At 44.2% G+C, this 143,888-nt stretch overlaps 2 protein-coding genes and 1 long non-coding RNA gene across 4 annotated transcripts; 2 read left to right on the plus strand and 1 right to left on the minus strand.

Moving 5' to 3' along the window:
• Positions 1-19,272: 19,272 nt before the first annotated feature.
• On the minus strand, positions 19,273-34,148 carry PTPDC1 (protein tyrosine phosphatase domain containing 1). Of its 2 annotated transcripts, XM_075159442.1 has the most exons (10): positions 33,916-34,148; positions 31,839-31,931; positions 28,924-29,095; positions 28,077-28,157; positions 27,747-27,865; positions 26,837-26,974; positions 24,952-26,159; positions 24,030-24,215; positions 20,654-20,764; positions 19,273-19,835 (listed from the first exon to the last, which is right to left on the minus strand). In XM_075159442.1, the coding sequence occupies exons 2-10, from the start codon at positions 31,921-31,923 to the stop codon at positions 19,719-19,721; spliced, it is 2,217 nt and encodes a 738-aa protein (XP_075015543.1). In that variant the 5' UTR covers positions 31,924-31,931; positions 33,916-34,148; the 3' UTR covers positions 19,273-19,718. The 2 variants fall into 2 exon arrangements, with proteins under 2 accessions (XP_075015543.1, XP_075015544.1); XM_075159443.1 differs by lacking the exons at positions 31,839-31,931; positions 33,916-34,148 and adding an exon at positions 29,640-30,087.
• Positions 34,149-65,237: 31,089 nt separating this feature from the next.
• BARX1 (BARX homeobox 1) lies at positions 65,238-68,332 on the plus strand. Its single transcript, XM_075158471.1, has 4 exons — positions 65,238-65,442; positions 67,263-67,551; positions 67,685-67,769; positions 68,168-68,332. Exons 1-4 carry the CDS (start codon positions 65,238-65,240, stop codon positions 68,330-68,332), a joined length of 744 nt encoding a protein of 247 aa, XP_075014572.1.
• A 36,574-nt stretch (positions 68,333-104,906) lies between these two features.
• On the plus strand, positions 104,907-123,187 carry LOC142086006 (uncharacterized). The gene is made up of 3 exons (XR_012674940.1): positions 104,907-105,121; positions 119,662-119,764; positions 122,441-123,187. It is a non-coding gene; the product is annotated as an uncharacterized LOC142086006 (long non-coding RNA).
• Positions 123,188-143,888: the final 20,701 nt, after the last annotated feature.

A 143,888-nucleotide genomic window follows, 5' to 3' on the forward strand; every position in this document is an offset into this window, starting at 1 on the left:
GGGATGCGCCTGAGTGGAAACAGGAGTATCACCAGGAGTGCGTGGAAACCCTGCGTGGGAAGTACGGTCTTGTGTTCAACACGTATTGCAGTCAGCCGGTGTCACTGCCAACACTGAATGCTTTTTTGGTTTCATGTTACTGTGTAGACATTCCCTTAAATCTTTTGCACTCTAAATCAGTTTGTTGATACAGAGTAAGTTTGTTTACTCTCAGTAGAGCCCTTTTCTTGGTGATCAGCGGGGCTGCCATGCAGCCAGGGTTGAAGGAGGATCGCTGGCTGCTTAGGCCGCGGGCACAGGACACCTCGGCTCCATCCTCATTTTGGTTGTGATTTGCTATGGGCATTGTGCAGGCATTTTACATGAACTGGCCTCAATTTATTCATCTTGAGTGTAAATGCGATAATGTACCGAAAAGTGGTTTTCTTATTACTTTAACTGCATAATAATCCAAGTTATAATCCAAGTACTTTGATCAAAAGATGTCTGAAGTCAGCAAAAAGATCGATAATTCTGCAAAATCGATTAGCTTCAGCTATGTTATTGTTAAAAGAGCAGGGGGTATGTAGAATGTTAAATCTCACCAATGGAGAATGCTGCCTCACATACATACTCAACGCAACCAGCACCACAGTAGAAGCACAAAAGAACATGAAAGAGGTCTCGGAACAGACCGGAGACCTTTTCCAGGTGATGCAGCCGAAGGACGGCTTTAACGGCTGGAGCCCTGGATCTTGGTTCACCTCTCTCCTGAATCCAGCCAATTCCTCACCCAACGGACAGTCCATCCATCAGATCCGTAACTCTCCAATTTAGAGAGAAGGAGGTTGTGGGGGACCGCGTCTAAGGCCTTGCAGAAGTCCAGATAGATGACACCCATAGCTCTTCCCTTGTCCACTGATGTAGTCACTCCATCACAGAAGGCCACTACGTTGGTCAGGCAGCGTATACCCACCGTGTGCCTTCTCGAGGTTTCCTTTTGAACGTCAAATAATTTAAGACAATATTTTTTCTGCTTTATTGATTGACTTTGCTCTTTGAGGTCCCTGACGCAAAGTATTCCCTTAAATTTCACGTGAAGAAGAAACAGAAAAGTAAAGGCTTCATCTTTCCCATAAAACAAAAGAGACTCGTTAGCCCTGGGGTTCATCAAGGCGCCAAACTGGGCTCCAGCCTGGAAGCTGCCTACAGGAGGGCGTCTTACACTTGTCTCGAGACTGAAATCACTCTTCAGCCTCACGAGTTGTTGCTAACAGACCCGAGGATCTCAGAAATCCCTTGGCTGTGGTCTCCTGTTGGTCTGGGGCACTGTGAGCCCCTCGCTGCCCTGTGACAGTGCCCAGAAAACAGGGCAGAGCTGTGGGCTCAGCCCCGTGTGGGACTGTGTCCCAGCCCTTGGACGGAGCTGCCCGACGGGACGTGCTCCCCTCCCCGGGAGGGCAGCCCTCCGGCTGTGCTCCAGCGGCTCTCCACGAGCGCCCCGAGAGCCGTCCCCAAGCAGCCGTGGCCCGGCTGTGAGGTCACAAGTGGGGCTGTGAGGTCACAGAGCCCCGTGATGCCGCGCCTGCCATAAGCACCGACTGCTCAGCCCCCGGCCCCGACTGCAGCAGCAGCAGCAGCAGCAGCAGCAGCGGCGGCGGCGGCAGCAGCAGCAGCAGCAGCAGCAGCAGCAGCAGTGTGGTGCGAGCACAGGGGGCCATGGCCCCTGTCCGCCGCCTTCTCCTCGTCCTCCTCCTCCTGGTGGCCCTGCATGCCAGGGCTGCCGGGGCCGCTCCGTGGCGAGCACGTGGTGCAGGTAAGCAGGCGGCGCTGGTGCAGCCTGTCATGGGCCAGCAGGCTCTTCTCCCCGAGAAGCGTGGATGGTGGGTTTTCCCTCCAGCGCTTTAGCGAGGGCTTCCTCTGTGTGCGACAGCTCTCCCGGTAAGAAAGCCCCGAGGGACCCTATGTTGGTCCATCCGCTCCTCGAGGGCTGTTGCACATGGCCTGGAAGGAGTTTGGAGAGCTGCAAGGAGCCAGCCAAGGGGTCACCGGGCCCCTCTGCAGCTTTGGCAATCTCCACCTACCTCTGGCTCCCACGTTGTTACCTGACCCATTCCAGTGCCTGCAGGTCACTAAGGCAGAAGTGGGTCCCAACACACAATGGAAACGTTTCTCATCTGTGCTTGCTTCTAGATGAGGGTGGTGGAGATGGTTTTCCAGCTTCTCGGCTGGATGCTGGTTTGGAGCCCTTGGGGCATCCTGGATGTAAGTTCTCAATGTCCCTTTCCTTGAAAGAAAAAACATTGACAATGTGGGAAGAGCTTATTCACGTGCAATTTTCCTTAAGATCCTCTCAGGACTTCTTGGCCTGTTACTGTCCTCGAGCCCGAGAGCAATCCCACAAGTGGGAGGAAGGAGCATTTACCTTTTAACCTTCTTTACGTGTGAAATTCAAGTTGCTCTTTCCATGGCTGATGCACAGATATGGAGAAGAGCAGAGAGGGAACGGATCGGGCTCACTGACATGTCTCGGGGACGCTTTGCCTTGCGAAGCTGTCTTTCCTGGCCCCTCGGAGCCTGAGCTGCTCCCGGTGCTGGCTGCCAAGCCAGCGGGCTCGTTGGGGTTGAGTTTAGAGCTGGTGTGAGCTCCGGGGAGTCCTTTCTCCCGGCAGCTCCGCGCGTGCTTCGTTTCGTCCCAGCATGGTGCCACTGCAGGCAGGCGGTAACTCTTTGCACCATGCTCCTGGGCGGAAGGGAGAGACGAGTGCCGTGGCGTAATCCCGTCTTTGGATTGCACTCACTGCCACTCCGAGCTGAAGAAGTATCTTGAGCCGTGTCACGGAAGCTGTTCTGTCCTGCGCTTCTTTGCAGACGTGCCTGCAGGCGAAGGTGGTCCAGCTTCCCGCCTGGGTTCCAGGGCCGAGCCTCCGGGAGATGGCGTGGGTACGTCCTGGCTTTTTCCTCCCTTCGAGAGCTGCCAGCCGGGCGCCTCTGCGTGTGTGCCCGCTCCTTGCGTGATGCCCTTACCGCTTCTGCGATTCAGTTCTGCCGATGTGCATCACAATAGGTGACAGAAGCTTCTCTGGTGTTTAGTTACAGATGGGCCCGTCGGGAGGACTCCTCCGGCTCCTCAGCCGGATGCTGCGTTACAGCCCGGCTTGCGTCGCAGGGGTGAGTAGTCTGTCTTTACTGACCTCACAGGCTGTGCACTGGTTTTCCGTATTTTATTCATGTGAAATTGAGCCAAACACTTTCTGTTAAGGTCCTTCAATAGCACAGTACCACGCTGAAGGAGGAAAAAAGTTCCCGGAGCCATCTGAAGTCCTAAGCAATATTCTGGCGGAACTGGAGAGAGCACACGGTGGGTATATTTCACTCTGCCTTAGCCGTGAGACTCGGCAACCGCAGGTTTTAGATCCACGTCTGGACACGCTGTAGCCTGCGCAGCAGGAAGGGATCGATCAGAGCCTCGCAGCAGCGACGCTGGGGTTCGTGCCTTGCAGGCACTGGCGAGCCACAGAGACGGTGCAGGGCCTCTGCTGCCAGTTGTGGTTCACGCCGAGTGCCAGGGGCAGCTGCTGCCCAGTTTCACCAGTACGGCTCAGAGCTGGTTTGTGCAGACGTCGGTAGGCAGATTTGAGGGCCTGGCGTGTGCTGAACTTGTGTTCACCTCACGCGCAGCACTGCTTGCCCACTGGGCCAGTTCCAGGCGGCAGCGAGGTCCCAGGCAGCGCTGGCTGCCCTCTCCTAGTGCTGGCAGGCGGGCGGAGATGCTGATTCGGCAGGCTTTTTGGCTTGTGCTCGATTTCCCGTCTGCAGACCGAGAGCTGGGATGGGACGAATGTGACTGTTGCTGGTGCTTACAGGGAAGGGCACGAGGGCCTTGCGGAGGAGCCCTTCTCAGCAGGGCTGTTTCCCCGGCTGGCCTGGCTGCAGCTTCTTCCCCTCCTCTTTGAGGGGAGGCATTTAGCATCACCTTGCAGTTGGCCAAAAATGCACTGCGTGCATTGCAAACCAGAAGGTCGCGTGCAGTTTCCTGGTCTCCCAGCAGGTCAGGCGAGGCTGTTGTTTGGAGTGGTGACCAGGCGCAGCCCCAAAAGCCCAGGCGTTTTTTCTAAACCTTACCAAGTCTTTGGGAAGTATTGCCTCCTGAAGATGCCGTCTCCCTGATGGGGAACGGTTCGATCTGATCCAACTGTCCCGCTTGCTTTCTCAAGAGATGGACCGAGAGGCTGTGCAGGCAGAGGCGTTTCCGGAAGGAAGCAGTGGCTCACTGCCAGTCTCTGCCGAAGAAACGGAGGCGATGCAAGCCACCGGCACGGCAGGTAAGTGCTGTCCCGTGGTCAGGCGGTGTCACCCAGCAGGATCAGTGTGTGTCAGCAGGCTCTTCCCCCAGTGCCCGCTCTTGCATGTCATGTCAGCAGCCAAAGCTGAAAGTGTTTTGGGTTCGAGGCATCTGGACCACGTTCCGCAGATGAGGGGAAATGTGACTCTGGCACGAATGCACCTCCCGCTGTAGCTGCATCCCAGAGCTCGCCCTGAGTCCCTCGAGGCCCAAGGCACAAGAGCAGCACAGAGCGGGATCCCTCCCGTCAGCTGAGGTCCAGAGCCATGCCCTGACTCCCCGATCGGGCAGGGGCTTAGAGGGAACCTCCCCGTCCTCCTGCATCCTCTGTGCCTGAGCCGTGCTGAGGCTTCTCCTGTCCTCTCTCCTTTTGGCAGTGCTCTCAAAGTCCGGAGAAGACCACCACAGCCACATACACAAATTTTTTCGAGCGGATTCAGGTACTGAGCAGTCTTGCTGGGGTCCCTAAGTGGGAGACACGTCCCGAAGCCTGGGAGCACCTGCAAGCGGTGCCCGTGCTGCAGAAAAGGCAGAAGGGGAGAGCAAGGCTCAGGTGTCTCCTGAGAGGGCCCCACTCCGTCCCCTCGGGGTGTGGGAGCTGGCCGGGGGGGAGGAAGAGTTGGGGGTGGCACTCCCTGCCACTGGGGTGGTTTTTGTCCGTGTCCCTCGAGGGAGCGACGGGTCCAGCAGCTGCGCTCCCCGCCGTGCTCCCCTTCTGGCTGCCTGACCTTTGTTCGGTGGGACAAGCTGTCCCAAAGGGTGGGAGCGTGCCTGCAGGCACCAGCGCTGGGGGGAAACAGAGAACTTCCTGGCCATGTCAGACGTGCTGCAAGCTTACCAGAGGTGCACAGGACGGACTAACGTCCCGAATTGCTCCTCCAGATGCAACTGCTCCTCCGGTCGGCGAGACAACCACAAGGGACTACCATCCCCAGAGGCCCGCAAGTTGTTTCTGTCCCCAAGATGTGCGAAGGCGCTGTATGATAGGCACAGCAGCAACTGTGATTTCCCTGCCACTTATGATACTGTTGTGCTGTGTCGTCATCCAACGGCGGAGGAAGAGAAAACAGTGAGTCTTTGATTTCTCCCCACTGCTTCCTTCGATGGCTGCTCGTAGCCACGAAGCATTTCTAGTCAGGCTGCCATGGAGTGGCGAGTTAGTGGCTGGCCAGAAAACTCTGCTGTCAGATGCTTTGATTGGCCTCTTAATTCCTGGGCCTGCTTCTCGGGAGCCCGCTCTGACTGGAGCCAGCGTTAGCTCAAACTGGCCCTGCCTGGACAAGTGACGGGCACAGGCAAAGCCAGGTCAGGACGAGGAAGAGCAGGGAATGAGGTTGCCCGGAAAGCCAGACGCGCACTAGCGCCCGCTCCTGAGCAGTGAGCCTGCCCGCAGGAGTCCCCCTGCTCGGCGCTGCCAGGGGGTGCAGGGTGCCCCTGGCCACGGTGTGCCAGCAGCTCAGCCCGTGGTGGTGAGCCTTGCCAGCTCCGGGCCGTGCTGGGAGGAGAGTCCCTGTCCCCCACCTGCAGCCGAGGGCCTCAGCAGCCTCCTCTCTCCACAGGCGTCGCTCTGCAGCCGAGGGAGCCCGGCGGGAAACCGGCGGCTACCCCTCGCGCCCGGACAGCCGGACCAGCCGCCCCGGCACCCCTGAGAGCGGGACCCAACACCAGGAGCTGCCGTTCCCGTCTGGAAAACCGCCGCGCCCGCCCTCCCCACGGCCTCCGCGCCCCCCGAGCCCGTCCCCGGCCGCTCTGAAACGCTGGAACCAGTCCAGTCGCCCCCAGACACAGCCAAATCAGCCGCCGCCACCCCCCAGCCTGCCCCCACCTGCCCTGCAGCGCTGGCACCAGCCCAGTCCCCTCCAGGTGCAGCCCCAACCAAAACGGCCCCCGCCCCCCCCCAGCCTGCCCCCACCTGCCCTGCAGCGCTGGCACCAGCCCAGTCCCCCCCAGGCGCGGCCCCAACCGAAACGGCCCCCGCGCCCCCCGAGCCCCCTGGCCAGGCCCTCCGGCAAGGGCTGATAGGCGGCCCCGCCGGGGCAGGGGTTGGGGGTGCGCCAACAGAACCCCCACCGGGGGGTCAGCCGTTTCTCCAAATAAAGAGGGACAGAGCTGCGGCACAAGCGTCCGGGTGGTACCTACAGCACACCCCGAGGGGCACCAGCCCTGGCTGAGCTCTGCGCCCGGGCGCAGCCGGGGGTGCCCACGGTGTCGGCCCGCAGGAGCCGGGCACGGGGCTCCTCCGACCGCGGCGGGGCCCCGCGGGGCTGGGGGCGCCCACGGCCATGGCCAGCAACAGGCAGCGACACCATCCTGACGGACACACGGTGCGGGCGGCAGTGACAGGAGCCCGACCCGGCCCCGGCTCCTCCGAGAAGGCTGCCCGAGATGATTTTTCTCTCTTGGAGGAAGCTGTCTCCTCCGGGACCCACTCGAGACTCCTCCCGGCACCTCCCGGAGCCTTTTGACCTTCTCTTATAGGGACCAGAGATCCCGGGTAGGAGCCTGCCCGGCCCGCAGCGTAGAGCGCGGCTGGTCCCGGCGCAGGGCGGGGTCTCCTGAGGCGGGAAACGCCGGGGCAGCGGAGGGACCGGCTGGGCGCCGACAGCTCTCGCGAGAGACGCCGGGGAGGCCTGGGCGTTGCCAGGGCAACGGCGCGAGGTTTAACCGCGGTGTAACGGGACCGAGAGGCCGGTCGCTGAGAGGGAGCCGCTCCGGGGCCGGCCCGGCCCGCGGCCTGAGCGGCGGGTCTCGGCGGGCCACCCCCGCACCGATAAAAAGCCTGGGCAGCGCTACCGGCCAGAGCGGGCAACCGGCGTGGCGCGGCGGTTCTGTGGAAGGGACTGCAGCGGGATCCTCTGGCCGTGGACCTCCTCACATGGGATACCCAGGAAAAGAGGGAAGCCACCAGGAGCATCTCCAGGGACACAAGCCTGACAAGCAAATGTACTGGAGGCCAAACAAAGGTCCTCGCTAATTAATGGGCCCTTGATGGGCCCTAACTGATGGGCCATCACCAACTGAGGTGCTGCAAAGTATCTCCCCATCTGGGTGCTGAGCCTCCTCTCAAGAGGCTCCCTGAGCGAGGCTTTTCCTGCCTTGGGAGTAGCAAAGTGGTGGCCACCCCACTGCTTGAACAGCCTGTTGAAAGGCTGCCTGAAGCACTCCTAAGAGTCCAGCTGTGTTCCGTTCACTACAAATACGACGTGGCGTGTTACTCCTTGTGAGAGCTGTTGTCCTCCAGTGAAGAGACGGGGCATACCTGCCCCTTCAAATTAAAACAAAAGCCTCCTAACTACGAGATGTGGCATCTGCCCAGCTTCCACAGGGAACGTAGGATCACTCCTCCTTACCCTCCTGCACAGGGGGCAGTGGAAAAACCCGTTGATGTGGTGACAGTTTTGCTGTAGCAGGATCTCCTCCAGGCACTGCTTACAGAAGTTGTGTGCGCCGGACAGGACCAGGACGGGGGGCGTGAACAGCTCCAGACACACGGGGCATGAGAGTGTCTGTCTCAAGGTTTCCATGGTGGTGGTTCACCACATGAGGAAGACCCTTTCTTGACAGCTGCCAGAGCAGCCCCTCTCCGCTGCCACCGGACTTCTAGAACAGGCCCCAGAATCTGTCATAACCTCTCCGTGGCAGCGGCAGTTCCCTTCTCCGAGATGCTGACAGATCTCCTGCATCTCTGATCCCACCCACCAGGACGTTCTCCTTTCTGCTGGAACACCTCGGTTCAATTGGTCTCGATGGACGTACGCTCTTGGGAGATTAACGCTCAGAGATGTTGAAACAATCCAGCATCTGCTACTCTAATTAGAAGAGTTTTGCATCTCAACACAAGGGAAGTTCCTTGTGGTGGTAAATTGTTTTATTAGAATTGTGTCTTTTGTTTTTGTTCACTCATTTCAATTCACATTTTCATTACCTTGTGCTGAAAGCTTCTTCAAAAAGTCAGCCTACGCCTTGTTAGCGATATTCCTTTTGTTATCATTATCATCTTTAAAATGCACTTTTTGGAGAAGGGAATAACTCAACGATGTCGAAAGCTAACATGGCGTCTGTTCGAGGAACATTCAAGTAACTGCTTTCTGCCGGGTACTGAAATATATTCAAGGCTTCCGTGTCCGGTGTTGGAAGCCTCTGACAGGCATAACCCCTTGCTGTCAGTAAGGCTTGTGTATTTATCAGGACAGTAGCATTTGGCTCGCTGCTTTTAGACAGGCATATAGAAACCACAGAAGACATTTCTCATCCACCGTTAACTATGTCGTGTATATATTATATATGAGAGTTAATAGACTGATGACTGAAAGAAATCAAGGTAACTGGACAAGCATAATCATCAACAGGTGGATAAGGGCGCATGTGCACACACACACGCTGATCAGACGTTGCCCTTTTGGGGTGTTAATACCTGGTTGTCATAGCAATTATGTTCCATCTTTTGTTATCTCCAGCCCAGCCATAGCGATCTGTGGACATGACTGCAACTTTGGTTGGGGCACAGCTGGTCGGTACTGTGCTCTGCTTCCTTGGGATATTCCTACTCCATGGGAATGAAGATTTGGCATTCAGGTCTCAGATGTACAAACATTTTCTTATGTTTAGCAAACCTCTCTCAACTAGCTAGGAACTAGGAGCGCAGCCAGCAGGCTTCAGTCCAGTAGCTAGGAGAGTTACTTTCCCCCCATCTTTCTGATTCAAGACTTTCCCAGAGAAAGCACGAGGAATAATGGGGGGTACTACGCTAGGAATTGAAGACAAAATGTCTGCTTGAATGTTCAGTCCGATTGTAGCGCAGTGAGAGTTTTCTAGTCACCGGTACATTTAGAAAATAATTTGTAATCCCTGTTGTTTCACCAGCAGCCTGTCGCTGTTCTTATCTCTAGTCCTTCTCCTTTTCCCGTAACCTTTGTGTCCTGCGAGTTGTGTTGCGTGGAAGGTGCTGGAAGGAGGTGAAGAAGGCTCTGTAACCGAGATGGGATGCGCCCGAGTGGAAACAGGAGTATCACCAGGAGTGCGTGGAAACCCTGCGTGGGAAGTACGGTCTTGTGTTCAACACGTATTGCAGTCAGCCGGTGTCACTGCCAACACTGAATGCTTTTTTGGTTTCATGTTACTGTGTAGACATTCCCTTAAATCTTTTGCACTCTAAATCAGTTTGTTGATACAGAGTAAGTTTGTTTACTCTCAGTAGAGCCCTTTTCTTGGTGATCAGCGGGGCTGCCATGCAGCCAGGGTTGAAGGAGGATCGCTGGCTGTTTAGGCCACGGGCACAGGACACCTCGGCTCCATCCTCATTTTGGTTGTGATTTGCTATGGGCATTGTGCAGGCATTTTACATGAACTGGCCTCAATTTATTCATCTTGAGTGTAAATGCGATAATGTACCGAAAAGTGGTTTTCTTATTACTTTAGCTGTTGTAGTATTTAAGCTATTGGATACCCATTATAATCCAAGCACTTTGATCAAAAGATGTCTGAAGTCAGCAAAAAAGATGTATTGATAGTGGATGTTCAGCTGATCAGCGTGTGTGTGTGCACAGATAGTATAGAAATAGAAAGTGCTCTCAGAAATAAAAAGTGATATATTCACTGTTTGGGATTTCATACATTATCTTTCCTGAAATAGAGCTATTTATCTGTTCCAGAGTATGGTAGTTCCTCATTCATTGTCTTTACCATTTCAGTCATTGGAAGCCAGTTACTACCTGCGTGCAAATGCTATTACAATTATCAATGAAACTGGTAGCATAAATTGCAATAGAAGGACACCCACCATTTTTTCTTTAATCTTATGGGAAGAAATCCTAAATATCACTAAACAGAAGTCTTTTTGAGTAGGGTGGGTCGCTGCACATCAGGCAGGAGATCGTGCAGTTCACCTTTGGAACAATCAGGTAGACTCACTGGCCCGCTTGGCAAGGGTGGCCATAGAAGGGTGAAGAAGAAAAATGGGAACATCTGTTAGAATGGTTACATGTTAAACGAGGCCACTCTGGAAGTAAAGATCTGTTTAAGGAAGCAATCAGTAGGGGGTGGTCCGTAACAAGGGAATAATGCAACACCATCATCTCAGCATGCGGCTTATGCCGTACTCGACTGGAGCACAACCCTCTCAAGGACCAATCCTTCCACTTAAGGGACAATAAAGGGCTGTGGGACACCTAGCAAGTAGACTACATCGGTCCCTTCCGACTCTCAGAGGGAAAGCCATATGTGTTGGTAGGGGTCGAGGTGATTTCGGGACTGACCCAAGCAGAGGCAGTCTGGTGAGCAACAGGGGATAATACAGTAAAAGGCCTAAAATTGTGGTTTAGTTGCCTGCCTAAACCCAAATCAATTCAATCAGACAATGGGAACCACTTTACTGCCAGGGTGGTCCAAGAGTGGGCACGGGATGAAGGAATACAGCGGGGTTTTCATACTCCCTCAGGCAAATGGTATCGTGGAACGCACTAAGGGGCTCCTAAAAAGAGCCTTGAGGCCTCACGACCCCAGATAGGCGCAACGGATATCCGATGCAGTAACTAAGGTTAACAGCCGCTGGGGAATTAACGGTTGTCCCTGACTCACAACATTTTGTCCCAAATCCCGTCTATTCTACCTGGGAAGAGAGACGACAAAGATCCAACAAACCCACTCCATTATCCCAGACAGCCCGTTTTGGTGGATTTACCCACTGTGGGACAGGTACCTCTGACCCTGGAGACTCCTGTCAATACCTATGCATGGGTAACTACAGATGCCCACAGAAAGGACCATCGAATCCATACTCGATGGATTATTCCGTCCTTTTAATCATTCCCGGTTTTGTGTATATGTATATTGCAGGTTGTGGACAAATGGTCGTGGGACTCGTGTTCACAGTCGCAGTATGGATTGTTATTTGTATTGTTTGGTTGATTTCGTTAGGATTTTGTATTGTACTAAGGAAGGATGGATTGGAAAACCTATTTTTTTTCTCCATCACTATTGGAGTAATGGGATCATGGGGTGAATCCTCCAATTTGGCTTGGGAGTTGATACAAGGATTTATGCATATTTGGAACCAGACGGACAAGGGGATATGTGTTGCACTCCCCGGTTCGGCAGCAGCCGGATTCAGGTTTACAATGATTAGTTTAAATTTTACAAAAATATTGGAAAACAAGTTAAAAGGTCTTAACTGAACAGGGAAAAACATCACATGGGGAATAATGGAATCCCCTTTTCTTGAACAAAAAGAGGGACAACCATGGAGAAATAACGGGACATGGATTCAATACTCAAGGGCTTTGTATCAACTCCCAAACAATTCTACTTGCGAAAATTTATGGAATCAAATTTGTTATCGATCTCTAAACAAAAATTCTGGTACGGAAACAAATAACGTCACGTCTGTTTCTGTTCCTTGTACCACAGTACCGTGGTGGGATTCCCCCTCTGAAAGGTTATTTTGAACATGAATATAACGTGCATTGGGACACAGATTGGTGTATACAAACCTCTGATAAACCAGGGAAAATTCAGCCCCACGAGGAATGGTATGGGCATGCTCCAATGGAAAGTTGTATTCACAGTTAAACATGTTAAACAGTGGCCGGATTGCACTGATCTATTGGCTTCCCCTCCATGTGTCCCTCCAGAGTATTTAATTTTACATCTCGCTGAAGTAGGGCACGTAGAGATCTCGGTAGCCCGGCATATGCAAGGCAGGTAATGACGGGAATACAAATACCCAATTATTATTATACCTTTGGACAAGCATTTGCCTTAAAAATGGAGGCAATCTTTGTGCCAAGTATGTTTATTACAAAACAACAATATGTTTTAGAGAATTTAACTTGACAGGTACATGTTTTGAGTAATTGGACACAACATGCTTTTGGGGACATAAATGTACAAGTTCAACAAGTGTCACAGATAAGTCTGCAAAATCGAATAGCTTTAGCTATGTTATTGTTAAAAGAGCAGGGGGTATGTAGAATGTTAAATCTCACCAATGGAGAATGCTGCCTCACCATACACAACGCAACCAGCACCACAGAAGAAGCACGAAAGAACATGAAAGAGGTCTCGGAACAGACTGGAGACCTTTTCCAGGCAATGCAGCCAAAGGACTGCTTTAATGGCTGGAGCCCTGGATCTTGGTTCACCTCTCTCCTGAATCCAGCCAATTCCTCACCCAACGGACAGTCCATCCATCAGATCCGTAACTCTCCAATTTAGAGAGAAGGAGGTTGTGGGGGACCGCGTCTAAGGCCCTGCAGAAGTCCAGATAGATGACACCCATAGCTCTTCCCTTGTCCACTGATGTAGTCACTCCATCACAGAAGGCCACTACGTTGGTCAGGCAGCGTATACCCACCGTGTGCCTTCTCGAGGTTTCCTTTTGAACGTCAAATAATTTAAGACAATATTTTTTCTGCTCTATTGATTGACTTTGCTCTTTGAGGTCCCTGACGCAAAGTATTCCCTTAAATTTCACATGAAGAAGAAACGGAAAAGTAAAGGCTTCATCTTTCCCGTAAAACAAAAGAGACTCGTTAGCCCTGGGGTTCCTCAAGGCACCAAACTGGGCTCCAGCCTGGAAGCTGCCTACAGGAGGGCGTCTTACACTTGTCTCGAGACTGAAATCACTCTTCAGCCTCACGAGTTGTTGCTAACAGACCCGAGGATCTCAGAAATCCCTTGGCTGTGGTTTCCTGTTGGTCTGGGGCACTGTGAGCCCCTTGCTGCCCTGTGACAGTGCCCAGAAAACAGGGCAGAGCTGTGGGCTCAGCCCCGTGTGGGACTGTGTCCCAGCCCTTGGACGGAGCTGCCCGATGGGACGTGCTCCCCTCCCCGGGAGGGCAGCCCCCCAGCTGTGCTCCAGCGGCTCTCCACGAGCACCCCGAGAGCCGTCCCCAAGCAGCCGCGGCCCGGCCGTGAGGTCACAGCGGGGCTGTGAGGTCACAGAGCCCTGTGGTGCCACACTGGCCATAAGCACCGACTGCTCAGCTCCCAGCCCCGACTGCAGCAGCAGCAGCAGCGACAGCGGCAGCAGCAGCAGCAGCAGCAGCAGCAGCAGCAGCAGCAGCAGCAGCAGCAGCAGCAGCGTGGTGTGAACGCAGGGGACCATGGCCCCCATCGACCGCCTTCTCCTCATCCTCCTCCTCCTGGTGGCCCTGCATGCCAGGGCTGCCGGGGCCGCTCCGTGGCGAGCACGTGGTGCAGGTAAGCAGGTGGCGATGGTGCAGCCTTTCACGGGCCAGCGGGCTCTTCTCCCCAAGAAGCGTGGATGGTGGGTTTTCCCTCCAGCGCTTTAGCGAGGGCTTCCTCTTGTGCGACAGCTCTCCCGGTAAGAAAGCCCCGAGGGGCCGTATGTTGGTCCATCCGCTCCTCGAGGGCTGTTGCACATGGTCTGGAAGGAGTTTGGAGAGCTGCCAGGTGCCACCCAAGGGGTCACCGGGCCCCTCTGCAGCTTTGGCAATCTCCACCTCCACGGGCTCCCACGTTGTTACCTGACCCATTCCAGTGCCTGCAGGTCACTAAGGCAGAAGTGGGTCCCAACACGCAATGGAAGAGTTTCCCATCTGTGCTTGCTTCTAGATGAGGGTGGTGGCAATGGTTATCCAGCTTCTTGGCTGGATGCTGGTTTGGAGCCCTTGGGTCATCCTGGAGGTAAGTTCTCAATGTCCTTTTTCTTGAAAGAAAAACATTGACAATGTGGGAAGAGCTTATTCACGTGCAATTTTCCTTAAGATCCTCTCACGGTTGACGGCTTCCCAACTTCTTGGCCTGTTCCTGTCCTCGAGCCTGAGAGCAATCCCACAAGTGGGAGGAAGGAGCATTTACCTTTTAACCTTCTTTCCGTGTGAAATTCAAGTTGCTCTTTCCATGGCCAATGTGCAGAAACAGAGAAGAGCAGAGAGGGAACGGGTCGGGCTCAATGATGTGCCTCGGTGTGCTTTGCCTTGCGAAGCTCTCTTTGCCTCCCCATCCTCCTGCAACATCTGTGCCTGAGCCATGCTTTTGGCAGCGCTGTCAAAGTCCAGAGAAGACCACCATGGCCACATATACAAATTTTTTCGAGTGGGCGCAGGTACTGAGCAGTCTTGCTGGGGTCCCTAAGTGGGAGACACGTCCCGAAGCCTGGGAGCACCTGCAAGCGGTGCCCGTGCTGCAGAAAAGGCAGAAGGGGAGAGCAAGGCTCAGGTGTCTCCTGAGAGGGCCCCACTCCGTCCCCTCGGGGTGTGGGAGCTGGCCGGGGGGGAGGGAGAGTTGGGGGTGGCACTCCCTGCCGCAGGGGTGGTTTTTGTCCGTGTCCCTCGAGGGAGCGACAGGTCCAGCAGCTGCGCTCCCCGCCGTGCTCCCCTTCTGGCTGCCTGACCTTTGTTCGGTGGGACAAGCTGTCCCAAAGGGTGGGAGCGTGCCTGCAGGCACCAGCGCTGGGGGGAAACAGAGAACTTCCTGGCCATGTCAGACGTGCTGCAAGCTTACCAGAGGTGCACAGGACGGACTAACGTCCCGAATTGCTCCTCCAGATGCAACTGCTCCTCCGGTCGGCGAGACAACCACAAGGGACTACCATCCCCAGAGGCCCGCAAGTGGTTTCGGTCTCCAATATGTGCGAAAGAGCTGTGTGATAGGCATAGCAGCAGCCGTGATCTCCATGGCACTTACGATACTGTTGTGCCATGTCATCATCCATTGGTGGAGGAAGAGAAAACAGTGAGTCTTTGATTTCCCCCCCACTGCTTCCTTCGATGGCTGCTCGTAGCCACGAAGCATTTCTAGTCAGGCTGCTGTGGAGTGGCGAGTTAGTGGCTGGCCAGAAAACTCTGCTGAGGTTTCTGCTGCTGTCAGATGCTTTGATTGGCCTCTTAATTCCTGGGCCTGCTTCTCGGGAGCCCGCTCTGACTGGAGCCAGCGTTAGCTCAAACTGGCCCTGCCTGGACAAGTGACGGGCACAGGCAAAGCCAGGTCAGGACGAGGAAGAGCGGGGAATGAGGTTGCCCGGAAAGCCAGACGCGCACTAGCGCCCGCTCCTGAGCAGTGAGCCTGCCCGCAGGAGTCCCCCTGCTCGGCGCTGCCAGGGGGTGCAGGGTGCCCCTGGCCACGGTGTGCCAGCAGCTCAGCCCGTGGTGGTGAGCCTTGCCAGCGCCGGGCCGTGCTGGGAGGAGAGTCCCTGTCCCCCACCTGCAGCCGAGGGCCTCAGCAGCCTCCTCTCTCCACAGGCGCCTCTCTGCAGCCGAGGGAGCCCAGCGGGAAACCGGCGGCTACCCCTCGCGCCCGGACAGCCGGACCAGCCGCCCCCGCACCCCTGAGAGCGGCACCCAACGCCAGGAGCTGCCGTTCCCGTCTGGAAAACCGGCGCGCACACCCTCCCCACGGCCCCCACGCCCCGCGAGCCCGTCCCCGGCCGCCCTGCAGCACTGGAACCAGTCCAGTCGCCCCCAGGCCCAGCCAAATCAGCCGCCGCCACCCCCCAGCCTGCCCCCACCTGCCCTGCAGCGCTGGCACCAGCCCAGTCCCCTCCAGGCGCGGCCCCAACCGAAACGGCCCCTGCGCCCCCACACCCTGCCCCCACCTGCCCTGCAGTGCTGGCACCAGCCCAGTCCCCTCCAGGCGCGGCCCCAACCGAAACGGCCCCCGCGCCCCCCGAGCCGGCTGGCCAGGCCCTCCGGCAAAGGCTGAAGGTGGCCCCGCTGGGGTAGGTGTTGGGGGTGCGCCGACAGAACCCCCACCGAGAGCTTCGGGGTCAGCCATTTCTCCAAATAAAGAGGGACAGAGCTGTGGCACAAGCGTCCGGGTGGTACCTACAGCACACCCTGAGGGGCACCAGCGCTGGCTGAGCTCTGCGCCCGGGCGCAGCCGGGGGTGCCCACGGTGTCGGCCCGCAGGAGCCGGGCACGGGGCTCCTCCGACCAGCGGCGGGGCCCCGCGGGGTTGGGGGCGCCCACGGCCATGGCCAGCAACAGGCAGCGACACCAACCTGACGGACACACGGTGCGGGCGGCAGTGACGGGAGCCCGACCTGGCCTGTTGGGTGAGGGAATGTTTACTGCAGCGGGATCGTCTGGCCCTGGACCTCCTGAAATAGGATACCCCAATTCTCTCAGCCTTCCGTCACAGGAGAGGCGTTCAATCCCTATGATCATTTTTGTGGCCTCCTCTGGACCTGGTCCAACAGGTCCACTCAAGTCCCCTTTGTGCACCTCAATGCTTAGTATTATCTGCTCCAGTTATGCACATTTCTTCTCCTGTACTTGACAGGTCCATACACCAATTCAGTTGGCCTTCGTGTATCTGACACTAACACCTTGCCACGATCACGTTAGAAAGCCAGCATTTTCAAGGCCCTCCTCTTCATTTTGTCCACTGGTGTGTGGAGACAGGAGAGTGTGTTCGTACTGACAGTCACAGCCCAGCCGGGAAAGGCTGTTGCCATGGGAGCTTATCCAGGTTCTTTCAGCCTCCTCTTCCAGGCTTCAAATTCCTACATCTCTTACCTCTCCTCCTTCAGTCCCAAGGCTACTGCGAGACTCCAATCTGTGCAGGACCTGTGCAGCATCGCTTTTCAGCTGTGCCTCACAAGGCATTCTTGGCATTTGGAGAGCCAAAATCCCAGAGAAGGGGAAGAGAAGGTACCTGTTTCCTTGCAGAGAGCCCTGGGGTGAAAGCTGGAACAACAAAGGGCTGAGGAAACCCACACGAAGCTGCCCTTCCTTGGCCACTCTTAAGGAGATTGTCCTGTAGTCACTGACTGCATCTAAAAAGCTCCTTCCCCCATCCCTGCTCACTCAATGAAAATTCTCAGCAACTTTGAATTATGTGGAAATCCACCTTAGAACTCATCTAGGCCTGGTTTGTGGGCAAAATCCAGCTTTTCTAACCCAAGCTGCTGAGGGTAAGTTTGCTCTTTGGGCAGATGCTGCAGTATATGAATCCCTTGTAGCACCAGTCAAATACCACACAGCAGATATAGGTGCCTAGCAGCCCTCCCGCAGTGTGCCAGTATATGAAGTGGCAGAGCACGAGAGCAGGCATTGCAGTAGGAGGCATCTGGCCACGAAGGGCGTAACTTGCGTGTTTTTCTACTCATATCTTATACTACAAGTTAGGAGTGAGCTGGCTGGTGGACTTGAGGCAAGAGAGGACCAAGAAGAGTCCTAATGTTATGGAGATGGACAGCACTGCAGCAGCAGAGGTGTTTCTCCTGTATGACACGGTTGGGGGTTCGAGGATTCTGCACTTCTGACATGACTTTGTGGTCAGGTTCAATAGAGATTATGTGTTTTCTGTGGTTTACTGCAGTAGCTGTTGCAGGGGGAGCTTCATAGCTGCTGCTGATACTGAGGTGACCTTCTAATGGGAGAGGGATTAGCTGGAAGAACAGAGAAGGCAGTAGATGCTAGCTGGAGTCCTCCTGTCCCATCCTGCCACCAGCTCAGGGCCATTTTGCTGCAGCAGGACTAGGTGATGGAGTGTCAGCATGACAAGGCAGCGCTCCTGATGAGCACGAAGAGAAATCTGCCCACACATAACCCACAGCTGCAAGGCTGTCACACAAAGCTGTGCGTCAGGTTTAGTGCATGAGGAAGTGATAAGGAAAAGGAGTATTTGCTATTGAAGTATTTACATCACCCAGGTCACAAAATAATTAATAGGCTGCTGCTAAAGTTTGTAGGTTTGATTATTCATTTAGATGGGCTGTTTTTGGTTTTTCCCATGATGGGTTCAATCAGATGTGGTGGCCAGTTTGGCCATAATTGCAACCACATTCGTCAGTGAATCAAAAAACGTACTAAATAAAAAAGCACCCAGTTCTACAATATCCATTTACATGGACTGCATGTAGGTAACTTTTGAAATGCCAACACCTGACATTAATTTCAGAAAGATTATTCTAGCTGCATCTAATGATATGTGAAAGTCCTTGTTAATTACACCGATTTAAACAATACTGAGCTGGTTTCTACACCCCAAGTGTATAATACCAGGAATTGGTGCTAGCTATTGGGAGCTGTTCACTGTAGTAAACTGAAATAATTTCTTGGGAAACTAAGACACCTGCAAATGCATCTTAGTATTCCCAAGTCTGACTGCTAAGGCATGCTGGCTAACATTAAACTGCTTGTTATGTTGCCCTGCCTCTTTACAAAGCTGCTTTCACGTATGTGATTCATAAGCAATATTTTACTTTCAAGTGTGCTTACTTTAGGATGATTCTGCCAAAGTACTTGTTTGGATCTGAATTTGATATATAATCATTTAACAGTTGAAGCATGTATAATTTATATATATTTTAAACTGGTCTATTTTTATCTCTAAATATTAGTCATTTACAGTACTGAATAAAAATATTTTGGAAAAGGACAGATTCTTGTTTAACTACTTAAATATATCAAACTGGATAAACTGTTAACCCTGCAAACTGGCATTCCAGTCCGAATCCTAATCAAAATCTGCAGTTATGATGATGTCCCAGTTGTTTCTGTCTTATTAGATAAAAATACCTCTACAAAGTGTATTGCAGATGGTAAGATTTTCACTGATTATTTTTTAGTATTATTATGTTACACTTATTTATGCAAGTCTTTGCTGAACATAATTACGGACAGAATTATATCCTTATTAAGGTTTGATAATTAAGTGTTTTCTAACTTAAAATAGGATCTACGAAAGTTTAGCTAATAAGGTAAAATTTTACTCTTATTCAAAGCACTTAAAATGCCACAATCAATTTTCTGTTAAAAACACTTTAAAGCTTTCTTAGCCAAAAAAGTCTAAATTAAGGCCTTGATAACTTAATACTCAATACACTTAATGTATTTCTTTACTGCAACACCTTTTACAAACACATTGGTGACAATTATTTAAGAGATCTAAAGGAAAAAATTACGTGCTGTCAACAGTAGACCTCAAGATCTGTTCATTATTACTCTTGGTCTTACTTTAAAATTTCTAAAAGGAAAAGTTCAGTAAGTTCAGTCAATATTTATTTTCTTCAAAGTAAAATCAAATAACGTTAATGTAAACATAACTAGTACATAAATATTAACTCAATCCATTAAACCTTTGTGCACTGAATTTATGGCAATCGTGTAATCTGAAAATAATGTTGCTTGCCAATGACAGAGGTTTCTAAATCAATAAATATATTTGAAAACAAGAGAACAGTTCACAATATAAAAGCATAGTACCTGAAACCAAATGCTACAGTACTGTCACACAGGAGCTGTTCTTTAGAACTGTGTAGATAGAACAATTGTCACTAAAACTCCCTCTAAAAAAATAAAATGCTTTGTTAATAACTACTATTACCTAAAGTTAGGTAAATCATGCCAGATAGCACAAAATACAGTAGCTGGAAAATGCAAAATAATTTGGTAGGCCCATCTAATTCTTCGGCATAGCTGTGCAGAAATCAAGAGGAATTCTCTGTTCCTTCCTTAAGCCTTTTTCTTTTTTCTTCCAGTGTTTGTTTAAATACTTTTTTCAAGGTATTGTAAATGTACGGTCCATTTTCAGAATCGAAGCTTGCCTAATAGAAGGGAGAAATGTAAGTTCAGTTGTTAAATAGATGTCATACAGCAAAATGCAAAGTAGATGACCAACATTTTTTAAAAAATTAGTTTTAAGATTTATCAAAGAAAGTACGTGTTTCATGATGGGGTACTTAATGCTAAGTATTTCAATTTTATGCTGACTAGACATTAAAACAAACTAGTAGAAGGAGAAATGTCATGATTGTTTTAACAGGTGACATATCTGCAGATTTACAAGAGATTAGGAAGCAGTATGATGAACGTTCTGCTCGAATAATTTCACCTGCTGAACCTGAGAAAGCAGCTCTGAGCCGAGCAATAGCAAGCTTACCCTGTCACTGTCATTAAATGATTCCAAAAGCAGAAATTTTTTATACACATCCTATATTAAGTGCCCGAAACATAACTGAATTGCAATGTAATTTCAGAAAATTATTTAATCTGATGGAAAGACTCCGAGTAGCACAGAATCTACGAAAGCCCTTGGTAAGCTACTCCCAGTGAGCTAATTATTCTTACCACTTAAAAATTATCTTTTCCCTAATTTGAAGTCCATGAATTGGCAGTGATCCAGAAATAGAAAAATGAGACTAAAGGATTAAGGCTGTAGTGACAGAATTTAATTTTGTTGAGAATATTTCCTACCCTTTATGTAGGCTGATTATTATAAAATGTAAACTCTGAAATAGATAAGCATGAGCACACTAAGTGTGAAGGAATTACTGTAACTTTTCCCACAGAGGCCTCTTCTGTTGATTCACCCTTCATGATTTAAAACAAATGAATATGATGTCATGGACAAAGGGTTACTTGCCTTAGTGAAAGCTTTAATAGCACGAGCAAGTAAGGCCTCCTCCACATCAGCTGGTAGCATTTGCAAGTTCACCACACAGTGTAAAATACAAAGGATAGTCTGACACTGTTCCTGGTGGGTAAAAGGAACAGCAGCTCATTAGAAGAAATATTTTCATGAAAAACATTTAACTTTCAGTTTTTGTTAACTCTGTTTAAATATCAGACTGTGCCTTACTGTATTGAAACCTTCAGGTGTAGGAGTTGAGGAGGGAATTTTCACAAGCCTAAAGAGCCTCTACATAATTATTTCAGTCATGATGAGAGAAACTCTTCTCTTGCAGTGTACCACAAACTGTTCTGGAAATTTCTAGGAAGTCAGGCATGCATCTGGAGACTTATTTTTCAAGGTCCCCTACACGAACAGTAGCATTCATGTGAATAGGCATATAAAACGTGAGATTTGATCTTTTCAGTCCAAAACGCATGTTTAGGGCTCTTTCCCCAACTAACACAGGATGATCTGCATCTCTCTCTGTCCTACTAAGACTCCTTCACCGTTAAAGGAAGCTTGCAGAAAGACACCTGGGCAGTGCTAGCAAGGATGCATAAAGGGAGCAACATTATCTTTGTGGCTGCTAGAATCATAGAATCATAGAATCATACAGGTTGGAAAAGACCTCTACGATCATCGTGTCCAACCGTCAACCCAACACACCATGTCCACTAAACCATGTCCCTAAGGGCCTCATCTACACGTCTTTTAAATACTTCCAGGGATGGTGACTCCACCACTTCCCTGGGCAGCCTGTTCCAAGGCCTGACCACTCTTTCAGTAAAGAAATTTCTCCTAATGTCCAATCTAAACCTCCCTTGGCGCAACTTGAGGCCATTTCCTCTCATCCTATCGCTTGTTACTTGGGAGAAGAGACCGACCCCCACCTCGCTACAACCTCCTTTCAGGTAGTTGTAGAGCGCAATGAGGTCTCCCCTCAGCCTCCTCTTCTCCAGGCTGAACACCCCCAGTTCCCTCAGCCGCTCCCCATCAGACTTGTTCTCCAGGCCCTTCAACAGCTTCGTTGCCCTCCTCTGGACACGCTCCAGCACCTCCATGTCCTTCTTGTAGTGAGGGGCCCAGAACTGAACACAGTATTTGCGGTGCGGCCTCACCAGTGCCGAGTACAGGGGCACGATCACCTCTCTGCTCCTGCTGGCCACACTAGTTCTGATACAGGCCAGGATGCCGTTGGCCTTCTTGGCCACCTGGGCACACTGCCGGCTCATGTTCAGCCGGCTGTCAACCAGCACCCCCAGGTCCTTTTCCTCCGGGCACTTTCCAGCCACTCTTCCCCAAGCCTGTAGCGTTGCCTGGGGTTGTTGTGGCCGAAGTGCAGGACCCGGCACTTGGCCTTGTTGAACCTCATACAGTTGGCCTGGGCCCATCGATCCAGCCTGTCCAGGTCCCTCTGCAGAGCCTTCCTACCCTCCAGCAGATCAACACTCCCGCCCAACTTGGTGTCCTCTGCAAACTGACTGAGGGAGCACTCGATCCCCTTGTCCAGATCGTTGATAAAGATATTGAACAGGACCGGCCCCAGCACTGAGCCCTGGGGAACACCGCTCGTGACCGGCCGCCAACTGGATTTAACTCCGTTCACCACAACTCCCTGGGCCCGGCCGTCCAGCCAGTTTTTTACCCAGCGAAGAGTGGACCTGTCTAGGCCGTGAGCCGCCAGCTTCTCTAGGAGAATGCTGTGGGAGACAGTGTCAAAGGCTTTACTGAAGTCCAGGCAGACCACATCCACTGCCTTTCCCTCATCCACTAGCAGGTCACCTGGTCATAGAAGGAGATCAGGTTGATCAAGCAGGACCTGCCTTCCATGAACCCGTGCTGGCTGGGCCTGATCCCCTGGTTGTCCCGGACATGGCTAGTTCCCATCCCTTTTCCAAGGGAGACACATCTCCACACTGGCAGGTCACTTAACAGTGAAAATCAAATTAAAACTTGAGGGATTTCCTGCAAGAGCAGCTAAATATGCACCAGTACATATAGGGGGCTAACTGGCTGGAGAGCAGATTAGCAGGAAAGAACCTGGGTGTCCCAGTGCATACAAAGTTGAACATGAGCCACTAACAGGCCCTTGCAGTAAAGGCAGCTTAAGAGCATCCTGGGCTGCATTAGACAGAGAGTTGCCAGCCGGTCAACGGATGTGACGCATCTGGAGTGCTGGGTCCAGCTCTGGGCTCCTTGGTAAAAGAATCATAGAATCATTAAGGTTGGAAAAGACCTCTAAGATCATCGAGTCCAACCAAGGACATCGACATACTAGAACTACTCCAGCGAGGGGCCACAAAGATGATTAAGGGACTGGAGCATCTGTCATACAAGCAACCTGCTCTAGTTGACTCTGTTTTGAGCAGGGCGGTTGGACTAGAACTCAACTATTCTGTGATTCTGAAATGATATAGGATAAGTTAAGGTAAGATAAAATTAATATTTTTAAATTAAAAACCCCATAATTATTATTTCTGTCCCATTCATTTATAACAGGTGTCAAGCAGTTATTTTTTATTTAATACAAATAGGAAGTTAAAACTCTGATAGAGTGGAAGAATGCATCAGGAAGAAACATGATGTTTTTAGATGAACTCCAGAATTCTGAATGTCATGGCATGAAGATGCTGACTGCACATAAAGTTCTGTCCTATTTTCTTTGTTTCCGAAGTATTTATGAAGAATGCCCAAAGAATTAGGAAATGAATTTGTGTAATTAAGAGATCAAGAATAGAGATTTTTTTTTTTAAATTTACCTTACATCTAGCCCTTTGGGGAAAGCACAATTAAACAGTTTGGATCAGAAGTATCTGTTTTTCATAGGGATTTCAGAATACAGATGGCCACAGTTCTGACTTATGTAGAAGAATTTGGCCTGGCTTCTGATCCCTTGAATTGGCAAATTCTTCCTATTCCTTGCCCCAGCTCTTCCAAAGCTGATGGATTACGATGTTTGCACAGCAAATATGACAACCATTAAGCACAGCTGCCAGATGTGACATTAACGAAAGCCGTATATCAAGTCACAGAGGAAAGGTTTCTCATCTTTGCCTCTGGATCTCAAACTGCAGAATTTGCAGGGAAATATGCTGAAGTTGAGCTTCTACTGAATGGTGTTCAAAGATAGTATCTGGTATTTTTCTTATAATATTCATCATCATAGCATTGATTACAACTCATACTGTTCAATACCAAAATAATCCCCATTCTGATTTTTAGAGACATTGAAGTTGACGTTTAAAAGTGCAATTCCCTTGCCTAAAGGCCATAAATGAATAGTTTAACACACATTAACAAAATGTACTTGGTAGTTAAAGAATGAATTGACATATATAATATCTACCTTTCTCAGTAAGTAAAGTGCATCCTGTGATTCTGTGCAATTTTTTGCCAGCATGTCGATATCGTCTTTGGATATAATAGGTTCTTTCAGCTGCTCTATCCAGGACCACATCAAGCTACAGAGGATAAAAGGATCTCTCTCGGTACAGATTTTATCCCAAGCTCCATCTCGAGAATTCAGTTCTTTCTTAAAAAAACCAAACCAAAACAAAACAAAACTGAAAATGCATCATCTATTTACTTTTGCCAACATTCTCCTTGATTGTAGCAGTACTTGGCTGCTTACGTTCCAAAAAAAAAAAAGACTTAAGAGTTACCAAAAAAAAAAATTTCTATTTTTTTCCAAAGCATCAACATTAATCAGCAGCAACACAAGTGATTCTTTAAAACAGAAGGATGACACAAACAGCGCAGCTCAGAACCTCCCAATTATCTACTAGAATACAGAAAACAGCTTTGGATTCCAACTTCAAAGCAAATGTTGCTAGGAGGATTTGGTTTTGAGAATAAGCAGTTAAGTTTCTACTAAATTCTTTTACACACAGAATCCTCTGATTAGTTCTGAGCAAGTACTGATTGAAAACAACACAGCTCTACCTTAAAATCTGTAGTACTTTTATGCCATCAGCAGCCAAGTTACAACCACAGATAATTGCATCAATTCTCATTAGTTAGTAAAATGAATGAACACAACCAGAAACAATGTTCTAATCTCCTGCCAGAGACCAAAATTTACAGGTGCATTTTACTTGCTTTTGAAAGAACTGGCCCATAACTGACAAATACAATCATTTACTGAACCACAGGATAAACTGCTGCCCCAGTGTGCCACTTCAAAGCACATGGTGGCATTTTTGCCATTCTAGGAATTAACCTAGGTGAAATATGCAGAGCCCATAACATTGAATCAAGTTAAAAATTACCTGCCACATTTCTACCTTCTGCTTCACTTCATCCTCTCCCAGAAATTCATTTATATCTGCAAGTGCTTTTGCTGCCAAAACTCTTCGGGCTTCCAAACTTAATTCTGACTGCAGAACAATGTGTGGAATAGCCTCTGACACATCTTTGCTACCTTGGCTTTCATATCCAATGGAAAAGTTCACTTTAGAAGAAGAAGAAGAATCAGAGTCCTCGGAGACATAGACTCTTCGGCTATACATATTAGCCTTGCGGTCTTTTCTATGACCAATCTCATTGGTAAAATTATGTGTTGGCGTTCCAGGTTCCCTGCTATTGTGGATAGATGCTAGACCTGAAGAAAAGGTTCTGCTGCGTTGTACTTCTTTAATAGAGTTCCTTCTGTGATAAAGTGAGGATCCATCTCTTTGTCCATCCAAATTAAATTTACCTTGACTCCAGAACATACATGTATTACGCACTAACGTTTCTTTGTTTAAATCCAACTGTGGCTTTTGTTCGCCTGTGGCAGAACATTCCTCACCACTGTTCTGCTTAAGTTTGTTGCACAGTAATATCTGAGCAGGTACTGTCCATGCAGTTTCTCCTTGTTCTAAAAGAAACTCAGTTTTCCTTAAATCTGACTCACTATAGCTTAGACGCCTTCTCAGATGAGTAAGAGGCTGAAGGCATTCGACATTCCTTCTTTTCCAAAGAGCATCACATTCATGTCCCAGGGAGAAAAGAGAATGCTGGGTCGCGAAAGTGGACGAGTGGGTATGGGAGGAGTCCGACGTATCACTGTCCTGCCTTGCGAGTTCTCTATCTAGCTGTGTGGACACCAACTGAGAAACAGTCTTTTCAATTTCAGCTGAGAGATCTGGTATATCTAACAATTCTGCCTCTATCACTTGTCTGTTTTCAGCCAAGTCTAGCAACAATTTGCAAACTAGATGAATAAGTTTTGGCACGTGTTTGAGATGCCTACTCTCATAACCATGGAGCAGATGTCTCTGACGGGTCAGGTACTGGGACAGTGTCACTGTGTGTGCCTTGGGCTCACAGCATGCAAATACATTTCTCAGAGGAACCAAAAACTGAGTGAATTCTCTGATGCATAATAACTGCCCTCTAGTCTGAATAGAATTAGGCCTTTTTGCTCTGACAAAAAGAATTGCTTGATCAGCACTCATTCTTGTTGCAAAAACTAAGTAGCAAGCTATTAGAACACCTGGAAAATATAAAGACAAGCATTAGCTGAAGAACTATCAGACTAAAACAAATACTCAATGGAACTATAGGATAAAAATTAATATAGGTAGAGATACAGACTTTATGCCCTCTATTACGTGATGCTGTTACCTAGGTGTAGTTGCATTTGTTGGACCACAAGATAGTAAATCCATTCTCACTGCACTTTCAGTGAGAGCTAGTTTCTCACCACAGCACCTCTAGGAGTTCCATCACTTCTGAACACAGGAGCAATGATGGCTTCCACAGAAAGGACATGGGCAAAAAGGTCTTGAAACAAGTAAATGAAATTTTAGCTGCTCTACCAAATCTACCTGATCTAAGAATAAGTGGCAGGTTTGTAAACATGTAATAAATACTGGACAATGAAAGTGTACCAGGTGAATTTTTGCCATCAAAAAGAAGCTGTCCCGTTTGAATTTAACAGGGAATTATTATACCGATTCAAAAATTTTCTAACCTTACAGGTTTCCGTTTTTAAAACTGATCTCCTGTAGCCATTCAGATAATTTTCACAAATTTGTTTAGCATTTTTAACCATTTCATAGATGTACATCTTGCAATGATAGAATCTAACAAATTATTAATAATTTATAACCAGAGACTCTTTTGCAATTTTAGAAAAACAATTCTGTTGATCTTGCATAGACCACATACCTGTCCGACCAAGTCCTGCGTGACAATGAACAGCTACCCTCCCTTCCTGCAAGGCGAAAGCCATGACTTTTACCATATCAAGTATAGTAGTGAGAGATGCCACTCCATAATCCTTCCATCCAAAATTATAAAAGTAAACTAAAATAAAAAGAGAGAGGGTTATTTTCTGCCATACCAAATGTGAAATTTTCAGTACTATATGCAGAAGAGAGATGACTAATAGTAAATGATAGTACTAAAATTGCATAATGGATCTTAGAATCTGACTACATATTGTTTGCAAGAGATTAATTTCCCATTTCAGTGTATGCTTGCTATTAAAATTTGATAAATACATGAAGCTAGCAAAGATTTGTCAAACTAAATTTCAGCTAGAAGGTAAAAGGTGTAACAAAACTGACTGATTCATACAAAAATTACTGAGCTTTATATAGGTAGAGGGTAATTTTTTCTTTTTAGAAATAAAAGCACTTCTTCAGTCAAAAGCTGTTTCTTACAGAGAGGCACTTTTTCTCATCTCACCATAATATGAAAATACAAAAATACTGTTAATACAAATGTCCTCAAATGAAATCTCTTATAGTCTAGATAAGAAAACATGAATTGCACCAGAATTTGAAACATCATTAATGTTTTATATATTTGTGAACTCAGAAGAAAAAACTAACTAGCTGTTATCCTTTCTTTATTCTAAACACCTGAACACAAACCCTCCATCTCACTTTACATACATACAATCTTCAATAATGTCTTATTCACTCTTGATTATATTTGCCAAGTTTCATGTTTACATCCCATTTTGTGCAACGTTTCTTACATAGCTGCTTTTAACACACAAGAATTCAAGTAAAAATATCTTGAAGTGCCAAAATCAATAATTAATGAGGAACAGCAGCAGGAGTGAACTTACTTCCAGCCTCCATAAAAGCTTCAGGAAGGTAGGTGAAGCCGCTTTCTTGTTCCAGTGGATTCCCACAGCTCGCATGCTCCCCAGGACGCTGAAGGTTAATTATGGTTTTTATGCCACATCTTAAGGAATGAATAGATGAGTCAAAGTATTATATGCAGCCAAAATCTCATTATCCCTTATTTTCTGAAACACACATTTGTTCTTAATGCAGAATAAATCTTTACCTGTATATCGTTAAAATGAAAGGATCTTTATCAACAATCCAAATCTATGTTGAAAGAGAAAATGGATCAGGAATTACGCTAGTAATACCTACAATAAATTTGTTACCTTTCAAACTGTTCAATAATGTTGTACTTTTCAATTAATTCTGTTGAGGGTCGAGCCATAGCCAGTATGTTATCTGTTATCCTGAGAAATTAGAAAAGTAGATAATAATGTTGTTATTAATAATTTCCTGGGTATGAATCTACCAAAATAAGAATACTATGTTATAGTCAAGAAAGACAGAAATACCTTGCTGATTAACTAGAAATTATTTTTAAAAAAATTCTACTATCATATAGTGTTAGTGATAAATCTTGTTAACCTGATACAGATATGACATATCAAAAGACCATTACTGGAACTGTTTAAATGCCAGGCCAATGAACATATTAAAAAATTCCTCTGAATAGAAATCTGTACTCACATCTCTGTTTGGCCCTTTAAGGTTTGTATGCTTCTGAACAGCATTTGCTGTTACAAAAGGATCAGTAAGAATGTAAAGATACATTTCATGTGAATATTACTGCATATGAATAAGCTTTTGAACACGTACCATACATTATTTCATCTTCAGTAAATGTTTTTACTTTTAAACTCTATTATGAAAACATTTTCATTAATTTGCATTTTAAACCTTAGCAAGAATGTCTGTAACCCAGAATAGTTTTTTTATAATTCATGACAGATAGGTATTATTTATTCTTTTGGATCTGAACCAAACTTACTGTAAGTCAACCGAAATCTTTCATCATCTTTACTGGGCTATGTACAATGGCCATTATGGTTTACTGTTATGTTGTAATTCTGAATCAAGCTATCATTATGTTTTATACTTAACTTAGCAGTAGCTGATTTAAAGAAAATACAATCGATGCAGTTACATTTAGTGAGAGTAAACACTGCTTATTACCAAGAAGAGTAGAGCCCTTTAATGGCTTGCTCCTGGTCACTCCATCGAGCTGGGTTTTCATACTTGCAAGCACGCCCACCACATGCCATTGAGCACTGCATGTGACCAGGAATGACATGGCGAAGATGCTCCCCTACTTTAGTGTATTTTGCTGTTGGACGCCTCGAACTTCCTAGAACACAGGCAAAAATAGATTTAGTAAGGAAGCTTAGAATTCATCTCCACCTCAGAAGTATCAGTTTAACCTCAAATTGCATAAATATATGGAATATATATTTAAGGCTCTTTTTTCAACACAGACTTGAAGTAAGGATTCTGAGGGGAAAAAATCGCTTGCATTACTGCAGAAGCTGTTTTTTCTCATAGTAACTTTGTTTTTTCTGATGAAGTTAGAGGTGTGTGATATCCTTCGCAACAGAAAAAAATGTCACGGTTCTCTTCCACCTGAAATTGAAAATACTTAGCCATATACTTGGTGTATGTGTGAACGTGTGCTTCAATTTTATCTGTTCTTTATAACTGAGCTGTTAGAGGGAAAAGCGTATATTAATTCTTGAATAAGGAATCAGTGAACAAAATATAAAATACAGGAAAAAAATTTAAAACCCAGTATTTTATGCATATATAAAAAATATAGTTAACAGAACAAAAGCATATTAATTTAATACCAAGAAAATACCCAGAACTGCCAACAGTCTTAATGAAAAGTACTTTACTTTTTTTTTCAGGAAAACTTGCATCCAGCTCCTCAGGGCTCAGAGACGATACCGCCACCATAACCCGGTGAGTCGATGATGAGAGTACCTCTACAACTGAGCTCCGGCGCCTCTGGATTATGCGAAGAAGGGGATCGGAGGAAGAATGCCTCCGACCCTGGAAAAAGTTGCTAAAAATACTCACTGCCGAACGCCTTCGGGGTGAACCCTGCATGACTGACCAGCCCCAGCTACTGTCTAGGAAGGCTGCTGAGGACGCACTGATGGGAAATCCGAGTTGCTCCGCGCTGAAGTTGCGGAGAGCTGTGCATCCCTCTGTATGCTCCAGCAGCTAGTCAGCACGGGCTGAGCTGTCTCCATAGTAACTAACAATGAAGGCGCTGCTGCCAGCTATCCTTGGGGCTGCTCCCTTCTATAGGAATCGAGTCTGTTTGGGACAAATTGTTCCGCTGCTTGATGAAAACAGTTGCATTTCAAGTAGACAATTTTGAAAACGGACTGGGAACAACCAAAACATTTTCCATAAACAATGTGAGTATTTAGTTAGTTGTAAATAACATGCATTCAGAACTCGCTAAGACACAAAATATTAGATTCAAAAGAACAATCAAAATGTAGCTGGAGGCTCTGCTTCCTAAGAAATCTGTAAGTAAGTACATTATACTCCCCCACCTCTTGGTATAACATTCCATAACCACCTCTCCTCCTCCACTTAGTTGCTCCAAAATGCATCATTAGCTCTGTAATGATTGGCATTAGTGTGCTCCTACTGAAATGGTTCAGTACATGATGAATTGTAGACTGTTCTCTCTGGACCATTCATATCTTCTAACAAAACACAAGTTGTTATTCAAAACAAAAGGCTTATTTTTTTTCAGGGCACAGCTTTTTTATTAAGCAAAGCTGTTAGCCCCACAGACTGAGATAAAGCAGGTTATGGGGAGGAGAAGATGTATCAGTTGAGTTCTTCAAGGTTTTGAAGGTAGATATTAGGTGGCAAATTGCCTCCCACTTTGCCTCCAGTGTGCTAAGAAGGAGAATGAGCCGGCCAGGAAGATCGCAACACTCTCAAAAGCACAAAATTCTCATGCAACTATGCGGAGAACAGACTATAGCGATGCTAGAAAAACTTCTGTCATCCCATTGTCTGTACATTAGACTGCATGTTAAAGAGAAAGATTGGGAAATCAGTAAAACCCACCATAACTTTGTTCAATAAGCAAATTAATCCCATTGCATTTTCCTAAAGATATATACTATCTTCAGTCTGCGTTTCTTTTTGTATTACAAAAACAGTAACTCTTACAGAGGAATTTGCATAAGAGAAAGCTCTCTTCTGATAAAAATTCAGGCAAAAATCTACTGTTTCTTCTAAGTTGAAGAGGAATTGAGTGACTGAATTTTGAACACTGCACCCCAGCTCTTAAGGAGACGTGGTAAGGTTTGCTGTAGATACTAGGCCTGGAACATCAGTAGTGATGTCGTATGAGAAAAGGAGAATGTTAAAGCTGACTCTGTTAGCTGTTGTCTCAAAACTCTCACTATTCTAATTCAACAATAAAGCTGATATCAAGAGGTGAGGAAATATTTAAATATGCTTTTATTTGGGAGCTGAGTGGAAGAGAAAGGAGATGAAAAAGGCTATTTCAAGTGCTTCCTATATCCAAGAAACAGGAAAAATGTTTTCTAATTAATTATATTGCTGTCTTATATTTAATTCTTTTTCTCTTTCTCTTCCCAGAAACTTTTCTTCAGTATATATCAAATGATAGTGGAGCCAGAAATGAGCCAAATAAAATACTGCACAGCATTATTTTCCTACTGAATTTAGTAGGATTTGCAAGTACTCACCCAAAGTAGTAAGAAAGAATTACAACCTATGAGAGTTTAAATACTTTATTAGACAGGGGAGTTTTGTTGAAGACATGTTTGTGTTTTCAGAGAGCTAGGCAGTTTCTGAACACAAAAATCACACAGTTTCTTCAATTAAGAGATCTGACAATATGAAAGTTACAGAAAAGCTCAACATATTAACACATCATGGTGATGATAAAGTAATGGTTTGGTTTTGTTATAGACATTTTATGTTTATAATTGGGGATAATATTTCTGGGTTTTTTAATTTCCTATGGAAAATATTTTTTTTCAGAATTTCTCTAAGCACTTTTTATGAATGGCATATCAGAGAAAAATTATTACCTGAACTCATATTTGCAAGATATAGACTGCTCTCTAGCAACGAAGAATACGGTAGTTCATTTTGCAGCAAAACTCCTGCAGCCATTGCAGTACCTGTTGAAACAGTAATATGTTCACTGAAAATCTATAACAGAAGCTCAAAAATGCAAAATAAAGCTGAGTACCTGGCACCTGGTCATAGAGTTGTCTAAGGCTTAAGATTTGGGCAGTCAGACATGGACTGTACTTTCTTTTTGATGTGCAGCAAATATAATTTCTAATACAAGGTAAGTCCTGCTCTGAAGACCTTCTATCTGACAGAAAGCTAAAGGAAAGCTGTAAATATGAACATATTAATCAGTCACTGTGATGTTTAAATAAACCACTTCCATCTCGAGTGGAAATTCTTACCCAGTATAAGATTACCATTCTCTTTCTCTTATTTCTACAGGAAAATAGTTGCAAGTTTATACCAAACTAAGTACGCCTCTGCTGTATGTGTAACTACAGAAACTTTACTAAATAGACAAATAGGTCCCAAATTCTGCAAAACCAGTATTAGGATACAGCAGCATAAATACTGTTTTAAAGCAGAGATTTGCTAAAAAAACCAGATAGCATTGTGGGATTAGGTGGTATAACAGTCCTGTGCTGTGTTGAAGTGTGGTGTTAACTGTTTGCTGTTCATTGTCCACCTTTTATCTATAATTCTGCATTATTATTTTTAAAGTAAATCTTTAAATAGATTCAAATAGAATTTCATTCATTCAGATATTACATTATGTACCACATACTTGAATAAATTATTCTTCCAACGATGCTAGTGGACTTTATTCCACAAAGCCACCTAGTGCAACTCTGTCCTTTTCAAGATGCTTAAAGGTGGGAACAGAATACACATACACATTAATAACCCTTTAATACTGCTGCATCAGTCACCTCAAAAAGATGAGAACTACATTTGTTTGTGAAAGCCAAAAGGCCTTTTGAAACTTCAGTGATGCTCAGAAATGCATTTCTAATATAAATATATTAATAAGAATATGAATTAAGATGAATCTTAATAAAGATTAAAGAGTATCTGGAGCATTTTCTACTCAGCTACTTGACCATCTGACTCTGCACTTTTAAAAGTAAATCCTTTAATAAATAGGCAGGAATACTTGCATATAATTGCATTCTATTTGGAGAAGCTCCAAAACCTCTTCTTTTTTTCCAGTGGACTTTGAAATCAGTAAGGGATAGCTTTCATGATCAGAGGAAACTTTGTAGCTAAAGCAATAACTTGATTTTATCCCCAGAAATTCTTTTTAGAGTTAATAGAGTTGAATTAACAAAAATTGTTGGTTTCTATTTCTCAGAAAGTTCTCTTAAAAAATCTTAATAGCTTGTCCAGATAACATACAAGCATTTGAAAAAGACATGTCTCATCACATGGGCAGCAGAATCACCACCATTATGACTATTTAGTTTTCCCATTTCCTTGTACTCAAGTGTTAGAAAAAATGAGATGAAATATCAGAGACATTTCTATCATCTAAAACTATTTTTCTTTTTTTTTTTAAAACCAGAATTCAGGCTGACAAGGACTTTTAACTGAAAAGGGAAGGGATGGAGATTATTGCAGAAGATAATATACCTACAGTATTACAAAATACTAGCAAGATTGTTCTAAATGGGAGAGGCAAACAATGTGTTTATTTGCTGTGCAACAAATTAGACCTCCCTCAAAGCCGTATTTCCTATTATGTATAACCAGGCAGTTCCAACTGACTTAAATATTTTGTCTGCATGCCTTTCAGTTTGCTAAACTGACTTCCTGATAGGTGTTTTAAATGGCACTGTGTGATCAATGTGAGCAATTCCCTTATATTTATTTCTGAAAAAAAGTCAAGTAAGATTGTGACAAATCACTTTACAGGTTATATTGCACTCCCTTGAACAGATGTAAGATGTTGCAATTTGGGACAGGAAGTACTATTTCAGTGTTGATGTTGCTAGAGAGGGGTATTACATTCCTGCACAGATAAAAAGAGTGTTAAAAGTAAAAATAGTACTTGGGTAAAAGAAACAACTCTCTCCTGATTCTTCTATGTACCAGGTATTCTTAGTTTTTAAAAGGTCATCTTCTGCATTTTGTTCATCACAGGAACACTTGATAGGTGCTGGAGGAAAAAACAAGCCTGGAGCGTTATTCCAGGTCATGGTCCTCATTAGCTGTCTGAGGGAACTGAGTCACGTGCCTTGTGGCAATCATGATACCACCTTAATCAGATCCGCTCCGTTATCTCTGACATGCATTTCTGTTGCCATGACAGCAAAGAAGCTGGTCTTTTAATCCCTGTTTCCCAATTCAAGAAATGGAACGGTGTCTCAGGTGGTGTTCCATCTCCTTATGTTTTATCACAGGAAGCAATGTCATTAAGCGTGCATAAACAACATAGCTAATGAAACCAAAACATAGTAGAAATAATGTCTGTGTGGTTGGTTTGACTGAAGTAAATAGCAGTACGACATTGCCCAAGGAAACAAGGGTCTCTTGAAATCACGATACACCATCAGATGTCAAGCACTAAGGGGGATAGTTCAGGAGGTCCCCTCCAGGTGTGGACTTTATACTTGTTTTGATGTCTGTATGTATTTTTGAGGTGAGGGGGGGGTGTTCCACTTTTGAGCAGACCAATTCCTAACAGAAAGGATATAACATTTTTTGTTTCCTGTTGATTGCACCGTTGATTCACTTGTTGCATTTGTTAACGTGACAGCTGTCAAGCCCTACTCGCTGCTTCATACATGCAGAGAGGTGACTTTCTTGCAGAGGAAATAGTTTAGGCACACTGCACTGTCACAGGTGAGATCACTCTGTGCTTCCACTTTTCTTTTAAGGAGTGATGCAGCCTCTTGTCCACTTCCTCTGGGATAAAAGCAGTTCTCTTTGTAGTATTACAGGTTGAGTAGTAAAGTGCCATGCAGCAAGTAGGACAACTGGGAGACCAGGGATCCACAACGAAGCAGGTTCTGCAACTAACTGGCGGGCAGACTTACAAAGGAAGAGCATTAAGGAGGCATGCTTTACAGGTTCACACGAGCAGGCTGCAGGATAGACTCAGCAAACTAGCAATGGGGTTAGCAAGTTAGCAACTGGCTGAGGTGTCACTCTGCGTTGTAACAAGGAAGATTCCCTTTTAGTATTTCAGGATCTGGAAATCGGTGGCTTCCAGTCACTGGGCTGAATTTTTGCTCCAGAATGAAATGAGAGAAAGGAGCAATGTCTAATGTTTTAGCAGCCAGAAAACAATTATGTAGCCAAAAAATGATGAGACAAGAAGATGCTGGTCTCACTCTACCTTAGCAATTAGGATGGTTATTTAATAGATGCAATTATTATCTTTTACTTCAGAACACGTTTTCAAAACAGAGAGAAGAGCTTGGATTCCAGACTGGAACGATTCCAGTTGGGGCAGTTCAGCTGTCAGCACAAACAGTAATCCCATTGTAAAGCTCCCCACTGCATGTCTGTGAACTATCTACTAATAGCGAGGTCCCATCTCTCCAGATTCGTGTGGATTTGGTAAACAAGAATAGGACAGCAGACCACGCATTTCAAAAGACTACTTTTATGTATTAACATGAAAAAATCTTGGATAAGCTTTCAATTTTAAAATATCAGTGTATAAGAAAAGCTATTTTAAACCTCAAATATATTCATACAATATAGGCAAATGCTTACACTTATGCCTGTCACATAAAATTTTGAGGTTATTTTTACTATTTTCTCGTCTTCTAAAGTGAATTTGTTCTCTCCTTCTTGCAGTCACATGTAAGTAAGTACCCGGTAGCCAAATTTTTAAAGGACCATAGTCAACTACAGATGCAGGTAGGGGCACTCAGGTTAACACCTCTAAAATTTACTCCGTGGCTTGATTCTACAGTACTTATCTTTCTGAAAAGCTTTGCTTTTGTGAGCAGTCCCACAGAAGTCAACAGGGTATTTGTCTAAATATAAGATCATATGGCATAAAGTTTCATTGCCAAAATGCAAAGTTCTGTAAACCGCACTAATTAAGATGTTTTAGATAGATAACGAAGACTAAGCAAAAATATGACAGTGTAAGGGGGACTGTTTATATTTAATGAAGTGGTTAAGAGCTACTAAATTATAACTTGGTCTCTAAATTCAGGCTTTAAATCTGATGTTTTAAGATTGGCAGATCATGAGAGTTTTTAACAGAAAAATCTTCTAGATTTGCTGAGACATAGTTAGTCACTTCTACAGGAAGCACTGCTAAATGAAATCGTGTTTTAAATTGCAACAGACTATCTAATTTTAACATTGACAGGAATAACAGAGCATGCATTTCTAAAGTTTTGTAAAAATTGTAGATAACTGTTTTTTGTTAAACTTGATTATTATGAATAATGAAACAAAAGGCAAAGGTTGTTCTAATGTATGTATCAGTAAAAAAGCCCGCTGATAGTAGGTATTTCACAAATACTTAAGCTACAATTAACAAAAGTCTTGAAGGCAGTTTTAGCATTGAGCATATTTCAGTAGGCACACACCTCAATTCCCTAGGCTTATTTGAAATTTGAAATGTTTACTACCTATAAGCAAACACCAAAAAAACTGGAAAAAGAAAATAAATACATAGATATAGGACAGAGAGGTAATAATTTAAATAAATTTTGGTACAGTTTAGTTATATGTAATTTACACAGCAGAAAAATACTACAGCTGTTGTAAAACTCCAGTGATTTCACTGGGACCACAACCAGAACTGATATGTTATTTCTGCATGTGTTTTTCCCCCTTTGGGAAAAAAATATTCTCCATCTGTTTTAGTAAAAGGTGAATGTCATTTAATCATTAAGTTTGATATTTACGAAGGACAGTAACTGCTTTCACGTACAAAAGAGACAAAAGAATATAATTCATTAGAAGATTATGTAGGTGTTGGTCTGGTGATTCAGTATTTGCTATTCATAGATTTTTTTACATAAATAGCAAGAAACTGCAAGCTAAACTGATGGACAGGTCTATCAATTGACTTGATTCATTTTATTTAAGTCACGTCAGCTTTCTGTGGTAGTGTGAACCCAAAAGTTAACAGAAGTTATTTTAAACTACCTTGAACAGGCTGGCAGCCAGTAATTACTATTGAGAATTATAAAGGAGATGGTGTAAAATGAATATATTAACTGTTCTACAAACAAAACTGGTGACTCAGATACTCTTGATCATGAATATCATGTTTACTAAGAGACTATCAGACTTGTAAGACTGACTACATACAGAAGAATGAAATATTGTCAGTAATGCATTTTAACAGCATTCAGAAGTGGAAAAGTTTAAAAATGAACTCTGCAAGTTAGAGGAATTATTTTTAAATCTCATATAGTCAAAACCCATAGTAAATTTACATGAGTTTTAATAGAGTTTCAGTAATTTCAATTTAACACCTTACCTGTTACCCTGCAAAAAGAATGAGTGATTGTTGATCCCTTCATTGTTGCATATCGACCACAAGAAATATGTTGTAGGGAATTCACATTTTACAGAAGAGAAGTTGAATGATGTTGCCACGGTATTTCCTGTAGTTAATTGGATTCATGACGGTAATCTGGGAGGAGCCATTAACTATCTTTCTTAACTTAAGACGGTATGAGGAGTGCCTTACGGACTATGCAGATAATCATCCCATAAACTGCTTTTTGCATCTGCCTAGATTTTAAAGGGATTGAGGCAAATAGGCCACACCAGCCTGATGTTTTAATAAGTGAATCTTCCATCTCTTTTTTTCTGTTCACCTCATTTTTTCTATTATCAACCATAAATAAATATATATACGTCTGTGTCTACATGCATCAGACAACTAAGCACATAGCTACAGAGATAATTTTGTGAAGTTACATTAATCATACATTAATTTTGAAACGCCATGAAAAGAAAATCAGAGATAAACATTTCATTGTTATCTGTGGTTACACCCTGAACATAACATTTTTTTTCTCACCCAATAAAGCAGAAAATATCATTGGAGCATTTACATTGAGTATAAATTAACTGCACTAAAAGTAGTATCTCAAAACCATAACAAAAATAAGTTCATCTGAATGTAAAGGATGTAATCTACTAAAAATCAAAGCAAAGACTTTGTGGATTTAACTAAATACTAGATAAAGTAATAAAACAAGCTAAATAAAACAGGCTACAATATCTTATTCTATCTTCCTAAATCAATTTCAACCACTATATATTAACTGACAAAAAAAAAAGCTTTCATTATTTCCATCACTTCCTTGCACGTCTTATTAAAAAATCCCTAGCATTAATTAAGCGTTACTGACTGCTCATCATTAAAAATGCCTCCCAATTATTTAGAAACAAAATATTTGTGCAAGTTTCTGTGGATAGGATATTTGTGTTATTTAAACAAGCAAGGAGAGCAAGCTACAGGAGACAACTCAAGGCTGATGCCACCAACCTTATTAATTCCAAAAACATCGTCTCAGCTAAACACCTGCCTTAATTTGGCAAATAGAGAGATGGAGCATATAGCAGGACTAAATTGTTTCGTTCATTTTCAGAAATAATTTTGCAGTCAGACTTCACTGTTTTTTTTGCTGTATACTGCTAAGAAAAACCAGAATGAAGAAGAATCCAATTACTTTTCTATAGAAAAATTCATTTACTGAGAACAGGGACAAATTAGCGAAGTAGTCCTTAAAATTACACATCTAGTTTCTTACTAATCTTGCAGGGACAAAAAAAATTCACATGCATGAACTAAACTGCATCCAGTCATTTTAGTAAACAGCAGACATCGTTTATATATACATGTATGGACGTGCAAAAAAAAATCCTTAAATAAAAATGGGGCTTCAAAAGATTTGTGCACAATTTTGGAAACCACACTAAGGTACCCTAGGTACTTAAAAACCTGAACAGATTGTGGAGCCCAAAATCCTACATTGCACATCTTTCTTGAATACGTTGGTAGAAGTTTCAGTTCCAAAGGTGCGGAGCGCCCACAGCTTCCCCAAGCCTGCAGGTGGAACCGGAGGGCCCAAAACCCCTTAAACACTGGTCCTTGCGCGTCCCTGCGTGACAAGAACTGGTGAACAGCCCCCCTGCTCAAGGCCAGGCTGTGAGCGCACAGAATGATGCATTCGCTTAGGTATTTGTGAGAGTGGCCCCCAAGCAGTAACCAAAGCACGTCACTGCTTCAGAGGCCCAGCAGAACGCGGTGCTGAGGTCCTGGGAATTAAAGACCTTTGGTAGGAACCTGTATTTAGCATCATGGAAAATTTAAGGCAGAAAGAATTGGAGGTCAGCTAGTCCGACATCCTGCTCAAGGTAGGGCTGACTCCCAAGTTAGATCAAGCACTGACAGATTCCCTGTCTGAAGACCCCTGCAAAAGTAACGCTCCCCAATAGCAGCATCGCTTCTTGGTTTCATCACGCACTGTCCGTAGTCATTATAGAAGTAGCTCTAGAAATTAGTCTCTGAATTAGAGTAAAGGAACACATATATTTTTCAAGTGTCAGCACACAAAAAAAAAGTGTTAAACAAATGGAGCACCTGGTAAAACGTTTTGTAGGAGGCAACAGAGGAAGTTAGCATTTTTTTTAGTTGACTAAAGAACAAAGAGCAGCTTCGGATAATTAAGAAATATTAATTAAATTAAATTCTTAATATAAGCATAGTCTTTTGGGGAAAGTTCTAAATGCTTACATTTGAGAAGCTGTCACTGACATACTTAGTGATTATTTTCATATGGATAATATAATAATATTATCTACCTATTTGATTCCGGCGGGGGGGATGGATGGTTTGGATTCTCGGTGCAACAGCCCGCTGCTTTGCTGTATTAATTTGTAGGTGTTAGAGGTTTGCTGGGTTGCCCCTCATATCTGTTCCTATATTTGTACTCTTAGGTATTAATACCACTTTATTCAGCTGAAGAACTAATTTTTTGTAGTGGTCTGCAAAGTTTAGCTAGTTCCAGGAATCGGTGCCAAACATGTTTGTTCAAACAGGCTATGTCACCCTGTTTTTGTCAATACAAGGCTTTGTGCTAACTGAGGATGATTTTTTGGAGGAGTTAACCATTAAGTTGAAATAATTTGCCATTTCCAAGGAAAGAATACACAGAGTAGGTGGGATGCTAGTGACTAAACTAATAATCTTTATCTCTCTAGGCTCAGCATGTTCCTATTTAAACAAAATGAAGAATCCCAAATCCTCTGGAAAATTCTATTGAACTATGACTGCCATTTAAAGATACTAACAAGCTTTTTAGGCAAGTAGAACAGGATCACTAGGCTTCTGGCAACTTATTTCTCTTGCATTGCATGAGCTGCCTCATGGCTACTTTACAGCGGACTTTGCAAATTCACCTGTCCCGTGACCTTAGGTACTAATTTTATCAGATTAGGCAGGCAGAAAACCGTCTAAATTGTCTCATAAGGAGCTGGATGCAATTAAAATGTTTGACCATTGCTTAGACCGCACTGTTTTCATTGGTACATAGACAGAATCAAAACATCGAATTATCCTAAAACTTAAAATTTACTAAAATTTACTTAACCTTACTTTGAGGTTAATTTTAACTTAGTACAAACTATGTATTTAGATTCCTAGCTGGCTTTGGACATTTCCAGCTTCACCTTTTGCTTTTTGCTCTTCTCATAGTTTGGATAATAAAAATCAATTAATGTTGCTTTATTTTCAGCTTGTATTGCAACACTCCACTGAATGCTTTAGTTTTGTGTAATTTTAAAACTGTATGAAATTTTCTTAAAGACTTTTTATAACTTTTGCTTTCAGATTTCTTTTTTTATATATTCCTGTCCCTTAAGAATAATGCAGTACCACACAGCAAATCAGTCACAAAAGCAGGGTCAAAGACCATCTTTGGTAGATCTCGACTACACCAGCAGCGTTACAGTTGTGAGATAAATATACATGTTTAGATGCTTAATGATCCCAGAGCAGCAGCCCACCTGAGATCCCTGTTCTCTTTCATCATCTGTACTTCCAACAGTCCCTCTTTTCTTGTTTGTTCCACTGTTAGTTAAAGCTGCCAATAAAGGATAAAATGGAAATGTAGTGAAATGTTAGGTAAAGACAGCATAGTAATATGAAGATTTCAATTCAAAAGACAGTTCTAAAACTGAAGAATTGTATCAAGTATTACTGACAGATCATTCAATGCACTTGCAATGCAATAGGTGACTACAAGCCTAGGAATATAGTCTAGAACCTCTTTTTAGCCACAGGCTTTAAAATGAAAGAAAAATGGCAACTTAAACTAGATATAGATATAAAAAGGAAAGGAGAGGTGTCATAGAGCTACAGCAACCCCATCTAGCTCTGCTTTGTGAGATAGCTCAGTTTCTAAATATATGACACAGCAGTATCCATGAGGCTGCAAAGCTCTCATCCAGTAACGGTCTACTTTGGGTTGGTAGCTCCATCTTTGAAATAGCTGGCAAATATCAGGTTGTGGAAAACAGAGAAATTAGGAAGAAATCCTTCTTTCATAAATTTTTGAAATTCTGAAAAGCTACCATATATTAAGCCAATTTGTGACAACCTTTGCAAAAGCACTGTTTAATGTATGCATAATTTCTAAGAAACGTTGGACCTGCTGTGGGTATGCAGAACAGTTGCCGAGTTTATGCACAATAAAACTTAACTGTTCAAAAATGGCAGGCTAGATAAAGGAAAAGAGGAAATGTTAAGAAAACTCAGTAGCTCTAAGGTAGCCAGTCCTTTTAGGCATTTTATCCTGTGCTTTTTGCTAAGGAACAAAATGGTCAAGCTCTGTAACACAGGGAACTGTTTGAGTGAAGAACTAAAGAGGTCAAAGGAATTTAATGTAAGTGGCCAGAGATCAAGAGTTGCAGGTGGCTGTTATCTCCCTCGTGTTCCTGTGATAGGATTAAGTCCAGGAAATACTCCAGAGTGGAAAGAAAACTGAGGAAATAGATGTATTTTTACATATTTTCCTAATTTACAACATTTACAAGCTACCCAAAATCAGGAGTAAAAATATTTACACATTTCTGTGGGGTTTTTTTAAATAACCACAGAATATAAGGTAGGAAGTAATTTGTTTGTTGTTGAGTATTTGCTTAAGCAGTTCTGGAGTCTGAACCTTGTTTCACAAAGAAACAGAAAATCTATGCTTAGGAAATGTGTCTGAAAAAGAGGGGGTAATCACTGTGTCACTGTAGACTGCGGAGGATCACAGGCCCGCAGGCACTGTGCCTCATGCGGCCGGCTGCAGCTCGGAGGTGCGTGGGGGTTCCCACAGAGCTGCAGCACCCCACCTCAGATGGACAGAAATTCCATGAACCGCTTCAAACCAGGCAGGCAGCCTTTAACTGTACATGGCGGTAACAGGAAAGGACTGATTTTGTTTTGAAATGTACTTGTTTTAAGGAGTTACAGGTATTAATTACCCTGTACAAGTGAACTGGCTGAGCGCTTTGAGGCCGGCGGTCAGCAACAGCCATCCAGCTCTGGGTAGCTGTCAGCTGAGCAGCTTCTGCAGCATGGCAGAAAAAGACCCAACTGGGGACTCTTCTGAGTCGCCTGGTGAGAAACTTGCCTAGCTGAACTAAGCCTCCTTAAACAAGTATGTCTGTAATTCTGAATTACATACTAGCAGGAAGAAAAATTAAAGTCAGCAAACTATCCTCTCCATTCAGAAAAGTGGGAATATACCGCCAGAAACTGGGAATATATTTGCCAGCTAGTCGTAAAAGATACAAGCAATCTTGTACCTTACCTGAGCACTTGCAATCCATTTTTTAAAGTACTTGTAGCACATTCCTTCCCAGCAACTAGTTTCATCCATGTCAAATTTCACAATTTCTACTCATGACTCCTCTCATTTGTAATTTTACTACTATTACAAAAAAATACTCATACTGGTATCATTGGATTTCCGATGAAGTAAAATATTTACTCAAAGATGTGGAAGAAACACTATTCAGATCGGTTTAGGCTGCCACCCAAGCGATCACATAGTGAGAGAGGATTACATGGCTAATTATATCTCTGAGGTGCTATTCTTACAGTATCTAGCCCTGAAGGCTGTCTCCCTAACTTATTTCGTTTTTATGGTCTTACACACGTGGCTCCATGTATGTTTTACATAAACTACTGATGAAAACAGGAGATGGAAAAATGCTTTCAAGCAATACATAATTGAAAATACTTACTTTGTACATATTCTTTTGGGATTAATTACTCCACAGATGTGATGCTCAGTTTTACTAATTGAGGTGCAGGTCTCCTGAAAACATGGCTCTTTCTAAGAAAAACCAAGCAAGGGAGCTGTGCAAAGGGAAAACATTTAAGTCTAGATTACTAATGTATCAGGTAACCTTTTCTCTTTTTATTATCTACTGAAGAGTATAGCTACACTCTGTTGGCAAAAGCAGTAACATCTACATTTAAAAATTACTATCCTGACAAAGGTAAAATGCGTTTGGACTGAAGAATGTGCCATATGCACGTCTGCCTTTTCAACTCCAACGGGGACTAACTGAGCTGCGTTTTTCAAGCGTGATGGAGTTAGTGATGATTAGAGGCAGGGCATTACGGCTACAAAACATGGAAACACTGCTGCCAAGGGGGAAGTCTCGTTCCACCGCCGCCATCACCTACGGAAGCCGCGCTCCCCTGCTCTCATGCTCGGTCCTCATCCCCTGACTGACACAGGCCTTGGCGAAGGTTAAATCCCACAGTATTGTTTAGCAAACGCTGGCAGGAAGGGCTGGATTACCTTACAGTCCTACCTCCGGGAGTTACAGGTCGCTGCCCTGAAAGACGTTGGTGCTGGGCAAGTCACCCCGGAGGGGGTCTCTGTGGGTCTTAATTTCCTAATGGAGGGCCTCGACTCTGGATGTCACCGAGGCAGAGAGGGTGGAACTGCCGGAGAACTTAAAGTCCCTCCTAAGGAAGTGTGTTTTGAGTGGGTTTTGTCCGTGCTGAGCACACCGTAGTCGCTTACCTCAGCCGGAGGGCGGGAAGAGGCAGCCCCCCGCGGCCGGCGCCGCCGCACGCCCCCCTCCGCGCGAGCGAGGCCTGTGGCCGAGGCAGCGCCCGAGCAGCCGCGTCTCCCCCGGGCACCGAGACAGGAGCTCTCGGGGCGCCGGGGGAGGGAAATGGCCGCTGCCCCGCGGAACGGCCGCCGCAGGGCGTGCCGCGCTGCCATGGCGACGGGGGCGGGCCCCGGGGGACGGCGGGAGCGGGGCGACCGCGACGGTTCGGTGGGGAAGGGAGTAAGCGGGGCGGTGCTCCCCGCGGGCGGGGCCGCCGCTGCGAGCTGGGGCGCGGGGAGGGCGCCGACCCACCTGGCTCCCGCCGCGTCCGGCCGCCGCTCCACCGCCCGGCATGGGGGAAGGCGGTGCCGGGGGCGTGCGCATGCGCCGCTGTGAGGGAGCTGGCCGAGGGGAGGGCGGTGGCGGGCCGAGGGGAGGGCGGTGGCTCGGCTGGGGCTTCCCCCGCCGGCCCGGGCCCCGCCCGCCCGGCTCCCCTTTGCGCTTCCGCGAGCAGCTGCGTCCTCAGCGCGGCTTCAGAGGCGCTGCCGGGGAAGGCGGCGAGACACAAAGGCGGGCGGGGCGAGCACAGGCCTCCTCTCGCTGAGGAGAAATGGCTGAGGGAGAACTTGTCCCCTGCTGAAAGCTGCAGCGTGACGCCCGCGTGGTCAGCGATGACTCGTTTTCTTCCACATCGGAGATGCGTGAGGGGTCGGTGTCCCCCTCAGCCACCGCCACCCGGCCCCGGTCCCACCCGGCCCCGGTCCCCCTGGCGGGAGCCAGGCCTTGGGCCCCGAGAAATACACAAAACAATAATGAATAAATTTACTGACGCAGTTTGATGTTTTTAGCATCATCGTCAGTCTTTGAGTCTTCTTAGCGGTTCGAGTTCGGGGACTTGATTGAAAATTTTCAAAAGATCGGGTCTTTCAGGTAAATTGTGCCTGCAGCTCATGGGGGGTTGTCACATTGGCACCCCGAAAGGCCTCTGCTCCAGCTAACTGCTCTGTTGGGTGTGTGACATCTTACTCATTCAGGGGTTTAGCGGCGGCGGTGAAGAGATGCCAAACAGACATCAGATGGGGTTTTGAGAGGCTTAGTTAAAGGGGTTTTTTAGCATTTTTAACAGGCATAAAAGGTACTTGGGTCTTGGACACAGAGTGGAATAGAATTGTAATGGTTTATTTTAATACTTAAGTTGAATACACAGTTCCTGATTAAAGGAGTAGTAAGAGCTGTAAACCTTTGTGGCGCATTAGTGTGCTAGGCTGAAACATCTGTCTGCCGGGTAATAAGGATATTTTTGCAGTGAGTGTCCTTGTAACACACTTGTGAAGTTAAGTTGTGGTGTTCAAGATACTTGCAGATTTTTGACAGTATTATGCGCCTGTCTCATTAGCCACGTTAGTACCTTAGCTCGTACAATCGGTGTCTCTAGTATATCATATAAATTACACAAACACTAGCTGTGTTTATGTATTTTTAACTTAAGTTTTTTAAAGGTAAAAACAGATTTGGGAACTTAGTGGAAATGCTGAAATTTCTGTTGCTCCTCTTCTTTCTACTAAGCTAAAGGAGCTGTCAGCGTAGGAGACGCAGGGCTTGCTTCTTAAAACGTGTCAGTCCTGTTAGTACTGAAGAGTCTTAAACATGTCTTGGTTTTTGACAGCATTAGCATACCGCATTTCCTGCAATAACTGATTTCTAAACAAGCAAAAAAAAGGCTGTGTGACTCTTACTTCTGTCTCCCGCTAAAAGCCTCGAATGCGGTTTCCCTTCCCGTGTCTACCTGTCAGAAACTGTTGCTAAAGTTTACAAGTTTCATTTTTTAAATTAACTACAGGACACACATTTAGTGTTCAGTCCTGCTGAGTGTGATTTGTGCCTTTGCCATCAATTATAATTCTCATGTGTTTAGGGTTTTGCTGGCTCAGGGCTGGAATGCCAAGCACGGCTGTGAGCGCGCCATGTGGTATCTGTTCCCAAAATTTGTGTTTATCATTACATAATTACATGAATAAAAAAACTTCCTGCATGCTTCAGAAAGAATTTATGACGTTGATCAAATTCATAAAAGGAAGCATAAAGTTTTCTTTGTTGTAGAGATACAACCAGAGAGGCGTACTGCGCTTTTTGAAAATAAACGCTGGCTTTGCTCCTTTCTGTCTGAAATGAGGGAAAAGATTAGGTTTTCACCACACCGTGTCCTTGATCTGGCTCATGGTACGGCTGCACAAACACTTGTGCCCATACAGTGGTGCGGAGGGGAATGCCGAGCAGAGGGGGGCAAGTCTGCCTCCGTCACCGCTCCTCTCGGCAGGCTGAACCGTGAAGGGCCCCCTCGGGACTGTGGCACAGAGAAACCCATGTTGCAGGAATGCTCAGAAATGTCGTATGTTGAAAGATACAATTTTTGGTTCAGAGGATGAACCAGAACCAGCAGAAAACTCACTGAGATTGAGCATAAGATACGGGGTCCCAGGTACAGCCAGGAAAAGGGATTTTTTGGTTAGTCAGAGAAACTCAATGGAATATAAGGGGTGACATGGGGAAAAGGAAACTTTTTTCTTTTCCAGGAAAAAGTGTGAATTCAAGTTCGGTGATAATCCTAGGAACGTAGAGAGATTCTGTAATGCTGTAAGGCCGAGTTCAAACCTGACGCCAATGGAGTAAATCCGCTGAAGTTGAGTCTGCGTGCCCCAGATTTGAGTTTTGCTGTTTAAGTCTTACAAATCTTACCTGCCTGGAACTCATTTTAGATCAGCACATGCCACCTTGTGGCAAATTAACATGCTGCATCTGTTCTTTTTCCAACTCTGTAAAACACTTTTGTCTTTATTAAGATTCTGCCCTCTCTTTATATTCCTTGGATTGCCGTGGGGGCAATGGGCTTCATCCCTAAAGTTCCTGCGCTTCACCTCAGTAGTTCCTGCGTAGCTTGGAAATCCCACCTCTTCAACGTGGTGGTATTTTGCACCGTGATGTTAGGCCAACCTTTTCAGCAAGGTGTTCTGAGCACTTTCCGATTCAAAGCCAGCAGCTAGCTGAAGAATAACTGTACGGGGATAATCCGTAATGTAAGGTATTGTAAAGAATATGGAACGTTTACCTTTAACCTTTTACCTTCATTTCTGCATCCAAATTGTTCCTGGTCCTTACCTTTCTTGCACTAGCACTGGATTTAAACGCTTTATTCCTCTTTTTGTTTCCTGACATCCCGCATGCTCAAGGGGGATAACAGTGTTCTTTTCCAGCATAAACACAGCCTTTACAAAGATGATTTAGGTTTTCACTACGAGCCTTTCATTTGCAGTGTTTATGCAGGCACATCATGCACTGTACATCTGTCTTGTTTGCGATGAACATCAGCATGATGGGAAGGGAACAAAAGACTACGAGGGATAATCAGCAGATGTAATGAAACAATGCCAATAGCAAGAGAAAATAGCTGGAGAGGCTGCTTCTGGGGTTAGAGAAGTCCTCAGTGGAACGTGGTAATGCCATTGTTGTGCGTTTGGAGAGCACGAGCAAGTTTGCATGCAGATTCACTGGAGCCAGTGGATCTGCTAGATACTGAGTATTTTGCTGGAACTCATTCACCTTTTTAACTTTCCACCTTTTCCTGGAAAAGAGGAATGATGCCTACTGCCACAGGTTTTCTAAGACGGTTTGCCTGGGCGGTGTGTTGGTGACACCTCCCACTCATCCCTCCTGTCCTCTGGCATACAACCGTGTGAGGGTGGAAACCCCTCATTGCGGACTGGGTTTCGTTTCAGAGCAGGACAAGTGCAGCAGAAACAATTCTGCTTCCTGTCGTGACCATTTCATGTCCTTGCATTTGGTTTCGTGTGGATTTGGTTCCCATTTCTTCTAAAAAGATGCGAGTGTTTCTCTGCCGTGTTACCAGTCTTCCCCCAATTCTGTAGAAGTTTCTTATTCTCACTGCTTTTTTTTTTTAATTGGCTTTTTTTGTGGGACTTTGTATTGAATTTCCTTCTACTCATCTTTTCAGTTTTTGTGTGCTTCACATTTGTAAGCTTCAAGACCTTAAAACTGTGCTTTGGCCTTTATAGTTCTGACAGCCTGATAAGTCAAGTGAGAAGTTGTCCAAAGTAAGTTTGTTGTCACAAAAGGGTAGATGTTTCTGTAGTTTACCTTACCTGCACTTTTCATTAAAGGATTTTTTAAAATAATAACTATACCTCAGCAGAGAGATAATAAACACCCCCCATTTTACAACAGCACAGGTAAACTAACAGGGAAAGGTCTGAGTGTCTTGGGCTTTGAGTGGCTATACTTTAAAATAACGATTAAGAAATTTGGTAGCCAAAGTCTACAGCTTTGACCATGGTGAATTCTTTCCCAGATCGGGGAATACAATACGGGAACTTTGAGACCCTCCTCTCCCCTCTGCGTGTGGTGTGTGTTCTCCTTCCAGAAAGATGTTAGAGAAATAACGTTGCAGCAGGTGAAGGTGTAACCTACTGCATCTATTTCAGTAATCTGCTTTCATCATTCATCTGTGTGTAACCATTTTACTTTCTAAAACAAATGCTTACATATTTTTCATTTTATAAAGCCTGTAATGGTTGAAGTTACATGCAGCTCTATAGCTGCAAATTAATATGAGCCACAATGGAGGAAAATAAATTTTAATAGGATAACATAGCAGCTGTAAGTTTGCAGGGAGCTAATTTAAACCATATACTCTTACCAGTCTGCCTTGAGCATTAGTAAGAAATATTTTAAGTGAGATGTAGTTCATTGTGTTTGTAATTCTAGTGGTAATTTTTTTAATGGTTAAAGCTTATCAGTCTACAGCTTTTTTCTTTTTTTTTTTTTTCACATCGTAAGTTGTGGAAAAGGGGATTGAAGGGGATTTTCAGTGACTGCTGCATTAGGTTGGACTGGTGTTTCTGACCTAGAGGTAAGAAATGCCAGATCCCCTGTGATGCTCAGTGAAAATTCAGAATCATATCTGTACAAAATGTGATCAGTTTCTTAAACTCAACGGCTGCTAAGGCCCGCTGTGTGCATTAAGGCGACTAATTTGCTGCCAGAATGGGTATTATCTGTATCTCAGATTAGAAACAATTATTAACTAAATAATAGTTCTCTCTCCATCAAATGAGAACATGTTGGCAGAATGGAACGGCTGCTTCATGAGGGAGATGTTGAAAGAGGAGGGATTGAAGCGGTGAGTTTGATTTTGGGTTTTTTTTTTTGTTGTTGGGAAAGAAAGAACAAGGATGAAGAAGTATGAATTACTTTTTAACAAAATATCTGGAATGGCCAAGGAGCAGAGTCAGGCAGTGTGAATCTTTTGGTTGCCAAAACAGAACAACATGCCACAAGGTTGATGTAGGAAGAAGGCAAAAAATGTAAATCAGGAAGACTGAGCTGCAGAAGTGAAGTCTTCTGACCATTAAGGCACTGAACAAAACCCAAAGAGACCTCAGGATGAGTTAGACTTTGACAAAGAGAATTGCAGGGATTCACAAGAATTTATTGGTACGCCTGCAGCTGGGTGTCCAGAGGGAAGGGGGCAGCTCTCGGTAGGTATGGAAATACTGCTGGAGAGCTGTATCGCAAATTGTCTAAGAAGCAGGGTTGTTCCAGCTACAGCTGCCTGGTAATTTGCATGATACGTTTAGTTAGGATTTTCATTAAGTCCCATCCAAGTCCCTGAATAAACCCATCCCTAGAAGAGGAAATGGAACATTTGTGGAGAGGGTAGTGAGCCAGAGTCTTCATCCCTCTTACATTATTCACTGTGCAGGAACAGGACTAAAACATGACATGGTCTAGCTCAGTGCCATCGGTACTGTCATCAGATCTTAAAGCTTGTCTTTGTTCAGCTACACTGATTTCCAGAAGGCCGTTCTACAAATAACAGTCAAATGTACGTACCATAATTCTGCCTTTCTTGACATAATAGTGGGACAACATGGAGAGATTTTATGAGCTCTGTGCCACTTAAAAAAGACCCAAAAACCTTTAGGTAAGTAGTCAGTTTGCTTCAAGCTCATAGCATCTGCAGGGTGCTGCAAGAGTTTTTATGGACCATCAGAGAACAAAGACTTGGAGCATACATTGTATGATAACCTCATTAATAGAGCATCAGATCATGCATGAATGCAGGACGTTCAGAAAGGTATATTTGAAATACATCTTCACTATTTGAAGGGAAAATAAATTACTTCAGTGCATTTATCAGAAATCAGTATATATTGCAAAAATGGAGTATTCAGATTTTAAAATGAATTTGTTTTGGCTGTGGTCTTGTCTACCATCTGCGAACATTTTGTGCCAGTAAAAACAGATTTGGAAGCTGTGTGTCCAGAGTTTAAATTGACAAGCATGTGCATTCATGCTGGAATAACACGGACACTTGTTTCTTTGGGGACGTAAGGAACACAATGTGATGGACCTGCTTTGCCACAACCAACCATTTTGCAAGTGGTTTTCTGATTCCATGGAGTTAAGTTATTTTGCTTTTAATAAAAAATAGGATGCTTTAAAATTGTAATTGAACTCAAGAAAGCTGCATTTGATTCAGAGATATTATGGAAGCAATAAAAAGAGGTTTAAAAAATCAGCAGTTTTCTGGAGATTATTTGCTCAGCTCTACTATTAATATTGTTTTGTTTGCCAGACTATGATCAAAAACATTTGGCAGGCAAGGCTTAGTCAGGAAAGTGAGCCGGTAAAGTTGAGCTGTCATCTAAGTACATACAGAAAAACCGTTCTCTTGGCATGGAAAACAGACTGTTTACAGAAATAATAAACATGCCCTCTAAAATTATGTTCTCTCTCTCTAAAATCATGGAAGGTCACAAGACTTTGACCCTACAGAAGGAGCATAACACTTTATGAGACTTCTGTCAAAGCACATGATAAAAAATAAATACACTGTAATAAAGAAGTGTCAGTCTGATGGCTCAAATGTGCCTTCTTAACGTATTCTGTCTCCTTTCTTTAAGATGTGGTATGCATACTGCCACGCAAAGGAAGCCCATCTGGAGGGGATATCAAATCAATCCATTTTCTTGACGCATCAGTTGATGTAATTAACTTTTGTTTCATCTCCCAAGTAAACCTTGTAAACAAAAAACGTGTCAAAGTAAAATAGAATTTATTGAAAAGTGTAATTTGCAAAAGCCCTTATGGTGATTCAGCTGCTGGATAGAGCCCCAGATGCTGAGTATCCGTGAGGAATCAGAGACTCATCTGGCCCAGGCTTGTTGTTTTTTCTGAGCCCTGACGATAGATGAGTGAGCTATAAGCAAGGGAGAAGGTAGTGGCTGGCTACCTCAGCAGCTGCCTGCAGCTGGAGGAGGAGTGTGTTCTCCACCATTGCCAACATACCCGGAGGGCGTAGTCTCACCTTCTGTTCGCTCTTCAGGATTTCCAGGTTCACTCTATTTGGGTTCCTCCTTCCTCCCCCATAAAGCTGTTTCTTTAAATTCTGCTGTGTAAACTCCAGGCATGGGAGTGAGAGATATCACTCGTTCTTGAGAGCCGAAGTAAAACAACGCAGCTTTCCAGTATCATCTGAACATCTTCAGTGGGGACCCTCAGCTAGCTGTTCCTCGCACTTCTTGTTCCAAAGCGGTGACTGACAGAAATGTTCTCGTTATGCTGGCCATAAACTAAAATGGTTGCAGGTGTTTTCCTGTGAAAGTTTGTCTGGGGCAGTCTAGCATCAGGTAGTAGTTACATATGAGAACTGAGATGAGGGAACCACAAGGCTTTTTCACTTGATAAATACTACTCTTCAGCTAAGCACTGCCTGCAAGAAGTCTGTTTCTAAGCCTGATTGTACCGTAGCATCTCTGACTGGGACCTGCTTATCCAAAAGGCTGTCGCCACTGCGGGAGAGAGATAGCACAGGGTTCACAAAAGACAATATTTGAGTTGTAGGACAGTTTATTTGAGTTACAGGTTGTACATAAGAATCTCCATTGACTACATAGGGAACCAAGGAAAATCATCTTTAGTAGGTTAATCTTTTAATAGATCCCTTCTTCCCTCCCCTAATTACTTCCACAGCTATTTCCCGACATTCTTCCCAGCTGCCTCTGCTAGTGTTCACTCACACGCCGCCCGCTACTTACAGAGACACAGCAAAGGGCCTTTGAACTCGCAGCTCAGGTAGAGTAGCAGTAGCTGTACCTGCCTGCGGCAGCGTGGAGTTCAGCGTGGACTGCAAATCCGGGAGAGGAGCAGGGTAAGCATTAAGCCTAGGCCTGCCCTGAGCTCCACGCTGTCACAAGTATATTGGTGTCTAATTGAGCTAGGTAATAAAAAAAAACAGTCAAGAAGTTGCAACTCCATTTTTGAGGGCAGTGCAGACTTGTAGTCAACGCTGCTGGGCTACCTGCTCAGTGTCATACAAGCATTAGCCTTTCCTCTGGCATCCCTCTAGTTCAGAGGAATCAGAAGTGTTTCCCCACTGCTTTCCTCAGTTGCCAAGATCTTCCTCTCATGTACAGCACAAAACCAGCCAGATGATCCCTGTTTTGGAACTCCACCAGTATAGCTTATACATGTGCAGAACATAAAAGATATTTAAATTTATAAAGCTTGAGCTCTCAGCTTGCTGAGGGTGGGTGTGCAAGTATTTGGCTCTGGGTCTGTCTCCCCTCCACCCCATAAAATAGTTTAATCCAGAAAAAAAATCTTCATTTGCTGGTAGTTTAGATTCTGTTCAGTTATAACTCACAACCCCAAAACATAAGAATTAAGTTTAATAGTTCATAAATTATACAACACACAGCACATACTGTTGTAATCTGTACTGCACATAATCTATATGAAGTATTAACACCAATGTCTAAACAAAATACAAAGTCACTATAGGCAATCTTAAACCTCAGCTGTACAGTTTTTCAGAACTATTTTGGCTATAGACATGATTTTTCACCCCTCTACCCTCATATGGTATTAATTCAATTGTTTTATATGTTATACATGCGTAAGAACTGGAAGGGATTTCCTTAAACAACAAACATTGAGGATAAAAAGGTTGATGTTTATGAAAATGTCAAACTCAAAGGCTCTTCCATAACTTGTTAGAGGATTGCTATCATTTAAGACTCAAAAGCCAGTCATTCAAGAGGTCCTCCAGAGAGAAGAGCTAATCCTGAGTTTCCACTCGTGAGTTACTACTCTGATCCCTCAGCAGCGCATCAGCAGCAAGCTGCTGAAAGAAGACCAGAGAAATTTGGACGTAGCTAAAAAGATCTGAAAAGGGCTGTAGGGTGATTCAGTCCTACAGCATGTAGCTCTTGATGACTCTCGTGTTTGGCTTCTGCGTAGAAGCTCAGTATGAAGCAGCTCCAAGTACAGTGCAGTTGACTCATGCAGTGGTCTGTTGCTGCAAGGTGTTGAAAAGTGAACTTCTCTGTTGCTCTTCCGTAGACGGGCTGGCGGGGTGGCAAATGCGTGATCGTTCAAAGACACAGGGTTGTCGTACATCTCTGCCATTTATCTGCAGGTCTGAGACTGTGCTGGAAGGCAATGCTCAATCACAAGATGAGGTGGGAGAGCTTTCAAAGTCGTCGAGTACAATCCCAGTGGTGACTGACCAGCTTCCTCCCTTGTCGTCAAATAAAACAGCAGCAGCCGGCATAGCTGCAGTGCATGGCGGAGGTTTATGCAGGAGCTTCAGAACAACGTAAGACTTGGGAAACTGCTGTTTCAGTTAAAAATGTGATCTCTGGGAATGCCTGTTGTATAGAGATCTCAAAGAGACTTCCGAGGCAGAGGATTTCGGTAGAAGTTAGGAGGACCAAAATTACTTGTCACGTTTGATGGGGGGGATTGGAAAGGGAGTGCTGTGGCAATATGATCTGGAGCTTCACAGAGGTGATGTGCGGTTCTTCTGTGAGAAAGAGGGAGCAGAAGCGGGGTCTGGCATGGGGTTGAGGAGACGCTCCCGTGTACTTCTCCTGTTTTCTGCCCGGCTGAAGCATCAGCGCTCAGCCCCAGAGTACACCGAGGTCTGTGGAGCCCAGCAGGAGCTTCGCTGCTGAGAGGGGATGTGCAGGTAACATACACACTATTTTGCAATGGCTGTCGATGATCTGCACGAGCCGATGTCTGAACTGCTGGATGTGCAGATGTATTGGTATTGCCAGTTACATACAAGAACTTCTCGGAAACAATGATTCTTATTATTTACTGTCATTGCTAAAATCGCAGCTTTTGTGTGCTCATGTTGCCATTCATTGAAATATGTTGAGTAGAACTTTCCCTTTTTGAACCAAAATCTTGTAATATAAATGACCTAATAAAAAAAAAAAAAGAGCCTTTTGCTGGAACTTTATTTGGGATGTGAAAGGAATAAGCATGATTTGGAGCTGATTTTTCTGAGTTAGCTAGGGGCCTAATTCCCGTATTAAAACCAGTGGAAAAATTTGCGTTAATAGCGTTGTACTGCTGAATCTGTCTTTAGCGTTTGCACTTTTTTCCTGTTTACTTTGGTGTTCAGCAGTATTGTACAAGTACAAGCACCAGGCAGTTGGGAGGCTTTAGGCTGATCTGGCTCTCAATGAGAAGTGTACCAAAGCTGTAAAAACAGCTGTAGAAAGGGAGACAAAAAGGTCAGTCCCCACCTACCACTGCCCTGCTGTGTGACTTTGGGGCCCGACCATCGCCTGCTGGCATTTCTGTGCTTCCCTTACTGGCAAGGTTGCTCTTCCGTGAATCTCCCCCTGCTACACAGGGTAATATTTAGTAATTAAAGGCTCAGCTATTCCCTCTTTCTCTTTTCCTCTGCACTAATATTCTTTCTATTCTACAGTTTCCTTTTTTGGACGTCTTAATTGCAATTATCCCCGTGGATAGCGAGGAGGGGCCCGCAGCGGGGGAGCCGGGGGTGCCGCTGGTCCCCGGGCGCGGCCGGCAGAGGGCGCTCACGCCCCGGCTGAGGGGGCGTCCCGGCCCGGGCTGCGGCGGAGGGTCCCGGCCCGGCCCGGGCTGCAGCGGCGGGTCCCGACCCTGGCTGGAGCGGAGGATCCCGGCCCGGGCTGAGCGGAGGGTCCCGACCCGGGCTGGAGCGGAGGGTCCCGGCCCGGGCTGAGGGGGGGTCCCAGCCCGGGCTGCAGCGGGGGGTCCCGGCCCGGCCCGGGCTGCAGCGAAGGGTCCCGGCCCGGCACGGGCTGGAGCGGAGGATCCCGGCCCGGTCTGCAGCGGCGGGTCCCGGCCCGGGCTGAGGAGGGTCCCGGCCCGGGCTGAGGGGGGGTCCCGGCCCGGGCTGAGGGGGGGTCCCAGCCCGGGCTGCAGCGGGGGGTCCCGGCCCGGCCCGGGCTGGAACGGAGGATCCCGGCCCGGTCTGCAGCGGCGGGTCCCGGCCCGGGCTGAGGAGGGGTCCCGGCCCGGGCTGCAGCGGAGGGTCCCGGCCCGGTCTGCAGCGGGGGGTCCCGGCCCGGGCTGAGCGGGGGGTCCCGGCCCGGGCTGAGGGGGGGGTCCCGGCCCGACCCGGGCTGCAGTGGAGGGTCCCGGCCCGGGCTGGAGCGGGGGGTCCCGGCCCGGGCTGAGGGGGGGGTCCCGGCCCGACCCGGGCTGCAGCGGGGGGTCCCGGCCCGGGCTGAGGGGGGGGTCCCGGCCCGACCCGGGCTGCAGCGGAGGGTCCCGACCCGGGCTGCAGCGGGGGGTCCCGGCCCGGGCTGAGGGGGGGGGTCCCGGCCCGACCCGGGCTGCAGCGGGGTGGCCCGGCCCGGGCTGGAGCGGAGGATCCCGGCCTGGGCTGCAGCGGGGGGTCCCGGCCCGGACCGGGCTGCAGCGGAGGATCCCGGCCCGGGCTGAGGGGGGTCCCGGCCCGGGCTGCAGCGGCCGGTCCCGCCCGGTCTTCCCCTCCCTCGGTGCTGGGCAGCCTCTCGCAGGTTTACATTCGCCGCCGGCCGCCCTGCGTGGGTTTCGGAGAAAGGCGGGGGGGCCCGGCCGTGCGGGGGTGTGCGGTGCTTGCTGCAAGGCGGGAGGGAGGCGGAAGGGAAAGAGCGGGGAAGAGCTGTGTAGTAAGGCAGGAAGGGTGCGGAGCCGCATTAAATCAATCCATCTGCAGTTCAGATAGCGAACCATCGGTGGGTTCTTGAAATTAAGTATTAAAGTCCAAAAATTTGCAAGTGTCATAATATATGTATGGAAAGCAAAATTGTTTAAACTTCTTAAGCAGTCATGGCCATATATGGGTTTGAAATTCTGTTCTGGACAAAATAGAAATTTGCCATATCAGATGTAAGAATTGCAGTGTAGGCAATGTAAAAATCGGTTCTCGTTTCGCCCGAAGTCGATAGCACATCTCCTTCCGGTGACTTCAGTGTGAGCAAGGTTTTCCCCAATAGACAGAATTCAAATTTTCTGCTGCAGCATCAAGGGCCTTAAGTCCTTCTGAGAATCCCAGTCCACTTGTGCAAAGAGAATAAAAGACCTAAAGCACGGTCCAGGTTTTGCCTGAGGAAGGCCTGTAGGGTCAGACTGGAAATCAGAAACCATCGCACTTTAACTTCGTAAGAACATTGGTCTTTCGTATGGCTAGTTATAGAAAGCCCTATAGCTCTCGTTAATCATCTCTTAGAAAGGAGAGGAAATCTGTTCCTGCAATGCTGTAGGTTCATTATAACTTTCAGGTTAGTAGTAAAGCCTATATATGGGCCCAGAGTAATTAATTTCTTCATACAGCTAGTTCCCTTTGTATGAATGATGAAGGAATTAATCTCTCAAAATCTCACACCTTCAAGGGGAATTTTCTGTGTACAGATTGACCTCTATTAACATTGCTTCTTTTAAAGTATTTCATTAAAATATGACCTTCCTAATTCCCTATTTCATTCTCAGACTGGTCCGTGAATGATAGTAAGAAAAAACATGCTTATTCCAACTGAGGTGGGATACCGGAGGAAGAAGTTGACAACTGTAGAAAAATTCACCCTTTCCCTCTTCCGTCCCAACCTAAGTGCATCTATGGGATGGATTTTCCGTAGAAGTAGGTATCGCAATGTAGCGGGTTTATTACGGTCTGAAGACAGCCGGCAATGTGAGCCGGGGAGGGTCGCTGCAGGGTGCAGGTCAGAACGTAACCCGCACCTGCCTGAGTCCCCCTCTGAGGTTAACAGAGAGAAAATTAAGCTTGATTTTTCTTGCAATCCTCTGTGTCGTGGGTTGGATTCAGAGCAGGGTGCACTAAGCAAAGCCCTGGCGTGAGGAGCACAGGCGTGAGGAGTCATCGGGAGGGTGCGCAGGATCTTCACGCAGGTTGGCTTGCAGCTTCAGGGGGTGATTTTGGCCGGGACCCTTGTACTGTGGGAAGTTAGGGAGCTCCCTGCGATAGGAAACGGCATGAAAAATACCCCATACCTGCGAACCGGTGCGGCCGGCTTCCTGCCGTCTCTGGTGAAAACCGGGTTCCCTTAAACCCAGCACCCGCTCCCGGGGACACAACTGCCACCAGCGTCAGCTGGTTCAGAGCCAAACCTTGTTGTCAGTTGGTTAAATTTAGCACATCGGCGTGAGGCACCCGGGTTTCGTCATGGGCCGGGGCTCCCCGCCCAGATGAAGACGAGAGCGAGCCCCTGCCCGGTCGCCCGCCTCCGTCCCGCCTGTGGCCCGACCACGGGTACCTCTTAAATATTTTAGCCTTGCCTCCTGATTTATGAGCAAGACTCCTACAACAAGTTACTTTTTTAAGGATCCATTGAATCTCAGCCAGGCTATGGAGATTAAACCAGATAAAGGCTCTTAGGAACGTAAACAGCATACAGAAATCCTAATCCACATGGCACAATTTTATTGAAAAAAAAAAAAATCTAGCCTGCGGCGGTAAATCATACTCAGTTTCCGAGCGTCTGATGTCTGGGAAGCCATGTATCTTTAATTGCCTTCTGTTATTAACGCTCCTCGCAGCAGGTAACGCCTGCCTGATTCGCCTCAGTCCATAGGAGTTGATGTTTCCATGATGGCAGGTTTCAGCCGCACCAGATCAGTTGGCCTGTCAGGTGGAATATCTGCAGCAGTCTGCATTGCAAAGGGAAACTTCTAAAAATAGAAGCCATTTAGGAGATTTCAGACACCTGGTTGTCCATTTTTAGAAGATTTTTCTTAAGTATTTTTGATCGGTGTGATTTTCTTTTTTGTGAGCCCAGGCTGCAGACCCTTCTCCTCTGGCAGGGCCATTAATTTCTACAGGAATGAGAAGAGATTCTGTTCCTAATCCCTATTGTAGGGGCACTTTAATGTTTTTGTACCCGTATTTTAAAACAAGATACACATACAAATCAAAAGCGTGATTAAGAAATAAACTAACAGAAAGGAACCCTTCATCACTTAATTGTTTTATATTGTTTGCATTTAAGGAAAGCTATTTTATGTAATTGGCTCTCTAACTTAGGGGGTTTTAACTAGCTGTAGTGGTGCTTGTGAGAGACTGGGAAGTCAGCTTTAACATGATTTTAGTATGTATAAAACATCTTGTTATTTTTTAAATAAAATGTTTCAATTAGCCATTATTGTGTTAAATGACTTAAACATCTCCCTGCTGATCTATAAACCCAAACCATCCAGATCTGACGTAGTACTCGAGAACTAGCAACCAAAACTGACTGGAGGCTAACTGTAAAACTGAAGAATGTAGGGATTTTATTCTGTTTCTTCACTTCACTTTTAAAAACTGAAGGCCCCAGCTCTGCACAGATGTAGTCATTAACTTAATTTTATGAACTATAAACAGTCCTATGCCAGTCAGTCAACTGTGTACACAGTGAATAACCTAAGCACACATCGAAGTGTTTACAGCACAGGGGCTAATGTGGTATCATTAAGGGCATCCTTAATTTTGCGACAGATGCAGGGGTTGCTTGAATTTCAAATAATACAAGAGTGATAAGAACAATTCATTGTTTTCTGTCTGAAACTCATTTGGCACCTACAAATGGATAGTAAAGCCATAGGTGCTGTTTCAGATTGAGTGTGATTATTTACTGAACTAATGCACCTACATTTAACTTACCCTTTTATATATCTCCCAACTGTCATTTGCAAAACACATTTGTTACCTGCAGTTTCACCTGCGCAGCTCCGCGTCCATAGCTCCGGTTGTAGCCCTGCTGTGCACAATCGGTTTTGGTGTGAAACCCTGGACTGGGGGATTTATGCTGACTGGGGCCCAAGGCCTGTGCACGCCTTTTGATAGCAGCTCTGGGTGGAGAAAAATGGTTATATAGGCTGTCAACAAGGGAAAGCATAATTGCAGTCATCTGTTAGCTGGGACACTGTTTTTAGGGGCTGCAGCCACTGCGCTTTTGGCAGTGCTGGTGAAGGAGCCTCTGAACCTACGGATCTCTTCGTAGCTAGAAATCAGCTCACAGAGGAGAGGCTGTCACAAGAAATACTGTCCAGCCTGAACTCCAATCACGTTTGTGGCTAGTTACTGGTTTGTATTTCCAAGCGTTGCATCCCTTGTCTGTGAACTAGGGAAAAAATTAAAACTAATAAATAAATAAGATTTTAAAATCTTGTCTGTAAAAAGAGGGAGAGAGAGGCGCTTTCATGGTGTGTACCTCACTCGCTGTTTGTGCTCTTTTGGTGTTCTGCAAAATAAAGGATGCCAGGGAAAGGTGTTACAGTCGAACGGGTGGGTACGTGGTTGCACAGGAGGAGGAGTGTGTGTTGTCCCCAGTGGCTGTGGTGGGGAGGGAGATGGCTCGCGTGGGGAGCTTCTGATTTTGCGGGCTATTCTATCGGATATAAATTAAATGTATTCAGGCAATAGCAGTTTTAGGGATGGTTTCCTTATGCTTGTAAAGCTCTGGAAGAAATGGGGGACACCTCGTTTGTGAGAGCTGTTGGAGCGTGTGTAGCAGGGAGGAGGGGTGGTGTACCCTATACGGCAGGGAAATAGAGGGGCTGGGGTGCAGCTCCCAGCTCAAACCTAATTGCACCCTCTAAACGTGACTTTCAAAGACAATTAAATAGTCAAACTATCTGATGAGGCCAGGTGTTTGCAGAAAATCATTTTTAGAGGGATACGTGTTTAAATGCTGATGAAGCCGTACTCAGCCATTAAACATAATGTATTACTCAGGACTGAGCTATTCCCCCAGCCCTAATGCTCCTTCCCAATTAGCCTGTGATGTCACGTTTTCCACTCTCTCCGTACCACTTTGTGGATTTCCTGAATATTAAGTGCCACGAGAAGAGAGCGAGTCGGAGGTTGCTGTGGCTAACCCCCCTCCTCGGACACGCTGCAGCCGTGGGAAGGGCAGGGGCTGCGGGGGTGATGTTCCCGCAATGGCACGAGCGTCACCCCCACTTTCCTGGGGACGGGGACGGGGCAGAGCCCCGCGGCCCGGGTACCCCCCGGCCGGGGCGGGCTCCGGGGACCGGCTCCCCCCGGCTGCGGCCGCCTGCGGCGGCTTCCCCTCGGCGGGGATGGGGGGGGTGGGGATGGGGGCGTCTGACGGGATTTTTTTAAAAGGTGATGTTGGAAAAACAGAGAAGTCTTTGGGTTTAAAATGCATGGAGAGCTCCGGTACAAAACCCGCTCATTAATTCGCCTCACGGTGGCTGCGGGGCGGGGTGCGCGGCTTGCGGAGCGGCGCTGCGGGACCGGCCCCCCCGCCCGGCACGGCAGAGCGGGGCAGCGGGCCGGGCCGGGCCGGCGGGACCCCCCTGCTCCCGGGCAAGCCGAGACTGCGATCTGACAGCTCTGAGCTGTGCCCTGCCCTTGCCAAGAGCCCCGCGGAGGTTGCGCGTCTGGAACGGAGCTCTGCGCGGTTCAACCGCGGCCGCCCGCAGCGCTCCCGCGTCCGATCGCACCGGCGAGGCTGGCAAGCGAGGGGTTCGTTTGCTGCCCCTTTCATCTAAAAATGTTCTCCCGTTTTGAGATGTTTCCTGGGGGATCCAGGAGGCAAAGAGTCTTAATTTGATTATTTTTTCGCGTCGGAGTTGTTGGAGTTAGGAAAATACTACGAGGACTTAACTGAGGGGCCGGTGATGTGCAAAACTCGGCAAAACTCTTCTTCCCGTCAAAACTGTGATTAGTCAGCGAAGCAAAAGTACTCCTACCCCAGTGAAGAATTTTAAATCACCGGGTGAATTTGTTTCCTTCTTCATAGCAAAATTGGTACTAGTTGAACTGTCATCCTTTTCTGAGTTGCCCGACCAAAATAGAGACATCTATCAAGATATCTGAAGTGTAAAAATAAGCAAAAGAAGCCTTTAAAAACGCGTTCCACTTTTATATAAAATGACGGTTAGAAGAGCCTCTGAACGGGATAGATGTACTGATAGTTTCTGAAACGAATTACGTACATTTGTATAAAATTATTTTTAAATAGGTAACTCTAGAAATAGCCTATGTTTCTAACAGTTATATAAAGTCGGTCCCTGGTGCAAGCAAAAAAAAAAACCCACTCACTAAATGAGGAGCATTTTTGCAGAGAAAGGTGATTCCCTTTTAGTAGCTGGGGAAAAAAGTGTATAAAATTTGGGGCCTGCATCTTGTTCATCCAGTTCCTCCCTAAAGCCCCACGTATTTTGCAGAACTTCCACTCTGAAACGGTGCTATTTATAAAAGACCGGTTGTGTGAATTGCTCAGCATTGTATCTACCGGACAGATTGATGCAAAATAAGAGCGCGGATTAACTGCTCTGTAAGAGCCCAGGAAAACAGACAATTTCAGGCATTGTAAGAGTCATAATTTTAAAAATATTGCCTGATGTACTTTTAGCTGTAGGATTTGCTTTGCAACGATTTTGGATTGTTGACTGTGAGTGCAGCCGGACGGTGAAGTTCATCCTTTCTTTCTCACAGTGCAGCATCCAAATCTTACAACAGGCGCATTTTCCATAAACGTTAATATGTTTTTTAATGAACGTGGGGGCTGTGGGCCGGCTCCCAGGATGGATTTGTGCTGTGCGATCCCCAGGCCGGCCATGCCTGCCTGGCTGCGGCTGCTCACATAAGCAGCCTCGGGGCAGATATTTCACAAGGTATATAAAACCTTAAATTATCAAAGGTAATTCCGTATGCTGGGAAATGATACCAGGTCTGTACTGCACTGAACCGAACCTGCTCAGAGATGGGGACAGCGGGGAATAAATACAATTATTCCTGCCGTTTGTTTTATTTTAAAGAAAAACAAAAAGTCAAGGTGTGTGCTTTGAGGTGGGTAGTTGGAAATTTATTCTAATCGTACTGTTTGTTTATGAGCGCGGTGGTCTCGGAGGTGAGGTTGTTTAAACAACCCGAGGTGGATTTGTCTGCTCGCTTGAATGTGGCCCAAATTCTTCTCGCTTTACTAGTAATTATTCTCCTTGTTATTTATTATAATAGCTCCAAAGGCCTCTTTTGCCTCGGCCGTTAGACATCAGTACCTTGGCATGAAAATACCTTGTCACCTACATGGAGAAGATGGACAAAAGGTGGGCGGACAAAAAGCCGTGTGAGGAGCTGGGAGGGTTTTTGTTCTGATTTTTGAGGCCCCGTTGACCTGGGTTGGGGCTCCCCGGAGCCCTGGGTGGGGGTGCACGGGGACGCTGCTGCCCAGGAGATTTCCAGGAGGGAACGGGAGGCGCGGGGCAGGGATGGGGGCGCCCGGCCCGGCCCCGGGGCCGCGCAGCATCTCGGTGGGCTCAGCGCGGCCGGTCCCTGCCGCTGCCCCACGTCCGCGTCCTCAGAGACCGGGAGAGGACCGCTGGCACCCCAACAGGGCCACGGCTTTGTCGTCTCTCGCTAACTCGTTGGCGGTGCAAACACTGAGGGTGATGTCCGAATGAACGACAGCCCTCTGACAGCAGTCAGGACAGAGGAGGGCCGGGGAGAGCTGATGAGGCGTTTTGCAGCTCATTAGTGTTTCACGGAGCAAGGGGCAGAATTTTAAACTGAAGAAACGTGGAGAAAACGGAAAAATCCCTGCGGAACTGCTCCGTACAAGTGGCAGTAAACATATGGAACAGGTTATCTGGGAAGGCAGTGGAAGTACGGAGCATAAATTAATTCGAGAAACGCCTCGATTTTGTCCATGCAATGGTTGAGTAGTAAGGTGAAACGACAGCAGGATTTAAATACCGCCAAAAAGAGCAGGCAGCTCGGCCTCGTGTCCGCGATAGTTCCTGAAACGCCTCCACGTACCCCTTCCGTCACGATTTAATTAAAAATACCGGCCCGTGTGTCCCCATCCTCCGGGGGTCCCACCAGCCAGGACCTCTGCATCTCCCTGCGGGTCCAAAGGCCACCCGCGAGGTTGCTCGCTAGTATTGCGGGCAGCGCCGGCTGCGGGTCCCTCCACGCGTGTTGCCGGACGGGGATCGCGGCGCGGAGCCCGGCGAGAAGCGCTGGAGCCGGGACAGCGCGGAGGAGCCCGGGGCCGGGGTAGCGTGGGGAGTCGGCCGGACTTGCCGGCTGGGACACGTTCCCCCGTGGGCTGCCCTCAGGGACGGCATCCGCGGGTGACCCCCGTGGCGGTCCCGTCCTGCTTATGGCTTACGGAGTGGGGCCGGGCAAGATCCCGCACGGCCCCCGCAGACCCCTCGCCAGCCCCGAGAAAACGTGCCGAAATCCCTTTTTTTTTGGTCGAAAACCAAGAGGGAGATTACGCTCCCCTTCCCCCGGGGATGAGCCCGACGCCCGTCCCTCTGCGTGGGCCAGCTCCGTCGCAGAGACAGCGGCTGGGCTGAGTCCGTGGGATACCTCCCGTGGAAATCATTAACGCGCGGTCCCGCGTGTCCGCTGCCGCTCCCGCCGTGGGGAGGGGGCCGAGCCCAGCCAAAAACCATCCCGCGGCCCTTGCTAGCTCTCCCTGCCGCGGGCACCCCGCCGGCCGGGCTGCCGGGGCCTCGCCGACATCATCCCCCCTCTAACCCGCCGGCGCCTGCGTTTCTGCCGGGAGTTACGAGCGTTGGGACTCTCGCACATAAATCTTGCACGAAGTACGTCAGTAATGAGTAGGAATGGCTCATTAATTATCTGCTGTCTTGCGTGACACGGGCTAAAGGGGAATTAAACGAATCCCGTTGTACCGAGCAAAATATTCGTGAAACGGCTGTAAAAGTCAAGGGAAACGGCCCGCTCCGTGCTGTGTTTTGTTCCGTTCCCGGACCAGCTCCTGCCAGTTGCTCACAGCGATTTGGCCGAGGCCCGGAGGGAGCCCGGAGCTAAGGGCATCGGGCCGGGCCCCCTCGACGGGCAGCCCCGAGCCCAGACCGGCAGCGCGGCCCCCGCCTCCCCTCGGGCTGCGCCGGATGCTCCGGGCCCTGGCTCCCCCCGGCCGCCGCACCGGGGCTGCCCCGAGGGCTCCGAGCCGCTGGCGGTGCCGCGGGGCGGCGGCCCTTCCCCGCCGGGGGGACCTGCGGGTCCACGGCTGGGTGCGCGGGGCTGGTCCCCCCCCGAGGGCAGCCGGCCCTGGGGGCGCCGGCCCGGGCAGGTGGCGGGGCGGTCCCCGGGGGTGGCTCCGTGTGTCCCCCCCCTCCGGCCGGGCGCTCCCCGGAGCTGTCGCCCTGGGGATGGGGATGGGGATGAGGATGGGATGGGATGGAACGGGATGGGATGGGATGGGATGAGATGGGGACGGGAATGGGGATGGAGTGGGGACGGGGATGGGGATGGGGCTGAGATGGGGCTGAGGACGGGGCTGGGGATGGAGTAGGGACGGGGATAGGGCTGGGGCTGGGGACGGGGCTGGGGCTGGGGCTGGGGACGGGGACGGGGCTGGGGACGAGGATGGGGATGGAGACAGGGATGTAGATGGGGACGGGGACGGGGATGGGGACAGGAACGGGGCTGGGGCTGGGGACGGGGACAGGAACCGGGCTGGGGCTGGGGACGGGGCCGGAGATGTGGATGGGGCCGGGGCTGCGCTCCGAAGGGGCCAGCGCTTGTTTGGGTGTCTGCTCTCCCGCGGCGGGCAGAAAGGCTAATTTGCTTTATATGGCAGGGGATCAAATGCTCTGCTGTAACCTCTCGCTTCCAGGTACTCGCCCGCCCCGGCCCCTTCCTTCCTCCGCAGCCCCTCCCGCGCCCTCCCCCGCAGCGCTGACAGCCCCGCCGGGGCCGGCGGTATAATAGGCCGCTGCCCGCCGTCCCGGGGCGGAGAGACGCTCCCCGGTGCCGCGCCCCGTGTGCATGCGGCGGTAACGGCTCCGGCCGCCGCGCTGCTCAGGGCGGTCCCGGGCCGCTCGCGCTGGGGGGGCCGCGCCGGGCCCGGCCCGCAGGGGCAGGGGCAGGGTAGGGGGCGGCGGGGCGATGGGCAGAGCCCCCGCGGGGCGCCCCGCTGCCCGGCTGCCAGCAGCGCCGGCCGGGGGGCTGCGCTAGGGCAGCCCGGCGGCCCCGGCGGCCGGGGGTCCCCCCGCGGGCGGCGGCGAGGATGCAGCACCCGCTGGAGCTGGGGGCCGCGCACTACTTCCCGGCCGAAGCCTTCCCCGACCACCGCTCGCACCGCTACCGCAGCTTCATGATCGAGGAGATCCTCACCGACCCCCCGGACGCCAAGGGGGCCGCGCCGGCCGGGGAGCTGCTCAAGTTCGGGGTGCAGGCGCTGCTCTCCGCCCGGCCCTACCACAACCACCTCGGTACGTCCCCGGGGCCCGGGGGAGCCCCCGCGCCCGCCCCGCGGGCTCCGGCGGCTGGGGGGGAGCGGGCTGCGGGAGCGGGGCGGCGGGGAGGCATTTCCCGCTGGTCTACTCGAGCGCGTTTTAGAGCCGGTGCCCTTGAAGAAAACCTGGTGAATTTTGCCTAAAAAATAGCTGCCGGGCTTTGCCGGCCGTGCGCACCCCCTCGCCGTGCCGCGGGAGGCTCTCAGTCTGGAGCCGGGCGAGTGTTTTGGGCCTAAAACGAAGAAAGCGGCGGTACGGCTGCCTCGCCGCCTGCAGAGCCCGGCCTCGGAGCCTCCCGGGAGGCCGCTGCCGCCGAGTCCTTCTTTCGGGTTTTTGGATGAGGTGTGAGTGGCCGGAGCCTGGGCAGTGGGGTATTTATGTATCCGTACGGCTGCAAGAGGCGGCACGGTGCTCTGCGGACACGGATTTAGCTGGAAACTCGACATATATATATATTATTTTATATATATATATATATTTATATATTTTTTTTTAAAGCGGGAGCCAGCGTGCTCCGTCCAATCTGATACAGCATCTAGGACAAATGCAGTGTATTAACGACATAGGTTTTTTTTAAACGCCAGTATTTAATGTATTTTAAACGCCAGTATTTAACGTGTGATTGCGAAAGCTTTCATTTCCCAAGCCATCTTAGTCTGCGGAGACGTCGCTCTTTATCCGTAGGAACGAACGGAATAGGAGGATCCCAATTTCTTGTTTTCCTTTTAAAACAGAAAGAGGAAAGCGTCAAACCCCATGGCAAGGGAGCAACATATATTGCAATATCTGGACATTAGTATTATTTTCAAGATGGGCAGAACTATTTGAAATAGTGGACCGGATGGATAAAAGGCTCTTTATAGCCCTGGCGGCGCAGCTCCCGCCGGGTTCAGCGGAGCAGGATCAGGCCCTGTAAGGGAGTGAGAGGTGTATTTGCTTCAACAACACAATTTCGGCGTAGGCCGAGGAGAGGGAGCCGGCAGAGACTCCTCTAAAAGCCCCTTTCACCCCACGGTCTCGCTCCCGCGTGGGCCGGCGGGGAGGGCAGGGCAGGCCGGGAGCGGAGCACCGGGCGCCCCGGGTCTTGCCGGGCTGGGGACCAGCGCTGGGGCCGCGGGCCGGGGCGCGGAGCGGCGGCGCCGGGAAGCGGCGGCCGGGCCGGGCCGGGGAGAACCGAGCCGGGGCGGGGCGGGCAGCGGCGGCGGCTTGCGCCGAGGGCGGCCCGAGCGTCTCTGCAACAGCATCCCCCGGCCCGGCTCGCTCCCTTCGGAAACTCTCCCTGTCCCATCCCCGGGCGCGTCTTCGTTGGAAAATCGTGGGACTGCGGTTCACGGAGAGGAATATAAATTGTTCCCCGGTCGAAAATGTCCTGAAAACTGCTCGGCAGGGAAACCCGGGACCGTGCCCGGACCCCGTCGCCCGCCGGGGCTCAGCGGGCCCGGACGCTGTTAAGCGGCACGGGAGGGGAACGCTTTTCGGTTGATTTAAACTATTTGCACTTGTAACCCCCTAATTCATTCCGTAATTAGCAACCGCCGGTTGAAGGGTAAAACGTGACCCTGTACCGCGGAGGCGGCGGAGCCGGGGGGCACCCGGGCAAGGCCGGCCCCGACCCCCGCTCCGGGGGTGCCCGCACCCCGTGGGTCTCCGCTCCGCCTCGCTGCGTCGTTGCCGAGCAAGGAGGAGAAGGGCCCGGGGTCGGGATTCCCGGGGAAACCGAGGCACCCTGCAGCCCCGGGGGTCCCCGGGGGCCGGGCCGGGGGCTGCCCGGCGCTGACGGCCCCTCTCTCCCGCAGCGGTGCTGAAGGCGGAGCCGGCCGCCGTGTTCAAGTTCCCGCTGGCTCCCTTGGGCTGCTCGGGGCTGGGCTCGGCGCTGCTGGCCGCCGGCTCGGGGCTGCAGGGCGGCTCCGCCTCGCCCCATCTCCCGCTGGAGCTGCACCTCCGCGGCAAGCTGGAGCCGGGCCCCCCGGAGCCGGGCAGCAAGGCCAAGAAGGGACGCCGCAGCCGCACCGTCTTCACCGAGCTGCAGCTCATGGGGCTGGAGAAGCGTTTCGAGAAGCAGAAATACCTCTCCACGCCCGACAGGTAGGCGATGCCGGACCCCCCGGACCGGGGCGGGATGGGACGGGACGGGGGCTCATTTTTCCTGCAAAAGGAGGAAAGCTGCCAGCCGAGACGAAAGGTGCCCGGGCTCACCGCCTCTCTCTCTCGCCCGCAGAATAGACCTGGCCGAATCGCTGGGGCTCAGCCAGCTCCAGGTGAAAACCTGGTACCAGAACAGGCGCATGAAATGGAAGAAAATAGTAAGTGCCCCAGTCCGACCCTTCTGCGCGCCGCACTGCGCCGGGTCCGCGCCCCACCGGGGTACCGAGTGCTGGCCCGCGGGCTCGTCCTTCTGCATGCCGGCCCTAGCCAAAATATAATAATCATAATAAAAAACTATATATGCCCCGGTCTTTAAGGCCAGCATCGCCTGGGGCCCCGCCCGACCTCCCGGTCCGAGCCCGGCCGGCTTTGCAGCTCGGCCCCGCGGGCGCGGAGGGCGATCGGCGCAGGTCGGGAGCTGCCGCGGCCGCTCCCCTAGCTGCGGCCCGGGTGCGGTGCCGGGGGACGGGGGAGAGGGAGGTTTCCCCGTCCGGGGCTGATGGCAGCACGGTTTTACCGGGGTGCCCCCCTCCTCTGCCCCCTCCCCGCCTCGCAGGTGTTGCAGGGGGGCGGCCTGGAGTCCCCCACCAAGCCCAAGGGCCGCCCCAAGAAGAACTCCATCCCCAGCAGCGAGCAGCTCTCGGAGCAGGAGCGAGCCCGGGACGCAGAGAAGCCGCCCGAGAGCCTGGGCTCGCCGGCCGAAGTCAGCCAGGAGGAGTGAGGGTGACCGCCCGGCCCCACCGCCGCCGGCCCCGGCCGCCCCCCCCGGGCGCTGCCCGCCGAGCCCGCTGCCGGCCCCGCACCTCCCCGGGGGGCGGAGGACGGGGGACAGCACGGTTAGTGGTTGCGGTCGCCGTCGGTCTCGGGTGAATTGGGCGTTTTGGTGGGTCGCGTCCCCGTCTCCCTCCCCTCCCCGCCCCGCCGCTTCTCTCCGCGCCCGCGGAGCGCTGCGCCACGGACGCCTGCCTTGTGCGGCGGCCCGGGGGGGCCAGGAGGACACTGGATCCCATCTCTCACATCTACTCGCTGTCTAAAACCCTGTGGTGCCCCTAGTTATTCGAAAACTGCATTTTATGATCAGTTTTATTAATGCGAAGATATTTACTTTATTTCAATAAAGTATTTTATGAACTATTGCTCTGAGTAATGTAATGCTTTTGAATAAAAAAAAATATTTTTTTTTTTCCGGGAGGCAGGTTAGAGATTCAAACAGGCAGATTACCGGGACAGAGCAAAGCGGGTGCTGTCCCGCCCGGTACCGGGCGGATTCTCCCGTCGCTTTCCCTGACGGCTCGGCCTGCCCGCGGCCGGGAGAGGCACGATCCGCAGTCTTTTCTCGGGCAAATTTGGATGCTTTGCATTTTAAGAATCGTTAATTGCTGTCAAATGAGTTAATTAGATTCCGCATCATCCTAAATGATGCTTTTTTAACACGCGGTTGGGGCAGGAGGCCTGATAGCCCACGGCGGCGAGCGCAGCCGGAGCGGACCCCTTCCAACCGCAGCAGGGCCGAGCCCGCACCCTCCGCGCCGCTCCGCTCCCGCCGCTCCGCTCCTGCCGCTCTCCCGGGGCTCTCTGAGAGCTGCTGCGACGTAGCACGAAACCGTGGCGCTTTGCTTTTTGCCTTACTTTTTTGTTGTGGTTGTTGTTTGTTTTCCCCGAGTCCTTGCTGTATTTTTTTCCATCGAGATATCAAATTATAGAGCATCTACCGAGACATGCAATTACCGCCATCCTGCTAAAAACCCAGAAGCACCGCAGGAAGCGGCGAGAGGCAGAGAGCGAGGGGAGGGGAGCGGGGCCGGGGGCAGCGCGGGCGCGGTGCTTGCGCGGAGGTGACGGGCGGGCGCTGCGCGGCGGGACGAGGGGCCCGGGCTGAGCCCACGCTGCGGGGGAGCTAATTAGGCGGGCCTCCCAATTAAAGATGGTAATTAGCAGTCGCGGGCTCGGGGGCTTGCCGGTGCCTCCCGCCGGTTGCGGCGGGGAGCGGGTCCCTCTCTGACCCGGCACGGCCCCGCACGGCGGGGGAAGGCGCCCGCACCGAAGCCGGCTTTCGGTAACGCCTGCATCCCCCGCTCGCGGCACGGGGGCGGCCGCGCCGACAGCATCCTCGGGCTTTAATTAAACATAGCCCCGGGCCCCCCCGTCACCGCCGGTGACGGTGACTCTGCGCTGAAGTCCCCCCGTTTCTGACACGGTTGTTCCCCGCTTTCCTCGTTTCGCCACGCTCCGGGGGGTCCGGCCTCGCTGGGGTGAGGAGGTGAGTGGGGGGCCGGCGGGTTCCCCGCGGGGGGTGCCCGGGGGTGGCTTCCTCTACCCCGGGTTAAATAAACTCCCGGGATGAGCGATGGAGTGTTTGTAAGCACAGGATACGGCCATTGCTGAGTAAACAGGAAGCAAGCTCATATTCTTACACTAAAATGACATATCTATTTAAACAATCAAGTGGTTCGAAATGTTTTATTTGACCTAGGGATAAGGATTAACGTTAAGGGGGAAGGGGCGGTGTCGCGGGCGGAGGGGCCGGGCAGAGCCCGGGCGGGCTGCGAGGTCCCCCGGCGCGGGCAGGGCGCGGTGGGCGCTCGACTTTGTCCCTCCTTTCTTTCGTCTTCTGGCTATTGTTTCTGGTTAGGTTACAGGCTAACGACTTCAGTGCACGTGAAAACAGCGGCCGTTTTTAATTAAAAGATAGATTCACTGGCGCACTAACCTAAATTAACAGAACGGCAAGCTGCGTCCATCAGCAGTGTCAGAGGCTCGGAACTGGCCAAGCTTCAGTTATTACTCTCGCGCTTGCGATATAATGTTAATATTTTCTTTTTACATTTGAGTAAGTGGCGGACAAGTGATTATTTTTCACAGACCATAAAGGCATTAAGTAAGGAAAGTTATTGTATTTTTCTCTTCCAGACCGCGCGAGAGAAGAGCGGGAGGGGTTAGGCGGGCGGGGGGAGCACGCGTTCTGCCCCAGGCCGGGCCGCCCCCGCTCGCTCACCGCACCTCGCACCCAATCGCCCCGTTCCCCGCAGCGCCCGGGGCAGCGCAGGCTGCGCACCCGCGCAGGGCCGGCCCTCCGGGGGTTGCGCATCCGCCGCTTCGCGCTTTCCCGGAGGATCCGGAGGAATTTTTTTCCTCTGCCGGCCCACGGCAAGAAAAAGCCGCGACGGGCGCTCGGCTTTAATGACAAACCGTGGCCTCGGAAGGAGCTGTTTACAGCACGGAGTGCGTGTGTGCTGAGCAGAGCAGCCCTCCCCGCTTTGTCACTCGTGCTCATGAAACCCAAAGTCCTCTCAACCAGATGAGAAATCTGTTAGAAGTCATCGACAATATATCTGACGAGTGATTTTTTTTTCCTTGTAAAATACACTTTTTTCTTAAAAAAAAAACAAACAGTTATTTTCTCTTTTAATAAGTTTCTATTTTTTTTTTTCTGTTAAAGTTTAGTGTCCCCGTGTCACAGGGTAGGCTGCCTGCTGGGCTGGCTGCTGTGGCATTGCACCTCAGTGACAGCAGCTCGGAGCCAGCAGCAGAGGGGTCCCAGCGAGGTGTCGCCTTCTGTTTGAAAAGCAAAGGCAAGTGCCACCAGCTATTAGTGACAGCCCTTCCAAAGACGTTTTAATAATATCTGAGTGCATTTACAAACAGGGCTTCGGGGCTCGCCGATGCTCAGTCAACATCAGTCACCTTCGCTGGCCAGTGAGCCACCATGAGGAAATTACACCAGGCCTCACCAGCACACGGGTTTTGTGCCAATGGATAATTTTTATTAGTGCAGCGTAATTGGTTCATTTTCTGATTACCTTTTACAGCTATAATGAGACAGCATGGATGCTGTTAGGCTGCAAAGGGCGATACCCGCATTCACAACACTTCAGCAGTGGAGCTGCGTCAGCACAGACCTTCAGAGATGTCCAACTCTGGAGCTCTAGAGATCTGGCTGACTTTGTTCAGCGCTGTGATTTCTCCTCAGAGCCCTGTTCTGCCTGCGGGGATGATGTCCCTCTGCAGCACCCCAAAGCACGGCTGCCAAAAAAGCTGCCCCCGTCACCCCGGGGGTCATTTGCTGGTGCTGTATAATTCTGGGGCCAGTAAAGTATACACGTAGCTAATATACCTGGTGTTTATTCTGTCTTCTGTATATAAATAAGCTGTATTGGTATAACACATTTATTCTGGCAGAAATGCATCCATGCTGGGGAACTCTACCATTTTAATTACACCAGTATAGGTAAAACAGCGTATGTTTTCTCTGTAAACAAAGTAGAAGGGTGTAGATTGAAGGCTGGAAAAGCAGCACCGAAAGTGGGTTCTTCCTATGTTTGAATGCTAATCGGGTCACAGGTAATCGGCAAACGTTATGACAGTTTTCTTAACAAAAATCCATTTAGGTGAGTTTCCAATTCAAACATCCTAAATTCCCTTTTTATGAAGCATCTCAGGGAAACCTGAGAAAGGTTCTGCTTTTTCATCAATGTCAATTTAAAAATAGCTCCTTCGAGCCACAGGATTTTAAGATTAATGACATTGGGTTTATACCGAGGTAAAAGCGCAGGAGTGCTTGCTCCGGTGGGAGTGGACTGGACACCGTGCCGGTGTTATGAGGGGGTGCCCCGCTGCCGGGGGGCAGCGACCTTGCCCTGATTCTCTGCTCCACACCTGCGAGGCAAGTGGAGATCTGCTGTGCCCTTCTGAAAGCAAAAATTGGTCCTAGCGCAACGCCCTGTGGGCACTCCCCACCAAAAAAACCCAAAGCACGGTCTTGATGCTGCCCATTCCCCTCCAGAGGATTTGGGGAGCTGCGGAGAGGATGGAGGGGGATGTGGGAGGACGTGGGGAGGATGGGGGAGTATGGAGGGATGCGGAGGATTATGACGGAAGGCTGGAGGGGGATGTGGGAGGAAACAAGGGGGGGTGTGGGGGGATGCGGGGAGGATGGAGGAGTGGGGATGCAGGGGGATGTGGGGGGGACGCGGGGTGTACGGGGGAATATCGAGGGATGCGGAGGGGTGTGAGGGGCGGATGCAGGATGCAGCAGGGTGTGTGTGGGGATGCAGGGATGATGGGTGGGGAAGCCGGAGCGGGATGCAGAGAGGATGGAGGAGTGGGGGGTGGGATGTGGGGGTTTTGAGGGGACGCAGGGAGGATGGAGGGGGATGTGGGAGGATGCAAGGGTGTGTGCAAGGGGATGTGGAGGGTTGTGAGGGTGGGATGCAGGGGGAGGACGGAGAAGCCGGGGGTGGGATGTGGGGAGGATGGAGGGGGATGCCGCAGGTGGCTGCAGCCTGCACCCCCGGCTACTGATCAAATACACTGCCTGGCACCATGTGTCCGTGCTGAGCTGAAGCTGGGGTGAGTTAGGCCTTCCTGGACTTGGGGAGAAAAAAGTTAACATCTATCTGGGACTTTTTATCACCACTTTGGATAAAAATATAATGAAGGGATCAATATGACCTATTGAGTTCAGTCAAATTCTCTAAAAATCATTAACCAGCATGTGAAGTACTGTTATTAGATGTTTGTCTTAACCCAAAATGTTGGATCGAGGTCATTACAAATTTGGTTGTCTCAGCTGACTTGTATGGTAGATAAAATCTAAACGCTGAGTGTCTTACTCCATGAAATTTGGCCAAGTAATTTAAATGAAGTTCAGAGTAAGTTCGCATTAAACATGCTAGCATGGCTCTTGATACTATCATCTCTGCTTGGCTAAACTTTTCCATGCAATCTATAGGAAATTTGCCAGAACTAAGGCTCCAGGTTATGAACGGAGTTACCTTTAAAGAAATTGGTGATGACCATTGCGTCAGCAGGCAGCGGTTTTCGTAGCATACTTTAAAAATACACGCTCTTAGCCATGCAACTCTGTGTTGATGGAAAAAGTCACAGTCACGGTCTTATATGGGTTCATCAGTTTACAAACAGAGTCCATTAAAACATGATTATGTACAAAATGGGTTCTTCCTCTGCAAGATCCTCAAATCCATTGTTTATATTGTACCTATATTAACAAACCCCAAAATGAGCTTGTAGCATTTCTAAAACATACTTTTTTAGGATGTGGAAACTTTCCGAAATTTAAATGGCATATAAGGCAAATGAATAAAAGAAGATTGATTTGTGTCCGAAGTTTATCAGCTGGAACGAGAAGATTTCATTTTTTCAACACAATTTTTCCCCCCAGATAGTTAACTTAAAGAGTGTTAGGCAGTGTACATTCACTCTCTGCATAGATATTGAAGTTAGTGGATTATATTTAAATGGAGGGTACTATTCAGGGCGGAAACCCTTGAGTTAGTGTTAAAGAGATTGCCTGCTGAGTTCAAATGCAGATATGCTTAGAGCGTGATGTCCTTTTCATTCATACTCAAAAGTTACTCAGACGTGACTTGTAGTGAAAAATTATGCAAAAACCCATTAATTTATGACAACTGTTTCCAGCCTGATCTTTCATAACTGCTAGTCTGAAACTCCTTGCTTGTGCAGGATCCCTAGACCTCCGCGACATTCCACGAGGATAAAGAAAATAAAGGGTAAACAGAGCCCAGAAGAGAATTGGCAGATGTGCAGTAGTTATTCACACACTGAAAACTGCGTGTCCTAGGAACTCTGACGTCTTTCTGAAGACACAGTATTACAAAAACTAGGAGAAGAGACCCCCAAATCCTACTCTGGGCCTCTTACATGAATTACAGTGCAACACTTCTCCAACCCCCAAACTTGCACTTTGCGTAGTCTGAATATTGCGTCAGGGAAGTGTTCTGGGCAAAAATCTGCATATGGCAGCAGATGTCGGCAAAACGCAAGTCTGACTGTGGCTGGCAAGGAGGGTGCTCCCAAAATACAATTTTTTTTTCACCACGGTGAGGTCTGTGAGTGAGAAGCTGGCTGTTCAGTTTGAGCTAACAGGCTTTTTCCTTCTCTGCTGCTTGACTGACTACAAGGTCTTAGAGGGATTCCACCTGATTAATGCTGCTAGGCATACTTTCTGAGGTCTTTACTAAAGATTAAACACAAGTATTTAAGAATTTAATGTAAACCCCAAATAATTTAAAATTATGTTCTCTCTTATTTATATCATTTGCTAAAATATGGAAGTGAATAACATCTTGTCTAAATTAAAATAGCTTTTAATAGACGTTTAAAAAGAAGAATCATTTGTGTATCTTGTCCTCTACTCCTTTCTGTAAAAGTGAGAGTTGTCTTGCTGAATATTTAAACAGAAATTCTCACAGGGACTGTTCAGTCAATGCAAAACGCTGGATTTTTATGCCAGTTCTTGCAGATGTTCAGAGCCTCCTCTCATTCTACGCCTTTGAGGCTTATTACTGCCATAGGTAAGGTTCAAAGGGCATGTAAGGTTTTTTGAATTCTGTGGTGTGCCGTGAAATTTCCACGTTAATGAGTGTGGAAATATTTCATACTTGGATTTTGTACTGTTAGTTGTACAAGTCACAGAGTACTGCTTGTTTCCTGATCGGATGGCATTTCTCACCAGATAAGTGTTAGCGTACGGACCGTGCATGTAATAACCGAACATACCATGGTAAGCTCAGTGGTTATTTGAAATTAAAATTCATTATTCGCTAGTATTTTTACTGGTAAAGTACAAGTGCTCAAATATTTGCAGAAAGCAAATGTGAAGCAGCGGTAAATATGGCTGAATTTGCTTCTGAATTTTAATGAATATTTGCAGATTTTTGGCTAAGCTGCAATGTGTGTGCGTACGGGACAGAGGGCTTGTAAATGCCAGTGCTTTACACTTAGCAGTGTGTAAACTGCAGCTAAGCCCTCCGGATTTAACTTTTATATCTTTAGTTTAAAGGGAAAAATACAGCCTAGTTTGAAAAAAAAACAACAAAAAAACCCCTTCAAAAAATACATAGAACATCAGAAGCTTTAGATAAACACATGAATTAGTGGTCTGTAGCCTTCACAGGCTTGTGGGTAGAAAGTAAGTAGTGTGTAGTTTAACTCTTTCATTTCCAGCAAGCACAAGCAATACCCAAAGGCTGAAGGAGAAGTGTGTTGCCCAGGATCCACGGCTCGGGGATGAGTTCTGCAAGTCAAGATCTCTCCCCGTGGTTCCAAACAAGTCATTCGCTGGGTGGAAGCTAAGAAATTTGTAATGGTTTTCACAAGGCATCGTTTTAGCCAAATTTTGTATTTTCAGTGTGAAAACAGGCCTAGTGTGAGCAGGACTCAGAAAAGAGTACTGGGTTTCAAAGGGATGTAGTTTGTTAGGACTTGGAAAGGCCGGTAAGGCAGGCTCTGCAGGGGCTGCTAGGTGACGTGCTCCAGAGACCGTGCGTGGCATTGGTCAGCTGCCTTGATACAGATAATTTCCAGTTGGTTTTGCTGCTCTCTTACCCCTAATGGAACAGGAAATATCTGGATGGCAAAACTTTCATAGATTTCTATAAGGGTCTCGTGCCTGCGTTCCTAACGCTTGAAGTTCAATAGAAGAGTTGCTGTTGTAATTCCTGCTCCGGATTTCCAGAATTGCCTTGTGCTTTCACCGTGTTTACAGTGCAAACATAGCCCAAGGGATGCAGAAGATACGGACCCACTGAGCGTGCCTTGTACAAGTAGCCTTGCGTGCTTCCACCGAGCTTTTGGGTGTCCAGAAATGTTGGACGTATGGCCAAAGAAGCTGTAGATGAAGTGTAAGAGGGATGGTCCACCGCCAAAAGCTGTAGTATTGGCAAGTGTGTTTGTGGTATTCGCGCGGTCAGAGAGTCAGGCCGACGGTCTCCTCCACAGACTCGCAAATTCCTCTTCTCAAAAAGGGTGATGTTTTCTGTTTTCCAGGCCTCCAAACACATAAAAGGCATCTGCTTGTTTCCTTGCTTTGCACGATTATGCAAGCAGAGTTTTATATATATACCTAGTTTTGAAATTACTGTGCTTTCCTTCTACCCGTTCATCTTTATTCTTCCAGCAGAACCCTTTTCACTATGTTGTATGATCTATTTTTTAGGTTTTGAAATGATGCTTAATTATTACTTCAGAAGAGGATGCTTTTCAGAATGAAAAGCAGATCATCATGAAGGTAAGGAAAAGATCTTTGTCGTTTGCTGTGAGCCCCCTGCACCCTCCAGTCTACAAACCCATGTAACCTGTTGGGTCGTGCTTAACAGGGATGCACATGGAAATGCGGCTCAGAAACATCTACAGGGGTACAAAAAAGCCTCTGTGTTGTCTTGAACTCTCGTTACTAAAGCAGTCCTAGTGTATTTTTAGGGTATATTTATATTATGTTAGTACTTAGGAGTTCCAGTCACAGACTGGCACCCACGTTTCTGGGTGTTGCAACGTGGGATGGGTACGGTCATCCTGCTGTGTTCTCTTTCTTGTGCTGCAATGCTCATTTTTTATGAAGGGATTTATAAAAGCAACTGACATCCTAACAGAACTTTTCGTAACCATATCGTGATGTGATCTGTTGGTGGGATGTGGAAAAAAATAGTTAGGAAGAGAAGGTATTTCTTTGTAAAAGAACTTTGTAAAGTTTTTGATTCTGTGCAGTCTCTCACAGTGTCTTCTCTTAGATGAGACAAACTCCAGAGGAAATGTTATCCCTATATGAATTTGGAATAGTTATGTTTGAGTTGGATAAGAAAATACTACCTTTATAACCAGAGAGCCCATAATTGGCGGTACCCGAAACTGGGTCAAAGACTGTGGCACATATTTGTGTTTTCTGTCCTATTAAAATGAAAAACCCCACCGTGTTTTCTTAGGCTTGGCTATATGCACTCTACAAGAATTCTCTTCTTTGACCTTACGTTTACATATCTCACATTTTCCAGGTGCGTTTGCCCTGATGATATTTTTATTAGTGTATTCGTGGTAAATGTGTCCTTGAGTGTCCACAAATTCCGTCCAACCTACATTCTGTTACTGCATTCAATGCAGATGAAAGCTTCAAGGCAAAGCATAATTTCCATGGTTGAAGATTTTATAAATAGAGCTGCTGTACCTGGGAGATGCAGCTTCTCTTCCCAGGAAAGGACCGTAGGTTAAATCCTGGAGCCTTATACGCACTGATTTTATACAGAAACAAGAGGGTCGGAAATAATGATTGGGCTAGAATGGCATGAAAGCAGGTTTCATTCTGTTCGTTCCTATTCAGGAGTATTTTTCCCTACACTGCCCAAGTTCTTGATCCGCGTCTGGCACAATCTTATTCGTTATATTCAGTCCCCTCTAGTTATTGTTGCGCTGCAACCCTTAAGCGTTGACATGTGATGAAGAACCACTTTAACGATTAGAAGATGAGTAACGAGGTAACTCCAGGGAATTTACACTCCGGGTTACACTCTCCCTCCGTCACTTCAATCCCTAACGATGTCAGTGTGTGCTGAAGCAGCCAAGTTCTGGTGTCCCCACCCTCACCACACCTCTGTCAAGAACAATGTTTACCCACAGAGAAGGGTGACAGTCACCTAAGGCTACGAGGACTGCAGTATCGGTTTAGCTTTAACCAGGCCCTACATTTGATAGCAGTCCGCAGTATACCTAGAAAAAGGTATAAAAAGAGGTAAGCAAATAGGGATGCTCCTCTGTCTTGCAGTTGCACTTTACAGTCATTTGTTGCTCAAGGATTTCCCGAGGCACAAGTGGGTATGTATATTAGCCTCTAGCAGGCATTTCTTACGTTTAGTTGTCATTTTCCGCCAAGCTGTCCTTAGTATATGCCAGATTGTCTGGCAACAAGTTCTGTTATCTGTGCAATACATGAAGAACTACTAAACATTTGCTTTTTTAACTCGCCACCTGATAATTTCATTTGATATACGTAGGTGGTACGTTTTCACAAAGATAGCGGCCTCTTTTCTTCTTCCCCATGCAAACCTTTGTTTTATGGAGCTCTGTCATCTTTTCCCTCAGCCGCCTTCTGCCCTCCCTGCACCTCAGTCATAGTTGGGCTGTACTGAGGTCCATCACACGCTTTGGTCTAAGATGGGGTGGGTTTAATTTCTAACTGAAGAGCATCAGTGACTACGTAGGCATGTACAGTGCTTCTTAAAGCAAGAACTGCTAGCATGGACTGTTCTGGCTTGTGTTCCTCCATATATTTTATCAAGTGCTTTTTCAGAGTTGTGGCTGTAAATCCGTGTCCATCCGTGGTATCTTAAATCCCCTCTATCAGTGTTTTTGGAGTGAAACCCAGTCCTTGTGCTGGAATAATCCCTGCTCATGTAATCAGGTTGCCCTCTAATGGTTAGCTTTGATTCAGAGCACTCTCAGGCTTGCTGGTGACCGGAGGAATTTTTACTTTGATTCCTGTGGAAGAGGCCTAAATGTTTTGCTCTGCAAGGCTATGGTTCACGTGCTGGCTGGGTGACGGATCTGTGCTTTGCAGAGGAAAAGGCGGAAGCCTCTTCAGAGGTTGTGGTTGCAACCCTGTTCGTTTATAAAGCTGGTTTTGATTTCTTTTAATTAACTACATTTTAAGAGCTGGAATTCATTGATGTCAAGGTTCGTTATTGAAAAGTTTGTGTCGACTGTTTAAAAAATTGGACTGAAAACAGCTAGAATGGGAACTTTTTCCTACGTGTCTAATGTTTCGTCCTGTCCCTGTAGCTTCCCAATGAATTCAGAGATGTTCTCTCAAGTCAAATGGCACCAAAAACCCCCAACAAAACCAACGAAAAGGGAGAAAAGAGGGGAAAAAAAGTTTCTTGCATAGGCAAATATGAAAAACTCTCCCTCCAAATGCTGGAAAAATGTTTTTATTTTACAACTAGGTGATATGATGCATTAAAAGGCTGGTGAGGAAGATGGTAAATTTTAGCAAAGTAGAATATTTTTCCTGTTGACTGCTTAGTCCAGCACTGTTTTGAGTGGAAATGGTCTTCTGGGATCTGGCAGTATCCTGTGCTCTCTGCAAATATATTCTGACTGCATTCAGGTAATATGTTCAGGTTGATTTTTCTCAGAAGATGTAACTGAGGATCAGAGTTTAAGGAAGAAGACTGTGGTAGAGCCGAAGATAGGTTTCTCCCGTTGAGAGGTAAACTGCAAGTAATACAGTTGAATGTTTGAAAACTGAAAATAACTAAAAAAAAAAAAAAATCTACCTACGTAAAAGAAAATAAAGAAGAAAATCCTGAAATAATAGTAGCAAAAACTTAACCAAATTTTGGAGCTTACAAAATGAAGATGATGTCACACACGTTTATGAAACCCAAGTACTTTTCTGTAAGAAAAACAGCCCTTGAAGACTTGTGACACTGAATTTTTTATCAGGTAGTGTACTAGCATCCTTGAAGTTAATTTCAGTTTTGTCATGGGATTTAATGAAGCTAAGATTTTACTTACCGAGTCTTAACACAAAAATCTTAGCCCTTATCCAAAATAAACGTAGATTCTTTTCAAAGTATGAAGATAAAAAAAATTCTTTGGAACAAGAAATGAAGAAATAATATATAAGGATAGTTTTACTTTTCCTTACTTGTATATTATGCATGCTTTTCCTATAAGTTTCCCTACACTCTCCATGTACACTCCTGCACACACACATAAAACCCAGCAGCAGGGGTAATGTAACAACGGCAACCGAGCATGCTGAAAACTAATTTAATTCCTAAATTATTTTTAAGAGTATTTATTAGAAGTTAAAATCAAGGTAGAAACAGTGGAGTTGCCCCAGCAATCTGTGAGGCAAACTAAAGATATTTTATTTAGCAATACGTGAATATTTACTTGATAGGAACGTGTTTCTGCCTATTTGTGTGTGATGTGAGACTTTTTCAGAATTACATCTACGGATCTCTGCATATTTATACATAACCTGAGATGTCTTATTCTGCTGGTAAAACTTTACTTGCCAGATACGAAGCTGCTTGGAGACTATTTCTGTAGCAGATGCGGCATCGAGCCTGTTCAAACAAGCATACCTCCTGTCCTCGGTAAGCCACACTACCTCAGCAGATACTTGGAAAAGGCCAAAGCTAGCTTCCTTCATATTAGAAAGAGGAAAGACATCTGGTTTTCTATTCCTCTTCACATGTCTCATTTTATTAATGCCTAATACAGGAGTAGCCAAAAATCGAAGTTTACTTGATTAATGCAGATGCTAAACCCAGAATAGTTCCAGCGTTGCACCTGAAGATTTCCATCTGGGGTCACCTCTGTGTGGAAGCACAGCCACTTTCTAACCACGTGCAATAGAATTACGCAGCGGCTTATGGCGTAGGCTGAAGTGGACACCACGCATACTGAAATGGCAGGGAGAAATTCTGACAGTACAAACCCACCTGGAGGCTGAAATGTATGACAAATGTGTGAAAGTAATGCCACCATAGAAGGTGGCAGAAGCATGGGCTTGTTCTGCAGTCCATTTGCAATCTATACACGAAGACCTCACCTGCAGAGGGTTTGCACCCACGTGTCTCGGAGCACTGACGGACACCGGACCTTGCAGAGGTTTCCCACGGGGAGGGCTGGCTTTGGGAGGCTGGCCAGCAAGGCTGAGGCTGCCAAGCAGTGAAGCAATGGCAGAAGCTGCACTCAGGAGCCCTGCTGTTGCACTGCGATTGCGCTGGCGTCCTGTCGTGAAATTTTTCACAGCAATAACAGCGTACTTCGGATACCCCGCGTGCCTGTGAGCTGGCACAAAGGCCACAGCTTTTACTGGAAATTTTGATGATCTTGAGTACCGGCAGCCTTCACTCGTTTGCAAGTGTCTGGCCTTGTCCGGAGAAATAATACTGTTGCCTCAAGCCGGGAAGCTCAACCGAAACCATTTATGTGGATGTTGTTTGGAGGTTCGAGGAAGGAGTGAAGATGGCAGTGCGGTGCCTGTTTTTATTTAATGGTCTGCATAAATTTCTAATCTGCTGTAAACAGATTCAGATTGAAGTTTTGCAGTGCAGGGACACCCCAAAGTGGTGCTGGATATTAGCGTATTAAAAAAGAAGGAAGGGAAAAAAAAAAAAGAGGAAGAGAAGAAAATGGCTCCCCAAGAGTTTAAAGTGGGATTCTGGTTTGTGTTGGATCCTTGTCCTGTAAGCTTAGAGCACTCTGATCCACCTGAAGGATCAAAAGTGTCCTCAAGCCCTTAAATAGATGACTAGGAAATACTTGAAATGTGTTTCATTTTATGGTAAGTTTAATGTTTCTAATCTTGGTGCAATTTACAATTACAATAAATATCACAAAAAATTAATGTGGCCACTTCAAATACAAAGGAACGACAAAGTGTAATCTGAGAAAATTTTATCAACATGCAATTTCCTTAACAAAAACATCAATGTATCATTTCAGCATGCTGAGAAATATTTATCTTTTGGGACAGCAAAATCATTTGCAGAACGTTTTAACTGCTAAATAAATATTTTACTGGCAACTTCTGAGGCATCATAAATGCAGTCAATATAAACAAAGCAATGTGGAAACCAGCTCCAGCCTCAGTTCAAATGACGGTTGGCTAGTTCATGGCAACACAGGACTCTGGGATGCATTTGGCTGAGCCTCAGCGTTTGGAAAGATCCGATTTCTTCCTGCTATTATAAGCAAGTTTGCTTAGTTTATTTGGAAGTTCTGGCAGTGGAAGCCACAGCGAGCTTTTAGTACTCGTGATGCAACTAGTTAGCGTTTAACTGAAACCTGTCTTTTAATAGTTAAATATTATTTTTTTAATTGAATCCAGCGCTTACGAAAAATATGGGATTTGCAGCCTTGGAGGCAGAGGCTGTCTGCTTGGCTGGGGAACAAGAACATCGAGGCCATGGTGGCTTGAACTTCCTCGTGGGCCACGGCCTCTGCCCTCGTCGTTCCGATGTCCATGTTATCCATACTCTCTCCTCCGACTGCCCAACCGGAACGGCACTTTTAAGGGTGGTTTCAGAAAGTTCCATCTGTCCTCTGGAAATAGAGCAGAGACTTGTTCCTCAGCGCAGTTGAAGAATTAGTTATTCCTTGCCAGGACCGTTGCTGCTGTCCTTGTTCCCAAGGATAACATCAAACCTGAGACTCAGCTTTCTTTTTTGTATTGTTATTACTTAGCAATTGCCAACTTTAAAGTGCCTTTTTTTACCTAAGCTGGATGATAATCGTCTATTTTCCAGCACAGCTGCTCGTTTTGTTTTGTGTGCCATTATTTGTGTCTAACATGGAATTGTATCATACTTCATTGAATATTTATTGAAAAATGTTTCAAATATGTAAATGTTTATATATATTACATATTAATGTAATTTCTTAAGGGATTTCTGTTAAAAGTCATTAGCTTTGGTGCTTTATTGGTTTCTTGTCTGTTCTGATGGAGTTTTCCACCTGGTCATTCAAATGTCTCCGTTAAGCAAGTAAATTTTAAGGTGGTAATAATTGGATGTCCTTCTTCTGAGCTTAGGAAGAAGTTACTTTCTAAGACTGTTGTCTTTATTAATTTAGCTTCTCAGATTGGTTTTTTCTTTTGCAAAAGAGTCGCAGCTCCTAGAGGTTAATTTAAAAATTTTTTTGTTTTTAAATAACAATAAGGTGGTTTAGAAAATGTGAATAAATAAATATTAATTAGGTAGTTTGATGTATCCTCAACCCATCTAGATACAAGAAATTTATTACTGTGATTTGACTTCTGACAATACTTCAAGAGTGTTGTTATCTTAAAGATTCTTAGCACATTCACCCCCTACTTCTGGGGCCATATTTTAGTATATGAGGCAGGAATAGTAGCGAAAAGAACAGGATTTTCAAGGACGAGGTAGTCGTTTCACAGTGAAGTTTGGCCTTTGTCTCATGTCAACAAGAAGGTTCTTTAAAATTTAAAATGTATCAGTAGAAAAACAGAGAGGAGATGGTGTAAGAATTTGGTAAAGAGGTGCTTCCAGACCACCAGTGTCGTTCTTGCACGGATTATGAGTGACCGGTTGAAAATTGTTGCAAAATGAGCGTTCTCTGCATAAGTGTCCTAATTCACACATCTAATGGAAGTCCATGTGGGTCTAGCTGGAAACTTGTAAGCATCTCTTGGAAAGGATGAGGGTGGAAGCAGCTCTATCAGCTGCAGCTGGGAATTGAAGACTCAGTTAAGGCACGCTGGCGGAGAGGTGTCAAGAAAGTTGTACTGCTGCTGCCTGTATTTCATCAGTAAGTAGAGGACTTCAGTCTCTTCTACATGTCCATCTCTTCTACAGTCTGTCGTGACCTTTGGTGCATGGATTACTCCTCCATCCAAGGATGTGGAACTTCCCTAGATTATCCATCTAGCTGCTCTGTATTACATTTCACAGTTCACTGTTTAATCTTGCCTTTTTAATAAAGCTGTAGCCTTTCCTTCTAAGGAGAGAGAAATGAAGAGGATTAATAAACTCCTCCCGCCCTTCAAGACTGAGCGCAGACCTCAGCTCCCAGAAGACGAGGATTTTGTGCTGGTTAGCTGACAGATGGAAAATGAAACACCTGTGTGGGAGAGATGCTGCTAGCTATGTGTGTGCCACTGCTGAGCCATCTGCATCCCACCTGTTAATTGCTTTATTTGGGATGAGTCTGGGAATACAACATCTTAGAGTGAGCTAACAGCCGTCATTAGGGAGGTGAAGACGAAGGTACCGATTGCAATTGAACCAAACTGTAATTATCCAAAAAGAAGGCACTGGCTTTAACTGCTCTGAATGTATTTCTCTGTAAACAGAGAAGCTTCCTCTTTCCCATGCTCATTGCCTGGAATATCACGGAGTCAGAGGGCTGGCGATATCTAGGAAGAGCTTGCGAGTGGCTGTGGTGAGGACCATCCAGCTGAACGCTCGGACGTGGGAATCAGCTCGATGGCATCTCGAGCGTCCAGCAGGCTAGGCACGGGGGTTGCGCCTGTTTTGACCCTGTGACTCCATTTTATGTCTGTGTATGCATGCATGTATGTTGTAATAATGGATAACACATTTCCTTCCATCCGAGCAAATACTTAGAGTTTTGAGAGCTATGAGTGAGTTGGGGTAACTTTACCTCATGTACGGGACATAACTCAATCTAATACATGAGGCGTTAAATGTCTACCACAGACTCTTGTGATTTAGAATTTTTTTTTTTAGTCATATATTTAAAGGATAAAAAAACTCCCTCTTTTTTAGCAGCACACTTACTTTATGGAGTGAGCAGCTTCCCCCAGCGTTTGAAGCATGATTAAAAACATCAGAAGAATTCTGTATCATACAGGGAAAGATGAATATACATTTATTTCACTTACAATGCATCTTTCAGATGTGACTGGGAAATACATTCCTGTGTTCATAATTGGGTATAAAAACAGAGACAAGAGTTTATTCAGTCCAAACATCCATTTAAATAGCGTATGTTGCTAGGGTTTCTTGGTAGTAACTGCAATTTAATCCTTCCTTAAAAGGATTTTTTTGATTAATTGAACACACAGGAAGAAGCCGACAATACTGTTCCTCACAGAAGAAACAGCTATTTTTAGGCATTTGCTTAAATTTTAGGTTGCTTTGTTCCTGTTAAAACTCAGTCTTTACTTTGGCAAAAATCCCATTTTAAAAGCATGTTCTAAAGTTCTGGGCCTTCAGCGGGGCTAAGGATTTTGCACGTGCTTAAGGGCTTGGCTGAATAAGGTTTAAGAACAGTTTTTACAGAATTGGGGCCATCAGCGGCTGGTAGAAGACGATCGAGCTTTTTGCCTTTATGGGATTTAGGATGAGATTTAGAGCTAGCTCTGCTTCATTCAAGAACAGTTGGGTAATATGTGTGACTTGGGCTTAATGAAAACTATAGGAGATTCTGATAATTGTACTAATTGAGTGCTCTTCTTATTGTTTCACATGATTTGAGAGTTAATGTTTATGGTAGCTACTCGGAAAGATACATTTATTTTCCTCAAGAAATGGTATTTGCATGTCTTAACAGCTTGAATTTCAACTGTTCTTTTAATTTCATAGTGTTTTTATTCAGTAGGACTACAATATAGGTGCAGAAAATGAGATATACATGTGCACACAGGCTCACCGATGTATTATTATTACCACCTCGACATCTGACTGCAGCTTTTGGGAATTAGACAGAACTCGCACATATTTTTCCCTTGAAACAAACTATTTGCAAAGTTGGAGAGAATGGTGAATAATTTGCATCATTTAAAAATGATGGGTCTGTCTGCTACCTGAATCTGGGGAATTTAAATAGGATTTTTTGGGCATAAATATTGTGTTGCTCTTCTGATATTGCTAGGAATTTGTTTTTTTGCCTTTTTCCTTCAGTCTTTCATAATGCATAGGTTGATACCCACAAATAAAGTGATGTTTGTATTATTTTTTACTGAGCAGGATTCTTAGTTTTTATTTAGCAGGAAAAGAGCAGTGTCGGCATCAGTTAGGGAAGCGCGCTTCCATCTAAATGTAGCTTAGCTGAGTTTCAGCTAGATTTAATCGGCAGCGTAGACTGAAGTATAATGTGGAATTGTGGGAGGCAGTTTTAAACAAGGTCTTGTCTAGCTACTGGAGTGGACTAATTTAAGCAGTTAAAGGATTAAATACTAAATGGTGCAGAACTCTGCTGCAGTGGATAGGTTGCTTCTAGCAGTCAAGGAGCCTTGCTGTCTTCCATAGAGATGAGTTAGCAAGCTTGTTAGAGATGATTGTGTAAATGGTGCTCCTGGGTGTTTTAGAGACCTACTGAAACGTTGGCAAAACTCTGGACTGTTTTCATTATCAAGATCAAATTTTCTGAAATGGACCAGGGGAATAGTGGAGCTAAAGATAAAAGCCATGGAGCTGCATGGACTGAGCACAGCGTATACAGCTACGACAGGGACCTGGGTATAGCAAGGTCTCTACTGTTTGCTAACTGGAACAAGAAGGATGCAGAATTTGGATGCATCCTTTCTTTCAAGTTCCTTGCTTATGCAGAATACATGGGCCTTTATCTTCCTAATAAAGTTTTATTAAGAAAACTTTATTTTCCCATTCAGAAAACAAAGAATTAAAGAAGTGAAAGTACAAGACACTTGTCTTTGAGGTTGTTATTTACACTGCAGGCAGGACTGGTTTTGGGATATGGCAACAAGCAATTCGATAAAAGTTTGAGTTTCTTACAAAATCCCCGTTTGCTGCAGTGAAAATTGCTGATTTCTGATTTTTTCAACCTGTTTTCTGAGGAAACAAGACCTACAGGAATCCAGACTTTATTAGGTTGTTGACCAACTTGAGGGTTTTCTTGTGTGTGTGTATGGTAGAATTAAGAAGGAAGGGAATTTATTTTCCCTCTTGTTTCCTCAACCCTCAAATTTATCTCTTCATTTCTAGTCAGATATCACATTTAAGAAAACATCTTTATGCATCAGCAATTTAATTTCTGGACGGCATGACTTGGTAAATGGTACCCAGTAAATGGTCAATCCCAGCTCAAAATCAGGAGTCAAACCTCCAGGAATCATGAGACTGGCTTGAAAAGAATCATAAAGCTTAATGAAACAGTGATTGTTTTGCTTGTGATTTTTAATTTCTTTGGGCTGTGTTTTTTAAAGCTTCTCTGCACTATTACTATTCACTGTACCACTGAGGGTTAGAAACTTAAAGCCTCCATTTCATTGTATACATAACTAAGAAAAAAAACCCACAACCTAATTACCATGAGATTTGAGGTAAAAAATAACTGGCAATATTGTGACAGTCCTTAGAAATAAGAGAACTTCCTAGTTCATCTGTGGTCATGTTAGAAATTATAATATGAAAAAGTGTGATTAATCAAATCTGCAAACCTTTGTGTAGTTGTATAGGGTGACAGGAAAAAAAAAAACTTGGATTCACTTTTCAAATATGTCCATTATTACTCTGGTGCTATATTTCATTTTTGACTTTCAACTCCCTGCCAGTTTCAGAGAAAGCCTACAGTTTTATCTGTGTCCAGAGGGAGCATTGGAGAATTCTTTCGTGTCCAAGTTCTTGAATCCTTCTTTTCTGAAATCTGCTTAATAAAGATAGTGATATGTAACTTGTGGGAATGTTATGAGGTTTTCTCTGATTAGCAGGTATAAAATGCTCTGGGACTCATAGGTAGGAAGCTTTTTAAAGGTTTATGGTGGGTTTTAAAGTGGTGCTTGGTATTGGTGTTGCGGTGGTGTCAAAAGCAAAGCTTCCCTGAGTATTTCGGAAATTCTTACCATAAATGGCCCAGTAAGTTACTCTTAAATGCATGCTAGAAATCTAACATCGTTCCCACCTCGGTAAGTTTGCAGAATAGAGTAGGATTAGCTCATGGTACATTTTGCTGCACAAATAATCCATTTTTATTAAAGAAATGATGGTACCTGCGGCTGTATCATGTTACTAAAGCGTACTGAAGTAGGAGGGAATGAGCTTACGGGTCAGTTTGTGCAAGTATTAATTTAAAGCGCCTTTTCTGTCTTGACAGGTTGGTTAACACATAGTGTTTTCTGGCTGATATATTCCAACCCTCACACTTTAAACATTGTATTTATCAGCCCTTTATTAAATATACAAAACAAGACCGCACTCGCCAAAGTCTGTCACAGCCCATTTTGTTGTCACAGTGCATTTTGCTATATGCTGAGGAATGAGAGTCCAAGCCGCAAAGTCGGCTCATTTTAGCCTCAATGGCTTTTTAAAAAGCTTGCAGCTTAAAATAATACATTATTAAGGTATTCAGACTTGTCAAAATTAATAATTAATATCACATTTATGTTCCCCACACATACACAGAGTCTTTCATTCGCTTCAGTTGTTTGTATTCCAGCCAAGTGACTATGAGTTGTAACCTTCTCCCGCGGCAGAAGTGTGCCTGGGAGCTGGCGCGGCAGCTCGGGGCTGCTGCCTTCTGGCTCCCCAGCGTACGAACGTTACCTAACATGAGTTTTCAGTTGTTACTCCGTTCGGTACCTGAGTTTGCACGTGATCTGGTGGTCTGTTAATAATAATATGAAGAACGCAAATTTTAAGAGGGACGAAAAAAAAATCTCTATATCTTTATTTTTAAGATCCTGGAGGAACTTGCTTCTTGGGATAAGGGAGTAACTTAACAGGTGATTATGGGTGTTATTCAGACTTGTTTTAAGAATAAATAGGACTCATCCAATCAAATATCAGGTGAAGTATGAAAATTTGTCTTCTTTTGAAAGTAGAGATTACAGAGAACATGTCCTACTTACAGAACAACTGTATTTCTGCTCAGAGAGAGCAGGGCATGAAATGTACAGTTCATCCAACAAAAATTGTTTTTTCTTCACTGCATAGGGATGACAGAATCCTCAGCAGGAATAAATACAAAAATTTCAGTGAAGATTACCAAAGACAGCAGAAGAATGGCTCTAGATTACACAGACACACCCCCCAAAACGAAAGCAAAAAACCCCAACAAAAAGGGGGAGTTAAGTTTTTGAATCGGTATGGTATTTAACAGCAAACCGGTAGGATTAACAGTTGATGAAATATTCACAATGGTTTTTGTGTAGCATTACTTAGTGTGCAACAGCACTCTCTGCTCAGTTCTTATGCTCATGATGAGGTATATTTTTTGCTGTGGGACATGGCTTTCTTGAAATTTGGAAAGCATCTGAAATAGAAATCTTTTTGCTCCAAGGAGTCTGTGTTATTTTAGAATTTAATTTGGTTGATGGGTATGTCAGCCTGTCCCACTGCAGGAAAAGCAGTGTACCAGCAAAATTGTGCAACTCCGAATTTAGCTAAATTGAGCTAAGCAGAGAGAAACCTGGGTGCCTCAAAATTATTTCCAAGAAAGGCCAGTAACATTTCTATGAAAGGCCAGAGCTACTTAGTGGAGCTCTTGAATGCTTTGGCAGTCAGTCAGGAGCTGATTGTTTCCAACATTTGCAATACACAGATTTAGTCTAGGCCCATCTCTACTTCAGCTTGGTATGCGGACTTATCTGAGGTGTTATGCACAGGGAAGAGTGAACAAACTCATAAAAAGCATCTGTTTGCAGGACTTTCTGGTGTGTTTGCAGGACCATCTACTGAACTCTTCAGGTGGAATGTTTGTTCACCTTTTGGATGCGAGCTTCGCTGCAGTAGTAAATATTGCGGGGTTCTCACCCGTTATCGCCATGCTGCAATCCCCCTTGGGGTGTATGTGTTGTGACTTCTCCCCTGCTGTGTTTTAACCCGCAATCAGCTGCTCTGGTTCTTCTGTGCTCCCGCAGGTGGGGTGGGTGGGAGTGCAGCAGGACCAGCACTATGCGGGGGGTCCCTTGCACCCGGAAAGAAACAGAGAGGCAGAGACGTGACACCAAACCACTGCAGAACATTTTGAGTTTGCAGCCTGAAATCTTTTGCAGAGGTTCTTGCTCTCAGTTGGCATTTGCATTTGCCCTTAGAGTGGTCAGTGTTGATGTATAACTTACATAAGTGTTGTACTTCTGTCACTGTATAGAATAACATCTTCATCTGAACAAGGACACACCTCTGAATCCTAGAAGTGTCCGCTCTATTAAGTTACTCTGGTGTGAGCTCCAATATATGTTGCAATATACAGGGGGCTAGCACAGCGTGCACGCAGTGCAGGAACCAGCCCGGTGGAAAAGACTTTGCAGAGAGGGTAACTCACAGCGGCTACCTACTTTGTGGTGAGCTGCCTTCTGCTGACGTTCTTGTGGAGCTGTACCCCAGAACGGAAGGTTTCTGGCCCAGTCATACAGTGACCTGCAGGAGTTTCGGATCAGCTTCTGATTTTTTGGAAGCATTTCCCAACTGAGCCAATACTCCAAAGCCTTGGAAGTCTGCCCAGGTCTGTTAAGGTTGTACTACTGTGAGAAGATCTCATTTCATCACGGTAAGGTTTCTGATGGTCCTTCTCAGCCTAGCTATGTGCAAAAAACGGATGTGAAGATGCACCTGAAACCGAATGGGAGTCCAGTGAAAGGCTCCAACTTTTTGTCAGTTGGGGCCCCAGGTTTAGGAGAACATTACTTAGTTTTTGGATTTCAGATTGTGGGGGGACAAAGATCTGACAGATCCTGGTTTGTTGTCTTATTTGGTCCCCAAATTGGACAAAGATCAGCAAGTCTGACTACAATTCACTCTTTGGAGTTTCCTCAAAGGCAGAACTCCACGGGTGCCAACCTGAGGGAAGTGCTCTGAAGCACGTCTACACACTTCTGCATGCATCGTTGGCTGGGCTACTGCAAACCGAGGCAACAGGATGTATACAAAATAAGCAAATAAGAAAGCAAGTAGGTCCAGTAATAGGGTTCTCTTCCAGCATCCTGCTTGCATATGTAAGTAGTCTTTGTTGGGGATTTTAGCAGCTGTTGCCATCTTTATTGGTAATTATGCATTACTCATCCTCATGCCTGATGCTCCTTCCAGTTTGTGTCTTTAAAAATTCCTCAGATAAAAAATGCAGCTTGTCACAGAAGTCCATTAGTAATTTTACTATAAAATTACTATACATAGTATATATTTACTATATATACACACACACACACTATGTTTTATATATATCTACACTATACATTATGTTATTTATTATAATCATGTCAGTACCAGAAAAGCAAACTGATACATTTGACATTAAAAATATGAAATATCTGGAAGAAAAAAATGGAAGGGGAAAGGCATTTCCTGATTTACTGCATATTCTTTTTTTTTGATTGCTCTAGAGCCTGCAAGATCGGTGTTGGATGTCAAAATGGCTGTATGTGTTCCAGGTGAACTCTTGTTTAGCTGGTGATAAAATAGAAACCCGGAAGACTGTGTTTTTAAATATATGTTCATTCCCCAAATTAATCTGGCTTGCATTTATCACTTCAAAGAGGTGTTTAAGAAAAAATGTACGATTTCTGTCCATTTTGCAAATTTATTTAAATCAAGTTTTTAGAAGCTTTTTCTTTTTTTTGACATGAAAGCTACAGCTGGTTAGAAGCAAATACACTGCATTAGTCAGGGTACCTCTGCTGCTTGCTAACATGCCAGAGAGCCACAATGATGAGATAACTTCAACAATAAGAATAAAGATTTTTTGTTTTTTAGATTTGGAATAGACTCTTTTTAAGTCAGTGGAGTTTGAGAGCTTTTGTAGTCCCTCAAAACAGTAACGGTGTCGTGGTTAAGCGCACACATGTCCATTTGCAGAATCAGATGGTGCTTTACATCAGTTACAACTTTTAGGTGCCACTTCGTATCTTGTTCCTCCTTGTTTATATAGATATCTCTCTCTCTCTCTATTTTTAAGGTCAAATTTACTTTCCTAACTCTGCATTTCTCTTGCAAAAGGTTTGTTTGATATCTTATAGATATACATGCACTATTTTTAGGAGGGAGTTAATAAAGGTGGAGTTGGAAAAATCGTAAAGGAAGATCAAATTTAAATGTAAACATCTTTGCTGCTTTTTTAAAGAGAATTGAGGGAAAAGGGATATAGAAAATTACAGGCTTTGGTAAAATTGTGTCTCAGAGCAATGTTTTCTTTCCAAAGCCTTGCATAACGTGCCAGTATATTTTAAAAAGACATATCCCAAAATACTAGAAAATAATCAGGTCTTTATTAAGCAAAAAGTTACTTCTTCATCAAATAATGGAAGTGTGGTAGGAAAATAAATTGGTCTTAACTGAATCGCTATGCTGCACATTAGTAGAAACAATAAATAGTAGTAAGGAAGATGTGATTTCTGATGCTCTATCAAAACACGTTCCCAAACATTGAGCCATTTCATAAAAAGGAGAAAATCTGAAATGTAATTAACCCTGACACACTATAAAGTGGTGCAACACAATTCTTTGCTAATTTAATTCCTAATCCTCACTTTATGTCAGTATTGGAAACACAATACGTCGGACTGAAAATTAGAGCTCTGTATGAAAAGAACAGTGAAGTAGGTCTGCATATGAAGTAACAACTTTATTTCCACGTATAACTCAAAATGGGAGTTGGATTTTAAATGTCACAAAATGCACCTCTACCTTTCATGAATGTAGTTTTGAGCTGAAAGCCCTCAGCACTCTTCCAAAAACAGATGTACTGACAACAGCGTGCTTTAATTCAAGAAGCTGGCACTCGGATGAGCATTTTGCAGCTCATCTGTGCTGAATATTTCGGTGATAATCGTCAGTAACCCAGGAAGGTCTGTTTCCTCTTGGGGCTGCTTTAGCCCAGTATCTTTCAGGCAGTCAAGACTGCAAAGCATCACTGCCACTAACACAAAAAAGGTTCCTTTAGTCTCGGTAGCCCTCTCCCAGGCAGGGGTTGGGAACCATGCGGGCTGTTGGGGGATACGGGCGAACAAACTCCTGGGTGAATGAGATGTGAAAAGAAGAGCAAAGAAGGAGCAGAAGTCAAAGGACACGTGAGCTTTCTCCCACCCAGGACTTGCATGGAGATGCTGTTGTTATCCCCTGCCAGGAGCTGGAGCTGGGATTTGTGCCATCAAAATCTAGTCTGTAGCTGTGATTTGAGCTGGATTTGCTATCCTAGCTGGTAACGGCAGTTGGCTCATACTGTTTGTGGTAGGGTTATCATGCAAGTTATGGTGCAGGAGTTGTAATGCATTAACTGGTAGAGTGTGTGTTTCGGCTGATCAGCAAACTTGCCCTGATTTTGGATGGTATGTTACGCCCTTCAGCAGACTGTGAGAGAGGACTTGAGGTACCAGAGACTGGCCTCGAAGTGTGAGCGCAATTTAGGGCGTTCATCATTGCTGTTTCTTATGGATGTTTATAGCTCAGAGAAAAGGTGAGTGACGTACTTTGCTGTGAACACTCTGGTTTGGTTTACATCTAGTCAACAACACAAACACACCAAAATTCCTGACAAGGATATTGAGTAGTAGAAGATGTGAAGCAATTGGGTATAAAATTGTTATTTTGTACCACCCAGAACAATGGAGCTGAAATCTTGAATCCAGTGGAAGAGGCAATGCCCCGACTTCAGTAGGGGTGGGTTTTCATTATTTAGGCACGTATTGATTGAGGTTTTGCTTGTTACTTACTGGGAAAAAATTGAAATCCGTGATCTGTCTGAGTGAGAAGCAGTTCTCTGAAGCTGTCGTTCAGTTTCATAACAGATCTGGCTTTCTGTTTCCTTGTACATGACACAAAGCATTGTTTCAGTGTAAACTTACTTTGGTTCAAGTTCATTTAATTTTTTTTTTGATGGGTCAACTTCATATCAGTAGTGTTTAGGCTGGATGAGGTATCATCTGCCCATGGAGCTTTAAGTTTTAGTGGGATCACACGTCATCTGCCCTCCCAGGACTTGCTCAAAACCAAAGCTGGAATAAAGCTCTTGTACCCCAACAAATTCAGCAGAAATGTGATGATGCCTTTGTTAAAGGAGGAGGCTGATTACCACACGTGTGATTAATATCCTTTAAAGACGTCGCATGCTTCTAGCAGTTACGATTGGCCCATCAGTTGTTTCTAAAACAATGTGGCACCCGGTCATTGCTTTAGACTTTGGAGGTTGGAGTCTGACCAGCGAGGGACAAGCAAAACCATTGCTCTGGCACCTCTGTTGGCTGCTGTACAAATGAGAACTTATTGGTAGTAGCTGAGCCCAGACTTTGTTTTCATATTGTATTTAATCAATCCAAATTAATTAAATTACACTTTTTAAAAATGAGTGGTAATTCTCTTTGACTTGCTCTGGCATTTATTTGTATTTTTCTGTTAAGAAACAAGTTTCTAATGAAATATGATACAAGTATAAAGCAGTATCTTAGTGTCTCAACAGAGAGGAATGTTTTCCTAATAAAATTAGAAAGTTAAACTTTAGGAAGCTAATTTGAATCATGAATGTGTCAATGGGTGCAAAGATCGTATAAACTGAGACACAAGAAGCTTTGTAGTAAGTATATTCATAGAATAGAATCATAGAATAGTTTGCGTTGGAAGGGACCTTTAAAGGTCATGTAGTCCAACCCCCCTGCCGTGGGCAGGGATATCTTCAACTAGATCAGGTTGCTCAGAGCCCCGTCCAACCTGACCTTGAATGTTCCCAGGCATGGGGCATCGACCACCTCTCTGGGCAATCTGTTCCAGTGTCTCACCATCCTCATCATAAAAAATGTCCTCCTTATATCTAGTACAAATCTACCCTCTTTTAGTTTAAAACCATTCCCCCTTGTCCTGTTGCAACAGGTCTGCTAAAAAGTCTGTCCCCATCTTTCTTATAAGCCCCCTTGAAGTACTGAAAGGCCGCAATAAGGTCTCCCCGGAGCCTTCTCTTCTCCAGGCTGAACAACCCCTACTCTCTCAGCCTTTCTTCATAGCAGAGGTGTTCCATCCCCCTGATCGTTTTCATGGCCTCCTCTGGATCCGCTCCAACAGGTCCATGTTTTTCTTGTGCTGAGGGCTCCAGAGCTGGACGCAGCACTGCAGGGGGGGTCTCACCAGAGCAGAGCGGGGGGGCAGAATCCCCCTCCTCGACCTGCTGGCCACGCTGCTGGTGATGCAGCCCAGGACACGGTTGGCTTTCTGGGCTGCAAGCGCACATTGTCAGCTCATGTCCAGCTTTTTGTCCCCCCAAGTCCTTCTCGGCAGGGCTGCTCTCAATCCCTTCATCCCCCAGCCTATGTTGATACCGGGGGTTGCCCCGACCCAGGTGCAGGACCTTGCACTTGGCCTGGTTGAACCTCATGAGGTTCACACGGGCCCACTTCTCCAGCTTGTCCAGGTCCCTCTGGATGGCATCTCGTCCCTCAGGCGTGTCGACCGCACCACTCAGCTTGGTGTCATCTGCAGACTGGCTGAGGCTGCACTCGATCCCACTATGTCATTGATGAAGATATTAAACAGTACTGGTCCCAGTAGGGACTCCTGTGGGACACCACTCGTCACGGATCTCCATTTGGACATTGAGCCATTGACCACTACCCTCTGGATGTGACCATCCAACCAATTCCTCACCCACCGGACAGTCGACCCATCAAATCCATACCTCTCCAGTTTAGAGAGAAGGAGGTTGTGGGGGACCGTGTCAAAGGCCTAACAGAGGTCCAGATAGATGACATCTGTAGCTCTTCCCTTGTCCACTGATGTAGTCACTCCATCATAGAAGGCCACTACGTTGGTCAGGCAGGCCTTGCCCTTGGTGAAGCCATGCTGGCTGTCTCGAATCACCTCCCTGTCCTCCATGTGCCTTAGCACAGCTTCCAGGAGGATCCGTTCCATGATCTTCCCAGGCACAGAGGTGAGACTGACTGGCCTGTAGTTCCCCGGGTCTTCCTTTTTTCCCTTTTTAAAAAGGGGGGTTATGTTTCCCATTTTCCAGTCAGCAGGAACTTCACTGCACTGCCATGACTTCTGAAATATGATGGTTAACCATTAAACAAAAAGGATTGTTAAATGGGGAACAGTGTTTTAAAACAGGGAAAAATGAGGGACCAAAGAACAGTTTTCCCCTAAATAATTTTGTTGGTAAATTAGTATTCTTCCCAAATCACGTAGATTTAATATATAACACTCATTCCAGGTTTCGTCTACGTCAACTGAAAGGCATAATGGATATTTGATAAGATAACCGATGGGTTGACTCAAATCCTGTTTAATGTTCAGTACCAATGGGAAGCTGCTTGGCAAGCGAGATTTATGTGTGCACGGCATACTGTTTCTTCTGTATTTGAAAGACTCGTATGAGCAAGGTTAGTGGGCTTTAATTTTTGTCTGGGGAGTTTTTATAAAATGATGTATAAATGTGAATATAAACGTGAGTGACTTTGGTATGGCACTACTATTAAGTTTTTATAAAAGCAACTGCACTGCTATTCAGCATATTCTGTAAAACTTAAAATAACTATTGGAAGTATTTACTGTAGCTTACTAGTCTTACATGTGATATGTGTTTATAAGCAACTGAATTATACTCAAATGAGATTCTTAGGAAACCAGGATGCTCTGAACTGGTGTCTCAATGCTTTTTTTGTTTTTTGCAAATCCTCATTGTTAGTTTACCTGACGATTAAGGGATTTACATCATGGGTACACTTAAACTTACTTTCCAATGTCTAACTCGTCAAGAGAATTTTGCATTCAACTACCGCTCCTGCAAACTTCCTGCAAATCTGCACCTGTAGGACCACAGCAAATGTGGCCTCTTTACCGCCACCTCCCTTTAGATAACCTGTTAAATGCAATTTCATAATAAATTACTTATTTTGAAGACAATAGCTAGTCAGAATTTAAGGAGAAAAAGGGAAAACACATGTGTTTAAATCATTATAAGTCTCAATTTCTTTGTGCTACCTCTGTGAATAATCATATCCTTGGTTGATATACATGAGTCAGAATTGGTAATTTAGGATATAGTTGTTGTCCCCTAATTGGGAATCAAATTACTAATGAATCCATACTTTACTAAAGGTTGCTAAAGCATCACCGTTTCCCACTGCCTTCACTGCGGTGGTGTCGCACTCGGGTGAAGAAAGCCCAGGTAGATAGCTGCTCCTTGCTTCCTCTGCAGTTACACCAGACTGGGGGACTGTAAAGGTCTGAGTGTAGCTCACCTCTGCCCTGTGTACCCAAGCCCCACGTAAAATGTGTGTGTTTTGCAGGGCCTACAAAAATCCCTATACGCTGGAAAGGAGAAGGTTAACTGTGGCCGGAGGAAGGTTGGATGGAGGAAGCCAAGAAAACCATTCCCACTCCAGAAAACTGTCCAGCAGTTTGTGCTACGGAAACACATTTGCTTTTCCTCTCACCTTATAATGGATGCTAGCATTAAGGTGACTGCATTGTAAATCCTCTCCAGATAAGTTGGTCAAGGATCATGCTAACGCTAGTGAACACCAGTTTGGGCCCAGAGTGATACAAAACATTTATAAAGCGACTTTTGGCTAAGTTCCTCCGATTTGAAGGCTACAGAACACAGGCATTTGGGGTGCAATCTAAGAAGCTTGCCTTTTAAATACATATTGTATTTCCTAAATGTTGGAATACTTTTATTGGAAAATGCAGCTTTAATTTGGCCTGCCTTAGGATTTTAAGTTTAGACAGTACAGGCTTTGAAAATCTGTAGATGTGTGTCAGAAAATACAAAAATTGTGGTTGTGGTTGTGGCTGTGCGTAAACCAGAATGATAGGCACTTTAGCTGGTGTAAATTTATGGCTGGAACAATTTACATTGAGAATAAACAGTTTAATGGATAGCTGGAAGGATTAAAGGATGCTCAATCCATCAGATTAAACATGTCATTCTCGCTGGTGAATGGTGCCATTATCTGACTTGGAAGCTAACATGCTTTCAGAGGAGACATTTTCACTAGTTTACATCTATTGACAAAGGCTTCCTTAATTCCGTCAGCGATACCTTGGCCCTGCTGAAATCAGGGGCAAAACTTCCAGTGACTTCAGTGAGTCAGAGATTTCACCCTTTATCTTTCTGGTGTATGAAATGTTGAGAAATCCCTAATGAGCACAGCGGTCTGCAGCTAGTTTCCCTTTGAATCTGAACGATGAGCTTTGAAACACGACTCTGAAGTTTGAGGGCCAATAATTAGTGTGCTGTTCTGCTTTGGAGGTTTACATTATCATTTTTGCTAAGTGTTACTAACAGAAACAGTGAGATAACTAGTGCTGACACGCAGTCAATTTTACCATAAATCAGTGATGTTATACACTTTTCCTATTAGACTTAGATACACAGATAAGGAAAAGCAATGCTAGTTTGGGAGGAAGACGTGAGGAGCAGATTTTCCACGGATTGTATCTGGTGGGGTAGCCCTTAGTTTCCTCCTCTGTGGATCCCATTTCCCCAGTTCAAAAATAAAAAGGCGGTTTATTTTACTCTTTTTCATTAGCTGATGCAATGCAAGAAGACCCTTTTTTTTCCTAGATGAGAAATAGTTTACGGACTGAGTTTTGTTATTGTTTACACAGTGAATCTCTTAAAGTTTGGGAAAAGTATAATGTTTACACTAGGTTTTAATAAGGGACAATGTCATGCTAAAACTATTATGTGGAATAAATGAGGTATAAAGCTTGTAAGTGAAGAAAAAATACAGAAACTTTGAGTTTGTAAATATGCAAAATAGATCTCAATAATCGTAACGTCAGCTTGCACCGTAAAGCAGTTCTGAACAGTTAGAAGTTATCCGTTCATAACCCCTTCCCAAGCATTTTAATGAAGCCTGAACTTCATTAAAGCATTAAGTTGGACTGAGCTTTGGGGGCTAGAGGCTATTTCATTAATGGTACTGGTTAAAGACCTACCTGATCCATGGCCTGACTTAAAAATTGAATTCAGCATCTGTCAAAGGTGAAGAGGATCTCTTTTCCTGGCTCTAGAAAAAAGTAAAATATAATTATTTTATTTTTATTAATATTTATTAATTTTCCTAACCATATCCTTGGCCCATAGCAAAACATGATGCAATTCAGATAAAACTCTTTAATTCAGATTTTGCATTTAGTTGCATTACCTTACTTTTTCTGCCAGGCAAGTGGTTATGTACGGACAGACACCATGACTTGGCTGACAAGCCATAACTTACCCAGCTGAGGTGACTTGGTTTTGATTTTGAGTCCTGACTTAGCTTCTAAGAGTAACTTATATTAATATATATATATTAATCGATCGCCTCTGCTCTGTATGCCATGGTATCACCAGGCAGCAATTACCTGTGGGACATCTCTGCTGTTGGCAGGTGGAAGAGGGTCTGAGGCACGCAGGAGGTGAAGGCACTCCTTCCGAGTCGCCTGGGTCAGCAGCATCTATTGTGGTTCTACCCTCTGCCATCTTTAGGGGGCTTTCTTACATTCTCATTCCTTTCACATTTCCTTGCGGAAACATTTGAACTAACTGACTGTCTGGAACAGCAGACTTGCTTGCTATTTCCAGTTGGAGGCTCCTGCCATCAAGAAAAGCGTTAGGAGAGCATGAAAACCCACACTCTTTCCTCAGAATTTCTTGCATTCCAAGCAAGGACCACAAAAGCCTTTGGTAGCTGCTTCCCAGCCTGTCTTCCCCTGAAAGACGGTGATACTTCCAGATGTTTAAGAGCTCTTCTTTTTTTTTCTTTTTTTTTTTTTATGGTAGCCTCATTAATATGTAGCATTTCTTCTAATTCTCCTTGTATCTCACGGTGCTCATGAGGGTTTCATTTTGCTGCATTTCTTTTAAAGCAATGCAATATGAATTATTGGAAGAGAGATGTGATCATTGGAAATGCTTGCAACATAAAATACGTTCTATTTGGAGTTTTCATAAGTCCTCACACCAAAAGTTTGATTGTTTACTCTGAAGAGTATATTTTTTATAAACACATACCATTGGTCTGTGTCTCCTGTAGAAATGCATGGTAAACCTGGGAAGGAGCAGCATTATGCCTGTGCTAAATGCTTGGGGAAGTCGCCTGAAAATTATTTTATTATTAAAATAAAAAACCCCAGAAGAGCCATAGAATCACGCCTTTCCTGAAAAGCATCCAAAACATCCAAACAGACTTTATGGGAGCTAAAGCTCTCGGTTTTCTCAATCCTTCTGCCCTAGCGTGAGTAGCTTGCAGCTCCTGATTTTTCAATGGACAACACGCAAAACTTCAATTCATCCTTCAGAAGCAGAACCCAGCTGTAATAAACTCAGTTTGAGAGGGGAAAGGAGGCAAATTACAATTTTTATGGGCAAAGGAGCAAAGTATAAACTTCGGCAGATTAGAAAAATTCCTTGAGTTAATTAGGTGAAGAGATAATATTTAGAACACTCTTCTCACATGAAATGCAGAGAGGAAAGTGGATAATAATGTGTAAAGAGAGAAAGAGGAGGCAAAGTTTTGCTTTCGAGAAGTGGGGAAGTAGAGAGACCCAAGGTGCGTAAGGCAGGCTGGAGCTAGTTAATACGAAGTTGTAGAAACGAGGAGAGGTGTCTGAAGCTGGAAATTTTATAATGGAAAGTCTAGCAGTCACCACTAAAATAAATTATGGACAAGAGTGCAGTGTGTGTGATGTTTCATGGAAGTGGTATGCTTGAGTAAAGAGGGTTCCCTTCTTGATTTTTTTCTTTTCTTTTTTTGAAGGTTTATATATTATGCTGCAGTTGGTTTTGCTTTATTACTTTAAAATTCATACAAGGGTAATTCTGTAGTAGTAATTTTATCTTTCATGGGTGTCATACTGTTGAATAGCTTAAGTATCAAATGGAACACTGGGGACAAAAGCTCATTTTGAACCTACAGGTGCAGAAATTTATAGAAAGATCCATTTATTATAAAAGGCTGCTTGTGCGTTATGACAAATCTAAGCTAGGTTTTATGGATCTGTGCATGCAGCATGGACATTAAAGTTTTAAGTATATGAACAATCTAATACAAGGCATGAGTGATGTGAGTGATAATATTTTTCAGTAGGTGGAGTGCAGTTAATTTTGATCTCCTGAAAACATAGCCCAACTTTCGGAATGATGTTGCGGATTCCATTGAAGTCATAGTGGCTCAAAATTCATACTCTAGTTTGGCAGGAACGGGGTTACATCCGTGTATGTGGGACATTTCACTGTCTGCTTCAGTATTTCCATCTTCATCCCTACGGCAAAGGGATGAAAATCCAGTCGATACTGGCGTATCATTAGTTACTCACCCTCCCCGTTCAATCTTGAATTGAATGCAAGAAACATTTTTGTGTCCTGTTTACTCTTTCTGGACTTGGATCTCGGCAGTAGTATAATAACAGTAGATTAAATGATGCTCAGTGCAGTCATCAAATTTCATACTGTGGCTATTGGATCATCTTCCCTGGTTTTCATCTGTTGTGTACTTCATAGAAAGACGGGCTTGAGTGAGGGCTACTTCCAACACAAATTGTAATCACTCGAAATAGTCACTCCTTTGGAATCTGCACATTTTTATTTCCATATGAGATGCAATTTAATCATTAAGGGAATTTTTTTAGCGCCAGTGTAGCATACCTTCATCGGAGGAAGTTGACCCCAATTTTGTAAGCGGGTGTTTATGAAGTCAAAGGTGGACTCTTAAACAGACTTAGAAGCCGGGCCAGCAGCAGAATGCCCAATCTGGCACACACAGGAGAAATTATCCACGATTAAAGACTTTCTGATTAATATGGCTTATGTGCCAAAACTGCACATGCAGCGTATGATCTCAATTAGAGTGAAACCTAATTCTTCAAGGCTAAGCTCCAGATTCATTCTGTAATTTCTTCTTTGTTTAACTTGGACATTTTTTGACAACAGGATCTAAAAGAAATGTCGGGGGAGGGGGCAGAAACCCCCCTACCATTATAAATTGCAGTTCTGTAGAAAATATCTTTCTCATGGTACTGCGCTGAGTACCTTGACTATTTAATTTTTAGAAGGGTTGTTGTGCATTCCTCTAAGGCACTGCCGTTTAGTGTTGCTAATGGAGCTGTAACAGTTTTTGGGAAAGAATGAATACTCGTGTGCAGGTTTTCTGCTTAAAACGTAACTCTTGCCAAAGAAAACTGCTTGAAGGTGGAAAGGAATAAGTATATAATCACGCCACTGTCATTACCTCTGATATTAAGAAAGTAGGAAATGTCAAAGGCCTGTAAGAAAAATAAGTTCAGGTTTAATGAGTCTGCTGGAGAGGAATTATCAACATTAATCATTTAGCTAGTGGACTAACATAGCTGGCATCAATAGAATAACTTTTTCCATCCTCTTTTAATACACAGCAGTTGCTCTAGCTTCTTTCTGATACTTTTTTTTTAATTTTTCTTTTACCGCTTATCCCAAAACATCCTGGAAACACAAACTCTAATGAACTAGTATCATCGCATTTTAAGTGCTCTTCCAAACCAGGATTAGTACTACTTAGCGAGAATTCAGCAGCTAGGCTCCTCGGGTGTGGGGAACGAGGGTGCCAGGCCCACGGGAATCTCCGCGGGGAGGGCTCGGAGGGCGGCGCGGCGGGGGCGCGGGGCCCCGCTCTGCTGCGCCTGCCGGGGCGCGGGGTGCTGGTCCGCCGCGTTCCCGGAGCGGGGCCAAAGGCAGCACCGATGCTGCGCTCTAGCGTGAAGTGGCCCTGGGGCCTTTTTTCAAATGAAATGCTGAACTTTGGTCTGGAAACCTCGAGAAAAGGGTCCTTTTTGCAAGGAAAAGGGACACGAACATCGCAGCACGTCACGTCAAGTCAGATTTTGCTCAATGTATCTGCGCCTCCTCCGCGCCTGCGACCCCCCGCCCGCCCCTGCCAAGCCGCGGCCCGGGGCTGGCCTAGGCCGGGCAGCGCTGCTCCTCGCAGCCCCCCTGCCGCTCCGCAGCTCCAGCGCAAGCGGGGCTGGGAGCGCAGCGCTGCCCGCCCCGAGCCCACCGCGGGGCGCCGGAGAGCAGCGCACCGGGGCCGGGGGGCCGGGGCCGGGGGGACCGGTGGGACCGGGGGGCCGGGGGACTGGGGGACCGGGGGACCGGGGCCGGGGGGACCGAGGGGACCGGGGGGCCAGGGGGACCGGGGGGTCTGGGGGGCCGGGGGGACTGGGGGACCGGGGGACCGGGGCCGGGGGGACCGGGGGGACTGGGGGGCCGGGGGGACCGGGGGGCCGGGGGGACCGTGGGGACTGGGGGGCCGGGGCCGGGGGGACCGGGAGGACTGGGGGGCCGGGGGCCTGGGGGGCCGGGGGGACCGGGGGACAGGGGCCGGGGGGACCGAGGGGACTGGGGGGCGGGGGGACTGGGGGACCGGGGCCGGAGGGACCGGGGCACCGGGGCCGGGGGGGACTGGGGGGCCAGGGGGACCGAGGCCGGGGGGACCGGAGGGACCGGGGGGCCGGAGCCAGGGGGGCCGGGGGGACCGGGGGGACCGGGGGGCCTGCTCCGCCGGGCGCCGGAAGGCTCTTCTGGGGCGAGAAGCTTGGAGGGCAGTTGTTGGGAATCTTACAATTCATGAAATAACAGACTGAGAATTGCTTTGTGTGAAGATGCCAGGGGAACATGCGTCTCTACATCATTTTTTTTTAATTTAATTTTTTTATTTTTACTGATTCTTCTGGGTTAAAACAGGAGAAAGTGGTGTTTGTAACTATACTAAGGCAAATTCTGAAGAGGTTGTAGCTTCAAAGTTCGGAAGAGGTTGTAGCTTCAGTGTAGAAAAGCTGATTTTGGGGGTCTATATCCTTTTTTTAAAGAGGTATTAGTTGATGTAAAAAGAAGCCATGCATGTTACAACATTTTATAGCTTCTCTATTCCTGCTTTTTATTTAAATAGTGAAAAAGCTAGAACTTGTGCCCACAGACATGTGGGCAATCCCCCAAAAAGGGAATTTTGAAAATTTCATGGGTTCGTGTATTTTTTGAGGTCCGGAGGGACCACTGCTGCAGTGTATAATCTGACTCCGATTTTCATTTTCATGATGGATTTTTACATTTAAAGAAATCTGATGCAATTACAGATAGATACTATCATGAGGTCCCCTCTAACAACAGCCAAATCAACATTTTGCCATTACACATAGTACGTGGCTTGTGCTCTTTCTCAGTAATGTAGGTGAAGGAGAAACGTGTTTTAACTGGTAAACTGTAAAAATGGTACTGACCCGTGTTCCTGGTACCACTGCTGCGCAGCCAGGCAGCAGATGATGCACAGTGCTGCTTCCCATAACCAGGAGGAATCGGTTGCCGCTTCTGAAATAATTTTACGTCTTGAAATGCCTCCTTTCCTTACTCCGACGTGCAGTGGCTTCAGTGGACAGCTTTCCGTTGACATCAGAAAGCAAGTATTTACACATGCTCCTTCTCCTGTAGTATTGTAAGATCAGATGCACGCATATTCCGTGGTAACAGAATAACCCTTGTGGCTTCTGCGTGGCTTTGGCAGATATTTTCTGTGAAATGGAATCCATATGCTGGGGTGACCCTTAATGAAACCCTTTCTCTAATTGCTGTATTAAGCTCGCTATTTCCTTGTCATTGTTTACGCTTTTAAATCTATAATATATTCCAAATTAAGTATGTTTGAATGGCAGCGTTCTGATTTAATTATAGACTTTATCATTGATTAGGCCAGACAATCTAAACAGTGCATAAGCTCTGCTGGAATAGCTTCATGAATAAAACCAGGCAACTATGAGGTTCTTATTCTAATAAAGTAAAGCTAAATAAAAATATTCCATTCAGTAAATTAGAACTTCTGACTCTGTAATTTTGCAAAATAGTAGCAGTGTTTTCTAGACCATCTCCAGCAAAATCATTTTCTGGCTAGCTATTTTTTCTTAAAATGCTTGATTCCTTATGTAATTTAATTTTTAATATCCTTTCTTTATTCTTTGCTTCCAATTATTCAGCATGCTCAGAATAAAGATGAATATAGTTAGCATTACTGAGTTTACAATACCAGTGCTTGGTTTTGCTTAGAAATAAAGGTTTGGTCTGTACTCAATTTCATAAAGTTACCACAGTCAAGAAAGAAACAATTAGCAAATTAAGCTGGGGGGAGTGTGGAGCGAGAACCAGAGCAGAGAAAGCAAACTCGTAAGGACCTTTCAATGTTCACAGTTTTGCAGTGTTGGCGATGTCAGGATCGGAACAAGGAAGGCTTTAGAAAGAGAGGAGGAAAGGTGATCCAGACAAAGAGGATGATTGTATAAGGCACAGAGTCATGAAAATGGAGAGAAAAAACATCCAGGTAAGGGACTTGTGCAGGAAAGATGAATGGAGAAGTTGGACAAGCATGTGCGGTAAGCTCAACCAGGAGACATTTCAAAGGCAAAATGAAAGAATGAAAAGATTGGAGAGGCATGGGCAGAAACGGTAGTTACGAATGGAGATCGTTATAAACAAGGGCTCTTTGGCTGAGGAGGGGAGGTAAAAGTCTGAGAGGTGGGAAATGAGGAAGCTGTGGGGGCAACATGCCAAAAACAGTTGATAATGATGACAAGGGAGAAGAGTTGGGTTTTTGAGGTGCTGAAGAAGAGCTGACTGACTGCCATGACAGACTGAATAAAGAAATGCAGAAAAGGCACTGAGGATGTCACCTTAGCTGGGGAGGAGTAAGCAGATGAAGAGTGTGAAAAATTACCAGTTCAGTCATCCCCTTGCTGGTAGTGAACTGGAAGCAGAAGAAGAGTAAGATGTGGGAGAGGGCATATGTTCTTTTCTGAAAAATGCTGATGATGGAGAGATTGTTGAATGAAAGTTAGTTTAGAAATGCTGGCAGATGAACATAAGGGAAATGTGCAATGAAGTGGTGTTGGTATGTTGCTGCAAAGAACACATGAAATGAGAGCTTAAGCAGATCAGAAAATTACATAGTATGGATTTCCAAGGAGGAAAGGACTGAGGAGGAGGAAGGTGCTGATGGTCAAGCACAATGGACAGTCTGAAGAGTGGAGCATGAGGAGGAGAGCTTTGACGTGACCACACGCATGGCTGTGGGGTTTCCAGTAGGAAGAGGGTTGGAACTGGATTGTGCAGGACTAGGAGGAAGGAGGTATTGCCAGCCAGCAGAACATGTCAGTGCTAGACTTCAGATTAACAGAGGCTTCAGTGCTAGACTTCGGAAGACAGAGGCAGTTGGAGCAGCAGTCGGCCAAGAGAAGGGTTTACTCAACGTTGTATCCAATGAAAACAGAAAAGGAGATCAAGTGGGGTGGATGACACAGACTCTGTGTGCAGTTGGGTGACTTTCAGAAGAGTTTCCACAGAAGAGGTCATTTTCCTGTGTTCGCTTTAGCCATGTCCACACCCTTATGTTTATTTTACGATCATATTCTAGCAAGTCTAATTTTATAGGCAACGGTGAGTTCAGGGCTTGATTTGGCATACTAAATCCTGCAGCGTCAGCCTCTAAGAGACTGGAAGTTTACATCTATGACTTCAGGTCAGCTCCGACTTCTACCATGTGTTGACATAGTTGCTTCCATAAAGAGTTTATAGCGGCACAACAAAATCATTAGATTAGTGTGTGTGTGGCACGTGAATGTTTCTGATGACTCAGTGGCCACGTTGGGCAGTTCAAGATGACAAAAATTTTCCTACTAGGCTCCAGGCTTGCCAATGGAGGGACTTCCCAGAGAGTTTGAACCTCACCTATTGTATGGGGAAGGAGGAGGTAGGACAGAAGAGTGGGAGTAGCTGGGAATCTCACCACGGAGCTCAAATTCATTGCCAGAAACCTGGGTAATGGTTTCTGAATTTCTTTATGCTGGTGCAGATTAGAGGTAATTGCATTGGAGATGTGTGCCGCCTGCGGAGAACTGCAGTTATAGTTAGCGCTGCTAACGCATGCTTCATTTTATAGCAGCTGCAATTTCTAAAGTAGCCCAATGCAAAACGTGTCACCCTATTTTATAAGCCTGATATTGCCATACTCTGACTTACTGTATAACTCTGTACAGCAATTACAGCACAGTTTAATTTACAAATCATTACAGTGTTAGCCATTACCAGTACAAAGTAGTTACTTTCTCTGTGCAATTGAAGCCTAATTTTCATGCCATCTGAAACTTTCAGGCATCAGGTAACACTTTATTTTATAAGGAAAAAATAACCATTTATTTAAATTGTAAAATCTGTGTATTTACAGAGTGGCTGTTTTTGCTCTTCAGGTTTCACAGCAATTACATTGGAAGCTATTTCTGAAAAAGTGGGCTCTTATTTCTGAAAAAATAAGTTATCAGCAATTGCTTCCTATGCTTGCGTAATTGCTTGAATAATTGTACTCTACAAAATGAAGGAAATTACCCTTTAATGCTGCCTAATAATTCTGATAGTTTGTTAATCCACAAAGAGCACAGGGTCTCTAAAAGTTGCGTAACTCAGACATTAAGGCGATAATCTGGAGCACATTTCTTGTGCGGTTAGTGTGAAATGTGTTTACACATGAGTGAGAAAAAATGGATTTATAGTTAATTTTGCTTTTAAGTAGAAAAGAAAAAGTGGTCATACACAAGGCAGCTGATCAGAGTAAATTTGAAGAGCTTTTTGTGTGGATAAAATCTATATCCCTTTAGCAAGCCATTTAAATACTTCACTGTTGAAGCAGTTGCATACGTGCAGAGCGTTGGGTGTGGTTTTCCAGTGTCCCGTTGCAGCTATGATTCTGTTGCCATTTCTCATGTGCGGACTCTTGCATGTAAGCTGCAGTATTTTTGCTAGATATATTGGCATCTCCTTTTGACTTCTTCTTTAAAGTCCTTGGGGAAAAAAAGGAGAGCTTTAGATACCTACTGCAGATCCATATGCACATAACAGCGGTGGAAGCTAGAATGAATGGTCAGGACACAATGACAAAGCAATACTTTCCTGTGACGAGTAGGTTTCAAATAGAATTACCAAATGATTTTTCTCTTAAAAATTCCTTCCTATTTTATGTAAGGCAGAGTTTTATACGTAATACTGTCTGCATGCTTCATGTTACCAATGTTTTATTGCATAGAAGACTTGCATTCTTCATCATATAGCCCAGTTGGTAGGTTCTTACATAAGTTATTAATAAAAAAGTTAAAGCTGCCTTTTATTGAAACCTGGACTATTGAGATATAAGTGAGCTTCCTGAAAAGGAAGGTTTCTGAATATCCATTATTTTTTCTGGTAGGAATAGTTGTATTCTTTTGAGTTGAGCACACTTTTCCTATCCATACGTAAAAGTCTGCAGCAGGAGCTGTGAACTCCTTTATTTGTCCATGAAATTTCTACCTTCGTGATTTTTTTGTTCCCAGTATGTGCACTGAGTGCAGTCTGTGTGCAGCCTTGGGCTTCAGAGACTAACAAAATTTAAATCAGTTTTATGACAGTTTTGGTCTTGCTGAATTAAGTCCACAGACTGTAAAAGGTGTTTAATTACAGTATGTCATTAATTAGCCCCAATATTCCTGTCAAAAATACTCCCTTTCTAAGTATCTTACACTCCATTTTTGTAGTTAGCAGAAAACTTAACTCACTGGTGCTTGTTCTGTCTTTTCATTGCTCTTTCCCTGTACCTTAATTGGATGTTCACCTGGCAGTGCCATCACTTCAGGTTTTGAACTTTTTCTATGGTTTCTTCTTTTCCCCATCTACTACCTTTTTAATGTTGTTTGAAGGTTGCTTCTGCCTTTATCTGGTGTTCTTTCCCATAATACCATGTTCTTATTTTGTTCACCTTATCATTCTTCTCATGCTTGTCTGTCTCTTACCTCGGATTCTTTTGTTTGCTGATTCCACTTGCTTCAGTTGCTTATGCAGGAGCAAAGGCTGCTGGGGTAAGGATAAGTTTGGGAGGGTACGTGTATGGTAGAAGAGACGACATCAGCAGAGAGCAATTAAGTATCAGTGTTTGTAGGCTTTATAAAACAATAACAAATATGGTGCAAAAATTTGTCTGTTATTTTTTTATATCAGCTCCTAAGACCTGGGATCCACACTTTAGTTTATTCAGGCATATCTAACAATCTCTTTTTTTCAATCAACTCTTTTTCTGTGAATATATTTAGTCAACAGTTCTAAAACACCCTGTCGTGTTTGTCTGTTGTCTGTATATGGACCCCTCTGACTTCCCTAGTTTATACCCTGTCCATCCTATTGGATATCTTTCGAGGACAGGACTCGTCTAGAAAGGTGCGTGTATGGCATGGCAGGTCAGAAGAAGGAATAGAGCTGAGCGGCGTGGTAGTCAAACATCTTGTCAAAATATTTCCTGATTGTATAAGCTTTCTGCTAGAGGTAGGATGCTTTGATAAAAAGAAGTCTGTGCCTCCTGCAACTTGGATTTTTTTGTTGGTTTTCATGGTGGTAAGGTTTCACCCATTGTCCAGGCTATATGTCCTGGATCATATAGTAACCTTATTTAGCAGGAAGCACACTCTACCCTGTTTTTGTGGATAGAGGTAAGGGCTCTGTTGTGTTTAGTAAGTACGACCGCAAATGTACTGCCTATTAACTGTGGAGATACAATAGCCCTTGGTCTTGGATTGTCGTTCTCTTCACCAGCAGATGGAGACCCAGATCGTGAGACCTGGTTTTGCAGGCATAGTTAGTGGTTAACACATAATAATTGGTTGCCAGTGGATTTCGGTGAAATCCCTGTACCTTTGAGGTCTGGTTCCAAATCTATGGACATCTGGAGGCCTCTAATCCTCTCCTAGATTTTGGCTGAAAACTTTGACAACAGAAGCAAGGAAGAGGTAGGTGGACACTGCTCTCTAACAACAAGAACCAAACAACCTGAACGTTTCAGTACCTCCGTACAGAATTATAATGAAATACAGCATTTTATTAGCCTGGCATGGCATGGATCTTGCAGAGAGAAAAATAATGGTATAGGAAATGTCTTCCTTTAGGATTTGATTTATACCATCCCAGATGCTTGAGCTTTCTTAAAGCAGCTACAGTACTTCCTGTGCTTGCTGTCTGCAGGACGTCTCTGCCAAGGGCTGAGTCTGCAGCGCTTGAGTGTTTATCCATATTGTCTGGCCAAGGTGAAGGCTGGGATGCGGGTGCTTGCTTCACAAACGCCTTGTAGAGGTCCTCCCCTCTTTCTGTCCGTGGAGTTCCTGTTAACTGGGCAATGGGAGTCACAAAGGACTGCAGTACTTCTTTCCCTGCTATGAAAGTAATATAATCCATGCAGGTGGCGATTTATTGGCTGTCTGTCCAGGAGGTATGGTCTCTGACTGCTTAGACTCCACTTACCCTACTTTGCAAGTCTTCAGTATTCTCTGGATGTTCTTGCTTATTTCAGATTCTTGGGGTTGGGACAGAATGTGGGTAGGTTGCCTGTTTCAAAAAAAAAAAAAAAGAAAAATATTACTACTATTTTGTGTCTTAATTTTGCCTGTTCTAAATACCTTACTTTTGGGAAAATCATATATCTTTTGCAAGAATTGGCTTAATCTCCAGCCATTTTATCACAGAACATGCTGTTTTGTGGAACATCGTTCTTACGGATGGAAATAGAGATAATCTTCTGTCAGAGAGGTGAAAAAGATGGCCCTGAAAATACCCAACGCCCAGGTCAAGTCGTGTTGGGGACCTGAGGAGTGCAATCTATCTTCAGGTGCTTCTTTGTCTTTAGGAACCTGAAACTGGTGTCAGTCATGTCCAGCTAACACTAAAACGGTTGCTGAGAAGCTAATGCTCTTGACCTTGAGCGTGGTACTTGCAGCAGTAGTCAGCATGGAAAAATGCATGGGAGAGAAATGTGATCAGATGTGTTCGGAAATTCTTCTGCTTTCTTTGACGGTATGGAAGTAAATGGTGATACTGCCACTTACTTGAAAGAAAAGGCATAATGATGCTAAAAGGGGTTGAATGGTCATGTTTTCCAAAAGGATGGCCATGCTTTAAACCAAGTTTCAATTTAGTTGCAACCTACCTTTCTGCATGCAGGAGCTGCTTATAAGCACAGGCATGCCAAAAAGCTTAAACAAAAATATTTTAAACGTTTAAGTACAATATTTTAAAAAATGTTGTAAAGCCTACTAACCATTAGGGTTTGTGTATGTATAACTGTTAAAAATGAAGAGCTAGATGTGCTTGGAGTGTAGCTAAACCTAGTCTGAGAACTGCATTTTTAATAATTGAATGCTAATGATCTAATACATGCTATAAATAATGTGTACAGGTGCAAATTGAGAATATTCCAGGTCTGTTTTCAAATAACATATATTTGAGAATTAAGCTATTTTTTATGGCTCTCTGTGGGAAGCATGGAAAAAGAACACAAGAAAATACATCTTCTGAAAATGATGGGGCATTTTTTTGACATATATAGGAAACGATAATTAAAGATTTTTTTATACTTTTCTTAAAATGTAAAAATGCCTATTTCTGTGAGAGTTAAATGACAAATATATGGGAACTGTCCAGGTATTATCTGCATTTTTTAAGGCCCAGCTTTAACCTCTCATAACGTGAAACTCCACGTACAATTTTTGTACCTTTTGGCCTTCAACACTGCAGACATTGTCTGACTTTCTTGTAATTTCCCTCAGAGATACACATGACATGAGAATTGTGACCGGTTTGCTAAATCATGAAACTGAAGGTTTTGAAATCCTTTTCTGTACTTGAACATTACATCTCTTTTTCCGTTCATTTCTTTGCTAAATATAATTTCAGCTTTTAGGGTGGATTTTGTTTTGGTTTTGATTGACCGATCTGGAAGGCGACTTACATGGCACCTGTATTTACACACTGTCCACACTCACATCTACAAGCTTCAGAGCCGATCTAGTAAGATTTATATGTTTGAATGATTCTGAATTTCCTGATTCTTAGTAGGCGAAAGGAGAGAGAGGGCAGTGATATATAAATGTAGGATCTGGAAACCAACTGTAAGGGGTATGGCAGAACGCGGTGTTTTCTAGGCTTGCAGGCAGAGGACCTGTTGATGAGAGTATTGGTTTTCAGACTTCTTGGCTTGTTGGGCCACCTTCATCTTCCACAATTTCTCGTGGTAAACCGTTAGTAGGTCAGTAAGTCGGGAGCCAGTTAGCACAGCCTTACAAATCTGTGTTGGGTGATCCGGGGGTGGGAGAGCAGGGTAGGAGAGGGACCGGCGTTATTCCGTGGTCGCTGGATCCAGCAGGATCCATACATTTTGGTGGTCAGTGTTGTCCAGAACCTAACAGCTTCAGAGGTGTAGTGGGCTGGTGATTTTTGCTGGGGTAAATACCAGAAATTATTTTCAGTTAAAACACTCTTAGTTTTAATCCACTTCTCTCCAGGGTATTGACAACTCTGAAGTTAATATCCTAGAATGTCAAACAATTGTTTAGCAACTTAAGTCCTGTGATTTCACCCAAGCAGCAGGTTTTTTTTTTCCAGAAAATTAAAACATACATATTTACGTTTACAGTATTCAATGCACTGAATAATTTTTTCCTGACATTTTACAGCTCTTACCCTCAGTCTGCTCTGCATGCGTGCCTGTAGACCTCAATGCCAGAGTAACTGAAATCCAACTGCAAGTTTTGTCTGGGGCAAAAGCTAGCTGTGTATGTAAAGGAAAGGCATAAACGGAGTACCAGCGGTCAGCACGTTCCATCCAGCATGTAACTTCGTACTTGTGCATATATAACAACTGACAAAAACAAAATCCTGTTTTGGTATGTGTAGAAAATGTTCACCGTAAGAGGAAATGAAAATTATTTAGATTAAAGTCAAAACAACAATTTAACATCCCTTTGTGTACACAAACACTCTTCTGAAAGTCACAAATCATAGATGCTTGATGTTCAGAGTCGTTTTAAATGCTACTTACCTAAAGCCAGGAGATGAGAAACATGTGGCAGACCTTTTTTGCAAAAGTTCAGGGAGGGGGGGAAGCAAGAGGATGTTTGCATCTGCAGGAGGAGGGCCTAAAAATACTCTAAAAGCCGACAGTTCACTTAAATCATTAATCCTACATTGAAGACATTTCCACATTTTAATGGACTGCAATTAAACCCAATATTTCTTAATACGAGTGTCAGGTGTTTTCAGCAGTGATGCAAATGACTGCTTAGTGCTATAATTCTGAAGGGGAAGGCATTTAGACCAGGCTCATTTGAACAGCCAAATATAAACAAGAGCACATAATTCCATCTGCTTTTTGGCAATTTGTTGTTCCTTTTAGGTTCTCTTTCCCCGTTTGTCTTGTGGACACAGTTTGCAGGAAATGTCAGCCGGCGTGATTGATAGCATGAGATTGGATGTACTGACTTCATGCTTTCATAAAGCAAGACAGCTGTTGGGAGAAACTTTCCTTCAGGAGCTGGAAAGGTTTAAATTTTCCATCTCTTTGACTATTTGGTCTGATGAAGGATTGGGTTTTACCAGACAAGTAAATAAAAAGATGGCTAAGATGTACTAGAAGGTCATTCAAATGATCTTTAAATAGCAATTACTGGAGGAGGGCGGAGGGAAAGCCCTCCACATTCTGAGTCTGCTTAAGTGAGACCTAAAAAATTATGCTTGTCTTCTCTCAATTTTTTTAACCACTCTGTAAAACAGACAATTTCTAGTAACGTGATTTTACATCGGGCGTTTGTCGCGAGGCAGTAGGCAATGGAAGTGATTCAGTTAAATTCCCTGGTTGTCAGCTGAGTTTCTGTGCCTGTGAGACTTTGGCTTGCTTCCAGAGTCGCTGTGTACTGTAGCACACCAGTTTGCAGTTCTTCTTGCTAAAATTAGATATGTTGGTTTAATTTTAATTAATTAGGTTTTTGGATAAATTAGTTGTATCCAAACAAGTATGCTTTCCTTCCAAGGCAGAAAGGAAAAAAAAGTGGACTGTTCATTTTTACAGTTATAGCTAGATCTGAAGGATATTATTTTATTTTGAGGAATGTGTATTTTGCAGATGTTAGGAACATACTCTTGAAGAAGATCAGTTTGTTTGGAAATGCACTATGTGATGGTTTTATTTATTTTTCCCATGCTGTCTGTCTGTTTGGAGAGGTTGGGTGTTAGGCGATAATTTGAAGGACTAATAACTGGGTTCCTGGCTACATTAATTCTGAAAATCTTAGCCAGATCTATGGTCCTGCTGGAGATGGGCCAGAACCAAAACTCAGGAACTAAAACCCCCTTGACCGAGAACTTTGGTGGAGGCTACATTTAGATGGTGGTTTGAGTCAGACTCCAAATTGCTCTTCAGTCTAGGTTTTTTATAGTCAGTCGCATGAATATAAAATGTGGCAGTTGCTACTCAAGACCTGTGAGCAAGGTCTTCCAAGCTAGATTGGATTTTTTGACTTGTATGAAATGCTGCAAGAAAAAGTGTCGTAAATCAGTAGCAACGATCATAGTATGCTTTCTTTAAAACAGAAAACAATGTATAGGTCTAATTGTCAAGGAACCCTGAGCAGCTGAACAGCTTTCTGCCAAGAAGCATATTGCCAAGACCCTGAACAGTCCTGCTCATATGCTTTCATAACCTTCAACCTAGACTTTTCAAAAGTAAGGCTTGTCCCATAGAGCATCTTCAAGATATGCCACAAAGGTAAGGAGGGTGCTGGTTTAGATGGGGACGGTGTCCCCATTCCTGATCTAGCAGGAGAGGTTGAACTGGAGAGTACCCAGCATTTCTGTGCCCACCTACAGTTCTCTGGGCTGTTGTGTACTCTGGGCTGTGCTGTACCCTCTGCCTCATTCGTCTCTGAAGTTTAAGTTCAAGGCAAAATGCTCAGGGAACAGGAAAATGTGTTTATAGAAGTGGTCATGATTGTAAGAAAATTTGATATTACAGCAAATCCTAAAAAAACCTCAAAAAACTTTAGAAATGCTTTAGGAACCAGATTGAAATAGCAGCAGTTACTTTGGGCAGCCAAAGGGTGACATTAGCTGCCGTGCGGATACGTTTTGCAATGCTCCGGGGTAAGAGGATACCAAGGAACTATGTGGGTCACTTCATTTAGATCCCGTAAACATTTCCGTAATCAGTAATCATCTGCACTGTTTCTTAACTCTGTGTGGATCACTGTAACAATCTAATCACTTACACAAATACACAGTTCCAACACCACTAATTAGGATTCTATAGAACTGGAAAAAAGCCAGTCTATATTCTACATGTACAATCAATTTATTGTTAAACATTTAAAGAGCTAAGTATTTATTTATATTTAAATGAGAATCTTTTTTTTTCTTTTTTTTTTCTTTTTATGCTTACAAATTAATCCTGACTATCTTTATATGCAGGGTGCTGTATCCACTCTTCCAGTAACCCCATTTAAACAGGTAGTGTTTCATCAGAGTGGAATTTAATGCTTTGCATTGCTTTGGCAGATTGTGGCTGCACTATGATAAATAAGGTTCTGGCAGGTCGCTACTTATTTTTGAACCATTGCTCCACTAAGTTCTCAAAATTCAGTGCGATCAAAGAACTGCTTTACTGTTGTTAGTAATACTTTTATAGCATTAGTGCCTCAAGGTCCCAGTTGAGATGAGGCCCTACAGCCCTAGACATTGTACAGACATAGGGTAAGAGACAATCCACACCCTAAGAAATTCATAATCTAACTAGCAATAGCAGACACAAGTATGATGCACAAAAGGATGACTAAATACCATGACTAAACCATCTTTTAATATTCTTTGCCTTAAATGTTGGAATGTGCTGCCTCTGGAGAAGTTACTTCCATTTGTTTTGCTGCCTCAACAGAATATTTTTTTAAAAGTGTAAATAATTAAGCATACTTTACATCAGAAATGAAAGTGCTGCTAACTTACAAAGCATCCAGAAAACAATTACACATGCTTAGAACTGTGGTGTGTGTTTCCTAATGATCATTTGATGTTGTATTTCATACCCTTCATCTGAGAAATCTGTGAAAGTTAAAAGTATCTAAGTAAGCATTTATACTGCCTTGCCATGCTACTGAATGCTTGCAGAGGATGGATGTTTAATTGTTTAGAGCGATAATCAGTGAAACTAAGATCCTTACCAAAACATCTGTGTGAATGAAAATATTTGTTTATCCATGTGGAGCACCACTGCAGTGCTCAGGTCATGGAAGAAGTCCCCAGGAAAAGATGTCCAGCATTTTAATGCATCTTGAGTGGTAGCAGAGTAGCTACCTGCCTTGCAGCACATAGGGAGGCTTGGTAGCAACCACATCTCCCTCGTTCCAGCAAAGTAATAATTTTGTTCATCCTGTAAGACAATCCCTGTCTCTCTCAATAGGTTCTGGCTATTATTATGTTAAAACTTGTAAAGAGGTATTACTAAACTATTGTTTGAAATTACTCGTGTGTCATTGGTCTGCAAGAATGAAACAAATTCGTAGTCAAGTTTGTAGGTCTCTAAATTAAGAGGAGGAGGTGTCCTAACCACTAACTAACTAACTAACTGTGACTGCATCATGCGTGTAGCAAGCAGCCATGGTTAAGGCTATGGTTGTGCTATGAAATGTGCAAGTACAGGCTAGATGGGCCCCCTGTTTTGGATTTGTTGAGAACTTACTGCAGCTGAGGTATGAGACCTTGAGCTCTCATTACACCAATGGCAATAAATATGGACTAAAAAGAGGATGTTGGCTGGTGAATATTTTGTCAGAGTAGAGAATATGATGAAAGAGATGATGGTTCTGTTGTGACTCATGATAACTGCTGGTTACTCTTCATAGAGTGAATTTGGGAAAGGCTGACTGTTGCAGGTGATAAAATATTGTGGTTTATTCTTCAAAGTAATTAGGAGTCTATAATCATCAAAAAGTTCAGAGAGGAAGATCAAACATAAAATTGACTGGAATTATTTTAGGTACGAAACAACTGCCATTTGTCACTACTGAGCAGTATTTTAGCATTACAGAAAATGCTAAAACGTATACTTTTTGTGATATACTTACAGTATAACACTATCTTGAAAAGCAGAAAGAAAATACATTCTTGGATTGGTTCATCATAGTATTTAGTTATATTGTTATTTTCCCAGCTGATCCTGAGCTTGTTGTCTAATCATGAAAGACTATAAGATTGTTCAAAAATGCTGTGTTTTTCAACTGAAGCAGCATACCATTTGGAAAAATCTTCAAGAAACTTCACTATGCCTTGGCCCTCTGAAGGTTAGGAAGTATATTTTAAATTGATAGTATATTTAAGTTGATTGTGAACTTTACTGTTGTAGTGTTCTCAGCACTGGGCTGAGAAATCTGTGGGTGTCTAAACTGTTCATATTGGTTAATTCTATTAAAACAATGGAAAAATGTTGTTCTTGCAGAAGGTTTTGCCTCCCATCACTGCCAAAACTTCGTAGGCAGCTATGTAACAGAATATACGGCTTAACAGAAATCTCCACCTGGGTAGCGTTTGGAGGAGTAGACGTGCCTTCGGTTTATTTGGACTCACTGAAGATCGCTCCCCTCCCCTCCATTTAAGCACAGTGTGACTGAAATGCTGGTTTCCTTAGCCAAAACGTCTCTTGACTTCAGTCAGAACTTCGCCTGTGCAAGGACTACCAGATCAGTTGAGTCCTATGTTGAATTCAACTAAGCAATTTTCTTTAATTCTGAGCATTTAAGGAGACCAAGGTGCTCAGGTTATTCCAGAAAAGCTTTGAATGGAGACTTCGTTGGCGACTGGTCATCTGAAGAAACATCACACACTGTCCACAAACAACTGCCTTCCATAGCATTGGGTTGTAATTAGCTGTATTTACTTGCCAGAGGGTATCGCTGTGCTCCTCTAAGATGTCATCTGCTTCTCAGTGAAAACTCACTAGTGTTATTTACTTCTGTTTAGATAGTCAGGCAAAAGGAATCCGACATGTCACTGCAAGGTCATATTTATTAAAAATCTTTGCAAATTCTACTAACAAAAGCAGAATCTATAAATCCCATATTCATACTGGCTTAAACCTACAGTCATTAGTTGACATTGACACATTCTACGCTGTATAAGAATAAATAGGCTGGGTAGGGGCTTAATCAGGATCATGTATTTCCTTGCAAACTCAGTTCCTCCATTTTCTTTGGAGGGCTAGATAATATCTTCCATTCTTTTCCTTGTGTGCATCCGTTATTTTTCATTTATGGCTTGACATGCTACTCAAGCAAAAATGAACTGCAAGAAAAGCCATGAATTCAGATATACTGTACCTTTATTGTGTGATTAAACAAGAAATTGAAAGCTCAGTAGCATGATTTTTTTTTCTTCGTTTTTTCCGAATAAGTCAATACCACAAAAATAATCTTACTTATTTTCAGTAATGCTGTCCTACTTCCTTCTCTGAAGAGACACCCATGCCGTTTTTAGCTGTAAAATTACTTTCCTGTGATAATAAGAATATAGTTTAAAATTTTAAGATGGGCAAGTGATACTTAAAGCAGAACTTCTCGTATAACACTACAGGCTATCGGGGCTCAGGTTAGGTCCCAGAAACCTATGGGGATTGGATTCTGCATCTCTTCTTAGGGCCATGCGAAGGTGTAAGGGAGCACAACCATATCACTGGCATTTTATATCTTTTCAGACTGTTTTGCAATTTTTATTGCAGTCTTAAATCAGTATAAACTGATCGCTATCCCCATAAGTAACTCTGACGTATAATTTAATGTATGAATTGAGACACAGAACATAAAGAACAGGTGATAAAATATTACGCCAACACTGAGAACATTAAAATGCTGACGTTTTGAGCAGCTGGCTTAGCCCTTTTTTCTCAGCTGGAATAAATAGTAATATTAAAGGATTAGCATAACCAACAACAAGTGTTGAATTACTTGATTTCATTCCAGGCAATAAGAATAGTTAAGAACCAGCATTTTGAGCATTATACAGGACAAGAATTTATTTCTTCCAAATATGTATTTTTATAATATTGTCTAGATATGGATATATTTATTATGTTTGTATCAATTTCATATTTCATTTGGAGTATGAGTGTTGAGGCATGTTTTTTTTTTTTATAAATGTTTTTGTGTGCCATTATTAAAAGAGTATATCCTAGTGTTTTTAAGAAGAAGATTTGCAGTTTTCGTTCATTTATTGTTATTAAATTAGAATAGAAATGGAGGAGAAGTAGTTATCCATTAGGAAGCACCAAGATCAGGCAAGGACTAAAAGTGGATCCAATCTTTTGTATATATATTTGAGATCTCAAATTGGTTTTCAGAGTAGTAAAATTTAAGAAAGCAGATGCATAAAATTAGAAAGTTTTGTGGTGGTGTCATTTCTAAAATGAGAAACAGAGACCATGGAGCAGCTGGAAGGTGAGAAAATTAAAGCCTGAATATCAAATATATGATATTTGATATCATACTCACAAGAGCGTCAGTGTAGGCTTTCAGAGTGAGGATTTTCCTCACTGCTCCTTCTCGAGCTTTCTAGCAGTGCAGCTGGAGCAGGGGACCCGCCTTTTCCTCAGGTCTTTTCCATGCATATCCTAAAGCTGAGAGAGAAGAATGGAAGAGAGAAGCATGGAATAACTGCTAAACTCAGAAAAGGAGGTCATTCCCCTGAGACAGCGCCAGGTTATCTGTGGGCACAAAGGCAAATAAAGTTTTTGGCAAACAAATATCCAAGTGCAAAGCGGCAGGAAAAATTCTGATTTAATCATTGATGCTACACCTACTTGGTCCTATTCCTTAATCCCTTTGGAGCACCATCTTCTAGGTAGTAGCAGTAATGCTGATACAGAGGTGATGGTGGAATTGCTCAGGAATTCGGTCGAGTATCTGCATAATGTTTTGCTAGCTTGCAACCAGAACAATAGACTCTAGTCTTATGACAATATTTTCAGCCTTTCACTTTTTATTTTTCTAGGTTTTCATTTTACATGACAGACAGAAAAGAAATGGGCTATACAATGTGTCAGCCCTCCTTCCCTGGGAAATAATCCATGGTAGCTTTTCTTGCACTGCTTTAGGTATGTTTATTATTAGTCTTAAACGCTTATAAGAACAGTTACATCACCGAGGCACCAAATTGTTTTCTATGTGTTTCTTTCAGTACCAAGTTCTTTTCATCTTGGGGGCAAAGGGAAAATCGCGCTTTTGTCCCATCATATCAATTTTGTTTTTGGTATCTTTAACATGGTACTTGTTTTTTGTTCACTCTCCTTTTATCCAAAAGGCTGTCAGAGCCCACAAACTTTGATAGTTTTCCAAACACTGAAATGAGTTTTAAAGCAAATTTGTTTCCTTGCAATGGATCTGTATTCCACGACTCTCAGATGATCGTCGCGATGACCAATGTATGACCTAAAGGTCCCTGTTGCCAAATCTTGCTCCCGTGAATGTTAGTTCTTTCACTTCTCATCATATTGAAAAACAGCAAAACTGTTACAATAAATTAATCAAAAAGAGGAAATTGTTTAAAAACTTAACTCAATGCCTTGGTTGCAACAATGACAGAGAAGCTCTGGAAAGATAAGATGGTCTTTCCAGACAGTCTTATGCCTGCAGAAATGTGCGTTAATTCTTGACAATGATTGTGGTGTATGGGAAGATTGATAGGAGACTGTCAAGTGTTTACAAATTGCAGTTAGAAAATCATATTAAATAGTAACAAAACATTTTCCTTATTTAAAAAAAAAAACACCAACTGTCCGTGAATTTTGCGTTGGAACTTCACTGTATCCCATTTTGTGAGGATTTTGCGAGCATTTACCTTTACGGTAATGTAGTCCGAAAGGGCAGAGAGTGTGTAGCTGTTGAGACATATGTCCTGTTTCCGCTAAGTGACGCCTTTATTGTTCGTGCGTCAAGATATAAAGACTTCTTGTTCACATAATGGATACAGCTGGTTGGGTGGGGGGCAGAGAGGTTCTTACAATAAAAAGGCATTTGATTGCTGCTGGGATCCTTGTCAGTAAAATACTCAAAGATGGTTAATTGGACATTAATGTGTCAGATTTTCAACAAAATAACAAGAAATTTGCCAAAAATAAAACCCGAAGGAAACACGCCTCCAAATTTTACAACAAAGCTTTGTTTAAAATAGAAGTTAAAGCAGCTAAGATTTATGACATGTTGACATAACTGATGGTAAAGGAGTTGGCTGAAGCTACGGTGTGAAGGTCCAAATGAGAACATCTGCATTAAGAAGCTAATTCTCTTAAACATACTGATCAAAATATTAATGCTACATGTAAACACAAGTGCTTTATCTGACAGTGATTTACATTTGGAACGACCTAATCCAACTATGCACTGCATCTTTATTCATTACCAGCAGCCTTTACTTAACACTTCATGCCCGCTTGCACAGGTGGACAATCTACTCAGAGTGACTATTGTGTTTATGTTATTTTTTCATAAGCAGGGTTTGAAATTTGTCAAACTGCATCATTGTTTAACTATGTGCCAGTCAAAGGGAAATTGCCAGATGGAGCGGCTTTCCCCTAACCTTGCTCCAGGCAATGAAATTACACATAGGCCACAGTCTTATGTCAAGTCTTTAAAAAAAAAAAAAAAAAAAAAGGAAAAAAAAAAGTCAGGCCATGAATAGGTATGACTATGTGCATTCACAAAACCTGGCTTTCTTATGCCACTAATTTTATATGAAGGCTCATGCCAATGGTAAATAAAACTTCATGTCCGTCATGTCACTCATTAACTAGGTGCTCATAATTTATGTATTTAAGGCTTGCTTGTCCGCCAAGCAATCAAACAGTAAACCATGTTTTATAGGTGTTAGTGTTTATAGAAACTGTAAATAAATGTCAAACAAAAAAAATCAGGTTTCAGAAAAATGATCAGGGTTAAGTCATTTATCATTGTTCCAACTGGAAAAATCTGAGAACCTGCCGGTGCCAAAGCAAATGTTTCCCTGGCTTTTTCTAAAGTGCAGCTTAAACTACCAGATTGTAGAATTCTATTAGCAGGATTTGATGAAATGGAAAATTTGCAGATCGTGTGTTTTAACTGAACCTCTCACTCAAAGAATGGGGCAAGCTGGCTCTTCTTTAAGATGGTGGCCTTTCAATGTAATGGTTTGTTGCTTTTTCTCTTTATGCTTAACACCAACGATTAGTTGAGATGACGTAGGCAGAAGGTAGGCTGCTCCAGAGCGTGGGCAGAGACGTTCTTTGCAAGCGAAGGAAAGTCAGTGTGAACCCCCGCTCCATGACACAGCTGTGGTGGGCACTGGTGGTTTTGCTGTGCCTGCTGCAGGACTGGTCCCTCCCAAACAGGGTACACGAGGAAGAAAGGGCGTACAGGCACCTACTGCTTGGTGTTGTCATGTTGGTGCTCTCCATCCAAGTTCGTTCTCACTTAGGACCTAGACTTGTGGACCTCCAGGTAACAGCATATTATGGCTGGTTGTACCTGTATCTCTGAAGTTGCATGTTGTACATGCTAGTCATGTGTATTTTGGCTAGGACATTTGAAAACAAGGAGATTAGGGTATTCAGAGGTTTTTACTGGCATACATTGATACTGCAGACCAGCAGGTGTTACAGGGGCTACCTGCTAGGTCCAGGATCTGTTCTGCAACAGAGAAACATGTTTGCACATCTTAGTGCTAAATACATACCTGTTTGGTGGTTCTAAAAAAACCCTATGTAATTCTAACCCTTTCTACATTGATTTGTCTCTAGAATTGCTCTTAAATGGAGCTCCTTGACCGATTAGAAGTTCATGGAGAAGCACTTCATAACATGGAGCAGGGATGCAGTTACCCAGAGGAGGGAAAGTGAACAGAGACCATAAAGGGGGATGGATTTAAGTGCAAAAATCAGTAAGGTGGTGTATCCTACAGGAAAAAAGATACAAGTGAACAAAGTGTAAGTGAAGATAGTGGTATACCTGTTACTGTTTAAAAAAAAAAATTAAAAAATGAGTACAGGAATGCTGGTGAACATGAGGGAGGTGATTTGTGCTTTGAAAGTGACTGTCAAACAGCCCACATATGGGAGTGTGTTAAATGTTTCATGGATTTTTAAAAAACCCTTACTGTCACAGCCGTATTTGCCTGTATGGAGATGTTCACAGTGAAACTAAAAAAAAATCAGTCAGATAAGCCAGTGCCTCTAGAGCCTTGTTGAAGAGCTACCGATGTTTGTAAAGGAACCGTGCTCTGATGGGCTTCTGGAGATGTCCGAGGCTCCATTGATGCCGGTGGGGCAGAACGTGTTGGTACGTAAAGGTACTGACGAGCTGTTTGATGTGTTAAGGGCTAGGAATTGTGCTACAAAATGATGCCTATGAAAAGTATAAATAGTTTGTGATTGTTACATTGAAGTCATGATGTTGGTTATGTTTATGTAGTCAGTCTGTCCTATACTTGAGCTCAGACGTGCCTATAGTTGTATACTATTAATAAATAACAGTTGTACTTCATTATATCCTTTCTATTTTTCTTTGTCTTCTTCCTTTATAGTAAAATAAATTCATTTTAGGCCTAAATTATTTTTTAAATTGGCACTTTCATTTTTATTGGTTTTGCACAGGCTTTGAAAAACATTCACTGAGAAAGCGTGCCTTGGCATGTCTAGCACAGGCCCCTCGGATGCATTTACGAGTCCTGTTTCAACAGCTACGGTGAAGGGCGGATGACACACCGGCTTCAGTATTTCCTTCGTGTTGTTGTGCCCACCATAGATTACTTTAGGTCTGAATTATTTGAAAACTCATCCAAATTAAACAAATAGACTCTCAACTTTTTGAGTATGGTAATGTGTGGTATCCAATTTCATGGTATTTCTAGTGAATTTTTAAAGTGATGTTATTTCCGCCTATTTGGCCAACTTCCGAGGCTTTCATTGAGGACTCCATTGCAAACCGTTTCTGAGCTGTACTGTGCACCTGTATCAGAGACAAGCCCTCAGGTTTCCACTTAATTCTTACTCAGCAAAACTCCCATCAACTCTGCTCAGATTTGTGGCTCATTAAAGCCCACAGAAAAGTTCCCATGACTGTTAAGACTCCTGCGTGCTCAGCAGTTATTATTCACTGTGCATAAATGGAGCAATCTGAATGCTATATTGTGGCTCAAATTGATTTACCAATTTATGAATGACATTTTAAAATATATAGTAAAGTATATCTATTCCATGTTTTCTCGCTTTCTGAAGATAATCTCTGATTCTATAGGTTTAAAAAAATATAGGCAATAAATACCTTCAAATAGCTAAGGACATAATTCATGCCTTGTAATGCATGTTTTAAAAATCAGGCCTTTTTCTGGCTCATTACCGAGCCTGTAGACTTGATTTTTTTAATTAATGTAAGAACACCTTCTTTATGGCATGTTCGTGTTTACCCAAAAGTCACATCATTTTTCAAATTATACAAGGTGTCAGTACTCAGGGTAATGATCTTTACTGCTCGCATTCCAAAACGAGCACTGCTTTTTTTTTCCCCTCAATCTGTCTAGAAAAAAGAAGAATCAGAAATGTTTTTCCCCTAGTAGCATTTGTGTGCTAGTGAGCGCTGTACATAAAAGTCGCGCAGAGAAGCCATCAGGTCTGTGTTTATAGGAGTTGTTCGTAACAGTCCAGCTCCACCAAGCGACCCGCAGCCGATGCCCGTGTGTTGCCGTCGAGAGTCCGTCCCGAGGTGCTGCGATGTTTATGTTTCTGGCGACAGCTCCTGCTGGATAAGTGGGATTCTTATTTGGTCGTAGTGGAGCACACATAATGGACTAAAGACAGTCTAAGCGTAAGCAGACACGGTTCCTGTTGACTTTCATGTGTCTGAAAACCTGGTTGCTTCCATGATGTGTTTCTGATTTTCATTTTATTAGGTGAGATCATACCGTGGTGAAGAGTGGTGTACAGAACTAGTTGAGGGTTCGTGCCTTTAATTTCTTCTGATGATTACAAGAAACTGTAGTTTTGATAATCTTATGGAAGTTAGAAACATTTTGTCGTTTTCATTTTTTAATTGCTGCAAGTAGGCCTTGGAGGCTGGGGTTGTCTTTTAAATAAATGCTCATAGAGAGACCTCTGCTTCTGTGTGCGAGTTGCCTGGTCTAGGACTGGGATTCATCAGTATTGCATTAACAGAAACACAACAGGATTGCAAGAAGAAAATGTAAGCACTCTGCAGCAAGGCATTGGAAGAATTAGCTGCAACTTTTTCTTGAAAGCATCTGATTTTATTAATTCTGATTATTTTCAAGAGTGTGAAACCTTTCAGATTAGAGATCTTGTTAACCGTTATCATCCTGAACACCCAGCAGCTTTCATACATTTATCATTTTGGTTCAGCTTATGTAATACTTGTTGTTATGAGCAAGTCTGAAAGTATGAGAGCTCCTTCTTGCGCCACTTTGCAAAGATGCACAGGAGGGTGGGGGAGTTGGGTGTTGTTTTGGCAATCTTTTATCAGCGCTCATTTAAGCCTGCCTTTGACGTTGTCAGTATTTGCACAGTGTATCCTCAGTCATCAGTGTCAGGAACACATATGTTTGCTAGTGAAGAAGTCAGCCCATGGTTGTATTTTGCAGCTGTCCTGGCACAAATCCTCCTTGCTCTTTGTTCCTCCAGTGATGCTGAAGCTGCATTAAGACTGCAGCACTTGGCTCTTACCCCCATGCAGTATGGTCCTGTGCTGACATGTAGCTGATGCGGATCCTCCTGACGCCACTTAACACCCCCAATTGCCCTGCCTCCCCTCCCAGCCCCGTTCCTCAAGCAGGCTGCAGCCAAGGCGATGGGCCATGCTGCGGGAAAGGGTGCATGGCAACGGCTGCCCGTGGATCTCAGTAATGCCCAGCTGTCATTAATTTATAATGTTCAATTATCATCAGGACACAGCAGCCCCAAGAATGGAGAAGTGCAAGTGGTTCTTGGCTCCTAAATAATATTTTTGCAGAGCAGGATCATTGCCCTTGGGTTTGATGATGAGGAACGTCTTTGTAGACTTGCTGTACTTGTGAAGGCTCAGTGAATTTCTAAGTTAAAACCTATTAATCATGTTTCTTGATGATTTACTCATTCCGTTTCCTCCTCCAGTAAAGAGCGACTCTTTTAGTGGTTTGAAAATGTGGGATAAGACCGAGTTCCAGGTGTCCATAGTGTTGAAAAAATATTTAAGGGTCTTTCTTAACTGCGGAGGACAATATAGATTTCTTTCAGTGCATCATCTGTAACTGGACATAGATTCTCATCCTTTCTGGATGATATGAGTAAATGTTTAATTTACTGGCTATTTTTAGTCACTTTTGGAGCTTATGCAGACTTTTACATGTTTGTGTGTGTTTGATTTGGGAATGACCTTCATATCCTGAACAGCAACCATGATCTTAGGGGACTGTTATGGAAAGGTGAAGCCCATTCCATAGCAATGTATTCCCACGTAATTAAAATGTGAAAAAGCATCTCCTTTTTAACCAAAGAGTGTGATTCCCCATGTTTCTTGTGTTATGAGGATCGGTGAATAATCATACCCTAGCCGACTTCTCCATGTCATGCATCATCTGCTCAACCTGTCAGAAATAGGTCTGGGTATTGAGGCAAACAGAGTACCAATAAAGCTGAAGTTGGGATTCTCTTTGAACGTCCCCCTTCCTGTTTATTTCTACTTGCTGAGAACTTCCTAACTTGTGGTGGAGTGTGACTGCTTGTCAGCTGGTTCCTTTAGTATTGTTTGTTGTGATCTTTTTTTTTTATTCCCAATAGATGTTTTGACTTCACCTATGGAGTATGACATTAATTTCAACAATTAAACAACTTCATATTGATAAGGAAGTTTATAATGAGAGGGTACTGCTAATGAAATGAGCATTTCAGGTCTTTAGGATTGGCTGTGATTTTTTTTTTTCAGTGAAAATTTTCTGAAATTCTTCTATCCAGCCCAGCTAATCTGGGGCTGAAGCCCCAATGTTTTGAATGTTTTTGCAAAAAAAATGTGATTTTTTGGGCTGTCTTGCTAAACTTGCCTCTTGGCTTGCTGATGAACTGTTTCACAGTGACCCATAAGCAGTGCCAGAATTTTCTTTTCGGCATCCTGAACGTATATTTGTGTGCAAATCAAGGACAGACAGAGGGAATGGGGAGGGGGCTGTTATACTCTTGTCCTCCTTTGAGAAAACCCTCCCTGAGCAAGGAATGAAGAGATTATCTTGATCTCCTTCAGCATCCGCAACAGAGCTGGAGTCCCTGAGGGGACAAAGCTTCTTGTGCATCAGTAGCAAACAGATGTAGAAACATTTACCAAGGTAAATTCTTATTCACGAATTGGGGATGTTCTAGCCGTTGCTAGTAGTTTTCATTGTTTTGGAGTTGTATCACCTTTTAAGAACTGAAATAAAAGATCAAATAAAAATATGTCATGAGGAAGGTTCGTGGATAGATATACAAATGTCTGCTTGAAAAAGTTCTTGTTGCCGTAGATACCTGGGGAAGAAAAATTTAAAAATATTTCCTTTTAACAAAAATCAGTTCATCTAGGGGTTGATTTGCTTTGCTTACCAGTTTTTCATCAGGGAAGGGAGAACAGTGAATTCTTTCTTACAATCCTGTAATTCACAAAGATGTACTGCTACTTTAAATGGCGGGCAGACTAGTGATGCTTATTTATTTTCAATAACCGCAATTAATAGGTGAATTGAAATGCTTATTTTTATGCAGTCCTACATATTATCAAGCTCTGTTCAAATGAACAAAAAACAAGCTTGGATTTAAGAACTTTTGTCAAATCTCAGCCAAAAGTTTACAGCAAGATGTCTTCCATTTCCTCCTGTCTCCTCTTGAATGACAGACCTGTTTTCAAACATGAATTTTTTAAAAAATATTTGAATGTGCAGGTTATGATTATGCTTCTTGGGTTAAGCTTTTATTTGTAAAAAATAAATATACAATGAGGATTGTAAGTAAGCATGCAAAAACCAGACTGATGAACTCAGTTGCAGTATGAGTCGTCTGATGAAAATCCATAGATGATAGTGCTCACAAGCAATGTTAGAAGTTGTGCAACTCTTTTACGTTTTCAGACTGAAAGACAGATTGAAGACAGATTTCTTTAAGGCATGTTTTTGACTCTTGCATTTTAATCATATATAAAAAGTTTATAGACTCTGTTGACTCTAAGGCAGCTCTTTTGATTGTGAGTCCATAGAATAACAGTTATTATTATTATTATTATTTTAAAAACAAATATTTTGTGGATACAACACAACAATATTCGTTAGATTTCCTGTCCTGTGATTCATAAATCAAATGCACAAGTTGCGCAATAAATGTGGATACCATTTTAACTCCTAATGATATTTCTTAGATTTACATATTGTTTTCAATTATGAATCTTCTCATTTGGAGTTATCAAATTCTTATTTCTACTTTCAGTAGAAATATCTATGTTTGCCCCCATAAAGTATTTATTTTCTAAGGTAGTTGTGTTTAAAGAAGTTTTTCTTTTAAGTTCACTCACCCCAGTTCCCTGAAACACTGCGTACAGCGCATGACTCAGGCTGCATGGTTTAGGTTTCATAGCATTTGTTCCCCCTGCATTCGCTTGTAATCAAGCAGGGAAAACAATGACATTCTTTCCCCTCCCAAATTATTTAGCTAAGTAGGGAGTGGGTTGGATCATCCTCTTCCCAGGATCAATTTTAGGCCATGGTTTTGTTTGAAATCCCTTCTACTGTGCGTCTTGCTTGTGGAAGTACCAGCAGCAGGGTGCTCCACAGGTGGAGAGGACCACGTGTGGCAAGCCTTGGGGGTCAGGGTGGAGAATGGATCTCTCTGTAGGAAAGACCGGAGGGAGGGGGAGCTGATACCTGGTGTTACTTCACAGGAGGCGACGGGGTTATTATAAATTCATGTGACAGCTTATGAGGCAGACTGATAGTGCATTGAATATTGATATCATTGTCATGATGGCCTGGGTAATGGTGCAACTTTTGACAGCTGGAATGAGATTTGTTAAGAAACTAACCCTATTTTGGCATTCTCCTCTCTCCAGAAAACACTGCGAAGAATAATTATAGCACAGATAGTTAAGACATTGCTTTTTTCTGGAACTTATAGTTGCTTTTTGTACATCACAGATACCAGCTAAATAGCCAAATATTAACTTTTTTTTTTAATGGTACGAAGAATTGTATCCAAACATTAGCATGAACTTGAACTGTTCAGAGCTTAAATCAGATTTTTTTTTTCCGTGGCAGCTTTTTAGAGCTGTTGACCTCGAGAGCGTTCTGGTGTTTCAGGGGATAGCATTCCATTTTTCTCTTCACACATAATGAGCAGTGAACTCCTTGATCGTTGTTGTCTGTTCCCTCTACTGAGAGACCACTGCAGCCAACAAATCCAGTGTTTCATGCTGCAATCTAAACAGAGTGATGCATTGCAGGTGCTTTCCTCATCTCCTCACACCTCTCAAAAACATTAGGAGGGATTTTCAACTTCCTATTCAACTTTTAAATGGAGAGTCAGGTCAGTCTTTGGATTAGAAAACTAATAAATCTTCTGACTTCACTTATTGTACAAGTATCCAGCTAATATCTACTGTTATTGTGGCTTGCAGAACTATGCCACATTGACCTCACTTCAGGCTGTTAGAATGATAGCCTAATGAATATATCTAAAGACCCATCATAAATTGCAAGCAAAGAAAATGTCACTTCTCTGATGTTTGTGTATAAAAATTGGGCCTTAAATTGCTTTCTCTCTTAATCATTCTTTGTTTGAGTTACCCTGTAGGTGGCCGTTTCCAAAGATGGGAGCTCCGGTGCTGTAAATAAAGTCCAGCAGGATGCAAGGTGCTGAAAAGAGTGACTTCACTAGCTCTGCTGCTCCACTGCTGCAGTGAAATGAATGATTGTTGATTTGTATTTAATGCTCAATTTCCTCTCCATTACTACAAACCATGCAAGGCAGACCTCGTTTCAGGCTATTCATATGAGAGCTCAATCTATCCGGTTTCACATCTGCTAAAAGCCCCCATGTCATACTAATTACAGTCTTCCCCTGGAAAGAATTCGGGTTTTAAGACCAAAGAAAGTTATACTTATTTATAGCTAATGCTCTGATCTATACGATTTGTTGTTTGCAAGCTAGAATCATACTTGTGCAGTTGTATGTACATTCAAAATGCAAGATGGATACACAAGTGCAGAAAACAAGTGTAACGGTTGTGCCTTTTCTACGCGTTTTACAACGACAAGTGTGTTCAAAATTGAAACCCACAATGTCTCTGCTTTAATTTCTGTGCCGCAGCAATTACTTCTCCTTGGCCCTTGGTCTGTGCACCACCATGCAGCATAAGTAATATTTGTACTCCTTCTAAACTGAAGGAGATGAAAGACTAGCTCCAGACAAATAAGCTGAATTAGCAGTGTAAGACTTGAAAGGACTTTTTGCCTTGGTGTGTCCAATCCGCTGCTTTTACAGGAAACTATGGCATGTGATCTCTTTTATGATCAACTTCAATCTTAAAAATAGTTGTTTATTCCACTGTTTCTCCTGAAAGCTTATTCCAGTCATTGCTGGAGGGTTTTGGAAATATTTTTCTAAATTTTAAACTAAATGTGTTATCACCATTTTTTATCCACGTATTCTTCTGCATCATTATACTATAACTTACGCTTGTCTTCCTTGGCATTTGCTTTGGATGTAAATGCTCTGGAAGTGAATTGGAGGGACTAGAGCTAGTAATTTAGCTAGGCAAAGGAACAGTTAAAGATTCCCCAAGTCTTCCAATCTCCCCCGGATCAGTTACACGGGAAGCTCTTCTGGAGTGCAGGTACAACAGACCATCTCTACTAGGAGGATACATTTACCCCAGTATTTTGTTTTTTAAGTGGTCAATAGCAGATGCTTAGGGGAGGCATAGGAACTTGTCAGGCATGAAACTATGCCCTTAGGCTGCAGCGGTCTGCAGTCTAAAGACCCTGAGTCAGAGGTGGTTTCTTGTTGCTTAATAGCCCTTGATGAATTTTTGCTCCAAGAATTTGAACAGTCACTTTTGAATCCAGGCAAGCGTTTGGCACTCAACATCACAGGGCCAGCTCTTCTGCAGCTTACTACATAAAGACCCGCCGCCTTCTGTTTGTTTTGAACCTGCTTCTTATTAATTTCATATGATGTTCCAAATTTTTTCCTATTATAGGAGATAGGAACAGTGGTTTACTACTCTGTGTCAGAATTTGCTAAGTTCCTCTCCCTTCAGTTGTGTCTTGCAGTTTTCTTACAGTTACTATAAAACATGGGGATCTGCTATATTCTTTTGTCTTAAGCCTTTATCATTATCAGCTTTTCTTTATGTTGCATTTTATTCTGCTTTCCATTTACTTTCATAACTTGTTCTGGAATCAGGAATACTGCTGAAGCCAGTAACACATTGTTATTCACTGAATATCTGATACCACTTTCAATGTGAAAAAAACCCCAACCAACTTAAAAACACTACTGTTAGTTGGTGTTCCTTCAGTCGGAGCTGGGAATGGTTTGGTTCCCCTCAGCCTGAATTTTTTCAGGCTTCTGGAGCTTATCCCCCATTTGATGGAGTTCTCTTTTCCATAGCCTTATGCCTTATGCATTAAGCATCCTGCTTCATGTTCAACGTCATTATCCTGATTGATAGCAGAGATAAACTTTCCTATACTTACTGTGTTTTCCCTAGATTGCCTGCAGTACTTGCCCTCTGTCCATTACAAAGCGGCTTTGCTTTATCTTGCAATGCATCTTTCACTTACGATAGAAATTGAAGCCCTTTGTCTTAATATCATTTGCTAGCTCATGCTCCCCTTTTGGCAATTCTCATTGCCTTCCTATGCTTCTTGATGTCTTAAGTCATAGTATTCTTTGGTCACTTATTTGCCTATTACATTTTATTGTCTTTGCTTACTTGCAGTAGCCTTTTGCGATGAGTCTTCATCTCCCTAAGTAGAAATTTTCTCTATAAGGTTTTATTTATCCATGCTGTGCAAGTTCCTACTAGTTAAGTACATCTGAGCGGTAATATGTTCCAAGCTTTCTCTGCACCCAGGACACGTCTTTAGCTGTTTTATGTTGTCCATATGTTGTCTACTTCCATCACATTCACCAGGATTTTGAGTTCCACCAATTCATTAACTGGACTCTCTGTCACAAAACAAAACTAGCAGTGGTTTCCAGTATGTTCTTGGAAATTGAAAAGCCATTCAGAATAATAAGTGTACAGGGTTTTTTAGCATTCTAAATGACATTTTTTCCTCCCTCGGTGTGGGCATTTTTGTGCCTGTTTAAAGTGTTGTTCTGTACTGTTCTGATGATTTTCCTTTCAAAAAACTAAAAAAAGGAAAATAAAATTACCTGGCTTTCTGGCTTGTAAATCAGAAGGATGAAGTCAAGGATTTGCTCCTTCAGGCTTTATTCTCAATTAGGTAGTGTTGGTGAAGTGTTTCTGTTGTTAGAGCAACAACTACTAGAGAGCAACTACTAGAGAGCAACATAAAAACCAGGTATCTGCCCTAATTGGTTCCCATAGATATTATAAATGAAAGTTCTTATATTAACTAAAACCTATAGACTGAGTGGAAATTTCAGTTTATCTAAGTTTGCACTTGACTGTTGAATGGATGGCCAAGTCTTCGTTTTGTGAGTGTAGTTAGTAATTTCCCCTTTTTTGGCTGGATTTACCCTTGAAATGGGAAAAAATGACTATCTTATTTTAACTCAGAAAACAAAACATGTCAAAAGCAGATTGTTTTGTTGTTATTTTTTAAAATTTCCTTCCATTTCAGAAAAATGTTGCAACATATAACAAATTGCATAAAAAAAAAATCTGAGATTTTTCTATTGAAAATAAAGTGCAGCCCGTTGGAATTGGGGACTTTCAAAGGCACTTTTATTGCAGGTGTTTTAGGCCAACATTTAAGTACCCAAAAGAATCCAATTTTAAATTTCATATGACGTTATGTGATGCATCGTTTCCTTGTGCATGCTTCAACTACAGCAAATTATTCAATACATAAAAGCCTTTATTTTAAAATTTTTTACTCCCACATGGTCATTTGCCTGTGAAATACACATTACATTTAGTGCTTGTTCATATTGCAGTGAAATGATCCTGGTAGATGGCTCAAACTAACAGCCTCATATTGCTTGGGCAAAGAATAAAAAAAAGTTTAGCTCCTTCACAAGCTGTGAACAGTGGAGGGGAACTTGTTGCAACGAGACAAAACACAACAACAACAACAACAACAAAACAACCAGAGCTGAACCGAACCAGAACCTAATTGATATTTAATCTTCTAGATGTGATGAATGGGATTGTGTGTGTCTGATCCTTTACATCATTGTCATTTTGGTTACCTTTGGATGTGCTGTCATACAGATTTTATGCTTCTGGAGGGGGTGTTCTTTTATACTGTTGAATGTTACCTAAAGTATGTCTGTAGGATTACGTGCATTGCATACGGTGATGTTTCTACACCTGCCATGTGAGGTGTGGTTAAGTATTTTTTCTTTTTTACCAGGAAATCACAGTCTAGCCTGTAAAACACTACGGATTTACTCCTATCATGCAGTGATGACAGGAAACAACAATCTGAAGTTATCCAAGGAACTTTGATGTAAGCTGTTGAAACCGGTTTGCTCTGGTTTTGGCTTTTTGGGAAATGTGGAATACTGTTGATAGAGAATATATGCTTTAGCTTAAAAAGATTCCAATAAGAAAACAGTTCTGTTATGTAATGTGATCAGACACCACAAACTCGGAATGTTGTGGCTTATTATAAGAGAAAAGCAAGTTTAGACTGTTTAAATCAAAGCCTTTGTCCTTGAGACAATATGGGCAGTTCCCTACCATTTAAACTCAGTATTAAAAAAATTAGTTGGTACGCTAAAGAGAACCTGCCAGTGTCAACTGAAGTTCATGGCCAGGTGTCTTAGTTGCATCACTGATTTCCTTTTATATAAGAATCACGCTTGCTGTATCCAACACATTGAACTTGTATGTAAAGAACGAACGTTTTTATATAGAGAGATACAAACACATCATAAATCATATGTCATTTACAATTTCTTGGTATTAAGTGTTTATGGTTTATGAGTCACAGCTGTTGAAAAGCTTATGATGAAAAAATGATACCTTAGAAATAGCTGCAGAAGTATGAGGTTCAGTTTATTTTTATTATTTTTTAAATATGACAGAGTTTTGATCCTCAGATTAATTTCATTCACTCAGTTACAGCAGTTGTATAAACCCAGCAGGAAAGTACGTGTGTAAACAGATACATGCCAATGCATTTCCTCTGAATACTATTTCTGTCCTTTTTACATGTGTACGTACACTGATGGGCACTACAAGTGCCATTTCAAAGGCATTTTCTCTTAAATGGAGTGATATTTATTTCCCTTTCCTCTATTTGCTCTTCGATGCCGAAATCCAGTTTTAATATCAATCTCAGAAACTGAAAATTTGCCAATATTCTGTTGTTTGTTTGTTTGCTTGTTTGAAGTAGGTTGTTTGCATTTGTTAGAAGCTCTCTGCTTAGCTTTAAGAACTACGCTTCAGTACATTAAGAACACCTGAATTCTGTACGTTCACAAAATGTTGAGCAAAAATCAGTAAAACCAGTGAAAGCTTAATTTATCATATAGATAAAAGATTTTCATCTGAGCAGTGAAATCAATATTGCCAGAACTGCTTCGGACTTCTGTGGCTCTCTGTGAGAGGAGGGAAAAGGTGATGCTGGATGAGGTGGTGTCAGCCACCTACTCCCAGTGGCAGCTGTACTGATAGTTCTTACAGCGATGTGGAGAAATACTGAATTGTTGAGGTCTAAGGATTTTCTTCTGAAGAGCAATGAGAGCTGCTTTTATTCTGGAAACTTTAAATTTTGAGGTCTGTCTGTCAGTCAAAATAGGCCCTGGACTTCCCTTTCCGTTTCGTTCCTTTATGCCTACCTATCACTGGCCTTTTTGTGATCCTCATTTATGTAATGTTCAGATACTTCACATTCTTTGATGCATTTATCTTCACAACAATCCGGGGAAGTATAAAAGCGTTACTATTTTTATTCCTTTGTCTGGATGGGAAATTTAAGCAAAGAAATAGTGTAGAGAGCTTTCTCATGCCTGCATAAGACCTCTGTGAGAAACTGAACACTGGGAAGCGAATTCTTGTCTAGTGCTTCTATGCTGAACCGCCCAGATGTCTGAAAGAACATGAGTAACTTCATGTCCAGTGGTAAGGATGGACACGCTTCCAAGAACTCCACAGGACCTAGACTAGCTGTTTGAAGACCAAAAAAAGGCTTGGATAAAGAAAAAAGTGATCCCATATGTAATTTTATAAATTCAATCATGTGCATATAAAGTCAGTTATGTTCTTTAAAAATACTGGGAAAAGCTTGTAAAGGCTTTTCTGACCTTTCTACAGTCTTGTAAGGAGGAGATTTCTTCTTGCGTAAAAGTCTTTGCTGTTTCAAAGAGGGGTTCGTGCGACTCCACTTCCCCAAAATGTGGCCTGCCTCACTTCTGTGGTTTCTTCATAGAAAGTAATTGTGGAATTGCAGTCTGAAATAAGTGAAGGAGCTTTTCCTATTCTTTCGCTCCCTCTAGATACAAGGTGCCACCTTTTCTCTTGCACAGATGCTAACGTTGGCTCTCTGACGTGGCTCCCAGCACAGCTGTGTGAGCAAAGAAGCTCATGGTGGGGAGAAAAGCATAAGAAAGCTGGCACTAGAGCTTCATGGGTTGAAGGGGGTGCAACATCATAGGGATGCTGGTGACAGCAAAAAATTTTGAGCCATAGTGGGTTTTGGCCCTTACAGCCTCCATAACTAGCAAATGTTTGTGATGACAGGACAGTTTTTATCAACGTACAGTATTTTGTGATCTTAGGTTAGATATAGAGGCAGAGCTGCAAAGAATAAAGCTGGAAATATTGTCCTTCTCGTACCAAATCACCAGCGTACTTTGTTTTGAGTGAAAGTAATGAGATCTGTTTTTTAATCTCGTTATCTCCCTCGGCATGTCCATAGACGTGACTGTCCAGTGCTTTGTCTTGCATCAGGTTACCCTAGTCATCTGTTGATGTTTTCATTCATATTGAATATGTATAGGCTGTATGATCAATAACCATTTTTTTCTTCTCCCAGTCAGAGATTAATCCCATCCACTCGAGCCTCCAAATACACCATGTGCCATACTTTTCAGAACAATAGCACAATGAATTTTACATGCTCCAAGGAGTAACCTCTGGGGTTTTGGATTTCAAGTTGTGGTTCAAGGCTGCTACCCTGCATTTAGTTTGCTTCTGCTTTCTGAAAATAGAGTTTCTGACTTTTCTGAATTTGCTTGTTTTTGTGCTGTGTGAGATGTTTGTCGTTTCACTGGAAAACCATCTGCTCTTATGGGACATGCCTGTGTGTGCAAATTAAATTTAACAAGATTGGATAGGAAGACAGTGGTCAAGATTGAATAGGACTTGTGCAAAAAGCTACAGGCAGTCTCATGCAAAATTGGGTTGTTGTGAGCAACCACTGCAACTGTCCTGTGCAGCACCATCGCAGAGCATTTGTGTAGGGCATTGGTCTAGGGATTCTAGGGATCCGAGCTCGCTCCGCTTTGTAACGAAACAATAGACAGCTGTTCCTAATCTGCTGAAGGTGCCTGATTTCTAGCATTGACAGAGCAAGAAGGACTAGAAGTTCCCTAAGGATCCCTCTCCTGAAAGGTAATGGCTGACTATGGGAGGATGATTCTGTGCGGAGGATGGTTTTTCCTCTTGGTTAACTGAGGCACCACAGAAGGGTAAAGGTTTTCTTTTATTTCTGTCCTGCTCCTTCTGTTTGTTTACAGAATAGAGTGTGATTGAGAGGGACTTGCACTGAAGAGGCTGTGGGATTTGTTGTCCTTAGCTGACAAAAGGAAGGAGCAGCCTTCGCCTTTAAAATGGTTAGGACCCGCTACGTAAAGCCGTGCAGGAGGTGACCTACACCTTTCCATTAACCCACATACACCGAAAATCTAAATCTAGATCTGAGTTTGCTCAAGTCTCTGTAATCTTGAGAGCACTTCTTAATTCTGTCTGAATGCTATTCTTTTTCTAAAATGAATGCAAGAAAACATAATGTTTTTATTTTTGGTCTTCTGCTCATCCCTGTAGTAACTGTTGAACTGATAGCTGTAGCAACAACCGACTGTTGTAGTAACTGTTGAACTGACACAATGCAGTGATCTCACGTGGTGATGTTACAAGCTGTGGAATAACACAAGAAACTGGTTTTTAAATTTTATTTCAGTAAAAATTACATTTGATGTACAGCTTGCATTTTAAATAGTTCAGGCTTTTTCCCTTTTTTTGGTTAAGAATAGTCACCAAACCCTGTAGGTCAGACATGTTTATAGCATAAGACTTACTGGGTTTTACGATGGAAGTAGCCTCCAGCAGTCTACTGGCCCAGGAACCCATCTATAGAAAGTTCCTTAAGTTTTCAAAAAATACAAATAGGAAAGTTAATTGGATTACATGTCTATTTTGACTAATCCAGCCAATTCAGTTGAGAGGTTTTATGGGGACTTTACTGATATAAACCTGTTGAAGTAAAGGTTTCAAGTAACAATTTTATTTTATTTTTTTCTTGTAGAGTACTACTTTTTAGTATTTTTTCAGGAGCCTCTTATCATTTCTCCTTCAGCTTTGTTTTCAAGTACAGATCTAACCTTGTTTGTACCAAGCTCTGAAAAAGAGTTAAAATAAAAGGAATGTTTTTAAGTTTTGCTTCACAACACAAGTAATCACTGGAGCTGCACAGCACAGTTGCACTTCATCCAGGGCCAAAAGGAAAGGAGAGCCCCGCGACCATGGTGGTGGCTTGACAGAGTCTCTTGGTTAGATGTTTTCATAAAAGGAAACGATTCGTATTATTTCTTTATTTACTATCCCACGTGATGCTGAGTTTCAATGAACTGTCAGCTTGCTGTGGTTTATTCCTTTTCATGACAGACAAAAGAAAAAGAAATGTTGAAATTGAAAACAGTCATTTTGCTTGCATCTCCCTTTTTTTGCTGGAGCCAGCGAATGCCCAGCGGGCATTATAATGGATGGGTGTCGCTTTACAAAAAAGTCTTTGGTTGGCTTATGCTTTTAAATGTTTTAGCTTTCCACAGGACTTTGAATTTGACAGTGATTTTCTGACTGCCCCAAGTAAAGAACACAAAATACAGTTCATTTCCTTCAGTAAAAATGAAACAGAACAACTCTGCTAACGTCTCTTGCATGGGAAAAAAGCAGCCCTGGAAACCGAGCCAGGTTCGTCCTGTGATGCAGACATTTGTTACCTTCTTGTCTTCCAGAAAACAAGAAATAAAAATATATGTTTTGTACAACGTCACCATTATCAGCATTAATTTGTACTGAATACAGAAAACAGGCTATTTTGGGGTATGTGTACTCATTGTATTTGACCTAGCTAGGTAATGGGAATAGCTGTGGTCCCTAATGAGACTTCCTTATACCACATTGTTTCAGCCTTGTTCTTGGCAGTAATCAGCCCCTTCATCTCTTGGTGACTAACAAGATAGCCAGAGGGTGCAGGAGTTCTTCAAAGTGTTACCTCTGTGGCAACCGAATGAAGAAAATTGGTTTGTAACTGCTGGTATTTTTGTTGTTGCAGTTCTGTGGATAGGCTGGGCATCAGAACTGTCACTGACTCTCTTAAAAAAACTAAATTGAATTATAAAATTTTAAACATAATTATTTCTCCTACACTGAGCCTAAACACCAATTCTTGTGGACTTATGGAGTTGGCTTAGCAAACCCTTTCACTCCCTCTATATGCTTCTACATGATATACAATCACTTTGATTCGTACGCTCTGTCTAAATTTAATATTGGGCCATCCGGCTGTGGCAATGAGCACGTCTTGAGAGACCGTCTTTGGTCTTGGGGACTTCATAGTCCTGGATATAGAAAGTTGTGGGAGCAAACCAACAATGCTAAAAGAGATGGTTATCCAATTCCTATGTTCGGTCCAGCGTAAAAGGCCCTCCTATAGCCTCCTCATGGCCCCAGACACTACAAAACAGATATTGTTGGTAGAGATTATGAATTCCAGTGCTCTTTACTGTGTGTATCTGCTTTTCTATCTGTATATGTTGCAATAAAACAACATGCACAAGGTTATAAAAATAGCCTGGAAGTGATTGACATGCTAATAATGCTCAATCAAGTCAATAATGCTCATGTAACAAACTCCTGAGAAAATAATATTTTTGGTCAATAATACAGTTTTTAAAAATGAACTGTTTGTTTTTAATTAACCTCATATTTAGCCATTTAGTCATGCCGTGTCCATCAAGCACAGCAGAGAAAAACACGTGCTGTCTTGAAACACTGCGTTGTTGCCTTAAACTTTCATCTCTTCCTTCTTGGCTTTCTCTTCTGCATTCCACCTTAGCGTGTTTTGGAGGATTGGGGCAAATCATGGCTTGTCATGTTACTTCGAATTCAGTGCTTCTCCTTTGTAAGAAGGGTGTTAGGTGATTCATCTGTGACAGAACATCCCATTATGTTGTGACAGACTGTCAAGGTGAACCTGCTGTAAGTACTTAGCAACAATATAGTGCTCCTAATGTGTCACTTGGCACTTTTTTCCTTTTTTTTTATTTTTCTTTTCTTCCTCTTTTTTTTTTTTTTTTTTTTTTTGGCTAAAGGCTGACAGATTTTAATCCATTAAGTGATCCAAAAAAACAGTGTTTGGAGTTGTGTAATGCTCAGTAAAATTGAGCAGGACAGACAGTGCCCACAAATTCCTGACAGGGAGGAAATAGGTCCTGTGGTCTTAAGACTCTTCTTGTCACATGATGTTAAGTAGTACATTGTGGGGTTTTGTTTGGTTTGGGTTTTGTTTGTCTCTTTTAAGGGAAAAATTATATGCTATCAGGGGAGGAATTTTTAAAAAGAAAATGGATCCATATCCCAGTTATGAAGGAGATCTGAAATAAATTCTAACAGTTGTGTGATGGCTTTCAGATACATAATTCCGTGGGTTGTTTTGTTCCTGTGCTTGCTTACGTACAGTGTTCAGGTCAGGCAAGCTCTGGAGTTCAGCGGTTCCCTGGCCGACGCTCTGCCTCCCGGCTGCTCCAGGGACTTCACAGTAGCACCTTCTCCCTTGCACGGGGCTTGTGATTAATTACAGCATCCTTCCAGCCCTCTCATTAAAAAAAAATGTCCTACCTATCAATGCAATCGGATTGTGTGTGGCTGAAGTCATATTAAAAATAGGAGCGTGAAGCTGAACTTCAGACAACTTAAAGACTGCTGGCTGCTGGGTGCTTTTGTAAATAAGGAGTCTTAATTAGGTGCCTAAATGTTATGTTAGGAGCCTGTCATTAAGTAACCATTGTTTTGACAGTTTTTGTGTGCCCGTGCATTCACGTATGCTTTCGTCAAGATCATAGTGCTTATAGGAACCCCTGCTTTCTGTTGATGCCAGATTCACCGATCTTCCCTGAAGTCGGGAGTAAATTGATGACTTACAAAAATTCTGGCTTATGGTTTTGAACAAAACTACAGTGGATGACATCCATCAACACGTGATTACTGAGCAACGTGTTTAAAATAAGACAAATGCTAAAGGTTAAAGGGAAGACAGAAAATGGGAATTTAATGCTTTTTAATGCTTAACCCTTCAATATTTCTCTGTGTTGTATTCTTTTCCTTTGCCCTGATGATAAGTGAAACCTACATCTAGTACTGCATGGGATAAAGGTTGCAGTGATTTGAATTCCATGTAAGCTTGGTTTAATTGATTTTGCATGGCATGTAGAATAGTACCCAGTTTTGTGCAATTTTTGACCACTGCTTAACAGCATTTGGTTATACTTCCTAATATTTTGATTTAAAAAAAAAAATCTCAAATTTTTAAAGTGGAGAAATGGTGGCACAATAACAGTATCCTGCTATTTAAAACTTGTCAATGAGCTTACTTTCTGTTGGCCCTTTTATTCTTTATCACAAGTCCCTGGGCACATGACTAACATCATTGGCTAACAGCCGAGCTAAGAGCTTGAATGTCTTCTGTAACTACCTTCTTTGAACAAAGATCAGGCTATTTTTGTTCCGGCGTTCCTTTTGGAGTCATCAGAGTTGAGGAAAAGATGTAGCTGTGTCAGGACCTGATATTTGCATCCTGACTGTTCAGGAAATGATAAAGCTACCCCCAGAGACCGCGGGGTGGGTCAGAGGGATGGCTGCTACGGGCCTCGAGTCAGAAATGTACCACCTTCTGCTTTTTTTCTGCAGTCAAGATATGTTAAGAAAATGTTTTTCCACTGTTGGCTGACGTAATAAAGACTTAGAAAAACTGTTTCAGGCTCATTTCACAGCAAAGAGATGAACATGGAGATGAAATTAGGTCAGTAAGTTTTCTAAAATAAATAATGGGTAAGTATGTGATTTTTCAGTTCTTTTTAGGAGGGTAAGGCGATGGCACACAAATTGCATTGTGCTGAACAAGGCAAGACCAGGATGGAAGTACTAGTCAGGAAAGAAGAGTAGAAGAATACTTTATCTTGTTAAAAAATAGGGTGTTGCTTTAAAGAAAGCAAAAGAAAGATTTCAAGAACAACATATTCTCAGTTGCCTGTGCTGTTATGAAATTAAAAAATTCAGATCTTTCGGGTTTGCTCTCTCCATCTATATACATGTGCTTACTCTGGTCTGTGTTGCGCTTGCTTCTGAATTTTTTTTAACTTGGGGATGAGCCTTTGATATCATTACTGAAAATTGGATATTTCTTTTGAGCAGAGGTAAAATGCCTTTCTTTCTAAAATGGTGCAATATGTGTTAGTGAAGAGAATCCAGCTTTATAGAAAAGGCATTTTCATGTGCTCTGTTTCTTGCTGATATGTTTGTCAGCACAGAATTAAGTGGAAGTGTTACTCTTTCAGATATCTAAGGAGTATGTCTATGATTGCTTTATTTGTACTGTACTTAGTTTTCTGAATCAAGCAGAATGTCTTTTCTACCCAGTTTTTGAAGAAACAGAGGAATTATTATGGTATTTTATCCTTTCATCACAAACTTTTGCTTGTAGTTTTACTGTAATCGATTTTTTTTTTTGTCTGACACCATCTTGCTGTTTTTAATTGTTTCACTGGTTTGTAAATCCGAACACTTAGTCTTCCATGTAAACTGTAAGCACAAGTTGTATGCAATGACTTTTCCAGGGGAAGAAGAGACTCTAGCTCAGGTTGCAGTAGCATCTGGTGGGTTGAATTCCCATCTGAAATGTGCCTGGTGAAATCTCTGATCAGATAATTTACCTTAAACATTCTTCTGTGTAGTACAAGCCTTTTGGTTTTGCTCTCTCCATCTAATCTCTCCATCTATATACGTGTGCTTGCTTTGGCCTGTGTGCTCCATTTTTGTATTATTTGGCAATATGGTGCTCTTTTTATGTCCTTTTTTAAAAGCAGGAAATAAGCTGATGGTAAATTATTATTATATTTGATCTAAGCTCTGCCTCTTTAAAGCAGAACGTCAGTTTGCATTCTTAACCTGACATTTCCATTTGTCAATAACTAAAAAATATAGATTCGTCACATCAAAGGGGAAAGGAAAGAATAGGGAAAAAAAACCAAAACCCAAACCAAAAAACGATGATACAGAGAAAATATCTTAAGGAAATGCTGAGCAGCTGCAATTAGCATTGACTTGAAGTTGAATAAAGCCAGCAAAAGACTGGAAAATATATTTTACTTTTCTCCAAGATGTCTTTCCTCTTTGAAAATATTGAATTAAAAAAGAATTCTGATCAGCAAGATTTTGACTAATATTGGACTTCAAGATTTGCAGAAGCTGGACACCTGTTGGGATTTGGCCTGTGTTTTGTTTTGTTTTTAATAAAAAAGAATCATTAAAGCAGGTCTCGTTCCAAACTCTCTGTAAGAATGAGCTGACCATGTATTACAAACACTGGGAGGAGGCAGCCTCTGCTTTGCGTGTCCCATCCATGGAAGGCTTCAGAAGGCCAACTGAACTGTGCTGGTTTGGTACCAGATAAAGGTCTGGCCACAACCGCCCTTAATTTCTAAACGAAACTGCTGAAGATAGGTTGGAGTAAGTTGTTTTTCAAGGTATTTAATTTGAACTAGGCTTTTAAGTTTGGTTCCTTACTTATAAAATGGAAATATTGTGAAAATTAATGGTCCCAGCCTGTGCCTGTCCAGACTTTGATGGGGATGAGAGTTGCTGAGAGGGCAAAGACGTAGACGTAAACGTGCAGACATTCGCTCCGGAACATCCCCGTAGTTGCCCATGCTTTTGCAGCCCTTCTTCAGTGTTTCTCCAGTCTTGGTTTACCGATGCTTATCTGCCTTCCCAGGAAGAGTGCTCGTGGTGGCTTGGTGTGAAATGTGAAGAGGAATAGCTGAGCCCGCTGTCCAAATTGCCAGAGGGGCAGAGGTGAGCCCTCAAGTGTGACTGCATTCTCCCGCATCACGGGAGAAGGGTGGGGAGCACGTGTTCCAGCGCAGCGTCCTTCGCTTGCTATCCAGTAAAGTAGAGGGAACGATGACTAAGCAATACTGATGATCCACAGCTTGCTTCCTTCCCAGCTCTTATTTTTGGCTTGATTTTTTTGGGTAACTATTTAGATTTTGCTTGCAAATGCAATAAACTCACATGTCCTTAAAAAATATGAGATGCAGAGAGAAGGATTAAAGCTTGTTAGCTTATACTGAGGACTGACTAAAAAAACCCAATATGAGTTCCACAAGCAAATTAACTCTGACACTTCTGTAAATTTAGAAAAGCTCCTGCCATATTCAAGCAATTTAAAAAAACATCTTATTTTAGTAAACTCAATTTAACTGCCATGTGCTTTTTTCTGAATTTGCTTCCCATCACTACTAATTATCCAGATTTTTGTGCCTAAACCAGAGCTTTCTCATTGATCTGCTCCTCTTACCCAATTATTCATTTTACTATATCCTATATAACAGCAATCCGTAGTATCTTCAGCTCTGGACAATAGATTTTCTGTTGAAGTCAGTGGAAAACTGACATACATTGAATTAAGCAGAAGCAGCAGGTTCATTATAAGGTGGAGCCAACAGACAGAAAAGGCTATATAATGGAAGCACATGGCAGTCATTTGTA

Source organism: Calonectris borealis, chromosome 10 (assembly GCF_964195595.1).
Source record: "Calonectris borealis chromosome 10, bCalBor7.hap1.2, whole genome shotgun sequence".
NCBI lineage: Eukaryota > Metazoa > Chordata > Aves > Procellariiformes > Procellariidae > Calonectris > Calonectris borealis.

What these genes read in the sequence shown, in the direction of transcription:
- PTPDC1 (XM_075159443.1), bottom strand. Translation starts at nt 29,853, where the DNA reads ATGCAGGGTTCACCCCGAAGGCGTTCGGCAGTGAGTATTTTTAGCAAC. An exon ending in ATTATTGAACAGTTTGAAAG is followed by an intron (nt 27,866 to 28,076) that starts GTAACAAATTTA and finishes TCATTCCTTAAG; the next exon opens with ATGTGGCATAAAAACCATAA. An exon ending in CGCAGGACTTGGTCGGACAG is followed by an intron (nt 26,160 to 26,836) that starts GTATGTGGTCTA and finishes TATATTTTCCAG; the next exon opens with GTGTTCTAATAGCTTGCTAC.
- BARX1 (XM_075158471.1), top strand. Translation starts at nt 65,238, where the DNA reads ATGCAGCACCCGCTGGAGCTGGGGGCCGCGCACTACTTCCCGGCCGAA. An exon ending in GCCCTACCACAACCACCTCG is followed by an intron (nt 65,443 to 67,262) that starts GTACGTCCCCGG and finishes TCTCTCCCGCAG; the next exon opens with CGGTGCTGAAGGCGGAGCCG. An exon ending in TACCTCTCCACGCCCGACAG is followed by an intron (nt 67,552 to 67,684) that starts GTAGGCGATGCC and finishes TCTCGCCCGCAG; the next exon opens with AATAGACCTGGCCGAATCGC.